This window comes from Artemia sp. Qi Xiang Cuo, chromosome 6, assembly GCF_049724085.1.
Source record: "Artemia sp. Qi Xiang Cuo chromosome 6, ASM4972408v1, whole genome shotgun sequence".
Lineage (NCBI taxonomy): Eukaryota > Metazoa > Arthropoda > Branchiopoda > Anostraca > Artemiidae > Artemia > Artemia sp. Qi Xiang Cuo.
The window spans coordinates 23886120-24030298 of NC_142799.1; the positions used below are offsets into that span (position 1 = coordinate 23886120).

Consider the following 144179-nt stretch of genomic DNA (forward strand, 5'->3'; position numbering starts at 1 on the left):
CTATTTGCATAACATGGTACAACACACAGCGACAACCTATTGGATTTATCTTTGTTAGAATAGTAAAGAACGGAACACAGGGAATCAGGCAGTGAAGTCAGACAAATATGGTACCATAACCCAGTGAAGCAACTTTTCAAAAGATGCTTATCTTATATTATCTTGTCAAAAGATAAGTATGTTGCATAGTCGTGTATTTGATAATTCAGTTTTTTTCGAAAATTGCATTTTATATTAATATTTCTGTTACTATGGGCTAGAGTTCGTTGTCTACTATAAAGTTCTAACCTAAACTAAGTTGGAGCTACCACTACAACTACGATGAAATCATCGCAAATTACCAACTTAAACTGTTAAGGCGATATGACCCGACACCCTTTTATGTACTGAAGGTATGACAAAATTACATACTGACGGTATTGACGTCGTAATGACTAACGTCATCATATATATTTCCCTTTTAACGTCAATTATGATTGTAACCTACGATTATGACATTATTCCTGGTCTTATATACGAAGACGCAGCTTTTTGTCAAAACGTTATTTTAATTATTGCGTGTTGTGAATTACAAAAGCAAGTAGATGTAGCAGTTTCCTTTAAAATTCGCCTTTAAACAGCTCTCTATGATGTTCAAGGACCCCCCCCCCCGCCCTTTATCAGCGGGGGGAAAAAAGAGCACATCAGTGCTTCCCATGCAAAAAGTTATTTTGCTTGTTGTTCAAGCCAAGGGACTGTAAGTTTCCTGAATAGGATTTTCATTTAAAGTAATTCTAATGGCGCACTTTTGTTTCAATCCGACACTATTTTTTTCCGATATATTCCGATACAATCCGATATATTTTTTTTTGGGGGGGGGGGGGGTTCCAGGTTATGCTTTAGGTTACTATTGGCCGTGGTTCATCCTCTAGGCTACTAGGTTGCAAGTACCGCTACAACCATGCGATTCCCAATGGTAGCCTATACTTTCTGTTTCGATCCGACACCATTTTTAGGTGGGTTTTAGATCATTTTGTTTGGTTACTACGGGCCGTGGTTCGTCCTTTACAAGGTTGCAGCTACCACTGCAACAAAGATAAAAACCGAAATACAGCTTTAACTCCAAACTAAATCAACTGATATTTTTAAATTGTCTCAATCTGGTATACCCTTTGATTAACCAATCTTTATCCCCAAAAACATTCTATTACTTAACGTAATAGCTCCCAGTTAGCCCGTTTTACATCCAACCCCCCTGGAGAAAAACTTGTCCATCAATCCTTCTAACATCATTCAATTATCCCAAAAGCGTATACGGAATGACGTAACACTAATATCACAAACAGTATAGGTCTGTTTGCTTATGATTTTGAACACAGGAGCTGTTAAATTTTTAACGATAAAGTTCAATTCTTTTTTGTTGAGATAAAACATCAACTACAACCATTGTTTTATTTTAGTTAAGATAGACATTTGTTTATTTATATTGGCTTATTTTATTTGATTTCAGTCATTACAGTACCTATTTTCATAGCCCCTAATCACCTGAATTCTAATGACTGTAATTGTTATTCCAAGTGGAATATTTTTATTAATCATAGGATTAAAGTTGTTGTGGGGCAGGACGAACAGAAAATCTGAAATGAAAAATAGTACAGAAATAAAATGGGTCCAAAACCCTTTAATTTTTGCTACTTCATTACCCATTCCTCCAATCCAAGGTTTGAGGGAAAATATCATGCCTGTTCTAGACACAGGTATAAACAAACTGATGCCAGAAGAAATAAAACAACCTGAACCTAGGGCTTTACAAAATGTTGAAGACCATGGCAAAAAAACAGGTAAAATGCTCCAATTTGATGAAAAAGTGAAATTGCTATACTTTAACGTCAACGAAGAACCTAGAACCGTAAAAAGGAATACAGAATACATAAGACAAATTAGATATAGAAGCAAACGTTCAAAATCTTCAATATATTCAGCTAATTTAAGAAAGAATGTCATGCGAGGAAAACCCTGAAATCGAGAATGGACATGTTTTCTCTATTTTTAAATGGTGTGACATGGTTATTGTATGAGATGCAACGATGTTGTTTCTGAAAATATTCTTTAAAAGCATTCAGGGCTTTAGGATGTTACCTGGGTCTACAGGATCAACTATCTAGGATTATGGTTGCAGTGGTAACTGTCACCTAGTCAACCGTAGTTTCATTTCAAAGAATTTTGTCGGACCTCGGACTTACCGCGAATATTTTCCATTTTGCACGCTGTCTTGTGTGCAAATGTGATCATGGTTCTAGCAATAGCTGCAACTTAGTAAAGAACGATCTCCGGCCTATAAAACCAAAAATTTAGAAGTGTTTTCTAAAAAACCGTCGAGTGACGAATGATCACCATTTAAAATTGATTCAGGAGTGGTAAAAATTATTTCGGCTAATGTTAATAGTAAAATTTTATTGCAATAAATAAAAGTTCAAATAGGGATAAAATCCCTTTAATTTACAGTGTTTCACAAACAGTGATAGAAATTCACGAAAAACACCAGATATTTCGGTCACATATGCAGTAACCGTCATCAGTTTTACTACTTTTACCAGTTTTACTACTGATCACGGTCACTTCATGTGAATTAAATATTTGATATTTTTGTAAATTTCTATCACTGTTTGTGAAACACTGTCGATGAACAAGATTGTATCCCTATTTGAACTTTTATTATCGTCATGAAAAGGCAGTGTGGTCTCCAAATTATATAAGTTTATTGCAATAACCAGTTCAAGGAAATTTCAAAGAATAGCTTAAATCCTTCAAACAAAGCGCTGAATCGGAATGAAAGCTGCATCATTGGAATCGTCACAGTCGAAAACCCTATTTTGCAGAATTACATTTCCCCATCTTGAACAATATAGAAAATCACTTTTTCGCATTGGAAGCAGAGTGGTTCATTCTTTACTAGGTTCTAGCTGAGAAAATGCCGAAGGCTGTTTCGGTTGTTTATGCACAAGGATAAACAACACCATTGTGTAAGGAGTGTTAGGTTAGCTAGCTAACTTTTGAGCCATCTGCACGCACTTTTGCCTGGTTTTTAAAATTTCCCAGCACTGGGATTACAAAGTTCTAACCAGGCTGTCAAATAATCAAAAATCTGTAGGAGCCTATTTTTTTAAAAATTGGTACATGACCTAGTTTGACTAGTGAAAAATTACCAAAATTCACAGCAACGCCTCCAAATTCATCATGATGGCTTATAGAAAAGTGTTCTCAAATACAATTTATTTTCATAACTGTTTCACATGGGTGCGACACTTATTGTCAGATTTAGACCTTTCCCTTTACATTTACAAACAACCTTTTACCTATTTTCATTAGTTCTTTCAGTTTGATTTGCTCTATACTCTCGTGAAACCTGAAGCATGGTTTGCACAAGTGACAAAACAATCCAACTAAATTTGTAAGGTCGCAACCAAATGAGTTTTAAGTCATTCAATCTAAAATTGGGCGTCCTCTTCATTGTAAAAATGCAGTATGATGTTAAACCCAGACAGCCACTCACCCCCTTAGGAAGCTTTTCGATTGTCATTTATTCGCTCTTCGTTCCTCATAGAGTTTTCTTTACCATTTTAGATAATTTCCCAATTTACTCTATTCTGGCTTCCATTTTGCTACTCAACTTCCATCAAAGCTGAAGTTCCAAACCAATTGCCATGTAAACATAACTGCAATTATTGCTTCTGCTCAAAATATATTACGCAGCTTTGCCTTGACATTGGTCAAGACATGTTAAGCAGCCCTGTTTGGCCAACAAAAAAACGAGAGCACAATGTCCCACAAATCCACGAATAAAGATCGGCCAGCTACGTCTTTTTCCAACTACATTGTCAAACAGTTCGTGGTAACGAACTGTAAGTAAGGAGCGAACGGCTCAATAGTAACCGAAACTCTAAAAAAGGGAATTTTGATACCAGTAGATACATCAAAAGAATCAAATCTTTTTGCTGATTTCAAATATATAAGTTTCATCAAGTTTAGTCTTACCCATCAAAAGTTATGAGCCTGATAAAATTTGCCTTATTTTCGAAAAAAGGGGGAAATACCCCCCCCCCCCACAAAAAAAAGTGACAGAATCTTAATGAAAATCACACTATCAGATTCAGCGTATCAGGAAACCCTACTTTAGAGGCTTAAAGCTCCTATCTGCAAAAATGTGGAATTTTGTCTTTTTTGCCAGAAGAAAGATTATGGATGCGTGTTTATTTTATTTTTTTTCCAAGGGTGATCGCAGCGATCCAGTGGTCCTAGAATATCGTGAGAAGGCTCATTCGAACGGAAATTAAAATTTCTAGTGCCCTTTTTAAGTGACCAAAACAATTGGGGGGACACTAGGCCCCCTCCTACGCTCATTTTTCCCGAAGTCACCTGATCAAAATTTTGAGATAGCGATTTTGTTCAACATAGTTGAGAATCTAATAAATATTATTTTGAAGATGACTTCATTCCCCACAATTCCCGGGGGAAGGGCTGCAAGTTATGAACTTTGCCGATGGTTTACATATAGCATTGGTTATTGGGAAGTATACAGACGTTTTCAGGAGGGACTTTTCTGGTGGGGGGGGGGGGGGGTCGGAGAAAGTTGTTACGTGGAAGGATCTTTCCATGGAGGATGTTTTCATGGGGGAAGGGACATTTCTGTGAAGGGGATGACGGATTTCCCAGCATTATTTAAAAAACGATCAGAAATTAAATGAAAAACAAACAAGCTTTTTCAACTGAAATTAAGAAGCAATATTAAAACTTAAAACGAACAGAAATTATTACGTATATGAGGGGGTTCACCCCCTAGTCAATACCTTGCTCTTTACGCTAATTTTTTTTTTATCACTTTCAAAAAAGATATCTATTCTAATTAAACTGCCTTTGTGATTCAGGAGTTTATGGTTCAAATAAAATTCGAACTTTAGCATAAAGAGCGAGGTATTGACTAGGGGGTGAACCCCCTCATACACGTAATAATTTCTGTTCGTTTTAAGTTTTAATGTTGCTCCGTACTTTCAGCTGAAAAAGTTTTTTTTTTATTTAATTAGTCAAAAACACTTTTTGCACAAATAAACTTATCAAAAAAATTAAAGAACTCCATTAAACCAAAAATGAACAAAAGTAGAATCAAATAACCTACCAAGCATACGACTTAAAATAATTCGAACTCAAAACGAGCAGAAATTAATCTGAGTAGGGCTCTAAACCCTATGCTTTTTAAAAGCCAGAATATAATTTGTACTTTACTTTTCAATTCTGTACTATACTTTTTAATTTTCAATTTCAAATCGAATGAACCCTTTTTGAAGTTTCTACAACATCGCTTTCTATAAAAACCTTTTATGCCCCCAGAGTATAACTTACAACCCTTGCCTCGAGCGCTGTTGGGGGGGGGGGGGTTGTCATCCTTAAAGACCAAATTTCCCAAATTTTCAACTATGTTGAAAAAAATGGCTATCTAAAAATTTTGATTAGGTGTGTTTGGGAAAAGGTGGGCGTGCGAGGGGGGTTAGTTGCCCTCCAATCACTTTCAACTATCAAAAAGGGTACTAGCCCTTTGAATTTCCAATCGAATGAGCCCTTTTTCAAGTTTCTACGGAAAAGCTTTCAATAAAAACCTTTTATGCCCCCCGTGCATAACTTATAACCCTTGCCCTGAGGGCTGTGGGAGGAGTATCCTTCTCAAAAACATAATTTCTATCTGGAAATCAACTACGTTGAACAAAATGGCTATCTAAAAATTTTGATTGGATGTGTTGTGGGAATTTGAGGGCGTGTAAGGGCTGTTTGTTGCCTTCCATTCACTTTCGACTATTAAAAAGGGCACTAGCCATTTCAATTTCCAATCAAATGAGCCCTTTTTGAAGTTTCTACGACAACTCCTTCGATACAAAGTGCCCTGGTCTAGAAAAATAAAAAAATAATACATTGTGCGAACATCGTTCTTTACTTAGGCAGCGCTATTGCGCTGCCTATGATTTTCGAAAACAGATCGGACCCAGTAAGTTCACTATACTCCTGTTAAAAAAAATCCCTCTGGTCGTTGAGATTGGATCACTGAACCAATTAAATCTACTTTCCCTTCAAAATAGGCCTTTATTTTACCCAGCTGATTGTTGAATCTGGCAAGTAGAAGAACGAGCCTTCTTATTTTTCCGGCCAGAGTCACTTTTGGCTTACGTTTTCCAGCAGCTCAGAATGTTGCCTTAGGCAAAGTATCTCCATTTGGTTCACTTGTGCATTTCAGTCATATACGATATGCAGCGGTTCTTGAATTACTTCATCTTTCTTCTGAATCCATCAGTAATTTTTACAAAGTATTTATTATACTTTGATAGGTCACTTTAACATACTCAGCAAGAGCGTGGATTTAAACTGCTGCATTCCAAAATGCAGCAGTTTTTATTTTCTAGCATGCTAGAAAATAAAATTGTCCGGCCATTATCGCACAATCCTCATAACTGCATTTTCAGCAAAAGCCATTGGTTAGCCAATACGATACTATTTTCTGCTGGGCCACCTCGGTCATTTCTTGAAATTCACAGGATTCTGTCAACTGTTTGGAATTGAATCTGATGTAGTTTATTACCTCTTTGACGGGTTTTCCAGGCCCTTCTGGAGAGGCACCTGGCATGAGTACAGGGAAAGTTAACATCTCAAATATCTTATAACCAACATATGAGGAACACTTCAGCAATGCTTCTACATTTGTCTCTCTTGCATTTACTGAAGCGTTGTCAACTGTAATTACAATAGAATTCACTACAGAGGTTGAAAGCTTCTTTAGATATTTAGAAGCTATATCTTTAAGCCTTCTACTAATACCATCTTTCACTTCCAACAATACAAAAAACCTCCTTTACGCTCGGTCGTCACTGACTTGGTATACAGCGCTCATGGCTAATTTCTTTCACGTCAAGCCATCCGTTGATCTGTCCACAATTAGCGAGAGAGGGAGGTTTTTCAAGTCACTAGCTATGTGTGTTACCTCACATGTTTGCCAACACATTTTATATATTATTGGTGCTTGCTAGGATATACAAGACGAATTTTTAGGGTTTTTGAGAAGATTTTTCTATAATAATTGACTGTGTAATTAAAAGATAATATTGGTCTTGTAAACCGAATTTAGAAATCTCTCAGTCGTAGCGATGTGCTTTTATTTTATATAACATAAAAAAAATAATCATCATCATAACCAAGATTGCTGAAATAAGTATGAGGACTGACAGTTTAATATATATTCTGAAGTTAATTTCTGAAAGATTTGATAACTTTGGATTTATTAAAGTTGACAAAGAGAAAACTTTTAAAATATATTTTGTAATTAATTTTTGCCCATTTTGTGTTTGACTTGGTCATTTATTGTAATTAATGTTTGTTTTGGGTTTCATTTATTTATTTATGGTAGTTTAGTATGTAGTTTTAGTTTTGTAGTTTATGGTTTTGTATGGTATGATTTATGGTAGTTTTACGCTCAAGGAATTATTTGACTAAATTTCTGCTCATCTTCGGTTTGATTTATTTTATCCAATAAATGAGGAAGCCATAAGCCTGTCGCATATTGATGTAGCTCTTAACTTTTCTTTGACAAATTTCTTTTGTGGAAACAGTTTTTTTTAATTAATACATGTTCCTTTTTAATTGACATAGTTGTTTTCATTGGTTAAGAAAAGAATATTTCAGATCTTTTTTGTTTTTTCTCAGAAGAATCCATTTTTGGGCCTACTATTTATATGTTGGACAAAATTTTGCTACAATTTTTGATAATACTTTTACTATTATGCTTTGGATGGATAGAAACAGGGAAAAATTTAAATATATTGGTTGAACATCTGCATAATATTTGCGGTTATATCATTCTGACGGAATTCTAACCCTTATCATGTCAGAACCTTGATTATCGACAAATATTATACAATTATATCCCTTTATATGCCCTAAAAGTGTCAACTTAATTCTCTTAATCTTTCCTGAGATATCGCATATATGCTTTTTGAACAAAACTGGATGCAAATAATGTCTTTTGATTTAGCTTAACATCTCTAAAACAAACCCTATTTGACAAGCTGGATGCATATAATGTGTTTGAATTTTGTTCAATATACACCCCAACATCCCCTGAAAATTTCATCTTAATACCCTTAGCCATTACAGATATGATGCAGATACGCTGATTCAACATCCATATTTAGTTAAGCATCTCCCTCAACATTTCCCGAAAACTTTAACTTAACACCTTTATACTTTCTAAAGATAAGAGAAATATGCACCTATAATAAAGAGGGATGACCGTAATATTTTTCGATTTAGTTCAACATTTCCAAAAACATACTCTCAAAGTTTCAACGTAACAATCCTTACTGTTACTGGTATATTGCAAATACGCCCTGTTAATAATCTGGATCCACACAGTCCCTTTGGATTTAGCTTCACACCCCTCAACTTTCCCTGAGAAATAAAAGTCAATACTTTATTCTGTTCCTTAAATATTGTATCCATGTCATTTTAACAACCCGTATACATTTCAACCCTTTTGATTTAGATCAGAAACATTGCTATAGCGTTGCGTATAGTAAAGGTCATACGGCTCCAATGTTTTATTATTTATCTGTTTATTTTTTTCCCAGAGGCACTTCATATGGAAGGGATCGTCGTAGAAACTTCAAAAAGGGCTCATTCGATTGGAAATCGAGAGTTCTAATGCCCATTTTAAGGGTCAGAAGTGATTGGAAGGCAACTAACACCCCTTCCACGCCCACCAGTTCCCCGAACACATCCAATCAAAGTTTTGAGATAGCCATTTTGTTGAGCATAGTTGATTTCCAGATAGAAATTATGTTTTTGAGGAGGATACTCTCCCACATCCCTCAGGGCAAGGGTTGTAAGTAATGCCCTGGGGGCATTAAGTTTTTTTTTTATAGAAATCTGTGTCATACAAACCTCAAAAAGGACTCATTCGATGGGAAATTCAAAGAGCTGGTGCCCTTTTTAATAGTCGAAAGTTGATGGATGGCAACTAACCCCCCTCTCACGCCTACCTTTTCCCCAAACCCATCCAATTCAAATGTTAAGACAGCCATTTTGTTCAACATGGTTGAAAGTTCAGGGAATTCGGTCTCTGATGATGACAACCCCCCCCCCACCGCCCTCAGGGAAAGGGTGATAAGTTATGCCCTGGGGGCATATAATTTTTGTTAATAGAAAGCGTTGTCGTAGAAACTTCAAAAAGGGTTCAGTCAATTGGAAATGTAAATGGCTAGTGCCTTTTTTAATAGTCAAAAGTGATTAGAAGGCAACTAACACCCCTTCCACGCCCACCATTCCCCCAAACACATCCAATCAAAATTTTGAGATAGCCATTTTGTTCAACATAGTTGGAAGTTCTGGAAATTATAACTTTGAGCAGGTCACTTCCCCCACAGTCTTCAATACAAGGGTTATGAGTTATACCCTGGGGCCATATATAACTTTAGATCAAAATGTGAACTTGTGATCTTAAGGAGGGAATACTCTTATAGACTTCAGAGGGCTCATTTGATTGGAAATTGAAAGTTCTAGTTCACTTTTTAACGTCAAAAGATATAGGAGGCTAACCAGCCCCCCCCCTCCCCGCGCCCTTTTTTCCCCAACGCCTCCGATAAAAATTTTTAGATAGCTATATTTTTAGAAATAGTTCAAAGATCATAAAACAAAAACTGCGGTGTCGAAACAACCCCCAGCGACCGGGGGCAGGCGTTGTAAGTTATACCCTGGGGGCTTATATGGTTCTTATGGCACGGATACTCTTATAAATGTCAAAGAGGGCTCATTTGATTGGAAATTGAAAGTTTTAGTTTACTTTTTAAGAGTCAAAAGCGATTGGAGGGCACCTAGCCCCCCCCACCACGCTTTTTTTCTCAAATCCATCAGATAAGAACTTTGAGATAGCCATTTATTTAAAAGACCATATAAAAAAAATTCCGGGGTCGACACAGCCCCCCAGGGCAGGCGTTGTAAGTTATGCCCTGGGGGAATATATTGTTCTTATGGAAAGGATGCTCGTAAAAACTTCGGAGAGGGCTCAGTTGATTGGAAATTGAAAGTTCTTGTTCACTTTTTAAGGGTCAAAAGAAATCGGAGGGCAACTAGGCCACAGCCCTCCGGGGCCCGGGGGTAGGCGTTGTAACTTATGCCCTGGGCGCATATATGGTTGTTATGGAAGGGATGCTCGTATAAACTTCATAGAGGGCTCATTTGATTGGAAATTGAATGTTGTAATTCACTTTTTAAGAGTCTAAAGTGATTGGAGGGCAGCTACCCTCCCCCCACACTCCATTTATTTTAATTCCAAAGGAACTTCATATAGAAGGGGTCGTCGTATGTACTTCAAAGGGGGCTAATTCGATTGGAAATCGAGAGTTCTAGTTCCCTTTTTAAGAGTCAAAAGTGATCGGAAGGCAACTGGCCCCCCAAGCCCTTTTTCCCCAGACACATCCGGTAAAAATTTGGAGGTAGCTATTTTGTTAAAAATAGCTCAAAGATCATATAACAAAAGCTCCTTTACGTATGGCTATTTCGTTAAAAATAGTTCAAAGGTCAGATAAGAAAAACTCCTGTGTCGACACAACCCCCCCCCCACCCGGGTCCGGGGCAGGGGTTGTAAATATTGCTCTGGGGCATATAGGGTTCTTATGGAAGGTATGCTCGTACAAACTTCGGAGAGGGCTCATTTGATTGGAAATTGAAAGTTCTCGTTCAATTTTTAAGATTCAAAAGATATGGGACGGCAACCAGCCCCCTATCCACGCCCTATTTTCCTGACACCCATCCGATATGAACTATGAGAGAGCCATTTTTTTCAAAATAGTTCAAAGGTCAGATAACAAAAACTCCGGTGTCGAGACATCCCCCCAGGGCCTGGGGGGCAGGACGCTATGTCCTGGGGCCGTATGGGGTTCTTATGAAAGGGATACTCGTATAAATTTCAGAGAGGGTTCACTTGGATGAAAATTAAAAGTTGTACTTCATTTTCTCAGAGTGAAAAAAGATCGGAGGACAACTAGCCCCTCCCGCCCTCCACGCCTTTGGGTTTATCGGATGGATAAACCCATCCGATACAAATTTGAGGTGACCATTTTGTTCAAAATAGTTCAACCATCAGATATTAAAACTCTGGATTCGACACATCCCCCCAGGGCCCAGGGACGGGCGTTGTAAGTTATACTCTGGGGATATATATGGTTCTTATAGAAGGGATACTCGAATAAACTTCAGAGATGGCTCATTTGATTGAAAATAGAAAGTTTTAGTTCACTTTTAAAGAGTCAAAAGAGACCAAAGGTTAATTAGCCCCCCCCCCCAAGCCTTTTTCCCCAAACCCATCTGATAAAAATTTTGAGATAGCCAATTTTCTAAAAATAGTTCAAACATCAGATAATAAAAACTCGGAGGTTGACACAAACCCATTTTTTCACTTTGATATTGTTAGTTTGATACCAGTTTTGATACTTTTATGAATATTTGATTTGTTTTTAAAAAGTTTGATTTTAAAATAACGAATTTTTAAAAACTTCAAACTTTTTGCAATCAAAAACGAACAAACACTAATTAAAAAAAAACGACTTTCCTAAAATAAGTTTTCAAAGAAAAGTAAAGCCCATTTTAAACTTAAGCTCAGCAGATACAAATACCTTTTAAAATTCAAACTCAAAACGACCAGAAATTACTATTAACAGAAATTAAATAAACAATCATAGCAAAAAATACAACAAGTAATAATATAAATGGATTATAGTAATATAACAAATATAAAAATTATAGTAGTTTTATTTCTTAATTTACATTAATATCTATTGTATGTTTGTTTGCATTGATTGTATATTTAATTTTTGTTCGTTTTAAGTTTCATTTATACTTCAATAGGAAAATTTTTTTTTTTCGCTTTAAGCTTGATTTTCATATTCAATCTAAGCATTACTCGCTTTAAGATCTATTTATTCATTTATATTATTACTTGTTGTATGTTTTTGCTATGATTGTTCATTTAATTTCTGTTCGTTTTGGGTTTCATTTATTCTTTTATAGTAATTTCTGGTCGTTTTTAGTTTGAATTTTAAAAGATATTTGTATCTGCTGAGCTTAAGTTTAAAATGGCCTTTACTTTTCTTTGAAAAACTTATTTTTCGGAAAGTTATTTTTAATGAATCACTAGTAATAGTAGCCATAGGAAGATTAGTAGCACTGAATATTTCAATTTAATAACCTCTTTCGATCTTGAAATGTTGTTGATACTTAAACCCAGTGGCAGATCCAGGGGAGGGGCCAGAGGGGCGTGCCTTCCCCTCTAACGTAGTCTAAAGTAGTGTAATTTACTTAATTAACGCAAGTTTGAGTTAATTAAACTTGCTCCTAACCCAAGTTCATCGGATAAACCCATTTTGCGCCCCCCCCCCTAAAAAAATCCTGGACTCGCCCCTGAAAACAAGCATATTCATAATACCTTCTGATTTAGTTTTATAGCAATGTTTCACTTTAAGTTTCCATTTTATACCATACTCCAGTCCCAAGATATCCCGTCTATAACTTTTTGGCATAGTAAAGCACTTAAACCTATATCATTTTGACATAGTGTATGCACTTAAACTATTTTAAGTTAGTTCAATAGCAGTAGCAAAAGTAGTATCAAAATGGTAGCAATATTTATTCGTGGCCGTAAAGTGGAGGTAATAATATATCCCAGCGTATCTGGTATATTGCTGTGTGTTTTGATTTAGTTCAACACCCTCCCTTACAATCCCCTGAAAGTTTTAACTGAATACCCTTAGTATTAGCAATAATAGTAGTGGAAGCAGAAGCAGCCTAGTAAGCAATATCGCAAGTCGCAGAAGTAATATCGCAAGTCGTTTCTGAGATACTGCTGATACGCCTTTTTTATAAGCAGCATGAACATAGTGTGTTTCGATTTAGTTCAACACCCTCTCAACAATTGCTGAAATTTTCACCTATATACCATTAGCCTTAGAAATAGTAGTGTTAGTAGTAATAGTGCTACTGCTAATAATAGCAATAGTACTCGGGGCGAACCTAGGGTTTTGAGATTGAAGGGAATATGAAGAATGTGCCGAATAAATCGTCCAGTATTCCGACAAATGCGTACATATAAGCTAAAATTAAACACTAAAGACGCCCTGAAACTTTGGGGAGAGAATGCCCAACCCGTAGCTGCCCCCCTGGTAGCAGTATACATACAGTGTCCATTAGTTCAATATCCGTCTCAACATGCCCCTAAAGTTTCAACTTGATATTCTAAGCCATTCCTTAAATACTGCTGATACTGCTAATAAGCTTATTTTGATTTAATTCAACATCACATTCAACGCTTCTTGACAGCTTTTTATTAATACCTTTAGACTTAGTTTGCGAAAAAAAAAATACATAAAATCCATTTCACTCTTTACTTAGACAACTCTACTGTGCCGCCTATGATCGCAACCCATATTGTTATCATATTCCTGGTTTTCATGTAGTTATATTTGAATCGTTTCAACAGCATATCATTGAATAAAAAATTGATAAAATATGGAAAAATAAAAATACATTGACATTACCGTCATTCTTCGCGTATAATTGGTAATCGTAAATTTTCACAGGTCTATTTTCATCTTTGTAATATTCTTGCATGTATCCTGAAACCTGGGATCCTTGTTGATTGTTCATCATCGGTTGTGGAGGCTCCTAGAAAATTCCTATAAAAAAAATTGTTTATGCTAACTTGAAAGATAAAGGATGATAATTTTCAACAAAATATGAAAGGAACTATGAGTATTTTATCCATATTGTGAATTTAGGCCAATATCAGCCAATAGGAGGAAGAACTTTCAAGGAGGTTATTATCTTGTTGTACCAGTATATTTGTATATCCTTGCTAACCATTTTAAGCTTAGGTGTTTTTCGTCTTTCTAAATAAGTCTGCCAAAGTATTTTTAAATGTAATGATAGCTAAACTGTTTTACCAGAAAGACAGAGAATTTAGATTAATTTTTGAGCAGCACAAATGGCGTTAATGCCCAGCAGTTGAGAGCTGAAAATTTGCTGGTTATCTTTAAATTAAGATTTTAGAGAACAAACCGTAATAAGTAACAACTTTTAACGATAATACTCTCCACATACTCTCAAAAAGCTCTCCTGAGAGCTTTGTGATCCACTAAAACTTCATAAATTACATAAAAATTATAGTATTAATTACATTTATAATATAGGCAAATTACAGTTTAATTTTATAGACAATTGATTTCAAGCTATCATTTTCATTAATGCAGGAAATCAGCACTAAAAGCAAGAGATAAACGGTAAAAACCTGAAAGGGAAAGCTGATGGGAAGAGTTCTCCAAACACAGATTTTTAGGTGAGTAGCAAATGAGTGATAGAGTAGCCAAATCAAGTTTCGCTTCCACAAAGAAAAAAAAAGAAAAAAATCTTGAAAAAGTGGCAGAGAAGTTATTTAGCAGGTTTTAATAATATTGTACGGCTGATCTAATACAAAAAAAAAATTTTGTTTGTCTCCTTATGTTTCTGAGTATAGAAATCGTGCTGATTTAGTTTCCATGGAGTTGCTTATATTGTCTATATAAAATGCTATTTAAATAATGACGAAGGCCGCATCACCGTTCCATTATATAAAAATAAAAGAGGATAACCAGGCAATTTGTGAAGACAGGGAATTACAACGTGAAAAAAACCTATTGAATATTTCAGCTGTAAAATCAACAGCCGTTATCAACGCGATTTGATATAATAAAATACTTTACTCAAAGTCACATCAATAAAAAAAATATTCAAACTAAAATTAGATTTAAAATAAATGACGCTTTCCGTGTTTTACCCCATGTTTCTCCATGCACCCGTTTGGAGCTGGGTTGACAGTGGCTGAGCTTACAAAGTTATACTGCTGACCCCTGTTCCAAACCAAATAGTCAGCCATTACCAGGTATCGAAGCCCTGCCCTTACGAATGCAAAATGGCAGATATAGTGCGCTAAACACTCAACTAGTGCGGCTAAAAAAAAAAACTGGAACCATCTTGATGGAATAAATCTTTCCAGATTTTTTTTACGTCACCGTGGTTTTAAAAAAGAATCATAAACAGTTGTGAAATTGAGCTAGGAAATACTATTCTAATTCAGCTTAATTTTTAATAAAGAAATGACAAAAAAATAATAATAAACCATTGAATAATTGTTAATTTGAAAACATAGAATAATAGAACAATAGAATAAATAGTTAATTAACTAGCGCAATTTTTGTTCTTACCTTGTAACTGACAGGACAAGACTGACGAATTAAAAACAATTTTTATTCTTCTTATACTCTGATAGAGAATCAAGTTTTCTGCTCTGATCCCGGAACGGAAATTTGATATCAAAACCAAGAATTGTGAACCGTTAAAGTGGAAACTTGTAGTCGTGAAATTCGTCTATCTGACTCAGCCTGAGAGGGAAGAAAAATCATAGACAGAGAAAGGAGCGTTTCTACCCTTCTCAGCGGAGTTAGACCGCCCTTAGACCACCGTAAACTAAAATTGACGCTGCCCATAACAATTGAAAAGAATCGCTGTCTCGTATTCTCTGTCAACTTTTTTTGGGTTCTGAGACTTCGCATAAATCACTACTATCTGCGCATAATATAATTCTTTGCTTCAAAATTCCATTTGTATCTCAGTCTCATCATTTGCCTATCAGGTATTTGGTCATGAACATTGCATTTTTAATGTGTCAGAATATCCGTGTCAACCCCCCTTCCCTCTAAAGATTGAATCAGTATAAACCCACGGAAATATACTATTGCTCAAAAAGATAAATCAGAACTACGATACATGAAAGCTGAAGTTTGTAATTGCAGACACGCAGAAATAATAATATGTCAGTATTTTTCTCTTGAAGAATTGACCTTCGATTGCTGATCAAAAGTAGAGATTTGGAAAAAAAGTCTTTCCAGGGCGGAACAGTTGCCAAAATTGATGAGCATTTTTGAATTAGCATGCTGGTGGTCATTTTGAAATAGCAACCCTACTAGCCTCTCTGAAAAGGGTATGCAGATGCACTTCCTAAACACTATGGAGCTGGAGGAAACCAAAAAGGAGAGTCTCGTGTTCTTCCGTTTCCATTGGCCTACCACTGAAAAATGAAGTATAGCTCTGAACAATAGCTCCTGTATTCTTTGAATAATGCAAGGATCACATAGTGAAACGAAATATAGATTTCCTGGAACTTAGTGTCAATATAGTACACTTTAAACCGTCACTGATGTTGCACATTTCAACTGAACATAATCAACTTCTTGTATTCTCTGTCAAATTTCTTTTGGTTCTGAAACTACATAAACCACTTTTATCCGTGCTTAAATATCTTTCATTGCTTCAAAATTCCATTCCTGTCTCAGGAGCTTAATCAATGAAAGCATTAGTAATAATGGTAGTAGCAGCAGTAGGACTAGTAGCATTAGCGTCAGTGGTAGTTGTAGTAGCGTCCAAATATTGCCTTTTTGGTCAATTGACCATCTCCTTCAACATTCCCTGAAAGTTCTAGCTTAATAGTCTCAGTCTTTCCTTAGTTACGCCCTTTTGACATCCTGCATGCACATAGCGTGTTTTGATTTAGTTCAACACTCCCCTCAACATTCTCTCAAAGTGTCACCTGAATGCCTTTGGTCTTTTTGAAAACTAAAAGTCAAACATGCCCTAATTTCAAATAACAAATACTATATTTCAACAATGGGCAAATTGCATAGCTTACAGCCCTTGCCATGAGGGCTGCCGGGATTGACAACCCCAGAGAAATAGTTACTGGACCTTTCAACTATGCGAACAAAAGGGCTATCTCAAAACTTTGATTCGATGTGTTAGGGGAATTTATGGGCATGGGAAGGGAACTGGTTACCCTCTAATCACTATTGACTCATAAAAATGGCACTTGAATTTTCAATTTCCAATTGAAGGAGCTCCTTCCGAAGTTTCTACGACAAATCCTAGTATACGAAGTTCCTTGATGAAAAATATTAACAAATAAAACATTGTAAACAGATCGCTCTTTACTTAGGCATCGCTATTGTGATGCCTAAGATAGCCTTTCGTCCCTTTTATCTCATATGTTGAAGTGGTTTATTCTAGTTTTGTCCCCCCCCCCCCCCTCTCTTACCTTATCTGTGATAGCACAGTGAACTAATGTCCTACTTGATAATACGAGTTCTGTGGTTCAATTCCCAGTGCCGCAAGAATTGGCGACAGACTTGCCACCTGTCCCTCTAAAAAACTCCCAGCATTTGAAACGCCCTTTACACCATCAATGACTCTGGAGGGTTTCTATCTTTTCTTATCTCTTACCATCAATTGAGATTACCAAATGTAAAATGGCAATATTTGGATTTGGTTATTTCATTTAATATCATGAATAAATATGTTAAAATCTGTTTGTGATTCCTATATTTTCTTTTTATTTATGTATATAGAAAAAACAACAACCATTTTTTTTTTACCCTCAGTACAGTTTTATGGAGACATGACAGTCGCCTCGTGATCTATTTCAATATTTAGCAGCAGTAATTCAAAAGGTACTATGCGAGACCAGTTTGCCAGAAAGAAACTTGCAATCTCAATTCTTACTCAACCTACCAAATGTATTGGTATTTGTTTTCCCACATCTTATTTGCTTCCCGAGATACTTAGAAGTTTCAGCTCTTGTTTTTCGAAATTGTATGTTATCCCCTGTTAACACCCGAAACGACGATTTAAAATAGACCTTTTGATATCAATATTCTCTTTGCTGTCCGTTTAAATGCCATAAGGAATGCCTTATTGTACCAAAACTGCCTCTAACCATTGGTTCACACTGATGCGATTGTTTCTCAACGCAAAACAGCGAAAAAATGTTCACAGAAACGGTTATTGTAGCCGTTGATGCAAATTAAGTTCTAAAAGCCAAGAATAAATACTTAAAAAGGTTAGCCTGTAGTAGCATAGTCTAGTTACACCTAGTTAATAATATGATTCTTATTTTTTATGTTCATTTCCCTGGAATATCCTCCCAGGGTTCGAGGATTAAACCTCTCTTTGAATGGCCACCTGTACTCTGTCATAAATTTATGGACGACTTCTGATAAATACAGTTTATTCCTCAGTTAGTTGCATTGTATGCTTCAAAGAACCGTTCAATTTAAAAAACAAACGGATGCGGTTTTCAACAGCTCAGTAGAAATATTTCAAAGTAGCCGTTGAACCGTTATAATGCATAAACGTGCAGCAAAAAAAAGGATGAACTTTGACAGATGATGCAGAGACGCCGTCTTTGCGCAAAAACGCAGCAGTGAGAACCATGGGTAGAAAAATATCTCAAGATTTGCTGGAGAAAATGCCGAGGCTCGAAAGAAACCTAGATTCGAAATAAGAATTATACAAAGACTGTTTTCCTGGCACCATGCTCAAGACTGACATTTCAATATCTTTGAGAAAATCCTAAGGAGTGGCAACTCTGCTTTGTACAATAGAAAAAGACTCAAAAGACATTTTCAATTTGTCCACTCTCCCAGGAAATGTATGACATGTACCATACATCTATTTTGAATTTTCAGAGCTGAACCGGAGGTGGTACTCTTGTTGGGAGCTGGAAAGGCTCTGAAAGAAAAAGGTGAAGAGAAAAGTATCCTTCACGTGTTAAGTGTGCTTTAGTTTCATTTATTTATTTTTGTGACGTATTCTTGTAAGCTAATTACACTTCTCCTTATTTCTAGAGGGAAAAATTCTCAGAGATTTTTATCATAAGCTTTCTTATAACTAAACTCTATGTTCCCTTTGGTACAAGATTACCGTGTACCCAATAACCCTGGATATTACCTAGATAAAACTTTGATTTTAAGAAACAATATATATCACTACCAATACTGTTATTACAAACTTGTCCCATCCTTAGGCGGTCTTATTCCTGCATAATACATCTGTCTTAGGCCCTTGCCCGGTGACAATCATGAGTTCAAACTCCAGTTTTTAGTCGTTTTTTTTTCTCGGATTTTTATAGTCCATTTTAGTGGTTGCAAAATCGCTCTAAGTAAATTTTCAAGCGAAAAAGTGTACACAAATAAAAACACACTTGATGACAGATTGACATTGGTGCCATTTTCTTTGTCATTTATGTTATTTTTCATTATTTTCAACCAAGTCTAATCTGGGGTATCTAGTCTTTCTTTTCTGCCTTGGTGAATATCCTGTGTAGAAGACACATTCTAGATTTAATTACTTTAAAAAAAACAGATATGGGATATCTAGTTTTTCTTTTCCATTTTGATAAATATCGCAGGAAGAAATACTCTAGGAAGAAATACTCGGAGCTCGTTTTCTAGATATTCTTTTGGAGGTTTACGAGTTCAGGGTGCAAGAATAGCTTTAAAAATTAATGTTAAGAAGAGTAAATCGTTAAGACTAGGAACAAAAGAAGCAATAAGAGGCGATGTTGGGTAACGACAGGATCGATCAAGTGAATAGCTTCACTTACCTATGCAGTATTATTAGTATAGACGGTTGGTGCAGTGTAGATGTTAAAAGTAGAATCGCCAAGGCCCAGGGTGTTTTTTCACAGCTGAAAAAAGTTTGGAAGAATAGGAAGATAAGTCTGCGAAGCAAGATCAGAATATTGGAAACTACGATGATGACAATGGTCAAGTTTGGTTCTGAAGCGTGGGCGCTCAGAAAATGGCGGAACGTTCGCTAGATATTTTCCAGAGAAATTGCCTATGGATCTTTCATGGACTGATTGACCATATCTCAAACAGTAAGCTGCACAAAAAATGCGGTTCAATCCCACTTTCTAGGGCTATAATGACAGAAAGGATGAGATGACTGAAACATGTTCTGCGGATGAAGGATGACAGATTGCCAAAGATTGTCCTTGTGGGCCAACCGTCTAGGGCCAAACGAAAAGCAGGTCGTCCCCGAATGGGGTGGGAGGATGTCGTAAGGAGGGATTTAAGGGAAATGGGAACTTATTGGGAGGGTGTAGAGAAAGGATTTTAATAGATTGGGATGGAGGAGGAGCGGTTGTAACTGTGCTGGCCTCAGGCGACTTGGTGATGCAGTGAGTTGTTAGTAGTAGAAGCGGTAGTAGATGCTCGTAATCTAGATTTTCTGTCTAAATTTTTGACCCAGCCTAATCTGGGTAGACCTAGCCTTTCTTTTCCGCCTTGCTGAATATCCTATTCAGAATATATATTCCAGATATTCGGTATTTGTCATTCAGATGACCAAAGCTGATTTTTACGTTTTTAGGTCCTTGAACCAATACAATCATGTGGAGTCGCCCTTGTCACCTCATAAAATTTATTTGACTATTAGAACAAAGCCGAAGGACAAAGCACTGAGACTTTGGAGATCAGGAAAACACAAAATCAAAAAGTGATATTTCTTCTGCAATGGGTCAACTTCTAATCACGCTCATTCTTCATTTGCTTCAAAAGGGGAATGACTTCTTTTATGATATCCATAGAGGATGCGCAAATAACACGACGTCCTAAAATATCCAACGGTCCACCTGCAATGAATAAAACTATTAATAAGACAAAAACATCATAACGATGACAAGGTAAAATAATTGGGAAAAGAACATAAGTGAAATTCAAGTTAAAAATAGAAATAAGAAAAATTATGCCATCACTTATACACAAATGAAATGAATGGCAATAATTCTCAAAAACTTTTATTCTAATTCGAATTAAATATATTTATTTATGTTCAACCTATAATTATTTAAAAATATTCCGTTGGCCAGAGTTGAAATTGTATTGTAACTATTTCTATTAATGAATATTTACTTACATAAAAAAGCAGAACTGAATTTATTAAAAAACAAAATAAAAACAAATACCAAAGTGTTCCTCCTAATGCCAGGTACACAAGAGGGAGCATATACAGTAAAAACAACAACGACACGGAATGTAAATTAATAAAAAAAAGAAACAACAATAACAATAATAGAGAAAAATGGATAGAGAATATTGGAAAGATAGAATGTATTTAAAACACCATTCAATAATGACGCATAAAGATACAAAGAAAAAAGTAAGAAATAATTGCTTCACGTGTATTTCGAACCTCTGTCGTACGACTGTGATTTCTGAGTAATTCAGGTTTATATTCCCTGCTAAACATGCAATTTCAAGACACGCATACAGCCATAGCTCGCACCGAAAGGACAAGATTCCTGTATAGTTGGAAACATTAATTTCGGGTATATTTATTAACAGATCTCAAATAATGATATGATTTAAACCTTTTCTCTGAGAATCATCTTAGCTTGTTTCAAAACGTAAGAACATTTACCTGCTTTCACATATTTTTAACTTTTTTCTAAATTTTTTCTAAAAAGTGCAAAGCAAATTTGAAACAGTAATTCGAAGGATGGATAAATCTGAATGTACCAAATGATATTAAACTGTTATATTATGTTGAAAAAATTATTATATTACCCGTAAACTGTAGAAAATAATATCAAACTTGCAGAGAGATAATGAACCTTAATGGTAAGCTATTCTACTTTTGGAAAATGCAGTAAATGGGCGATAATTCGAACATACTCGCAGCGTTGCCGAAGCGGGAAAAAACCACTCAATTCTAAATGTTGTCATGATCCGAATTACAAAATTTATTTTATGCGAGAGAATTAACCTAAAACTTAAAAAGAAGAAGATCAAACTTAAATTTGTGCACTGAGGGATAGAAAAATGTCAAGGGGAGAAACAAAAATGCTTCCTCTAGAAATGTACACGATGGTATTTTTAATTTAGATCATTAAAAGGTTAACTCAGCAAATATATGAAAGAGGCAATTTAACTGATATTCTACTTGTATCAGATCTTTTACATTTTTAGGACCTTCTAGAATTTTAACAAAATATTCCTCTGAAATAATCAACAGTTTATTAATTTCAATTAACCGGTCGGTAAGATTATGTTATTCTACTCCCTATTTGTTTCCCTATATTTGAGGAAACATTTTCAAGGGCATTGGTAAAATCCTAAAAGGACAGCATTTTGGAACTCTTAAAGAGACAGCAAAAAAAATTATCTTCGATACAGTATATCTTTTTTTTTTTAATCAAATTACAAAAAAGATTTTTAACTAAATCCTCATCCTAGGAATCCTCAGGCATATTTGGCTGTGATCAAACTTTTTTCTAGAGAAGTAAATAGTTTAATGAGAATGTAAGAGGCTCCCGAAATAAAATTTTACCTTTTTTTTGTATGTTATTTTCTTAAAGTTACCTTAACTGATTAATCTGACAAAAATAGGGTTATATCCATAGTCTGTTTTTTTGGACTCTGAAATTTAAAAGTTATTGCTAAACGAAGATTAAGTAATCGATCTAAATTAAAATAGAGGCTACTTTTCTTGAAGCAGAATATTTTAAAACATTACTTGAAGGTCAAGCTAATAACATTTACATAACGAGTGCCTCTCTTTTATCAAAGTTCTCCCCCGTTTGTGAAAGGAGTAATCGCTCACTACTTATAAGAAGATTGAGATTAATGGTGATTTGCAAGCTGTTTACATTAAGGAGGATATTGTATTCATATCCAAAGATTATCAGAAGATTTATCCTTGGAAAGGGGGGGGGGGGCAAAAAATTCTTATGCTAAACTCTTATTGGGGTAGGGGTTATCAGTCTTACGGTAGCTGTGGAAAAATGAGGCACCCACATTTCGGACAGTTAGAAAGAGTAAATAGTGCAATGTCTCACCTAATGCATGAACTAAATTCAGTTTATAAATGCAGAGAAAAATAGTAAATTTTAACTATCTTTAGGGAGTTGCTACTTAGAAAAAAAAAACACACTTGTTAAGCTTTTTACTATCACTATATAAACTTCCCAATAAATGATTTACCTTCTGTGTCATAAACAACACCTCCAGCTTCCCTGACAATAAGATCACCAGCTGCAATGTCCCAGGCATGAATGCCAAATTCAAAATAGAGGTCAGCTCCCCCCGATGCTACATGAGCCATATTCAATGCGCATGAACCCAAAGCTCGAAGGCTACAAAATAGAAATTAGCTGTAATCGACCTAACCTTTTTCAGTTTTAAATCGCTAACATTTTATTATTATCCATAACCAAATAATCACTTTGTTCCTAATTTTTAAGAAACGGAAGATTTAGGAATTATACCAGAGCAATGACCTTGCCAAAGAAGCAGCTTATTTGTGAACAGGAGCAACACTGAGTAGCCTTCGTCTGCTTTCATAGCGCCATAGGCACGAATGCATAGAGTACTTTTTTTGTTTTAAAATAAAGACAACAAAAATGAAACACCCCGCACCATTTTTCGTCTAATGCAGTTAGCACGCTTGTCTAAAGCAAACAAATTGGACTATATCTGACTTGTTTCGGAATTTCTGACTTGGATTCTGAGTTGGTAGAATTGCTTCTTTATTACGGAAATTCAGACAAGGTGGGAGTTCAGTAATTACCTTTTAGCACATTTTTTATGATTTACTTAAATTACGTTTTATAAAAATTCTGAAATTTTTAAATTAATGAAAAATGTATCCTTGTTTAAGGTAAAATAATGAATTACAGCCCAAAATACAGCAGCACCGAAAGAGAATCAATAGCAGAAAAAAGGGTTAAAGTATATCCAGAGTTAAGGTGAGAAAGAAATAGAAAAAAAGAGTTAGCAATTAATAAATTTACAAAACAGGTACCATAAGCTGTATTAGCCTTAAACTAAAGTAATGTCCACAAAATAAAGTCCTCGCATACAAGGTTCAAACCTTTCTCGTAAGCAGACTAATGGTCCGCATAGCACAGGCAAGGTCGTATACAGGGAGAGGGGGAGGTTACGGGGTTTTAACCCTCCCTCCAAAAAAAAAGTCCAGCTGCGTCTTTGATATCTCCAAGAAGTCGAAGTCGAAGAGGAGGGAGAATCAATATTTCATATCCTTAGGGATAATTCAAAGACCCTTCCTAAATCTGGACGTATAAAGTTATTTGTTCATCCATTCGTTCATTTTGTTCATAACTTATCATCTAAAAAAAATGGGCATGCCCAGTGAAGACGGAGTAAAAACAAAGAAAAACAAAATAGAAACAACAGACAGAAAAATATTCTTCGACAACTATGAACACATGACCAACAGAAATGACTAAAGATGGAAGACTCCTGGCATTCAGTAGAAAAATCATTACTCAATAACTGCAAAACGTTTTTTTACATAAAACAGGAATGTCGGGGCATTTTTTTCAATTAATTAAAAAAACAAATCCCAAATAGAAGTTTCTAAAAACGAAAAAGTAAAACCTATATTAATATCAAAGACTAGCAAAAATAAAGTAATTAAATTTTCGAACGAGCAGAAATTACTATCAATGAATAAGCGGAGCCCCAAACGAACAGAAATTAAAACAATAATCAAACCAAAGACAAAATAACAGGAACTTCTGTAAATGACCAAATGACTCTTAAAAGGAACAGAAATTAAAATAAATATTAATTCAAGCTTGAATCGATCAGATATTACCCAAACAGGAAGTAGGACTACCACCCTGTAAACCTTCCAAAGACCATGGTGTCATTTATGTTTAACAAAATTTGAAGTTCCCTTAACCCACACTCCCCCATCTTTTCCCAAACACTACTCGAAAGTTTCACCTTCATTTCATAAGCCATTCCCGAGATATTGCAGATAAGCTCTTTTGACGATGTGGATACAAATAGCATCTTTTGTTATACTGACGTACGCGTGTTGTATCTAGAATATGCCTAAGAGGAGCTCTGCTATAATTAGCCTACCAAACGATCCTAAAATCTCCTAGTTTATCAAACAACCAAGACCGTACACCGGACCGAGGACGCCTCTTCTTCTAAAACCATTACATGCACAACGTGTAATTTACATAGCCTATGGTCATTGCCCCTGGGGCTGTTAAGTTGATATCGACCTGAAGGGATACTTATGAAATCTTTCGTCGCCTCTGAAGAAAAAGGCCATCTCAAAATTCTGATTCGATATAGTGCGGGTTAGAGGGAGGGGGCAAGAGAGTGTATGGGAGGGATACTGGTTACACTCCAATCACTTTGAACCCTCAATTGAACGAGCTCCCTTCCCTTTGTTATGCCCAGTTTTCAGGGAAAACTATTTTCTTTCTATTTTTCCTTTTGCATTGAGGTCCCCTTAGCTCAAAGATTAAAATATATAAGCTTCAAGCTGATTGGAATATAAGTTTTTTGGCCCTTTTTGGGTTTCCGGACCCCCGCCCTTCTCTCCTTCCCGCAAATATTATTGTGATTCTGTTGATTCAGGAACAATCCTGGAAAGTTTCAAGTTACTGGTTACCAGGGATCAAACATGTTTCTCTTTTTCCACTGCAAAACCTACCTTTAAACGATTGGCTAGTTGCAAAATTTACAGTCCGAGCCCATAGACTGTGATGCTGACATCATACCGGAAGCGCATTTAAAGGATATTTTGACTATTCTGAATAAAAGTTATCTCAAAATTTGTCCAAATATCCGGGGGAGATTACAGGAAAACCGCGTAGCAAAAACGGGCGCAGGAGAGGGGCTATGTACACCACAATTATTTTCGATTCTGATAAAGGGAACTAGAACTTTCTATTCTCCAATCACACGAGTCCCTTCTCAAGTTTCTTTGATCAACCCTTCCATACGTAGTGGTCGGGGAAAAAATAATTCATGAAAGGGACATGGCTCTTTACTTAGGCAGCGCTACAATGCTCCCTCCGACTAGCCACGTGCGCAGTTTCCTTTTTTTTGGGGGGGGGGGGTGAGGGGGATGACGATAAAAAAAGCAATGTTTATTTGATAATTTGAATAAGAAGTACCAAGAAATTCCGACCTAATTTGGATTTAAGCTGGCGAGTCCCAGGCCCACCCCTAACCCCCCTGCATACGTTTCTGCCTCTGATAAATGTTTGTTAGGCCATTCAAGAAAGTACAGCACAATGTAGAAAGGATTCCGGAAAAGATCATGGAGATACGAGGGATGGCTCCAAGCTTAGGAAATTAACCCCGTCAAAATGTTGGATAATCAATTTTACATAAAAATAAAATGAAATATTGTTTGTTTTCTTTTTTTTATTACTATTTTGGAAGTATATTATAATCTATATATTAAAGTTTAGATACTATTTCTAAGATTTGCATGTCATAAGATTATTGTTATAAAAAGCATTAATCATTACAAATATAAAATTTACAATATAATAAAGCATATACTGTTTTTTAAAGTGCAGTACGTTATTGTGTTACCTTCGGGCCATCATAATAGCCTGAATGGTTTATGAGTGGCTGAAGATTTAGATAGACATAAATTTAAGTTTTTGCCAAAAATTATTGAATCATTCATGCTTAGGCTGAAAAAAATAGCTTAGACAGTGCTTACCCGTGGCATTTGGTCTGTAAAATGTTGAAGTTGTCCCGAACAAGTTGACGTTTTTCCTCATCGCGTGTAGTCCCCAGCTCCATAATGACTAGAGAATCTGATAAAGCTAAAGGGAAAAATAAATGTAATGTCGAATCTCGTATTCACATAATAATAAAATAGGAAAAGTTATTGCTACTCACGCTAAAGAAGTTCAAGTAAAAAAAAACTAGTTTTAAGAAATTTATCAGCGTTAGAATAAGAATTTTTTAAAGCAAGAGCAGTATTTTGAACTAAGCGAATTTTTTGATCCTACAAAGTCTACGTGTTTGGAGCTTAAGATGCATACTAGAACTTTCAATTTCCATTCGAAAGAGCTCTCTCTAAAAAAAAATCTAGGATTATTTACATTTCTATAGCATTTCTTTTAAAGTTCACCGCTTATAATATATAATTTATTTACAAACATATAACATAAAAACAAATATATACATATATACATAAAAACAAATTGTATAACCACAACAAAGAGCATGTATCTCGTAGAGCATTTACCACGTAGAGGTAAATGCTCTTACCTTTATGCTCTTTACCACGAGTTTATCTCGTAGAGTTTTCCAGTTTCCTAACTTACTATATTTCAGCAATAATAAATTTTACCTTGAAATAACCTTTTAGAAAACCAAAAACAGGAATCAACAAATCTTCGCTGCAGAACTAAATTTAAAAATAACGCCATCTTCACAAGCCCAAATTCAGAAGAAAATCTCAAGAAAACAATACTTTATCATGTATCATATTCTACCCGTACTGAAATCGGATTGACATTTAGAAACACCCCTTCTCCTTTTTGAGCAGTATATTGAACTTCCAATATGGACTCTTTTTTTAGTTTAAGTTTGTTTTTTTAGATTAAATAATTATAATTTATGCAAATCAAACTCAGAACATCTGAACTGTTTGAATACTTATAGAAACTAAATATGAAGAAACCCGAACGCGCTCTCATTTTTCACACGTCACTTTTTTCTTCAAATAAATTTAGGGGCAAACAAGCAATTTCATCAAAACAAAGGGACGGAAAACGCATGAAGAATGCATAATTTGGGCTGAATATTTGTCCATTAGGGGCAGGGATAAATTAAACTAAAACGCTTTGAGTAATGATATAAGTAAGTATTCTATAAATCTTAAAGTCATTTTCAGAATTTTATCGTGTTTCCTTCTGGGATCAACTATTGCATCAGCATAGCAAATCTAACAAAAAATAGTCACAAAGGAAAAATAATTTTGCCAAGTGTCACATCTTACCTGTGGTAGGGGATACTGAAATTGGATTGGCATTCAGGAACGCCCCTTCTCCTTTCCGAGCAGTATACTGAAGGTTCAATACAGGGTTATAGATTATCCCAATTTCTACAACTTTATTGACTAACAAGGCAATGGATATGCAAACATTTGGAAATGAATGGACAAAATTCATGGTACCTGAAAAAAAAAAAAAATTATTTTCTGAAACAAACTATTTCAGAAACAAAACTGACGCCCAGACAGTGGCGGTTCTGCCCTCTCTTGCGCCCGGGGCAAGATCTTGATTAGCCAATATTTTAACCTTGGTTCGCACAAACATCTTCCTATTCTTCCAAACTTTTTTTTTTCTTTTCTATTTTTTTCTATTTTTCCTATGAAAAATATATATATTTTAATCTATGACAATAGATTGGCCTTAAGGTCAAAAAACTTCTAATTGTTTTTTATCATGCAAAGAGTTGCTTAGCACAATTAAAGCAATTCATACAGTTTATACTTAATAAACTAAACGGATTAGGCCTAATTAGAAAAGTGCAAAAATCCTTTCAAAACCAAACTATTATTGGCCTTGTATACATTTTTGTTAAGAGATTTCGATTACAAAAGAATTTAGTCAAAGTTAACTTTTTTTTACTATCAAGTTCACTTGAATTAGTCGTATCTCTATATATATATATATATATATATATATATATATATATATATATATATATATATATATATATATATATATATATATATATATATATATATATATATATATATATATATATATATATATATATATATATATATATATATATATATATATATATATATATATATATATATATATATATATATATATATATATATATATATATATATATATATATATATATATATATATATATATATATATATATATATATATATATATATACATATACATATATATATATATATATATATATATATATATATATATATATATATATATATATACAATTGAATTAGTCGTTGCCTATTGACGATTTTAAAAAATTGTGAGCGCAAATGATTATTTGGACATGGCTTCTAGGAGTCATTCTTAATATATATATATATAGAAAACCCGAGGTGGGTTTTCTAAGAAAACCCACCTCGGGTTTTCTTTCTAAGAAAACCTCGGGTTTTCTTTCTAAGAAAACCCACCACGATTGGGTGAGAACCTCTTGAGCAAGAAAACTGGGGATAACGCTTCGCTGAAAAAGCCTTGTACTACACAGTTCGATCATGCCACTTTACGGGTTTTGCATCAAATCCATTGCCAAATATGGATGCCCACTGTGTGCTGGGGCTCCGAAAATGTTGGTGACAATATTTCAGAGGATCCAGAATAGAATTAGGATAGTTTCAGTCGGTATCCATGGCCTTCCTGTCTGTTAGTGAAGGGTTTAACGTATCATAGATGGCTACATTCTACAAGTACATAAATTCAATTTCTTCTCTAAGACTTTATTGTATCCCCCCCCCCTTTACCATGGTCAAACCATGGCAAACTTAAAGGCACACACCACGGTCCGCTTTTCATAAGGTTGACATTCCTAGAACAAGAGTACTTGAAGAATATCTTCGTTCGATATTACATTTCGATTTGGAACAACATTTCTGTGGGCGTTTTCCTTAAAAGTTCTTCCCCTATTCCTTTTCTTAAAGGTTCTCGTCTACTCCTTCAAAAGAAGATTAAACAGTCAATTTTAGCCTCGTAATGGAGTAAAGGAAGAAGACATGATCTCTTCTGTATAGGACTGCCGTGCAGATCAACAATACTGCTTCTTCTTTTTCCCGTAATCAGTAGTTTACAGCTTGAAAAAGTTCTGGGTTAAAATTTTTTTTTTTTTTTTTTTTTATAATATAGGGATCGCGTGTGAATGAACGAATGTTTTATTTCCAAACGACTACTCATAAGCTCAAACGGCCAAATTCTCATTATCAACAATTAAGTAGAAAGATGAAAAATAACATGGTTAATAGTTGCATAGAACTCTTTCACAATGCATCCTCTTAATTCTAATATTAATCCAAATTAATTTAACTTTAGACAATTTTGAATTGGTTAATTCAAATTAACCAAATGAAATTTGTTACCTGTTATGCTCAGGAAAAAAAAAATAAAGAGAGAAAACAAATTATTTCACAAAAACTGATTGAATCGTATAACTCAATTCCCATACCTGTCATACATTGTGGTAAATAAGTTTCTTAGGTGATTTATGAAATGGGTATACAGTGAAATATTATTTCAGGACTGGTTTCAGTACAACAATCTTAGTTTACCATTGTCATAATAAAAAGTGCTCCTCCTTATTGGGCCAGATACCTTTGTTGCATAATAGCCAACACTCTGTGGAGCCTCAGTAACAGAGAGCCAGTCATGCTTAAGGATAGTGCAATCCAGGACACTAAAACTATAATTATAATTAAATAATAAGAGTGCTTTACAATGAAGAGGATTAGACCCCGGCGCCACACCGGCGGATCGACCGAACGCCGCCGCCGAGAAGACCCGTCGACCCCCCCCGCAGTGTCGGGACACTCCCCGCGCGCCGCAGGCCCGCCGCCGCCGGCAGAGGTGGCGGCGTTCGGTCGACTTTAAATTATTTTTGCGGCAATTCTTTATTGCGTCAACCGCAAATTCGGAGCTTTTCCTTCTCGCGTGGTTTATATTTCGATTTTCCTGATTAGAAATCAAGCAAGGCTTGCACTATCCCCGAGTTTTCAGGTATTTTCCCAAAAATCTATGCGTCACCCCGAAAAAAAATTTGGTTCCCCGAATCCCCGAAAATCACGCAATCATAGTGCCACCCCTAGCGATTTATCACCAGTGACTTTCCCTGCCAAATATTACTTTGCATACCATAATTCTTAACTACTCTCTTGTTCATTAATTTTCGTCTCTTTTGTTACTTTGCATAAAAACCAGATAGATGCAATATACTATTGCAAATATTGCAATATACACAGTTCTTCATGTGTTGACAAAAAAAGTATCGTCCTTATGAAATGAGTTTAAATCATTTCGACTGCAGTTTCCCAATCGCTATTTCTTACATCATTCGTAGTCAAGAATTTTCTTTTCAAGTTGAATAGAATTATAGAACGAAATCACTACTATACAGTTTCAGCCTTTTGTTGGATTCTGAAGTTGACAGCCGACAGACTGTTTCTACAGCTGAATCGCAAGTTTGCAGATTTTTTTTTGCTGTTTTTAGATAAGATTTTCTTAATGTTTAATACCTAATTATTGAACGCCTGATAGAAAATACAATCTATTTTCTGGAACATTTTTACCCCCCCCCCCCCAAAAAAAAAAACCTTCGAATTTTAAAAAAATTGGCTATATACTAAGCAATGTACAAGGCTGGGGAACTAAAGACTGAAATAAAAGCTATCCCAAAAATAGGATTTATAAATAAGTTGTGGATTATTCCATATAGGGGGGGGGGATAGGGGGCTATCATATTTAAATGATAGTATCTAATTTTTTTTATTGAAAGCAGGGATGCAAAAAGATAATTATTTTGGAGACAGAAGAAAATGATATCAAATTCCCAGGGAAACCATTAAAAAAATTTTATAGACCCAGCCCCCCCCCCCCCATTAGGACTTGTTCACTGTCTTGGGTATTTTGCGATTTCTCATAGGCTACTGGCCTTGTTTGGCTTTTGTGTGTGCTTCCTTTTAACTAGATTCTTTGGATCTTATGGAATGCCATGGCGAATCTATCACTCAGTTTTTCAATAATTTGAGGTATATCTGAATAATTTCGACATTTTTGTTGTTGTCTTTGTACCTCTTTACTCATACCCTCAATTTTTTTTTTCAAGGAACACTAAGCTGTTCAACGTTATTTTGCTTGTTTGTTTGAACCATAGAGTGACCTAGTTATATATTAAGTAAATTATTTTTCGAATGAAAGCTGAGACGGTATCCTATCAAGATGGTATCCAGAGGGGGAGCGGGGTAGGGAGGTATTAAAATTAAATGATAATAGCTCGAAATTTTATTTATTGAAAGCAGGGATCCCAAAAAGTTGATTTTTTTTAATTTAAAGCAGAGGTGGCATCCTATCAAGGTGGTATCCAGAGGGGGGAGGGGGTATTGAGGTATCATATTTAAATGATAATACCTCGATTTTTTAAAAGCAGGGGTGCCAATAAGATAATTTTTTTTTTTATTTAAAGCAGAGATAGTATCCTATCAAGATGGTATCCAGAAGGGGGGGCATAGTGCGTTATTATATTTCAGTGATGGTAACTTGATTTTTTTTTATTGAAAGCAGAGATGCCGAAAAGTTGACAAAAATTCCAGATCTTTTTGAGTTATGCTTGATACAACACTTGCATGGTTTTATTGTCAAAGGGGAAGGGACATATGCGTCCAATCCGTTTTTTTTCTTATTGATGAAACGGGTTTACTTTGAAAACATTCATTCATAAGTACTAGGCAGATTCACACTTAAACGAATTGGTGTGACGAAAGCAATATCGACATCCCCACCTAACGTTGCGCTCGAGTAACAATGGCGCCCTTGGTCCAGTGCCCAAGTTACATTAAAAGGCCAGGTCATAATGAAAGCTTTCAATTTGGGAGGTTCAAGGAGGAGTTTTTGACAGTCTTATGACCTCAGGGTACTAGATTTTGCAACGTTCTTACGTATCTACGGTGGTTTGGAAAATTCGATCACCCCACAAATGATTACCAAAAATATGCACAAATATAACGTTAGGAATATTATAACACTTTTTTCAAAGCTTTGAAGAAAAGCAAAACAGTCTAAATACCCCTAACTACGCTTGAAAGCTATTTTAAAAAGAAATTTCCATGGAAATGACCATAGCAGAAGCTTTGAGCCTGGGTGCGGATCAAAGAGGATTCTTTGAGTATTTTGACCACAAGTGACTTATTGTTGCGACTTTCTTAACTTTGGTAATTTTTGTGAGCATTTGGAAATCAAAGCTTAAACTCAATAATTGATACTAAGTGTCCTAACATTTTGCTTGGATTAAAAGTGACGAACTAGGATGAACATTTCAACATCTTCCTGGAGCTACTTCAGTCTGCATATCATTTCATTTAATTACACTTAAAACGGATGAGCTTTTCATTTTCTACATAAGAAATTTTCTACATAAGCTGGCACTTCATTTTTCTTCATAGCGAATAAACTATTAAGTGTTTTTTGTGTCACTGAAGTTGAAGTGTTCTCATGTGAAGTGTTCATCATGTATTTTTCAATTTGATAAATTTACTCCTTTTAGATGCAGTTTATAATTTGACTGATATTAGGTATTTATCAGTTTATAATTTGGAATGAATCACCAAAAGAAAAAATTGAATAATATCCAAAAGAGCAGCCAAAACCAATTGAAAAGCAGCAGTTCAGCCTTAGCCTACATGACATATATACTATAAAGAAGCCAAAAAAAAAACTTTCAAATGCATTTTTTTTAATTGTTATTAAAAACCAGTTTTTAATACAAGAAGGCTTTTTAGGAATCCAAAAGACCAAAAAAACAATAAATATCAAATTCGCCCATTTCAACTGTATTAAAGGTGACAAAACAGATATAGGCAAAGGGCATTATGAAAAAATTAAGCTTTTAAGTTCAAAGTTATATTCAAAGTTTTACCCAGATAACTGACGAATTTTGTGATACGGTATTTGAAGTTTTATATGCAGTAATACTCAATGAAAAAACTACTAATTTTTATAATTATTTATGTTAAGAATACATAGCTAATAGATACTTCAACTACTCGTATTATGCAAGGGTTCTGAAACGCCACAGCTATTCCGTTTCTACCAGATTTCTACTTCTCTTGATGAATAACGAAGAAGACCAGTTTCCAGCCAGCAACTTGTGAATTTTTGAACTCATGAATAGGCTCGAATCTGTTATAAATTTAATCTGTGATTTGAGAAAGGCTGATGAAAACATTAATGTTTACGGTCAACATTGATCGCGCCGGCGGAGCGCCGCCGACATCTTACCGGCGGCGCGGCGTGCTGTTTTTTGCTCCCCCGCCGCCGGTCTTCCCACATCGGCGCGGCGCCGGGGTCTAAATAGGATCAATGATCCATCAATAAGACATAATTACTACATAATAAGCAATACTCTCTGTGGACTTAGTGGCAGAGGGTCGGTTTTGTTTTAGGATAGCACATTTCAGGACACTAAAATGACAGTTATAACTAAATAATAAGGGTACTTTACCATCAATAGGATCAATAATCCATGTGGGTTCATCAGTTAATTGACATTTTAAACCTGACGCAACACCTTCTTCGCCAATGAATCTACAAGTAAAAGAAAACTATATAAACAAAATATTAACAATTTACAAAATAGATTAGTCAATATAAATGACCTATGATCCCTTTGATATTCTCAAAATGTACTGCCATCTTGCAAATAATAATCTAATACTAACCTAAGCCAAACAGCAAAGTCAACCCAGACAGTGATATCTATCAATCAGATGAAGTTAAAAAGAAAAAAAATCAATACGTAATAAGATTTGAATAATAGCCTAGGTATTATATTGTTCAGAGCTATGTTCTTAAATATTTAGATTTCTTTTGCTGATTGGTCACACTAGATGGGAAGTAACTAATTATATATTGAACCACTTGCTCTTATGGGAGTTCCATAATACATAACCTAGATGCTAATAGTCACAATCTCATGAGACAAAAGAGGATTTTCCAATAAAGTTTAGGAGGGATGAGGGGTTTGATGCTACAATTTTTTTTGGTTCTGGGCAAACTGTTCCCTAAATTTTTTAAGATGTCGACAAGGAACAGAAACCATGCCAAATACTAATTATCATGCACCTAATACCTAATTACCAGTATGCACCTAATAATGTAACCACAGTCAGATGTAGCCTGCAACCATACAATTATGTTACATACTCCTTGAGCTAGATATGCTCTCTTGATTAGATTTCAAAACTTATTAATTTTAATGTATACACCAAAATACATCCTTTTTACGCTATTTTTATTACGGTATGAGACGAGCCGACAACTTTGCTATAACTTTTTAAACTTTTTTTTATCTTTCACCCCCCCCCCCTAAAAAGAACAATCAGACGAATCCCTTGTACAAAAAATGGTACAGCCCTTCCCTAACTCCTCACCTAAGAACTAAACCTTTATAATTGTCTTTATTTGTATATAAATAAAAGCAGTTTCTATACCTGTGGTTAGGGTACTTTTCCTTCAACCCATCAATTAGAAATTTCTCTACAGCTTGGTCCGTTTCTGTAACAAAGTCAATCTCTGAAGACTTAGTAGTTACGTTCTTTTGCTTAGAGGAGAAGGCTTCCTTGATGATCTGAAAACATACATAAAAATTTGTTAAATTTCTACTTAAAATAAATAGTTATAGAAGCAAGGGTATATTGAATATACAACACTTAACAAAGATTGGTAACTGTTATCTGAATGGTATTAGCAATTATAATGTTCCGTTTTGATGTTGTCAACCGTACTGGGAAACGGGGAGAAAAAGGAGTGATTTCTACTCCCTTCCAGGTTGATCCAAAGTAGTTAAAAACCTAATGTAGCCTAAAAACGTTCATTAGAAGTCTCACCACCACCTTTCCTCTCCCCTCATAGGAAAACAATCTGACCCCAACCCCTCCTATGTTTAGACGTAGGCTCACCTATATTGTCTTTGATTCATTCTTATATAGTCAATATGCCCATTGACAGGGTAAATAATTTAACATGCAAAGCTAGACTATCATATATATATCAACATTGGAGATCTGTGCGGTATCTCTCATTCACTAGAATGTGGTTGCATTTCAGCATTTCAAAGGATTCTGGCCTATAGTCACATGGTCTGGGCCATACATTCCAAAAAACCCTGTTTACAAAAAAATTTCAACTTTAACTTTTCTTCCAAATAATTAATAAAATAAACCAACAGGATTTTAAGCAAAATAGAAAATTACACCCAGTATTCCTGCCACTGTATGTTTGAGAAGCATAACAGAGCTCACAGATTTCAACTGGAGTTAGCAAATACACCAGAAAAAGAGTTTACTTGCTGTCATGAGCACAAAACAAGTTTGTAAAACATACATTTATTCTGAAAGAGAAAGGAAGCGTTTTATTAATATTCGAACTATTTACATTATGTTAGGTTCGACCAGTGCTTTTCCAAAAGGCTTTAGAGTGTAGCACATATATTCAGCTGGTTTCAGCAAGTGTTGCATCAAAAATCACCTTCCAAAAAATGTGAGCCAAAAATTTGTTGTTTGAGCAAATAGAACCAAAAAAGCACTTACATTCCTCTTCTTTTAGAAAATCCTCTTTCTCACTCTTTACTAGAATGGTTAGATTTTTATTTGGTATTTAAACTAGAATAAGAGCAGTTATTACTTCTCTTAGCACCCATGCTCCATTCATGTTCTAAATGTAATCTAACAGAATAAGAGTAATTCAAGTAATAGGCCCAAAATACTCTCTTATTGACACATTAGTACCCTGCAGAAGCCCACTTATGACCCTTTCCACAGTTGGTCTTCAAATATGCAATCCTACATATTAGTTGCTATCACTGAATAAACAGTCAATAATAGCTGTTCATTTCGTACCAACTGAATAGCATATTTGTTAATGGACAATTACACCCATGTAAATTAGTTTACAACCTGAAACTGAGAGTAAATAAATAGCTTTTCAGCAATCCTAAACCAATTGGGAATCTCAAAAGTATTGCTTGATAGCATTTTGGCCAAAATAAGGGTATTTCAATTAATCAATAGAAACAAAAGTTTCCATTGGAGAAACTTTCCAGGAACAATTGAATACTAAACTTGAGAGTTTAAAATTTGACAATGTGGAAGATGGATGGAATAATTTGAAGGAAACAATTTGTGAAGTTGCTGATGGTGTCTTCGGGAAGAAAGTTAGGACCACAGCTTGGAGTATTAGTGAAAAAGCTTTATGTTTAATAGAGAGGAGAAGGGGGTTGTACAAGAATTATCAGTGAGATAGATCATATGAAAACCAAAGGAATGTAAAGAAAAAGGAGAAAGCATTAAAATATGAACTAAGGTGGTGTGAAGTGGAGGCCATAAATAAAATAGCCGAGGATCTGGAAGATGCAGCTAGATGGCATAATAGTAAAGTATGGTACTGGCATGTTAATAAATTGAGAGGGAAGAGTCAATCCGGACCTATCCCAGTTAAAGATAGGAATGGGGCCACAATTAGTGATGAGGAAAGAGTTAAAGAGAGATGGTCAGATATTTTGAGAATGTGTTAAACCAAGACAGAGTTGCAAGAAAGAATATAGAGGAAAATGAAAAAGTTTCTGATGCCTTGGCTGTGAAGGAAGAATTAGAAACAGTACAAAAAGAATTAACAAATAATTAGGCTCAAGGTGCTGATAGTGTGGTAAATGAGTTTCTTAAATATGGTGGCTCTGAGGTTAAAAATAAATTACTGAAGATTATGAACATGATTTTTGAAAAAGGGGAAGTACCTAGCGATTTCAGGAAAACCTTAATTAAACCACCGTATAAGAAAGGTGATAAGAGTGAGTGCGGTATTTATCAAGGCATTAGTCTGGTTTCTGTAGGTAGCAAATTACTCAGTATTATGATACTTTTTAGACTGAGAGATGCTGTAGACAAAATGTTAAAAGAAGAACAGTGCGGTTTATAGAAAAGACTGATGTGTCAACGAAATTTTCACTCTTAGGTTAATAATTGAGAAGTGCCTAAGCTATCGAACACCTCTGGTCCTCAGTTTTATAGATTATGAGCAAGCGTTCGACTCCATTTATAGAAAAGCTTTAGCAAGGTCCTATCCTTGTATGGTATACCTGGCAAATACATTAAAGTGATTAGTGCTATGTTTAAGAATAACACTGCTGCAGTTCAGGTAGAAAATGAGGTTAGCAGCTGGTTTCATTTTAAAAAAGGAGTTAAGCAGGCTTGGGTCCTACCCCCTTTATATTGATCATTTTGATGGATTGTGTCTTAAGGAACAAAGGAAAGGCAATGGGACCCCACGAAATCAAATAGGGAGGAAAAACTCTCCTGAACTTAGATCAGGCTGAAGATTTAAGCATCCTAGATGAAAGTGTGAGCAAAATGAATGAACTTTTAGAGGTTTTGCTAGTTCAGGGTGCTATTATAGGTATGAAAATTAATGTTAACAAAACTAAGTTTAATAGACTTCTATTCCTAATCTTCTTAAGAAGACTAAGTATTAATGTTAAGAATGCACTGAGGCTAGGATTAAGCGAAGATGAAAAGGTGACATTGGGTAACGAAAAGATTGATCGGTGGACAGATTTACTTCCCTTACTAGCATTATTAGTATAGACCGTGGGAGCAGTGAAGATGTATAAGTAGAATAGCCAAGACTCAAGGTGTTTTTCCACAGTTAAAAAAAAGTTTGAAAGAACAGGAAGATAAGTCTGCAAACCAAGGTTAGAAAATTGGAAGCTACAGTGATGCCAGTGGTCAAATTTGGCTCTGAAGCATGGGCGCTCTGAAACGCGGATGAGAATTTACTAGATATTTTCCAGAAAAATTGCCTATGGATTGTTCTGGGTACCCGCTTTCTAGAGCTATAATGAGAGAAAGATTGAGACGGCTAGGGCACGTTCTCCGGAAGAGGGACGACAGAGTGCCAAAGATTGTCCTTCTAGGCCAACCGTCTAGGACTAAACAGGAAGCGGGCCACCCGTGGTTGGGGTGGGAGGATTTCATAAAGAAAGATTTAAATGAAATGGGAACTTCCTGGGAGGGTGTAAAGAAGGAAATTTGAAGACTGAGAAGAAGCGTGCGTAGCTGTGTTGTCCTCAGGGGTTTGGTGCTGTGGTGAGTGGCTAGTAATTGCAATCATGAACGATTTTTGGTAAATTTTAAGTTTTAGGTAACATACCACTAGATCTGTCTTTCAATGTTTTTTTTCCCAATTATAGGCGACTAATTGCTACCCTCAAAAATTTCATTTTTAGCCCTAAAAAGAGATTTTGTGCCTGATTTTTTCTTCTTTTGGCTATTAGAACTAAGGTAAGAAGCTTGGGGAATAGATGAATTTGAAACAGTAACCTAGCATTGGATTTTGGATCAAGTTGTTGGTTTTGAAGAATTTCTACTAACAAAAATAAAGAAAAAAGTGTCATTTTCAAGGTTCCAAATTGAATTTGCAAAGGTGACACTTAGTAGCATATTACGGATTTATGTTAAACAAAAAACTAGGCCAAACGCTGGTCTTGTTACAAAAATAACAAAAAATATAGAGGCAAAAAAACATAGATGTTGCAGTACGACAGGCCTGACACAATACAAATAAAAAATAGAGTAAACTCCCCTGGTTAAATAGTTCGATGTAATAAAGTGTAAGTAAGGAGCAACATGGCTCAATAGTAACCAAAACTCTAAAAAACGAAAATTCGATACCAATAGAAATATCAAAAGAATTGGCTTATATGCTGGTTCCAAATCAATAAGTTTCCTCAAGTTTGGGGTTACCCAATAAAAGCTACGAGCCTGAGAAAATTTGCCTGATTTTCGAAAAAGTGGGAAACACAGACACGTACGCAGGAATCTGTTTCGGGGGGGGGGGGGGGGTGTGTGTGCAAATTCTTCAAATCCCTTATTCTGTGAGAACGATCAGACAATTATGGGAAAATAAAAAAATCGTGAGATTTCGGGGAGGGGGGGAGAGCCCCCCACTCCTGAGTGCCTGCCATGGGAAACACCCCCTAAAAATCAAAGAATCTTAACGAAAAAAAACACTATCAGACAACCCTGCTGTAGAAGTTTCAAGCTCCTATCTGCAGAAATGTGGAGGGAAGACCATTGAAATGTGGACTAAAAACAGGCATTATTTAAAAAACTATCAGAAATTAAAAAAAAACAAGCAAGTTTTTAAGAACAACTCCTGAAACACAAGGGTTATTTAATTAAAACAATAAGGAGATTTTTTAAAAGTAATAAAAAACTTTAGTGTAAAGAGCTTGAGGAGGGGGCAACAACATTTAATATAATTAATCGAGGAGTATTATGGAATTATTAACTGGACAAATTGTTTTCAACACATAATAAGGAGATATTAATTTCCACAACTTATCATAGGCAGCGCAATAGCGCTGCCTAAGTAAAGAACGATGTTGGCACAATGAATTGTTTTTTTTCTTGGTCTTAGACCAGGGCACTTCATATCGAAGGAGTTGTCGTAGAAACTTCGAAAAGAGCTCATTCGATTGGAAATTGGAGTGGCTAGTGCTCTTTTAATAGTCAAAAGTGATTGTAGGGCAACTAGCCCCCACCCCCCCACCCATCAATCCCCCAATCACATCCAATCAAAATATTAAGATAGCCATTTTGTTCAGCGTAGTTCATTTCCAGATAGAAAATATATTTTTGAGGAGGTCACTCCCCCACAACCCTCAGAGGAAGGGTTTTTAAGTTGTACCCTTGGGGTATATAAAAATAATGTTGGCGCAATATGTTATTTATTATTTTCTTTTTCCCTTTAGACCAGGGCATTTCGTATCAAAGCAGTTGTCATAGAAACTTGGAAAAGGGCTCATTAAATTGGAAATTGGAGTGGCTTGTGCCTATTTTAATAGTCAAAAGTGTTTGGAAGGCAACTAACACCCCTTCCATGCCCACCATTTCCCGAAACACATCCAATAATCCAATAGCCATTTTAGTCAGCGTAGTTTATTTCCAGATAGAAAACATGTTTTTGAGGACGTCACTCCCAACAACCCTCAGGGCAAGGGTTTTAAGTTATACCCTGGGGGCATATAAGAACGATGTTGGCACAATGTATTATTTATTTATTTTTCCTTTAGACCAGGGCACTTCGTATCGAAGAAGTTGTCGTAGAAACTTTAAAATGGCTCATTCAGTTGGAAATTGGAGTGGCATGTGCCCTTTTCAATAGTCGAAAGTGAATGGAAGGCAACTAACACCCCTTCCACGCCCACCATTTCCCGAAACACATCCAATAATCCAATAGCCATTTTATTCAGCGTAGTTGATTTCCAGATAGAAAATATGTTTTTGAGGAGGTCACTCCCAACAACCCTCAGGGCAAGGGTTTCAAGTTATGCCCTGGGAGCATATAACAACGATGTTGGCACAATGTATTATTTATTTATTTTTCCTTTAGACCAGGGCACTTCGTATCGAAGAAGTTGTCGTAGAAACTTTAAAAAGGGCTCATTCAATAGGAAATCGGAGTGGCTTGTGCCCTTTTAATTATCGAAAGTGAATGGAAGGCAACTAACACCCCTTCCACACCCACCTTTTCCCAAAACACATCCAATCAAAATTTTGAGATAGCCATTTTTTTCAGCGTAGTTGATTTCCAGATTGAAATTATGTTTTGGAGGACACTCCCCCACAACCCTCAGGGCAAGGGTCGTAAGTTATGCCCAGGGGGCATATAAGGTTTTTATAGAAAGTGTGTTCGTAGAAACTTCAAAAAAGGCTCATTCGACTGGAAATTCAAAGGGCTAGTGCCCTTTTTAATAGTCGAAAGTGATTGGAGGGTAACTACCCCCCCCCCCTCATGCCCACCTTTTCCCCAAACACATCCAATCAAATTTTAAGATAGCCATTTTGTTCAACGTAGTTGAAAGTTCTGGAAATTAGGTCTTTGACGATGACAACCCCCACCCCACCACAGTCCTCAGGGCAAGAGTTGTAAGCTATGCCCAGGGGAAATATAAGGTTTTTATAGAACGCGTTGTCGTAGAAACTTCAAAAAGGGCTCATTCGATTAGAAATTGAAATGGCTAGTGCCCTTTTTAATAGTCGAAAGTGATTGGAAAGCAACTAACACCCCTTCACACCCGCTATTTCCCCAAACTCATCCAATCAAAATTTTGAGTTAGCTTTTTTTGTTTCGCACAGTTTAAAGTTCAGGAAATTATACCTTTGAGCAGGGCACTCCCTCACAGTCTTCAGAGCAACGGTTATAATTTATGCCCAGGGGGGCATATAAGCCCAAGCACTAGCCCTTTGAATTCCCAATCGAATCAGCATTTTTTGAAGTTTCTACGACAACGCTATCTATAAAGACCTTATATGCAACCAGGGCATAACAAAACCCTTGCCCTGAGGGCTGTGGGGGAATGTCCTCCTCTAAAACATAATTTCTGGAAATCAACTACGCTGAACAAAATTGTTATCTGAAAATTTGGATTGGATGTGTTTGGGGAAAAGGTGGGCGTGAGAGGGGGGTCAGTTGCCATCAAATCACTTTCAACTATTAAAAAGGGCACTAGACCTTTGAATTTTGATTGGATGTGTTTGTGGAAAAGGTGGGCGTGAGAGGAGGGTTAGTTGCCCTCAAATCAGTTTTGACTATTAAAAAAGAGCACTAGCCCTTTGAATTTCCAATCGAATGAGCATTTGTTGAAGTTTCTACGACAACGCTTTCTATAGAAACCTTTTATGCCCCCAGGACATAACTTACAACCCATGCCCTGAGGGCTATGTGGGAGTGTCCTCCTCAAAAACATAATTTTTATCGGGAAATCAACTACGCTGAACAAAATTGCTATCTAAAAATTTGGATTGGATGTGTTTGGGGAAAATGTGGGCCTGAGAGGGGGGTTTGTTGCCCTCAAATCACTTTCGACTATTAAAAAGGGCACCAGACCTTTGAATTTCCTTTCGAATGAGCCCTTTTTCAAGTTAATGAGCCCATGGACATTAGTACTCTAATTGAATCTTTTAAAACAAGGTTCATAGAGACGAGTAACTCCGAGAGGCTAAGAAAAGAGGAAGTTCCATTCAATAACTCAACTAGTATTAGGGAATATGCAGACAAAATTTGTCGATCTGTATGCTTAAAGTTAAAGAAAGGCGGCAATGACGAGACAGTACAGAAAGTACAATTACAAACTTTTACCCAAGGGTTACCAAAAAAGCTATTAAGACTAATATTATCATGGAAACCTAAAAATTTAGAGCAGGCTATAATCCTAGCAGAAACAGAGGTAAAAATTGACGAGGCAATGAAAAAGTTTGATCAGATGTCAATAAATAACACAGGAGCCCAAGAAAGTGTAAAATATTAAAGGGGACAAAAACAGGTGAGCTTTGGGGAGCCAAATCGTGAAACAAAAAGGAATGAGGAAGGCCAAACTCTCCCACCATGGAATGACCCTTCTCCATTTGACGACCAATCCCATGGTGTTAGATCCTTAATGACTTGGAATACCAAGTATTATGGACACCCACCTCCTCCTCCGAGGATAAGTATAGAGCAAATAGTGGCAGGTCAAGAATATACAGAAATAGGTATAGACCCCATGAGGTAGGGCAAATCACCAAGCAATACAGGACAAAGTTTAATTGCTATTATTGTAGCAACCCAAACCACTATGCAGCAGATTGCTGGCATAGAATTCGCAAAGAAGGCCAGACGTACAAGACAGGCCACCACTTCAGAACGCAGGGGGGCAGAAATTTAGGAAGGCAGGTAACAAATAATACTTTGCAAACACCTAATAATATTCCTGAATTTAGACCTAGAAGGAAACGACTAAAAACATACAGGGTTAAAATATTAACACTGAAGAAAACTGGGATAACCCCAGAAACTTTTGGTCAAAAAGTGGGCATTTAACCGAAGAATCCAGCCTGTAAGGGTCGACAGAGCTGAATCCTTACAAAGACCCCTTTATAGTTTAGAGTGTTGTGATACAAAAACAAATAATAATAATCTACCGATTTTGCATTGATTTAAAATTGAGTGTTTCCAAAATTTACCGTGTTTACTGGATATGGGTGCGTCTAAATTTTTAATTCGAGAGGAAGTTTTTAAGAGGTTTCCTCCTAGTGTGAAAAACCACTTAAGTAGATTCCAGAATACCCTGACATCAGTAACAGGTCACAAGCTGACAACTTTGGGGAAATGTCCATTAAAATTTAGCACAGGGGATAAGGAAATAACAGTAACGGTGATAATATGTAAGCAGCTACTGCCACTTCCTTGTATTCTAAGAGTATATGCTATAGGGAAATATGGGATCGTATGGGAACCCTTAACTGATACAATAACCATAAGCCAGTCAAACGAAACTGATAGGCAAATTTGCGTAACAACAGAAAAAGAATGGCGATTCAGATTATAACTTAAAAATAAACAGGAAAATCACAATAGAAGGGGAAACAACAGCTCAAGTGCTAGCAGCATTAAATACAAAAAGAAAGAAAGGTTAAAACAATGGATGCCACGATAGGGGGATACAGTCTCGAAGAATACCCAACGATTTTCGTGGACCATCAAGCTATTAAAATTGAAAATGGTATCACATATTTAAAATTATCAAATCTAAGTAATAACAAAGTAAAGCTGAACCAAATAGCGCTTGGATCAGTGGAAAAGATTTCAAATTCAGAAATAAAATCTATAAGCGGCCCAGAATTAAGCGTAAATTTCACTAGCCACCAACAAATATGGTCAAAACCGCAACCGCAAGAAAAGTATGGAATGACAAAAACTGACTTTTTGCAACAAATTGATTTAGAACATTTACTGGAAAACATAAAAACCCTGGGTGGGAAATATTCTTTGGGATTTTAGATGGACGTTCGCAAGACACGAAGCGGATTACGGAATAACTCAATCACGCACAAAATACCAACACAGGGCCCTCTAATTTAAAAGTCACCTTATAAAATACCTTATCAATTAAAACTATGGTTAGACGACCAAATAAAGGAAATGGAAGAACAGGATATAATTAAAGAGTGTTAGCGAGTGGTGTTTTCCACTAGTGATAGTCAGAAAAAAAGACAATACCTGGAGATTATGCATAGATTTTAGAGCGCTAAATGCAGTCACGGTAAAAGATGTTATGAAATTGCCATGAATTGATCCGATATTAGATTAACTGGGAGGTTCAAAATACTACAATAGTTTTGACCCGATAGCAGGATGTTGGCAGAGACCCCTAGATTAATAAACAAAACACAAGACAATAGTAATCTTAGATTATGGAAGAACATTTATATTTGAATGAATACCTATCTGCTGATTATTTAGTCCAAACTGTTTTAGTCGATTACTGAATCTGGTGTTAAAAGATAACGAACCAGAAAGGAAAAAAGATGCCTTGGCTTACTTAGATGATGTAATTTTGTTTACTGAAATACTGGACAAATTTGAAAAAACAGGCTTAAAATTGAAACCAGAAAAGTTAAAAATAGTAGTACCAAAACTAGTTTTTCTTGGAAATCTGATAAACCAAGGTACTATTTCGCCAAATCCAGGAAACTTTAAGGTGATAGAAAATTTACAACCACCAACAAACAAAAAAACTGCAGATCAGTTAGTGGTTTGTTAAGTTATTCTCGATGATATATTAGAAATTATCCAACGATATTATTTAAAATATTATTTAATAATAAAAAATTATTTTACAGAATATTTTCGTCAATTTTTGCTTGGAAAAAAAATTCATTTTACGCGTAGACCAAAAGTCACTAATTTGTCTACATACGATGCAAAATACTTCAGCGCGGCTGACACGGTGGATACTACGTCTGCAAGCATATTCGTATACCCCAATATATATAAAGGACCGTACAAACATTCTACCAGACTATTTGTCACGAAATCCAGATTCGGAACGAAATTTGACAACAACCATCCAAGACGAACTTGAAGGGGTGGAAATGGTATGTAATGGAAATATTTTGAATCATCAAGATAAAGATGATTTTTTTTCGGCCATGAAATCCTTTTTATCAAAAGAAACAGAACTGCCGGGATACTTCAAAGATTTTTTGAAGGACTTAGATAATTTTGATTTAGATGAAACTAAAAATCTTTTGATAAGATATTACAGAGCACCACAAGAATATAGAAAATACGACTTAAAAATTATTCCAGTAATTCCAAAGTTGCTGTAAGGAGAAAATCTACAGATGGCACAAGAACCTAAATGTTGTCATATGAGAAAAGCAAAAACTTTTGGAAGGATAGATCGGAATTTTTAGTTCTCGAAAGTGTACTCCAAAGTAAAAAATTTCATACAAAGTTGCAGAGAGTGTGCTTAACAGAAGTCGCCACCAAAGACCCCTAGGGCCGAATTGGGTCAATACCCCACCCCTTCAGGGGTAGGAGAATTAATGTCTAGACATTTGGGGGGCAGGAGGAAATTTACCAGTTTCCAGGAACAGAAATCGGTGTGTACTAACCGTAGTTGGCCATTTCAAAACGAGCAGAAATTAACATAAGTTTGGCGCAAAACCCCCATGCCTTCCCAAGGCCAGAACAAAATTTGTACCTTACTGAAAAGATACAAATGAATGTGCATTGTCAGTTTAATATACATATACTGATATTTAGTGATGAAAATGTTAAAATTATTTGATTTATTAAATTTATAAAAGTAAAAACATTTATATTTTTTCAGTAAAGTGCATATTTTGTTCTGTTTACTAAATATGTAACCCTGTATGCTTTATGTGTATTCTAACGTGAATATTTATTTTAGATACAGCCTTAGTTTTTTTTTTTGGAAATCAAATTTTTCGTAAAATCCTTTCGGATCCATTTTTTCAATCATTTTTTGACGCATTTTTTCACCCAAAACTTCACCCAAATACCATAAAACTACTTTACCACAATAACAAGGGTTTTGGGTTTGAAACAAACGACAGATATTAGGGGCAAGGGTTGTAAGTTATGCCCAGGGGGTATAAAAATTTCTTTTAAATGTTTTCACTTTTGGAAATCTTACTGCGTCATTGGCGCTTTACTGAAAACTATATGCGTCTTGAACAGTCTTGGAAAGTATAAACAATATCAAATTGAATATTTGATGTATAACGATATTAACCGTTGAAAGATCCATCAGTTCAAGCATTTATTTCACTGTAATTTTATTTTTATTTTCAATGCCGTAAGAACTGGAAAAGAAAATATTTGTAACATAATCCGTTTTCAGTTAAGCACCAATGACGCAGTAGGCTTATGGTTTTTATTTACAGTTAGGAAAGGAGGCAGTATCCAATCACTTGTTTGTAGGGAAACTATTTTCGTCTTTAACAACTTTAAAAACAGCTAAGAAATTAAACTGAATATTTGATGCATAATGATTTTAATTACTGAAAGCTCATTAGTTCAAAATGTTATTATAATTTAATGTTTATTTTCAATATTAAGTACAAAAGAAAATATTTGTCACAAAATTGGTTTTCAGTAAAACGCCAATGACGCAGCAGGTTTTAGACTTTTACAGTGAGAGATGGAGGTCATACCCAAACTCTTGCTTGTGGTGATTTTTGTTCGTTTCAAGCTTTATTTGCATATTCAATTTAAGTCTCTCGTTTTAAGATTTATTTATTAATGTTTCATTAATATCTATTGTATGTTTGTTTGCATTGATTGTTTATTTAATTTCTGTTTGTTTTAAGTTTCATTTACACTGCAATAGGGAAATATTTTTCTCGTTTTGAGCTTGATTTGCATATTAAATTCAAGCATTACTCGATTTAAGATTTATTTATTCATTTATATTATCAATTGTTATATGTTTTTGCTATGATCGTCTATATAATTTCTGTTCGTTTTGGGTTCTATTTATTCTTCAATAGCATTTTCTGGTCGTTTTGAGTTTGAATTTTGAAAGGTATTTGCATCTGCTCAGCTTAAGTTTAAAATGGCCATTACTTTTCTTTGAAAAACTTATTTTTCGGAAAGTTTTTTTTTAATTAATTTTTGTTCGTTTTTGATTACAAAAAGTTTCTAGTTTTTAAAACTTCCTTATTTCAAAATCAAAGTTAAAAAAAATCAAATATTCATCAAAGTATCAAAACTGATATCAAAGTAACAATATCAAAGGGAAAAAATGGGTTTGTATCAACCTCGGACTTTTTATCATCTGATATTTGAACTGTTTTTCACAAAATTGCTATCTCAAAATTTTTATCAGATGGGTTTGGGGAAAAGGGGCGTGGGGGGAGTAGATTAAGATTCGGTCTGTTTTGACTATTTAAAAGTGAACTAGAACTTTCTATTTTCAATCAAATGAGCCCTCTCTGAAGTTTTTATGAGTATCCCTTCTATAAGAACCATATATATCCCCTGAGTATAACTTACAACGCCTGTCCCTGGGCCCTGGGGGATTATGCCGACCCTGAAGTTTAATATCTGATGGTTGAACTATTTTTAACAAAATGATCACCTGAAATTTTTAATCTGATGGGTTTGTCCATCCGACACCCCCAAAGACGTGGAGGACGGGAAGGGTTAGTTGCTCTCCGATCTTTTTTCAATCTGAGAAAATGAGCTACAACGTTTAATTTCCATTCAAATGAAACCTCTCTGAAGTTTATACAAGCATACCTTCCATAAGAACCATATATGCCCCCACAGCAATACTTATAGCGCCTGTCCCGGCCCTGGGGGGGGGGGGCTGTGTCGAAACAGAAGTTTTTCTTATCTGACCTTTGAACTATTTTTAACTAAATGGCCATACGTAAAGAAGTTTTTGTTATATGATCTTTGAACTATTTTTAACAAAATGGCTACCTCAAATTTGGGGGGAGGCAGTTGCCCTCTGATCACTTTTGACTCTTAAAAAGGGCACTAAAACTCTCGATTTCCAGTCGAATGAGCCCTCTTTGAAGTTTATACGACGACCCCTTCTATATGAAGTGCAACTGGGAAATAAATGGAGTTTGGGGGGAGGCTAGCTACCCTTCTGTCAATTCTGTGTCTTAAAAAGTGAGGTACGATTTTCAATTTGGAGTCAAATGAGTCCCATTGGAAATTTATACGAGTATTCATTCCAATAAAAATACTGTTACCCCAAGGAAATAACTTAAAGCGCCTCACTCCGGGCCCTGGGGGGGCTGTTTCGACACCGGAGTTTTTTGTTATCAGAACTTTGAACTATTTTTTACAAAATTTCTATCTCAAAATTTTTATCTAATGCGTTTAGGGCGTGGAGGAGGGGGCTAGTTGCCCTTTGATCTCTTTTGACTCTTAAAAAGTGAACAAGAACTTTCAATTTCCAATCAAATGAGCCCTCTCCGAAGTTTATACGAGCATCCCTTCCATAAGAACTATATTTGTCCTTAGAGCGTTACTCATAATACCTGCCTCCGGGTCCTGGCGGGTTCCGTCGACACAGGAATTTTCCTTATCTGACCTTTGAACTATTTTTAAAGAAATGGGTATTATAAATTTTTTTATCTAATGGGCTTGGGGGAAAGGGTGTGTGTGGGGGGGGGGGGCTAGTTGCCCTCGCATATCTTTTGACTCTTAAAAATTGAACTAGAACTTTCAACTTCCCATCAAATGAGCCCCCTCTGAAGTTTATACGAACATTCCTTTCATAAGAACCATATACGCCCCCAGGACAAAACTTACAACGTCTATCCCCTGGGCTCTGGCGGGCGTTTTGTTATCTAATTTTTAAACAATTTCCAAAACACTGGCTATCTCAAAATTTGTAGTGGACAGGTTTGGGGAAAAACGAGCGTGGGGGGAGAGGATAGTTTAAATCTCTTGACTCTTAAAAACTGAACTAGAACTTTAAATTTCCAATCAAATGAGCCCTCTATAAAGTTTATATAAGCATCCCTTTCATAAGAACCATACATTCCTTTAGGGCATAATTTAGAACGCCTTTCCCTGTGCCCTGGGGGGTTCTAGTGACACCAGATTTTTTCTTATCCGACCTTTGAACTATTTTTAACAAAATGTTTATCTCAAAATTTTCATCAGATGTGTTTTGAAAAAGAAGGCGTGGGGGGGGGGGGGCTAGCTGCCCTCGGATCTCTTGTTACAATGAAAAAGTGAGCTCCAATTTTCAATATCTAATCAAATGAACCCTCTTTGAAGTTTATACGAGTATCCCCTTCATACGAACAATATATGCCCCAGGGCATAACTTACAACGCCTACCCCTGGGCCCTTGGAGGTTGTGACAACACCTGAGTTTTTGTTATCTGACTTTTGAGCCATTTTTAACTTAATGGTTATCTCAAAATTTTTATTGGATGCATTTGGGAAAAAATGCAGGTGGGGGGGGGGGGGCTAGTTGCCCACCAATCTCTTTTTACTCTAAAAAACTGAGCTATAAATTTAAATTTCCAACCAAATGAGCCTTCTCTGAATTTTTTTTACCAGCACCCCTTCAAGAAGAACCATATATTCCCCCAAAGCATAACTTAAAAAACCTGCCCTTGGGCCCTGGTGGGCTGTGTTGATCCCTGAGTTTTCTTTATATGGTCTTTGAACTATTAAAAAAAAGCTATCACAAAGGTCTTATCGGAAGGATTTGAGGTGAAAAGGGTTTGGAGGGGGGGGGCTAGCTGCCCTCCAATCTCTTTTCACTCTTAAAAAGTGAACTAGAACTTTCAATTTCCAATAATATTATCCCTCTTTGAGTTAACACGAGCATCCCTTCCATTAGACCCATATATGCCCCCAGGGCATAACTTACAACGCCTGCCCCTGGGCCCTGGTGGGTTGTGTCGACACCGTAATTTTTGTTATATGCTTTGAACTATTTTTAACAAAATAGCTACCTTAAAATTTTTATTGAACACATTAGGGAAAAAAGGGTTTGGGGTGGGGGAAGCTGCATACCCTCCAATATCTTTTGACACTTAAAAGTGAACTAGAACTTTCAATTTCCCATCAAATGAGTCATCTCTGAAGTTTATATGAGCATTCCTTCCATAAGAACCATATATACCCCCAGGGCATAACTTATAACCCTTGCCCCTGAAGACCGTGGGGGGACTGTCCTGCTCAAGCATATAATTTCCAGAACTTTCAACTACGGTGAACAAAATAGCTATATCATAATTTTCATTGGACGTGTTTGGGGAAATGGTGGGCGTGGAAGGGGTTTCAGTTGCCTTAAAACCACTTTCGACTATTGAAAACGGAACTAGCCATTTAAATTTCCAATCAAATGAGCCCTTTCTGAAGTTTCTATGACAACGTTGTCTATACAAAACCTTATATGCCCCTAGGGCATAACTTACAACCCTCGCCCTGAGGGCTGTGGGGGAGTTGTCATCCTCAAAGACCTAATTTCCAGAACTTAAAACTACGTTTAATAAAATGGTTATCTCAAAATTTCGACTCGATGTGTTTGGGGAAAAGGTGTGCATGAGAGGGGGGTTAGTTACCCTCCAATCACTTTCGACTATTAAAAAGGGCAGTAGCCTTTTGAATTTCCAATCAAATGAGCCTTTTTTGAAGTTTCTATGACAACACCTTCTATAAAAACCTTATATGCCCCAGGGCATAACTTAAAACCCTTGCCCAGAAGTGTGGGGGAGTGTCCTCCTCAAAATATTTTCTATCGGGAAATCAACTATGCTGAACAAAATGGCTATCTCAAAATTTTGATTGGGTGTGTTTGGGGGAATAATGGGCATGGAGGGGGGGGGCTAGTTGCCCTTCGATCACTTTTGACTATTAAAAAGGGCACTAGCCCTTTGAATTTCCAATTGAATGAGCCCGTTTTGAAGTTTCTACGACAACGCCTTCTATAAAAACCTTATATGCCCCCAGGGCATAACTTAAAACCCTTGCCCTGAGGGTTGTGGGGAAGTGTCCTCCTCAAAAACATATTTTCTATCTGGAAATCGACTATGCTGAACAAAATGGCTATCTCAAAATTTTGATTAGATGTGTTTTTGGGGGAGTGATGGGCGTGGGGGGGGGCTAGTTGCCCTCCAATTATTTTAGACTATTAAAAAAGGCACTAGAACTCACGATTTCCAATCGAATGAGCCCCCTTTGAAGTTTCTACGACGACCCCTGCCATATGAAGTGCCCCTGGGGAAAAAATATAATAAATAAATAATAAAACATTGGAGCTGTATGGCCTGTACTATAGGCAATGCTAAAGCGTTACCTCTGACGAATACTATATGTAAGCAATGTCCAAATTGTATAACTTACAGCCCTTACCCCAAGGGCTCTAGGGGGAGGGGGTATCATCCCTAAAGACTTTGTTATTGTACCTTTCAACTATGCTGAACAAAATGGATATCTCAAAATTTCAATTGGATGTCTTTCGGGGGGAGGACTTGGGAGGGAGAGTAGTTGGTCTCCCATCACTATTGGATCATAAAAGACACTAGATTTTTAAATTTCCAATAGAATGAACCCCTTCCAAAGTTTCTCAATTAACTCCTTCCATACACAGTATCTTAGTGAAAAAAATATAACAATAATAATAATAATGCATTGTGCCAACTTTACTTAGGTGGTGCTAATGTGCTGCATATGATTTTGAGACAAACTTGAATGTCCCAACTCTACACTAACAATCTCATGCCCTTGACTTTTAAACTCAATATTACCATCTTTATATTTTAATCCAACAGATGAAGAAACCTCAATACAGACTCTTTTTTCATGTGCTTATCATTTTACATTATATCAAAACTGCTTAACTGGTGAAAATGAATAGATGAATCACTGCAGCTCTAATGTAAAATTTCAGTCTCAACAATTACATGGGATTTACAGGGCATCAGTACCACAACCTCACTCTTTAGAAGGAAAAAATAGAAAATTATGAAAACTAGGCTACTTTAAGATGTTCTAAAATACTTACTGAAATCATTCCCTAAGTTGTACTAATATAATCTGCCCCAACCTCAACACCCTCTAGGGGCCAAATGTATAGGCCACCCCAATGTATATGTATATGCAATACATTTTTTATTTGCCATCTCTGTTCTTCAAATTGATTTAAAAGCACACAAACAATACAACAGAAATGAGTAATAGGAAGAAAAGGGCAAACATATGGAAAAGTCATAGGGTATATATTTGACCATCAAGAGATGGGGGGATAAGGTTTATCGGTAGGGTAAGATAACCAGACAAATAACCACCACTTTAACACTAAAATTACTTTAAAATCTATTATACCATCTAGTTCAACCCAAAAATAGAGTTGGGAATGTGTGGTGCATGCCAAAGCAACAAGACTGATAAAACAGCAATGGAATCAGTCAGGAGGTGGACAACAAAATGTGTTAAAGACCTCTCTGATGTCCCTTATCCACCCTATCTGCATAGGCTGAGAATACCATATCTAATGTATAGATGTAAACAAGGTGAAGTGATAACATCTTACAAGCTTCTAATTGCTGAGGATACCATTCCTGACCATTTCCAACCTGACAATTCAAAGAGAACCTCTGGTCACCCTCATAAGTTTTTCCAGAAACAAGAAAATGCCAGAATAAGGAGCAAGTTCTTTTCAAATAGTCCTCTCAGCTTGTGGAACTTCCTCAGTGAAAAAACAGCAACCTCTACTGCCATGGATGCACAGAGTAAGTTATCAGTGGACAGGAAGTGGTTCAACAAACTGTGGTGCACCATTTGGGACAGCACAGAAGACTAACTATCATCACTGAAGCTGGTGGACACAGAATTTGTCCTATTAATAGCAATGATGATTTAAGTTAGAAATTTGATTGTTTCACTTTTGAATTTGTCAAAATTTTCCTAATAGGAATTTAATTAGCATGAATACTTAAGCAATAAAAAATGCTTAATATTTTAAATGCGCTGATAGTCAATAGTGGAGCCTAATCTTAGACATGCATTTAAAGCTTGAGCCTAATATAGGCAAATACTATCCAATCTTGAATGCATGATCCAATGTTAGAACAAAATATCTAAATCATAGAAAGACTTAATCTTGGATGTATTTAATCTAAGAGAAGATTATTGTGGAATGGAATAATTCTGTTTAAATTGGCTGTGCTTAGGAATAATTTTTGTCTAAACTTAAATGCTGAAAAACAAACTTTCAGCAACAAAAGCCAATCTCAAGTATCTGCCACTCTTAACTATCTGAACTATCGCTAACTATGTATGTACATTATGTCTGAGATAGGATTCTGTTGTCCATGTTTAGGAGATACATTTTAATCAAGATATTTGTCCAAGATATACAACTATCCAAGTAAAAGAGGTTTTACCATATGCATTAAGGATTATATAAGTAAGTATTTAAGAGTGTTTAAAAGTACTTTTCAGAATTAGTAGGTCTCTTTGGTGGCTAAAATTCTAGTTCTGGGTCTTTTTGCTTTCAGAAAGTAAATGAGTTAGGTGAATAAAACTCTGAGGAACGTATCTAGAGCATTAATCATCTCCTGAAAAGATATTTTGAAGCACATACCTCCACACCTTCTCCCTCTAGAGGGCACTGATCCTTAATGACCTTTTGTGATACAAAAGTGATACCTTGCAAAATTGATCTTCTGCTTAAAATATACCTTTGCTCAATCCTCATTTAACCCTGGATATTATTTAAAATTCAATTGACACAGCAGGAACTGCATTTTCAAAAACTAAATCCAATGAAAAAGAGATTGAAAACTCAAAAATAAGATAATTGTTTTTCGTCAGAATAGGACTTGTAATAGACCTGTCATGGGTGCAATCTGCTAAAACTTAGAAATAAGAAACAGGCAGAAATAGCCTAGTATCTTGGCAATACCTTCCCAGAGTCCGTTTTTTGCCCAAAATTTATTCCAGAAAGCTTCAGTTACATACCTCGACTGCTTTTTAAGATACCAAGAATCCTATAAACTAAAATTGTACCTTTCTGGAGAGTGAAAATACTACATTGATACCATTTTCAACTATAAACAAGTGCAACAAACTCACCATAGGGTAACCTATAAGCTACTATGTTTGGAAAAACATTGCGTATATTTGTAGTAACCAGCAAAATCAGGACTTAAAATAAATTGAACACACCACTCAAAGCCTCTTTTTATGCTCTTTCCAAATATAATAATAATTGTTGGTGCAAATTGTATTTTAACCAAACCTTACCTAAACTTAGACCTAGAGCTAATGAAAAGTTTACTGTTGAATTGCATTTGGTATTACAATGGAGTGCTGCATTTGCTATTCAGAGATTGTATATACATAGTACATGGCCAAGGTATCTCCATTAGCAGACTCTTATGATATATGTCACAAGAGGCTGGCCAGTCTTGTTGCAGATGGATGAATCTGGTGCCAACAGATGTTGAGAATTCTTCTAAGACATGTGTTTTTGAAAGCAAGTATTCTTCCCTCTTGTTCCTGGTTCAGGTGCCAGGTTTTGGCTGCATAGAGAAGCTTTGGGACTGCCAAACTTACCATAATCTATTGAAGGCCCCATTGGCTTGGCTGATTCTTGTGAGCACTTCTTTTGCAGTTGATCCAGTGCTTTCTATTATGCTTCCAAAGTATTTGAAATGGACAACTTGCTATACGAGTTGGTCTCTGCAAGTGATGCTCAGAGGTGAATCTGTGGTAGCCATGCATTTTGTTTTCTCATTATTTATTTTCAGGCTCACCCGGCCCCTTCTCTCCCTCACTTTGTCAAGGAGTTCTTGGAGTCTTTGCTTGCATGATTCCAGGATGGCAATGTTGTCAGTGAAGTCTACATCACTGAGGTGTATTTCTTGATTCAGCTGAATTCTGTCTGTGCTTGTACTTTGCAGTATGTAATCAATGACAATTACAAAAAGTAGTGGTGACAAGATGCAACCATGCTTGACTCCTGGCAGAATGCAGAAGAAAAAAGTTTGGCCATCTGGTGCCTTTACACAGTACTTGCTATCTTCATAGAGTGCAACAATCAGTGAAACTATCTTTTCAGGGATTCTGTAATGCAGCAGGATCTTCCAATCTAAACTTACCCAAATATATAGCCCATATTATATATTCCCTATGCAATACACACATTAGATTGGTGTTGACCATGATTGGAGCAGCAAGTCATGGAAAAAGCAGTGGGATGAACTGGTGTCATCCAACAGGGTCTATTAGGTGTGAATGCTCAGTTATGGTACTATATGCAAACTGCCAATTGTCATCCTCCACCACCTGGCACATTCATCTGAAGTTGCTATTATGCTGTGGCCTCAACTTTAAACTGTCCAGTTACTGGCTGGCACAGGCCAGTCATACATCTGAAGGTGGCTGCTACCAACTGGGTTTAAATTGCAGAGCTTGCACTGCCTGACCCACTCACCTTTTTAGCCCTCAAACATGCCAAGTTGGCAAAACATGTTGTGACACCCAATGATGAAACCAAACTGTCTTGTATATATGTAAATAGTGGCAATCCACTCATGAAGTGTGACATGAATATTGAGTCAACATCTTCAGGTTCTTCAACCTTAGTTGCTAGAAGATGTGATTTAAGGTAATACTTGATTCTTAAATTTGTGACCATCAATTCAATTTATGGGAAAACTGGTTTTAAGAAGAGCCACACTAACAAAGGTATAAAAGCTGTACCTAAAAGAAGAGAAAAGGGTATCATCTTTGAGGGTCCATAAAGGACTTACAATTGAATTTACACAAAAGAAAATTACTATATTTAGAAAGAGCATAAAAAAGGCATTGAAGGGTATGTTCACTTTATTTGTAGGCTATTTCTATGAATTATTCAATATTTACCACCACTTGGCTGGGACAGATGGTAATTTAGAAGTAGTAATTGTTTTTTTCCTTAGTCTTAATATTAAAATGTTATCCTGAAAACAATTTAACAGGGATTAAAAAAAAGCATAAAACTCCTCAATATCACATCATAGCAAAATTTCTGTAAATTTGTTTTCATACTAACATTTTACAGTGTAATCCTAGATAGTGGACTGGAAATAAGAAAACAATTCTTTCTTCATACAATGCAGAATAATCAAAGTTAACACATTTTACATGTGGAGAAGCTTTATCTTCACTTCTTTCATTGTTGTATGATTTTTTTAACAAATTTCTGAAAAATCAATATGGATTCAACCACATTTTCTCTATTCCAAATAGTCTATCAAATCAAACACCATCCATACCATCTAATTATTTCTCATGTCACTAGTCAATAAACAAATAGTGAGAAATTAGGTTAGGTTAGATTGTGTTTGGGCATTTGTTTATAAACTTTTTTCAAAACTTAGAGAATAGACACAAAAAATTTGAAATGTGGTAGCAAAGTTGTAAATACAAGGAAAGAAGTGAAGATAAAGGTTCCAATTACCAGGCAAAATGTGTTAACTCTAATTATTCTGCATATTATGAAGTAAGTATTGTTTTCTTAACATGCTTCCTTATGTCCAGTTCACTATCTAGGATTACACCCATACTATCAAGTCTAATGAAAAAAAATTAATACTATTAACATAGCCTACTAAGCTATTGCTGAATTAGCTACAAATTACATTTTTTCTCACTAGCCAATTTTGTTTAAAAACAAATGTTTGAACTTTTGAGTTACTATTGGCTCTTTTGAGCCATTTGAGGGCCAGAAACAACTAAGTCTATTATTACTTTCATCCTAGCTAAATTATGTTTTCAACTATAAATTTACCAAGAATTGAGGTTTTGGTTCTAGCCAGCAAATTACTACATAAGACTAAGATAAAATTCTACTTTAGCTACTTTTGGCTACGTTGGAAAGGGGTTAGGCTAGGAAAAGAAACTTTCAGGAATGGGTCTACAGGCTAAAGTATGTCTCAGGAAGGTATTTTGAAGTACTTACCTTCACTTCTTCTACCTCTATAGGGTCCTGAAATTTTCTTAGATGACAGGTCTATACCTATTGAAATTTTGAGAAATCAACATTTTACCTTATCAGTTTCTTTTCCTCTGGTTTTAGTTCTGAAAATGCAATTACTGTTATTTGAGTAGAATTTCAAGCCATATCAATGTTTTTTTGGTAAACTTCTAGGCAGTACTATAATTTAGCTAGGATGAAAGTGAAAACATCCTTTGATGCCTTTTTTTATGCTCTTTCATAATTCAATAATTGCTTCCAGGGCTAATTGCATCTTAAACCCTTAAAAGTGCCCCAAAGCTATTTTATATGAATTATGAAAGAATATAAAAAAAAATCAAATGGTGTTTTTTCACTTTCATCCTAGCTAAATTATGTGGCCCACTGCAAGTTTACAGTGAACTTTACCCATCACCCCTGTAATGTACAAATATATACCCTGAAACAGAATATACATTGAATTGTCAACAGCAAAGTTTCAAGTCACAAAACACAGTGCTATTTTGGTTGACAGCATTTGAAAAACTTGAAATGCTTTATATTTGAGTTGCCTAATAAATGAGGGTTGAACTGTTATAAATAAGTATTTTAGGAATATATTACTCTTGAAAAACTGATTTATAAACTAGTGATACATTTTTAACCATCTTTCAATAACTCAAATAATGTTGATAACTTCTTTGTGTGGTTACAAAAATGAAATATCTTTGGGCCCCTTTGAGGGCTCAAGATGCAATTGGCCCCAGAAGCAATTATTGAATCATGAAAGAGCATAAATATAGGCATCAAATGATGTTTTCACTTTCATCCAAGCTACATTATAGTGCCATTTAGAAATTTACCAATGTTTTTTTTGTCAAAATTTAGCAAATGTATTTGCATATCTTTAAAACCTTATAAATTGGTATTGAGCAAAGTTGTGAAGCTGAAAACAATTTTCATGCAGTTTATTTAAGCAGAAGATCTGTTTTGCAAGGTTTCACTTTATAACACATGGATTTTTAGGTAAATTTCAAGGTGGCACTATAATTTAGCTAGGATGAAAGTGAAAATGTCATTTGATACCGTTTTTAATGCTATTTCATAATACAATAATTGCTTCTGCTGCAAATTGCATCTTGAGCTCTTTAATGGGCCACAAGGGTATTTCAGTTTCTAACCATACAAAGAAGTTATAACTTAACCTGCAAAATACTTGATTTTTAATCCAAACTGTTTTCCTATCATTTCAAGTTTTTGAAATGCTGTTGAAAAAAATAGTGCCAAATTTTGCAATTTGAAACTTTGCTATCAACAATTCAGGGCATATTTCAGTTCTAGGGTATACAATTGCACATTGGGTGGGGGGGTGGGTAAATTTCATGGTAAATTTGCAGTTGGCCATATAATTTAACTAGGATGAAAGGTTAAGAGCATAAAAAAAGGCATCAAGTGGTATATTCACTTTATTCATAAGTCAATAGGCCTAATATGATTTGGTAAAAATTTACAGGATGAAAGTGAACTCATCATTTGATGCTTTTTTATGCTCTTTCATAATCCATATAAATACCTTTGAGGTCCCTTTAAGGGCTCAAGATGCAGTTTGCAACAAAAGCAATTATTGTATTATGAAAGAGCATCAAAAAGGCATCAAATAGCCTAATGTTTTCACTTTTATCCTAGCTAAATTAGTGCCACCTAGAAATCTACCAATTTTTAAAGGTTATCAGAGGTCAGGACCATCTAGAAGGAGGAATGGAGGTAGGTACTTCAAAATAGGCCTCGGGTAAGACACCCAGTAGTCGGCCACCTGCCTATTCTTGGACATAATCTTTTATACTATTTTAATCACTATTTACAAAGAGCCGTTTGTATGTCTGAGTTTAGGCAGAATTGTCACATGTTAGTAAATTCAGAAATAGGAGGCTCTGTACAAGTGAAACTATTTGAATTAGTAACCTACTTGTTCAGAAATTCTTCAGAAATTTTGTGATACAAAAATTAAGTTTCTAGGTGGTATTCCTAATACAGTAATTATAGTAGTGTAAATGTCAAAACGTTTTCAAGGTGATTAAAGTGTCTGACTACTGGGTGTCTTACCCTACCTCCCTGGGACATATTTTGGTAAAGTTCTATGAAATCATATTATTGAGTTAGGAATAAAGTGTATACACCATTTGTTGCCTTTTTTTATGCTGATTATTAATATATTAAGCATTTCTGTCAAATAAATTCCCCCCCCCCCTATATATACCTAACTTAACCCTGAATTGGCATATATAGGGGGGGGGACTGAAATTCATTTCTGATAGAAATGTTTATTATATTTGTAATCAGCATAAAAAAAGGCATCGAATGGCATATTCACTTTAGTCCTAACTCAATAATATGATTTTGTAGAACTTTACCCATATTTTAGCCTTAACCTTACCCCTTTCCAAGATAGCCAAAAGTAGAATTTTGCCAGGACTAAAAATTTATCGGATTTCATCTGAATCCTAGGTCTAAAGATGTCATGGTACAGTTTCAAGACAGCCTAGCTGAAGGTTGGTGGTCACCTCAGCCTAGCCTCCCTTGACAAACCTGTTTATTGCATCTGACTGTAAATAAACATAATTAACAGCTGAAGATTGAATGATTTGGAATATATCTTACTTCTCCACCAACATTGACAAGTTCTAGGACAGAGTTGAATATTTCATTTAAATGTTCTGCCATTTTTATAATCTTTTCTTCGCAAATAAAATTACACTCACATCTTAAGGGAAGAAGGGAATGAAATGTTTTTTGAAATTGAGCTGGTTTTAGGTAAGTTCATGTTTTCTTATAACCTGTTGAAATTCATAATTTGTAATATTTCAGCTGATAGAAATGATTTGCATATTGAGAATATTTTTTAAATGTGGAAGCATTAGGCCTACTCTGTAGCCTAATGTTTCTCTGCCTTGTGTACTTAAGTCAGTGATAGGCCTAGTAGCCTAGACCCTAGGCAATATGTAAATTTTCTGATTTTATTTGTTCATTTAATTTCTAGAAGATGAACATGTCACTCAGTGTGACCAGGGAAATTTCAAGTTTTTCTATAGGCTAACTTAGCTTAGCAGAATAGCCTAATAATAATATAGCCTAACATAACTTAGCAGAATAGAAAAACATTGTTTAGAAGATTTTTTATAGTCCTCCCAACATGCTTAGGGCCTGTTGTAATCGATTTTTGTAATATTGGCATTCAATAAGAATTTTCAAGTATTGAATTGTATATAGCCTAAAAGCATTGCCCTACTGCAATGGGTTGACTAAAATTCTTAAAGCAAATTTTTAAGATAGCCTAGGCTGCTTAGGGCATCTATGCCCAGAAGTAGAATTCCCCCTCTTGCCTGAGGACTTGAGATGCTTTATTTTCTTCTGAAGCAGACTGTCTTATTTCACTATAGGCCCTAGTGTTTGAATTTGGTTAATTTCCTTGATGAACTTAAATAGGCCTATTAATAAATATTCAGATCTTTCACTGGGCTACTTACAAAATTGTCTGCTTCTAATGTCTATAATCACCACAGTCTCTCTTATCACCTTTCTAGTTGATGGGGTTCATAATTTATGTCTAACTTCATTACCAATATATTAAAATAACTCATTTGCCACATTAACAGTAACTATGGCCTTATTATTTTTTGATTCTTTTAATACTAACACAATTCTTCCTCTTAAAATAAACCTTGCTTCACATCCAAGTTGTTAATATTTCATTCTTTTCTGTACCTTTTCCTGTAACTATTGAAGTTTAGTGCATTCTCAAAATGTTTTGTGTATCTCTCTTTAATAATAATAACATTTATTCACCCACCATCTAAAAAAATATATTATAGTGGAGCACTACAAAAAGAAAAAAAATTACCAGCTTCAAAAAGATAAAGATACAACACTCAAGTAAATGCAGGTGAGAAATGTCATCTATCTAAATTAACTTTTAGCACTGAATTATTTTGAATGCTAGACCCCCTTAAGACCATATTTTTCAAGGCAGGAATTCCTATAATGCTTAAGTATATACAGTACAAATTTTGCAAATTTATATTAGCACTTTTTAATGTCTTCAGTGTCTCTCACTGACAGCATGTGGGATTCAGGGGCATAGCTCCAGCATTTTTATTGAGGGGACAAAAAAGTTCTACATCCAGAAAGTCAAGGGGCAAGAGCTATATAAAAGTTTTTTTCAAATTTTTTTTTCTTTGGGGGGGGGGCAACTGCCACCCCCAAACAAAGCCACTGATGGGATGGACCAGCAAGGTAGGTTATGTTTGGTGAGCAGAATGAACAATAAAATTGAGGCAAGAAATTTCCTAGAGAAGCATCCACAATTTGGCACTGCAGATGCATAAGCACATTTAATGGCTTTAGTTGTTTGCTTAATAATTGCTTGTCTAATTTTAATAATTGTTTCTGTAATCATTATACCAAGATATCTCAGCTCCAATACTGTAGGGACAACATGATTTCCAATAGTGACAGAATCACTTTGCAGTGCATTAAAGGACAAAAATTTGCCCTAATCAATATTGATAGAAAGCCCAATAGATTGAAAATCACTTAAGAGTCAATTCAGGTTCTGCTAAGTCTGCTTTGGATCTACTGAGCAGAAGTATGTCATCAGCATATGCCAAGTAAGATAGGTCAGTGCCATACAATAGGAGAGAGGGTGAGATACAACTCAGAGTCTTGGAGATGGCATGTTTGAAAATAAGAGGACTTAGAATGCTGCCTTACACCTCTTCTGATTTTTACAGGATCCAAATTTTCAGAGTAGGCCTACTCACTGTGCTCAAACTTACTCCATTGTGTAGTAGAGTATTCATTGCTTGCATGTGATTTACACTATTGAATGCTTTCAATATATCAATAGTGCATATATACAGAGGTGACTTTTTTCCTTCCAAGTCCATTAGTATGTTAGCAAGAAGGCAATGAGCCTCTGGGCACTTGAGACCTTTCTGGAATCCAAGCTGATTGTCCCCAAAGTGTCCAGTATCAAGCTCAGAGAAGATCACATTTTCAAACACTTTGCTGAAGATGCACAATACAGTTATGGGTCTATAAGATTTGCATTTGTTTGGATCTTTTCCTTTTTTGGTGACAGATGAAATGACCCCTTTTAGGAAAGAATTTGGAACAAAACTCCTGGTGACGCACATCTGGAAGATAAGCTGAAGATAGAAATAGGAGCATTCAGGTAAGTGCTTAAGGTGTTTTATTGAAAGACCGTCGCTGTCCATCCCATTCTTTGCTTTGGAAAGTACTTTTCTGACAGTTAGCTTGGTCTTCTCAAGGGATATAGGAACAATGCAATGCTGCCCTGAGGAATGTGCAAGCCAGCTGGAAAGTTCCATTCTGTATTGATTGGTTGTAATAAGATTCTCATCTCCATACATTGAATTATAGTAAGAGTGTCAATCATGTAGTATCAGAGAAGTACTAGATGGATGATTGTCTGGTCTGATTAGGCTTAGCCACAATTTTTGATCTCCAGTGAACTGTTGCCTGATAATTTGGTACCTTTTCATTCCAGCTTTATATTTGCATTTTATGCTCCATTTCAGCTTGAATACAGTCCCGCATAGCAGTCTTCCACAAGCAATCCAAAGGTTTAGCCAGGTTTTTGCATGTCACTTTGCCAACTGGAGTTCAGTGGATTCAAACCACATCAGTTTTTCTGTCCCAATTTTGGCTCATCTTGTAGGAACTGCTTTTGCTTTGGCAACTTTCAGAGCATGGATTACTTGATAGTAATAAGAGTTAAAATCAACCATGGCTGAGACTTTGGATGGGCCAGAGCAGAGTAGATGAAAAGGAACTTTGATGCAACTTGGGACCAAAGCAACATAAATGGGAATATTGCATTTCTCCCAATTTTTCTTGTAGACCCACTTTCTGGAACAAGAGTAAATAGTGCTCTGTGTTGGCTGCATCTGAAATGAAAGTCCAGAATGGTCACTAATTGGATTATCAGTGCAAACTGTAACTGGAAGACTAGAAATGGATGTGTATGAAAGTACATGGTCAATATTGGAGGTATGACAACTAGTATGGGTGTATGTAAAATCCAGAGACTTCAGCCAAATCTTAAAAGTGGTGGGGAGACAATTCATAAAAATATTGGATAGAATATGGCCCTTGTATGGGTCACAGTTGAGGTCCTCGGCAATTAGCCACTTACACCCACGAAGCTCAAGAGACTCCAAATGTTGTCTTACGGCATCTGCTGCTTTTGAGAACTTTGTCAGAGAGACAGTATTGTTGTAGTTAGTAGGCATATATATGTTGATGAACTCAATTCCCTCAACAGAGACAAACAACAGACTACTGCTTCTAGTTGTTGGCTTAGCCAAAAGTTCCTTCCTAGCATATATTGCCAAGCCTCTGGATGGACACCCTGCCATAGATCTGTCTGGCTCTAAAAAGACATTGTGTTAGTGGGATCTGTTCAGGAAGTTTATATTCGTCCCAGAAAGCATATGCTCCTAGATAAATAGCACATCATAAATTTGAAGGAGATCATCTATGTCTTTTTCTTTGTTGCAACAACCAGTGATATTCAGACTAAAAACTTTAAGAGATCTATTTATTGATTATTTTTGTCCCTCTCAGTTTTGGGCATGTGAGGCTGAAGCAGACATGAGGTCCATTGCAAAAAGTGCATTTGAGATCTCTGTTACAGGGTTTATCTTTGTTACTAGAGTATGGTCCAGAACATCTTGCACATCTTGGACTGTTTTTGCAGTTTTCAATAAGATGATCAAAGCTCTGGTATTTGGAACACCTACGAGGGGCCTCCCTGCACTTATCTACCCAGAAAAAGTTGTACCCAAGCTTGATTCCATTAGACACTACAAAGCTCATGGTCTGTCTATTTTTGAAAGTCAGTCTGATTGTTTTACTTCGTCCAAAACGGAAAGCTTCCTCGACAAGGCCTGGATTATGTTTGGCAACTTTGCTAGCATCCACTTCTATAGAAATTCTTCTTATTATGCCATAAGATTTTTCTTCCCTGAGTTTGCTTTTGATGCTGCTGCCACTTGCCAAAAGGACACTGGGAGCTTCAACACAAAAAGCTGTAGCTTTTACAACATCACTGAATATAACTTGTAGTTTATTGTTTCTTAATTGCCTGACCTCCTGAATCCCATCTTTGGACTGAAGTTGACTAAGTGTTTGTAGTCTAGTTCGGGGATCCATTGATGGAGCGTCTTCTATGATTACAGTACAAATTGGAGGTTTGTTTTTTGCTAAGGCTAGCTCCAGCATCTGGGCAAGTTGTCAATTTAACACCCATTGTATACTGCTTTATCACGGACACTGAGCTCTTCAGATCTCAAATTTCACCTAGCAGGATAGAGAAGTTGGTCTTGGGGACCTGTGGAACTTCAGATGGGTGGGTGATGACGAAAGTAGGAAGTAGGATATTATTCCTGTCACATTCAGCTAGCAAATCTAATATTTCTGATTCTTTTTTGCAGCTTCTTGTGGCTAAAGCTACTCTTTCAGGGAATGCTAGTTGAAGGAGTTTGAGTTTAGCATTGCATAATGCTGCTAAATCAAAGAAGTTGCATGTCATTATCAACAGCAACGTTAGATCCAACGTTTTGTTTGACTGGAGAAAGTTCAGGATTGGTTTGAGGTATAAAGACGTCTGTGCCATGTTGAGCACTGATAAGCAAGGGAAGCATAGGTCCTTGCTACCTATTCCCCACAATTTAAGGGAGACTCCATTCCCCACAGGTACAACGGTGCTTGCAACAAGTAACCTCCCCTCTTCTGCTGGCTTATTTGGGAAGATTGGAAAATTGGCAAAAATAGTCATTATAATTTTTGAATTTTTTTTTTTTTTTATGAAAATCTTACAGAGCAGGGGAAGCAATGATTCCTGATTTACCTAACCCCCGCAATTTAAAGGAGGTCCCTCCCAATGGATAAACTGGCTCTTGCAACCGTCCCTCTTCTGCCCGCTTAATAGGAAAATGACCCTTTTTTGTTTTTGGCTTTTTTGTGTCAAATTTAGACACACTGCAAAAGGAAAGAGCTCTTTCCTTATCACTAATGATATCCCTGTTCCAATCTTTAAGTCTGACAAGTCCAGATTGACTATTTCCTCTCATTTTTAGCATGCCAATACAATATTCTACTGTTATGCCATCTGGTTGAATCTTCCAGAGCCTCAGCAATTTATCCATAGCCTCCACTTTGCACCTCATTAATTCATATTTTAATGTTTCCTCCTCTTTTCTTACATTCCTTTCATTTTCATATTTATCACTCCAATAATTCTTCTTGTTTTCAACTGGAGCAAATTGTTGCTTATGTAAGTCCAGTTTTTAATTATTTGATAAAAAGTTTTTTCTCTCTTGGTTTTTTGTAACGTTTACTGTATCCATAAGTGTTTATTGTGATTGAAGCTCTATTGTCAGCAACCCATTTGTTGAATATTTTGGTAGAAATAGCTTATATCAGGTAATAGACCAACTGATCTGGTATAAGAATAAGCCAACACCATCCCTACTAGATTTGACAATCACTAACAACCTATGATTGTTAGTGAACATTGAGTACCTCCCTCCCATTGGTGCCAGTGACCACATCTGTATCTGCCATGACTTTCTGCTTAGTCAATAGAAAAAAATTGTACTAAACAAACTTACACCAATTACAGCAAAATCAGGGAGATAATACAGGCAGTAGAATGGGACCAAGTGATTGTCAAGGGAGACATTGAGCTAGCCTGGCCAAATTTTAAGAACATTGCTCTAAGCTGAGAGGATATGCACTTCAAGCTCATTTGCAAAGGTACCAAAACACTGCCATGCCTGAACCAGCCTATTAAAAGGGCTATGAATCATAAGAAGAGGGTTTTTTCCAAATGTAGGAAATGCAAATGCACACACCCCTGGGATTGTTCTGCAAGAGCAAGGAAGAAACCAAGGCAACTGACTAGACACTTCATAGCTGACTTTGAACTTGGCATTGCACATCAAAGGCAATCCAAAGAGGTTCTGGAAATATGCATCTCCTAAAGATAAGGGTAGACAAACTATGCCATTCCTGCTCAATCCTGAAGGAAAAAAGCTGAAAGATCCAGAGGACACTGCAAATTTGCTGAACAACACATTTGCATCCAACTTCTCATTGGACCCCACTGACAAGCCACCATGACCTGCTCCCAGGGTGGTCAAGCACCCAATGCCAAAAATTTACATCACAATGTTTGAGATTCAGAAAAGGCTGAGTAAACTAGACTCCAGCAAAGCAAAAGGACCTGGCTGCTTAAAGAACTTGCAGATATAGTAGCCAAGCTGCTCTGTTTGCTATTCAAGCAAAGACACATGGTTAGAAGACATGCAACACCAAGCATGTGAGCAAGTCAAAAATGAAATTGAAGAGCAAAGACACACATGGTTAGAAGACATGCCACACCAAACATGTGAGTGATTCAATGAAAATCAACCTGGACTGCAAGAATCAAAACATGTCAAAATTGAAAATGATAATTGGGTTTGGGATTTTGACATGGATAAAGTCATCAATGCCTGCCATAACTAAGGTTTGGTGATATGTATTTCATAATGACAAAAGATAAGCCAAGATAAAACAAACCGATATATATATATATATATATATATATATATATATATATATATATATATATATATATATATATATATATATATATATATATATATATATATATATATATATATATATATATATATATATATATATATATATATATATTTCCCCCTTCCTGTATCATAACATATTGAAGATGATCCAGCCTAGATAAATCCTATATAAATTCTCTAATTGCTATTATCTATTTTCTGTTCCATATTAATACAAAAAAAATTATGTTATTTTAGTTGGTTCATTAGAATGTCCAGAACTCCAGATGTTGAGGAAGGCGAATTAGAAGATGATGATACTGGACAACCTGAGTCACAACAAGACAAGCTTGCTGATAAAAAACTAGAAGCTCTTGTGAATAAAAATGAGCTCAAAGAAGATGTGAATGCTGATAATAGAATACACAAATTAAATATACCTTCATTTGGAAGTGAAAGCCACTTCAAGTCTACCATCTCTAATCAAAATGTCTTAACTACAGAAGGTAAGTGTGAAATTTTTATAGCTATACTTGATAAGTAGCTTGCTGATTTTACTAAGAATTCTGCATATCTAGATAAATGTATAACTTTCACAACTTCAAATATTTGTACTTTACACTATTACCAGCAGTATCAGGAATAAAAATTATAGAGTACTTTGAGAGACAGAGCATTAATTAGTGAATTATCAGTCTTAGAGATAGAACTCAGAGTATTTTATGCAGTAATAAGTTTACAACATAAACAACTTCAATGCAGTTTCCCTTGTAAGACTCTATGGTAAGGAGGGAACAGGGGAGAAAAAAAGGAGTATACCAAAAAAAGTTCAATCTACCACTTCAGAAATCCTCAAAATTACATGTTAGACTGGGTAGTAGCACATGATTAAAATGCAATAATCTACAAAATTGAATTAACCAATGCTCAAGCAAGCATTCAAATCCAATCTTGAGAAATTAACTCTTGGAGAAATAAAAGACTTGCTTTTTGAAGATATTAAACAAGTTCTACCTTTGTGGAGTCTCTGGGAGTGTGTTCCAGATCACATTTGTATATTACAAGCTATCAGGGGTTGAAGTCAAATTGTAATAATGGAGTAGGTGGCATCTGTAAGTTGTCTTGAAGTGTGGAGATAATAAGATGATTGACTAAAAATAAATGATATATTATTACACAGGATAGCAGGGAGGTTCAAAATGGGTGGAACTTGTCTACTTTGATGAAACATCATAGCCTCTTCTTTATTTTGGAACAGGGATGACCTTTAAAGGAAGTGAATTATGTGTAAGAAAATTAGAGAAATGGCAAGAAAAACATTTGAAAGATTGTAAAGCTCCTATCTTAGTAATAAATGAAGTGTCTTTTGACTTGAGTTTCATTATTGACATTTCAATATTCTTCCCTATTGTTTCTAACAAGGAATGCTGTTTAATAATAAACAAACACTGTTTGCATTCTGCATGCCAAGAATGGCACTGAAGCTTGAATGTCTAGGCAAGGCTAATAAATTACAAACACTCAATCTGTTTCATTTTGGAGTCACTCACCATATTTACTCTTCTTCTTCAGAAAAACAGCACTTGAAGTCTAAAGACTCCTTTTGGTTCATACAAAAAAATTTCTGCTGGTTTATGTTATTCAAATAATTCACATTCCTCTTTCCAATTATACTTCCGCTTAACCAAACTGAAGTTGTTTTCAGGGTCATGTCAACCATGCTAAGCTATGTCATTCCACTTAAGAAAACAAATAATCTCCTAGAATAGTATTCTTTCCTCATCTCCTGGCAGCTTGATGTTAGGCAGTTCACTTGTGTCAGGCTTTATTTTCAATCTTGAAAAAATATTTCTTGTTTTATTTGCCAACTTGCAATACTATTGCAGCTAAATATGTGGTGTTGTGAAGTCTCAGGGACTAAAGAACAAAATCTACAATTTTGGTCCTCCCTTTTTTTTGGTGGATTCTTCTTTCCTCATGATCAATGTATCACTTTGAATCCAGAAGTATAGGAAATTTCTTTCATGCAATAGAAAAATGAGTACTAGCTGTGATAGATTCTTCTTGGGAATTCTTCTGCAATTTACGTCACATATAATTTTTTGATTTTATATGATGGGTCTATGTGGATGTCTGTTGTTTTATTTGCAAGTGAATTGGCAACCTTGTTATGTTTAATACCTTGGTGACTTGGCACATCATGTAAATAAAGCTTTATATTTCTTTCTTGAATACTCTATATTAATTTCCTGAGACTTGCTATATCAGAGTCTATTACTGACCTATAGACTTGGTTCATGAGCTGCAAGGCAGACTTATAGTCTCAGAGTAAGATCACCTTCCTAGATTCAGGGGGCATTTTATTAATGGTATTGAGAGCTTCAAATATAGCCTTTAGCTCAGCCGTAAGGATGGATGTGTCATTTGGAAGCCTAGTGGATATATTTAAGTAATAATGCTCCAAGCAAGTATCAACTGGTGCAAAACTCCATTTGAGGGGTGGCTCTTGAAAATGGTTAAATTGGATGACCTCATCTTTCCATGTCAAAACTAGATCATTAAAGAGAACCCAAGACCTACTTTGGGCATCTGCTTTTTCCAAAGGACTAAAGGCAAAAGTTATTTCAAAAACTGGATGAATATAGCCAATTGCTCAGATCTTTGTGAAATATTTAAGAATTGCCATATTTCTTCTGTCTTGTATATGATTTGGAAGACCCAATGTTGCAAAGATGTCCTTTAGTTAAAGTAAGCTTGAGAGCATGGTGATTGTTCTTAATCACTTGTATCTTGCTGTAATATCTGATGATAAGTATGTTCTGTCAATCTAAAATAAAAAGTATATCAGTGTGTTCTGTCTCTCTAAAATAAAAGTAGACCCATGTGTTCTGGCTTTCTGAAATAAAATGTAGACCAGATAAAAGTATCACTTTCTGTAATAAAAAGTAGACCAATGTGTTCTGTCTTTCTGAAATAAAAAGTGGATCAGCATGTTCTATCTTTCTAAAATACAAGTAGATCTGTGCGTTCTGTCTTTCTAAAATAAAAAGTAGATCAGTGTATTCTGTCTTTCTAAAATAAAAGTAGATCCGTGTGTTCTGTCCTTCTGAAATAAAAAGTAGATCAGATAAAAGTATCACTTTCTGTAATTAAAAGTAGACATAAAAGTAAACCCGTGTGTTCTGTCTTTCTAAAATAAAAAGTAGACCAGATACAAGTATCACTTTCTGAAAAAAAGATTAGCTATGAAGGTCTAGGATAATTCCTCTTGCCATGTTTAGCATCGTTTTTAGTTTGGCAAAATTTGAATGCTAGTCAGTTGTAAAATATAAATTTGATATTACTTAATTTCAAGTATATTTACCTATCCTTTGGCTGAACTTCAGTTGTATCATATTAGGATTTCAAGCCATCATGGAAAAAGGGGGGTGGCAGTTTTCAAATTTGTTGGCAGATTTTGCGAAAATACCATTTTTATAAATAAAATACTTTTTGCTCAAAGAAAAGCTGTCAAAACACAAGTTGTGCTGCTAAAGTGTCGGCAGCTTTTGAAACTCTGTTGAATTCTGCTACTGGCAGCTTTGCAACTTTGTTCATACCTTATTTCAAGTTATTGACAGGTTCAATAGCTCCCTTAAAAGGGATGGACAATTGTTGAAATTAAATGACTTGATACCTCATCCTTCCTCACAACGATTTTCTTATGACTGTGTAGATTACGCCATGATTATTGTAAAAAAAAAATACTCGATCCTAACCCAAATTAACCTCCCCGTCTTTCATACCTTCAGTGTAATAATGTTCAAGGCATAACTTCAACATAAACTTAAAAGAAAGAAACCCACAAAAAGCCCTCCAGAAATCTTACAGAACCCTGCTTATATTCAAGATAAATCAATGCAAAAAGTAAAGCCCATTGTTTCCTTCACCCCAACAGTGAAGGATTAGACTTTGAACTCAAAAGATATTGTTAGCATCAAAATGAATCTGCAAATACCTAAAATTCAACTTTATGGCCAGCAATAATGAAAATATTAGCTAGATGTTCTGTTTAAAAAAAAAAGCAGGTCTGAATAGGATCCTACAAATAAACTCCATTGGAAGCACCCCAGTTAAATCTGAAATGGGGAAACCGCTTGTTTAATAATACAAAATTGAAGCTTACAATGTATATCTTGAAACTCCCTTTTAGGAGCATAAGAAGAGCCTGATCAAACAGTTTGTGGTAATGAACTGTAAGTAAGGAGCGACCCGGCTCAATAGTAACCAAAACCCTAAAAAACGGAATTCTGGTACCAATAGATAAATCAAAAGAACTAGATTTTATGCTGATTGCAAATAAATAAATTTCATCAAGTTTAGTCTTACTCATCAAATATTACGCGCCTGAGAAAATTTGCCTTATTTTAAAAAAGGGGGAAACATCCCCTAAAATTCATAGAACTTTAATGAAAATCACACCATCAGATTCAGCATATCAGAGAACCCTACTGTATAAGTTTCAATCTCCTATCTGCAAAAATGTGGAATTTTGTATTTTTGTCAGAAGAAAGATCACGGATGTGTGTTTATTTGTTGTTGTTTTTCCCCAGGGGTGATCATATTGATCCAGTAGTCCTAGAATATCGTGAGAGGACTCATTTGAACGGAAATTAAAAGTTCTAACGCTCTTTCTAAGTAGAAGTTCTAGCGCCCTTTCATATCGACCCAGTAGTCCTAGAATATCGTGAGAGGACTTATTCGAACGGAAATTAAAAGTTATAGCGCCCTTTCTAAGTGACCAAAAATTAGAGGGCAACTTGGCCCCTCTCACGCTCATTTTTTTCCCAAAGTGACCTGATCAAAATTTTTAGATAGCCATTTTTTTTCAGCATAGTCGAAAAATACAATAACTATGTCTTTGAGGATAACATAATCCCCCACAGCCCCCGGGGAAAGGTATGCAAGTTATGGACTTTGCACAATTTTTACATATAGTATTGGTTATTGGGAAGTATACAGAAGTTTTCAAGGGGGTATTTCTCTGGTATTGGGGGGGGGGGGTCGGGTGTTACGTGGGAGGATCTTTCCATAGATGAAGTTTTCATGGGGGAAGGGACATTGCTATGAAGGGGGCACTGGATTTCCCAGCATTATTTAAAAAATGATCAGAAATTAAATAAAAAAAACAATTTTAAACTATTCCGTATATGAAAAGGGCTGTCCCGTCCTCAACGCCTCACTCTTTACGCTAAAGTTTGAATCTGTCTCACAACTTTATTTTTTAAAACGATAAAAACTTTAGCATAAAGAGCGAGGAGTTGAGGAGGGGACAGCCCCTATCATATACGGAATAATTTCTGTTCGTTTTAAGTTTTGACGTCGCTCCTTACTTTTAGTTAAAAATAAAACTTTTTTTTATTATTTAATTAATAATAAAGGTGAATCTGCTGATCCTCGATCCTCATCGATTAGAAGTTCCCTATTTATTATTCCCAAGAACTCATTGTCTCACCAACTATTTCTGTTTGGCGAAATTAAGGCATTTAAATCCTATCAAATTAAAACATTCCGAGGTGAAATAAGCCCCAGATTTGGGTACTTATTTTCAAATTGCAAACCTGAAACTGTAAAGTGTGACATCTGCTCTGAGTCTTACTCATCAGCAACATGCAATGCACCTCCATTGCACAACCAGATTTAACTTCTACATTGAAGAGACAGAAATGTATTATGCCACGTTAATTCGGCTTAGAGTTTCAGTATAGTCAGTCTGAAGGTTTGGAACAGGAAAAATGCAGACTTCAGACTCAAACCATGCTGGTCCAACCCTATCTGATTAATTGTTGATATGGTATTATTCCTGAAATTGTAGTGTAGTCAGGAAGGAGACCATGTAGGGTTAGAACTATGAAGTTGTTGGTGCTCAAAACAAATCCTTCTATTTTCTTGCGAAGTTCGTCTGAACCTATAGAACCTTCCAATAAGGATTTGTGAGCCTTGAAGTAGCAAAAATGATAGTACTTTCACCTTTCGTTTCTTCTTCAATCACAGTTTTAATATAAATACTACATTGTTATTATAGAAGCATGAAACTTTTAGGGATATATGTTCATGCGAACCACATCAGTTTCGTTTGGGTAGTTCCTGGAGACTATCGCTGAGTTTGGTGTGCCCTTTTTCTTGATATTAAATAATGAAAAACAATTTTTTTAAAACAAAAGTAAAGATTGTCTTGAGCAGATCGAAAACGCTAACAGAAATTATAATGAACGATGAACTAAAACTTAAAAGAAACAGATATTAGACTTTATAAAAACGAAACTAATAATTTACCAAAAATAAAATTGATATTCAACTCAAACTCAGAACGAACAGAAATTACTAGATGTATGAACTGGTAAGTCCACCCCTTTGTACCCCAATTGCAGTTAAAAAAAAAGAACCAGATGCTAAAGGACAGATGTTAAACCTAAAAAAAACAGATATTAGACGTAATGAAAAATGAAACCAAACATAAACTTATAACATACCAAAAATAAAAATTTCATCTAAAACTCAAAACGAACAGATATTAAAGTTAAAAGAAACAAATATGAGACTTTATAAAAAGATAAAACTGATATTCAACATATAGTCAAACAAGTTTAGCTATATGTTTTCAACACGTCACTAAAAGTATTTTCAGAATATTTCACATTGGTTTTTTCACACTTCAAATTAACTGCCTTTGTAGGCAGGTTTCACTGTTAAAGTAGGCCAAATTGATATTTTGACTATTTTAAAGTGTATTAAAGTGTAAATAATACAGAGGAAACTGGGTTTAAACTGACATAATTTAATTCACCCGAACACAGATGAAATTTAGGTATTTTTGGTATATCAATGACGTAAATTCTAATCTGTGAGTTTCCTGAAGCGTTGTAAAGTAGAACCAGCCTATTGTAGTTGATGTTCTCAGCTTTTACCGAAAGGTTTTATACCGATCATTGCTATTAGTAGTAATGCATCTATATATTTGAGCAGTGATTGCGAAATTTGACTTTCACAAGCCTGAGGCATGGATATGCGTGCAGTTTAACCGGTACATTGGCTTACCACGGGTCAGTCACCTATTACTACGAACGATACTTGCCTTAGCAGACGGGTTTTCTAATGTGACACAAATTTTTTCGTGTGTCAGTCGGTTAGGGAGAGCTGGCGGTTAGTCCATATGATGACTTGATTAGTCGGTTTTTTAAACACATGGAATTACACAAGCCTGAGGCATGGATATGCGTGTAGTTTAACCGGTACATTGGTTTGTCAGGGTCGGTCACCTATTACTACGAACGGACTTTCAGTCCTACATTCACGGGTTTCTGGAAAGTGTTATGGGCTCCATTGAAAAATACCAGTTTAAAAAAAATAAAAAATAAACATGTATCCATGATCTTTCTTCTGGCAAAAAAATACAAATTCCAATAAAAACTGGTCAAACGTGTTAATAAGCTGTAGGTTATACCTATCTGGTAACTCGTTCAGTATCGCATGTATTATTAGTGGTATCAATGGTATTTCATTTGCGTAGAGCTATCTCGATTTGCCAAAACTTTTATCGTTCGCATAAAACTAACTCAATTTTCAAAAATGGTCTTGCATTTGTGTAATTCCGCTCTGAATATGCTTAATGAGGATATAAATAATATAGAATGGCATTGTGATTTGACCTAGCTTTACCTCTCCGATGTGGCCTTTATAATACACAAGTAACGTTTGAAAAGTGTTATCAATTTAAAATAGGATCTTACGGTCCGTTTGTCCCCCCCCCCATTTCTGAGGGGCAGGGTATGGTAGGAGAGGGGGAGTGGGGAGTCACTTTGGGATATTTATGATAACAGGTACCATTCATTCCGATCTTAGCACTATGTTGGCTCGTTTTAAATACTTCAGCTTATCTATTCATTTGGGTTAAATAAAAATCTTGAATCTGGAAAATGAAAAAATAAGTATTTAAACAAAATGTACGATGCTGCTAATTAAAGAATATTAGGCTACACTCAGAATTGTTTGCATGAGGGTTCAGTTAAAGAGGTCTCACTTGCACGAGGGTTCAGATGCATGGGGGTTCACTTGCTTAGGGTTCAGTTAAACGGGGATTCAGTTACAATGGAACCCACACAAAAACAATGGGGCACACACAAAAGCCAAATGAATGACATTGCGACTTGACCTAGCTTTACCTCTCCGATGTGGTCTGTATAATACACATCTGGGGAGGGGAGAATGGAGGTAAGAATTTAGTTTAAAAAATGCTAGGAGGACTTGAGTTTTGTGGGTAGGGTGAAAAATGGTACTTATTCAGTATCCTGGTAAACATTATACCTCATTCTTTTATTCTAACTTAACTTCTAGGAATAGCACTTCATTCCATCGGCTAAATCAGTTTATTCATCTATAACGGTGAACAAAAAGACTATTAATTCTCCATGTTCTTCTGATCATGCACCCAGTCCTCCTTCTCTCTTCTTCTTCTGATCATGCGCCCACTCCTCCTTCTCACTCGGGGTCAGTTGACGTCTCAGTATCCGGTAAAAAGCCAGGTTATTTGCTTGTGTGTATAGGAATTCCCTTGTTATTTGCTTGCGTGTATAGGAATTCCCATGTTATTTGCTTGCGTGTATAGGAATTCCCATGTTATTTGCTTGCATGTATAGGAATTCCCAGGTTATTTGCTTGCCTGTATAGGAATTCCCATGTTAATTGCTTGCGTTAATCGATTGTCCCATGCAAGGGCCGATCTTGGTTAGGAATTACCATGTTCTTTGCGTGCCTGTTTACGAATTCCCTTGTTATGTGCTTGCATGTACAGGAATTCCTACGTTATTTGATTCTATGTATAGAAATGTATTTGTTCTTAGCTTGCATGCATAGGAATTCGCATGTTATTTTCTTTCATGTATAGGAATTCCCTAGTTATTTGCTTGCTTGTATAGGAATTCCTTCGGTATTTGCTTGCGTGGATAGGAACTCAAATGTTTTTTTCATGCGTGTATAGGACTTCCCAAGTTATTTGATTTCATTTATATTAATTACCACGATATTTGATTGCGTTTATAGGAATTCAATTGTTATTTGATTGCTTGTATAGGAATTCCCATGTTATTTGCTTGCATGTATAGGAATTCCCAAGTTATTTGCTTGCGTGTATAGGAATTCCCATGTTATTTGCTTGCATGTATAGGAATTCCCATGTTATTTGCTTACGCGTATAGGAATTCCCATGCTATTTGCTTGCGTGTATAGGAATTCCCTTGTTATTTGCTTGCATGTATAGGAATTACCATGTTATTTGCTTGCGTGTATAGGAATTCCCATGTTATTTGCTTGCATGTATAGGAATTCCCATGTTATTTGCTTGCGTGTATAGGAATTCCCATGCTATTTGCTTGGTTTTTCTTTACTTGGTGCACATTAAAAACGAAATTTTTGTGTTAAATAAGTAGTTCTTGTATCTTTTAAAAGAGCTTTACAGGGTTTGAGAGACTCTGTTGCCTGATTCCTTGTGTGGTTTTTCTTTACTTGGCGCTCATTAATAAACGAAATGTTTTGTTAAATAAGTAGCTCTTGTATCTTTTAAAAGAGCTTTACGGGGTTTAAGAGACTCGGTTGCATTGTATTTTCCATAATTTTCTTACAAGAAACTAGAGTTTACGACCAAAAACCCTTATTAGTTCAGATTTTATAGAAATGGTTTTATTTTTCGATCTGAAAATACACTAAAGTTTCAGATTTGAACCAGAGAATTGTATTTTCCATAATTTTCTTACATCTTTGGAAATCATTAACGATAAAAAACATGTTTTCGACCAGATAGGTTTTTGAAAGCAACTTCAGCATGGCGTGCGCTATTTTTTTTATCATGAACCCTTTAGAGACCAATTTGATCAACTTGGAGAAAGCTCAAATACAATCATTACTGATATTGATATTAGTGCGTAAACTACAAACTGACAAAAATATCCAGAATTGTTTTTCTTATAGCCTTGACTTTGAAGACATTTCTTCATCTTAATTGGCTTTAGAAATATCATACAAAATAAAACTAACCAAACAGTCGTTGCTTTATCGAATTTTGAGCAAACGAAAGGATTATAACACCTGATTGGCTCGTTTGTATGCAATTTCAAGCCAGTGAAAAGAACGAAGTTTTTCAGTAAGGACACTCGATATCCTAAAAGTGATTGATTCAAACTTTTACCTTGAGAATCGATGTTGTTAGCAGAATTTCAAATGGATTGTTTATGAGTGCTGACGTCTCTGATGAAATAATTTAGGTCGTCTGATAATTTTTTTTTTTTTAATGCTGTAGTTTTTAAGTAAGGACATTCGATATGCTAAAAGTGTTTGATTCAAACTTTTACCTTGAGAATTGATGTTGTTAGCAGAATTTCAAAAGGATCGTTTATGAGTGCTGGCCTATCTGATGAAATAATTTAGGTCGTATGATAAATTTAATTTTTTTTAATGCAATAGTTTTTCAGTAACTTTTATTCTGCGTGTTTTTTTTTTCTTCTTTACTTAGTGATCATTCAAAAACCGAGGATTTCAGTTAAATAAATAATTCTTGTACCTTTTAAAATATCTTTACGATGTTCGAGAGACTCTGTTGTTTTATTCTGTGTGATTTTTTCTTTACGTGGTGATCATTCAAAAAGCGAGGATTTCTGTTAAATAAATAATTCTTCTACCTTTTAAAATAGTTTTACAGGGTTTGAGAGACTCTGTTGTTTTATTCAGTGTGATTTTTTCTTTACTTGGTGGTCATTCAAAAAGCGAGGATTTCTGTTAAATAAATAATTCTTGTACCTTTTAAAATAGCTTTACGGGGATTGAGAGACTCTGTTGTATTATTCCGTGTTATTTTTTCTTTACTTGTTGTTCATTAAAAAAGCTTAGATTTCTGTTAAATTAATAATTCTGGTACATTTTCAAATAGCTTTACGGGGTTTGAGAGACTCTGTTGTTTTATTCTTTGCGATTTTTTCTTTACTTGGTGATCTTTCAAAAAGCGAGGGTTTCTGTTAAATAAATAATTCTTGTACCTTTTAAAATAGCTTTACGGGGTTTGAGAGACTCTGTTGTTTTATTCTGTGTGATTTTTTCTTTACTAGTTGATCATTCAAAAAGCGAGGATTTCTGGTAAATAAATAATTCTTGTACCTTTTAAAATAGCTTTACAGGGTTTGAGAGACTCTGTTGTCCCTAGCGATCAGAAATTAAATTATAAAAAAGTTTCTTCACCTCTTGAATACACAATCCCGAGATTTCATTCAACTTTCATGTAAGAAAATTATGGAAAGTACAACTCTCTACTTCAAATGCGAAACTTAAGTCCGGTTTTGGATACTTATAATGATGACTGATGGCTCTAATTCAATATTTTTTTTTGTAAAAACATACTATTTTTTTTGTACGTATCTTAAAATAACAAAATATGCTTACGACTCTAACAATCGTACTCTATGATTTCTCAGAGACACGATGCGGCTTTCCCATTGGTACTCTTTGGCCAGTTATCGACACTACCTAGTTTATTGCATGTATTAAATCAGTATTTTTTACGCAGTGGAACGATAAACACATAAGTCATATCTTAAAAAAAAGTGAAGATGGAGCATTTTAATAAAGTGTGTTCACATGACAATGTTATTGTAGCATTGAATGCCAACAAGGAGAAGTATTTAAACTATGAAACAAGTACAAGTGGTAGCACTATTGGAAATGTATACATGTATTGTCATGACAGTAAGGAATTAAATTTCTTTGGAATACCGAAAAGATACCGTTGTACAAATGGTGGATATGCGAGATTGAGATCTCCGGAGATGATTGCACTCAAAGAGAATGCCAACATAAAGATAATCGTTGATGACAGAGGACAACTCCTTGCTACTGTTGCAGGTAACACATTACCTACTGATACATCCAATCGTCATCTTTTAGGTATTAGCATTCAACTGAAGCTCAATAAAAGAAAGGCCTACTCTTCTACTAATATCGTAAACCATATCTTGTCTACATGCCGAAACTGTTACCTGTGTAAAAATAATGTGATAATAGACAGTGAAATTGCCAGAAAAATAAAAAGGGCATTGACAGAAAATATCACTATGGAATATAAAGATGAATCGATGAAAAACAAAGCACCAGCAAACGTTACTGCCATTGATCAAACAGTCAATAAACCTAATAATACCAAAGACGAAAATCATATTGAACCTGTCGGTGACATGCCAGTGAAAGTTGTGTATGACTCAAAATGGAATTATGATTATTCTACTGATTACAAGCTAATGGAAGACAATAAATGCAATAGCAAGAGAGAACATGGTGAACTAATTTATGGAACATATTAAAAATATCCAAAGTTGATCATTGATATTAATAATGTATCATAATATATTTTTGTATTAACATTCTACATAGCATTATTTCATTAAAAATATATTATGCATTACATTGCTATGTGTTCATTCTTTTTAGAGTAAGCTAGCATATCAAACGTTTAGAATGTCTATTAAAACATCAGAGATGTAAGAAAAGGAATTTGCATGCATCTATTGTCAGACACATGGGATAACATTGACAAAATCTAGGTATCAGAATGAATAAATTCTTCATCAACATCCGTTGTTGGATATGTCATTGTGTCATTATGAGAAAATTGTAAGTGAGTAAGTAAGTAACAAACTCTTTCTTGAATTCACCTCTTGGATACACAATACAGAAATTTAATTCAGGAAATTATGAAAAAAAAATGAACAAATTCTTTATTAAAATTCATTATCGATGAAGTCGCTTCCTAGACAGACAATACAACAATTTCACTAAATCTAAGTATAAGAGTGATTAAATTCTATATCAACATCCATTTCTCGGATACATAGGAAAAAATTAACAAAATCTAAGTGTTAGAGTGAATAAATTTTATTTAGCAACATCTTTTGTCAGATACATCGGATAAAATTGACAGAATCTAAGTGTCAGAGTGAATAATTTTTTTTTTATCAACATCCTTTGTTAGATTAATCAAATAAAATTGACAAAATATAAATTTCAGAATGTATAAATGCTTTAACAATATCCATTATAGGATATTTCTGATAAAATTGACAAAAACTAAGTATCAGAGTGTGTAAATTCTATATCAGCATCCCTTTCGGTGATACATAGGAAAAAATCTCGGATAAAATTAAAAGAACATAAGTATCGGATTTGTTAACTTCTATATTAACATCCTTTTCTCAGATACATGGGAATAAAATTGACAAAATCTAAGTATTAGATTGATTAAATTCTATATCAGCATCCTTTTCTCGGCTACATGGGATAAAATTGACAAAATCTAAGTATCAGAGTGAATAAATTCATGATCAACATCCTTTGTCGGATATGTCGGATAAAATTGACAAAATCTAAGTATCAGAGTGATTAATTTCTGTATCAACAGCTCTTTCTCGGATACATGGGATAAAATTGACAAAATCTAAGTATCAGAGTGAAAAAATGCATTATCAACATCCTTCAAATGCATAATCCAAGTACCAGAGTGAATAAATGCATTATCAACACCCTTTGTCGGACTATGTCGGATAAAATTGACAAAATCTAAGTATCAGAGTGATTAAATTCTATATCAACATCCTTTTCTCGGATACAAAAGATAAAGTTGACAATATCTAAGTGTCAGAGTGAATAATTTTTTTTTTATCATATGAAAAAAAAATTGTAAGTAAAAAGTAAAAAACTCTTTTTTGAATTCGCCCCAGGGGCCTAGTAAGAGAGACATGCAAAAACCTAGGTTCATTTATTTTTTACTAAAGCAATAGCTACCATCTATTTCAATTAAGGTATAGATGGCAGCACAACTAATTTTTCATTCATTCGGGCACCTGCAGCCAACTTACAATACCACCCTTTTTTCAAATACCTACATTTACGTTAGGTTTATTTAGGTTCCCTTAGCGTGGGCCACGCTAAGGGAACCTAAATAAACCTAACGTAAATGTAGATATTTGATATAATACCTAAAAGATGACGATTGGATGTATCAGTAGGTAATGTGTTACCTGCAACAGTAGCAAGGAGCTGTCCTCTATCATCAACGATTATCTTTATGTTGGCATTCTCTTTGAGTGCAATCATCTCCGGAGATCTCAATCTCGCATATCCACCATTTGTACAACGGTATCTTTTCGGTATTCCAAAGAAATTTAATTCCTTACTGTCATGACAATACATACATACATTTCCAATAGTGCTACCACTTGTACTTGTTTCATAGTTTAAATACTTCTCGTTGTTGGCATTCAATGCTACAATAACATTCTCATGTGAACACACTTTATTAAAATGCTCCATCTTCACTTTTTTTTTTAAAGATATGACTTATGTGTTTATCGTTCCACTGCGTAAAAAATACTGATTTAATACATGCAATAAACTAGGTAGTGTCGATAACCGGCCAAAGATTACCAATGGGAAAGCCGCATCGTGTCTCTGAGAAAACATAGAGTACGATTGTTAGAGCCGTAAGCATATTTTGTTATTTTAAGATACGTACAAAAAAAATAAAAAAATAAAGTTGAATAATTTCGAAATTAAAAAAGAAAAAAATAGTATGTTTTTACGAAAAAAAATATTGAATTAGAGCCATCAGTCCTCATCATTATGAGTATCCAAAACCGGACTTAAGTTTCACATTTGAAGTAGAAAATTGTACTTTCCATAATTTTCTTGCATGAAAGTTGAATGAAATTTCGGTATTGTGTATTCAAGAGGTGAAGAGACTTTTTTATAATTTAATTTCTGATCGCTGGGGACAACAGAGTCTCTCAAACCCCGTAAAGCTATTTTAAAAGGTAAAAGAATTATTTATTTACCAGAAATCCTCGCTTTTTGAATGATCAACAAGTAAAGAAAAAATCACACAGAATAAGACAACAGAGTCTCTCAAACCCCGTAAAGCTATTTTAAAAGGTACAAGAATTATTTATTTAACAGAAACCCTCGATTTTTGAAAGATCACCAAGTAAAGAAAAAATCGCACAGAATAAAACAACAGAGTCTCTCAAACCCCGTAAAGCTATTTTAAAAGGTACAAGAATTATTTATTTAACAGAAATCCTCGCTTTTTGAAAGACCACCAAGTAAAGAAAAAATCACACGGAATAATACAACAGACTCTCTCAAACCCCGTAAAGCTATTTTAAAAGGTACAAGAATTATTTATTTAACAGAAATCCTCGCTTTTTGAATGACCACCAAGTAAAGAAAAAATCACACGGAATAAAACAACAGAGTCTCTCAAACCCGGTAAAACTATTTTAAAAGGTAGAAGAATTATTTATTCAACAGAAATCCTCGCTTTTTGAATGATCAAGATGTAAAGAAAAAATCACACAGAATAAAACAACAGATTGTCTCTAACCTCTTAAAGCTGTTTTAAAAGGTACAATAATTACTTATTTAACTGAAATCCTCGTTTTTTTAATTATCACTAAGTAAATAATAAAAAAAAACACACAGAATAAAAGTTACAGAAAAACTATGTCATTAAAAAAAATAATTAAATTTATCATACGACCTAAATTACTTCATCAGATAGGCCAGCACTCATAAACGATCCTTTTGAAATTCTGCTAACAACATCGATTCTCAAGGTAAAATTTTGAATCAAACACTTTTAGCATATCAAATGTCCTTACTGAAAAACTACTGCATTAAAAAAAAAATTATCATACGACCTAAATTATTTCATCAGATACGTCAGCACTCATAAACAATTCTTTTGAAATTCTGCTAACAACATCGATTCTCCAGGTAAAAGTTTGAATCAAACACTTTTAGGATATCGAGTGTCCTTACTGAAAAATTTCGTTCTTTTCACTGGCTTGAAATTGCATACAAACGAGCCAATCAGGTGTTACAATCCTTTTGTTTGCTCAAAATTCGATAAAGCAACGACTGTTTGGTTAGTTTTATTTTGTATGATATTTTTAAAGCCAATTAAGATGAAGAAATGTCTTCAAAGTCAAGGCTATAAGAAAAAAAGTTCTGGATATTTTTGTCAGTTTGTAGTTTACGCACTAATATCAATATCAGTAACGATTCTATTTGAGCTTTCTCCAAGTTGATCAAATTGGTCTCTAAAGGGTTCATGATAAAAAAAAATAGCGCACGCCATGCTGAATGTGCTTTCATAAACCTCTCTGGTCGAAAATATGTTTGTTATCGTTAATGATTTCCAAAGATGTAAGAAAATTATGGAAAATACAATTCTCTGGTTCAAATTTGAAACTTTAGTCTATTTTCAGATCGAAAAATAAAACAATTTCTATAAAATCTGAGCTAATAAGGGTTTTTGGTCGTAAACTCTAGTTTCTTGTAAGAAAATTATGGAAAATACAATGCAACCGAGTCTCTTCAACCCCGTAAAGCTCTTTTAAAAGATACAAGAACTACTTATTCAACACAAAAATTTTGTTTTTAATGAGCGCCAAGTAAAGAAAAACCACACGGAATCAGGCAACAGAGTCTCTCAAACCCCGTAAAGCTCTTTTAAAAGATACAAGAACTACTTATTTAACACAAAAATTTCGTTTTTAATGGGCACCAAGTAAAGAATACCAACCAAATAACATGGGAATTCCTATACACGCAAGCACATAACATGGGAAGTCCTATACATGCAAGCAAATAACATTGGAATTCCTATATACACAAGCAAATAACATGGGAGTTACTATACAGTCTAGCAAATAACCAGGAAATTCCTATACATTCAGGAAAATAGTATGGGAATTCCTCTAGTCACACGAAAATAACGCGGGACTTACTATACATGCACGCACGGACCTTGGGAATGCATTAACACGAAATCACATAACGGTTCATTTCCAATAATTGAAATCAATTTACAATGTATTTCCTATACACGCAAGCAAATTACATGGGGATTCCTATACTCGCAAGCAAATAACATGGGAATTCCTATACACGCAAGCAAATAACATGGGAATTCCTATACAAGCAAGCAAATAACATGGGAATTCTTATACATTCAAGCAAATAACAGGGGAATCCCTATACATGCACGCAAATAACCTTTGGAGTCATATAAATGGAAGCAAATAACTAGGAAATTCCTATACATGCAAGCAAATAACAAGGGAAATCCTATACATGCAAGCAAATAACAAGGGAATTACGATACATGCACGAACATAGCAAGGGACTTCCTATACACGCAAGCAAATAGCATGGGAATTCCTATACTCGCAAGCAAATAACGTGGGAATTCCTATACATTCAAGCAAATAACATGGGAATTCCTATACACGCAAGCAAATAACATGGGAATTCCTATACACGCAAGCAAATAACAAGGGAATTCCTATACACACAAGCAAATAACATGGCTTTTTACCGGATACTGAGACGTCAACTGACCCCGAGTGAGAAGGAGGAGTGGGCGCATGATCAGAAGAATATGGAGAATTAATAGTCTTTTTTTTCACCGTTATAGATGAATAAACTGATTTAGCCGATGGAATGAAGTCCTATTCCTAGAAGTTAAGTTAGAATAAAAGAATGAGGTATAATGTTTACCAGGCTATTGAATAAGTACCATTTTTCACCCTACCCACAAAACTCAAGTCCTCCCAGCAGTTTTTAAACTAAATACTTACCACCATTCTCCCCTCTCCAGATGAGTATTATCCAGATAACATCAGAGAGGTAAAGCTAGGTCAAGTCACAATGCCATTCATTTGGCTTTTATGTGTGCCCCATTGTTTTTGTGTGGGTTCCATTGTAACTGAATCCCCGTGTAACTGAACCCTAAGCAAGTGAACCCCCTTGCATCTGAACCCTCGTGCAAGTGAGACCTCTTTAACTGAACCCTCATGCAAACAATTCAGAGTGTAGCCTACTATTATTTAATTAGCAGTATCGTACATTTTGTTTAAATACTTATTTTTTCATTTTCCATATTCAAGATTTTTATATAACCCAAATGAATAGATAAGCTGAAGTATTTAAAACGAGCCAACATAGAGCTACGATCGCAATGAATGGTACTTGTTATCAGAAATCTCCAAAATTGACTCCCCCTCCCCCTTTCCTACCACCCCCTGCCCCTCAGAAATGGGGGGGGCGAAGGGAACGTAAGATCCTATTTTAAATTGACAATACTTTTCAAACGTTACTTGTGTATTATACAGACCACATCAGAGAGGTAAAGCTAGGTCAAGTCACAATGTCATTCTATATTATTTATATCCTCATTAAGGACATTCAGATTAGAGTAACGCAAATGGAATACCATTTTTGCAAATTGAGTTAGTTTTATGCTAACGATAAAAGTTTTGGCAAGTCGAGATATCTTTACGCAAATGAAATACCATTGTTACCGCTAAAAATACATGCGATACTGAACGAGTTATCATATAGCTATAACTTACAGGTTATTAACATGTTTGACCAGTTTTGATTGGAATTTGTATTTTTTTTGCCAGAAGAAAGATCATGGATACATGTTTATTTTTGATTTTATTTTTTTTAAACTGGTATTTTTTCAATGAAGCCCATAACACTTTGCAGAAACCCGTGAATGTAGGACTGAAAGTCCGTTCATAGTAATAGGTGACCGACCCTGACAAACCAATGTACCGGTTAAACTACACGCATATCCATGCCTCAGGCTTGTGTAATTCCATGTGTTTAAATTACCGACTAATCAAGTCATCATATGGACTAACCGCCAGCTCTCCCTAACCGACTGACACACAAAAAAATGTGTGTCACATTAGAAAACCCGTCTGCTAAGGCAAGTATCGTTCGTAGTAATAGGTGACTGACCCGTGGTAAGCCAATGTACCGGTTAAACTGCACGCATATCCATGCCTCAGGCTTGTGAAAGTCAAATTACGCAATCACTGCTCAAATATATAGATGCATTACTACTGCTATTTGTTCTTGCAAGATTCAACTGAAACTAAATGGTTTAAATTTTTGTCACTTTTCTTTTGGGGCCTTTATTTCGAACATATTATTTTTGTTGTAGACTTAGTTTGCTTTATTAATGGCCGGCATTTACCGGGGGGGGGGGGAGGTGGCTACGTTGGAAAATCTTTCCACGGAGGATGTTTCCTTGGGGGAAGGGACATTTTTCTGACTTCAAACTATCCAAATACTTTATCTCCCCCCCCCCCCCTAGGTGCAAATATATAACCCAAATTATATATTTCCCATATATTCTGTCACTTGTCTTTGTCTTGTCTCGCGCTAAGCTGAAAGAAAACTAACGAAGAAACCGGTTTTGTTCTTGAGTTTTACACAGCATAAACTTGAGTGAGTTTCCCATAATACACAAGTAACAAACTCCTTCCCCCTACAGAAATTAAAAAAATTAAACTCAAACAAACTTTTCAAATTTGAAAAGTCTTCTTTTTCACGGGGGGGGGGGTATTTATTTACCGGGGGTAAAGTATTTGGACCGTTTGAAGTCAGAAAACAATTTTTCCTAGGTATATAGCCACTAAAAAATTACAGAAGAATAAGGAGGTATCTGGAAATTTCGTTAACTTAAAAAAAAAATCATCCCAGTATAAAAAAAGTGTTGTTTTTTTTCAATGACCATTTTTCCAAATATTAAGTACTATTATTAGGTTAATGTAGTGTTTCATTTAAGTGTTTTATGATGATCGTCATGGGCGCTGGCAAGGGGGGAAGGGCCATGGACCCCCTGGAAATTTGGGACTATAAGGTAATTATAAGGAAACCAACGGAAAAAGAGCAGAATAGGGAAAAAACATGGAAAAAATGTGTTTTACCCCATCTCTTTTAAAAATTGAGTATAAAGGTATTAGGTATTTTGGTGATAGATAACCAAATTCAAAACTATCGATATTGCTACAAAAAATCTGCCAAATGCTTCGGCCTTGCTAAGCCGAACGGTTTGCTGGGAATTTATATCTTAGTTTTTGTCAGTAGTCAATTGTTTTGTGTATTTCTTTTTTAATTAATTGGGCTTTTTCATTTTTACATACTTTAACTCTAACTAACATATTTTTTCCATTGCCTTTAAAAAAATGTTTGTCTCTAAGCTTCATTAAAAAAAAGTTTTTCAACTAAAAGTAAGGAGCAACATGCTGGTAGATATGGGAATGTAACATTTTAGCTGAATAGAGAAACAATTTAATTAATTCCTGCTCTCTCCTACCTCTTTCAACATTTATCTGAAGCCTTATGGAGAGTAAGCAGTTTGTCCATTAAAATGTACTTTTTTAGGTACACATTTTGCATGGAGACCCGCTATGCTTTACCCCCCCCCCCTCCTAATGTTCAAATCTATAGCCCAAATTTATTTATGAAGTAACGAAGAAACTAACAAAAAAAAAACGGTGTGTTTTCGAATTTTACACAGCGTAAACTTGAGTGAGTGGCGCATAATACACAAGTACCAAAATTCCTTCCCCCAACGGAAATTAAAAAAAAACAACTAAATAAAATTCTCAAATTTGAAAAGCCTTATTGTCCACGGGGGGTATTTTCCGCGGGGGGGGGGTAAACGCCTAGAACCGCTTTATCAACTACTACTACTAACAACTCACCGCAGCACCAAGCCGCCTGAGGCCAACACAGCTACGCATGCTCCTCCTCCACCCCGATCTATTCAAAGCCTCCCTTTTTACACCCGCCCACAAAGCTCCCATTTCCTTTAAATCTTTCTTGATGACGACCTCCCACCCCAAACGGAGACGACCTGCTTTTCGTTTAGCCCTAGATGGTTGGCCGAAAAGAACAATCTTCGGCAATCTGTCATCCTTCATCCGCACAACGTGCCCTAACCACCTCAACCTTTCTTTCATTATAGCCCTAGAGAGCGGTATTGAACCACATCTTTCGTATAGCCTTTTGTTTGAAATACGGCCAGTCAGCCGGGTACCCCGAACAATCCTTAAGCAATTTCTCTGGAAAACATCTAGCAAATGTTCATCCGCTTTTTGGAGCCTCCATGCTTCAGAGCCATATTGGACCTCTGTCACCACTGTAGCTTTTAATATTTTAATCTTGTTTTGCAAACTTATCTTCCTATTCTTCCAGACCTTTTCTTTAACTCTGAAAAAACACCCTCAGCCTTGGCTATTCTATATTTAACATCTTCACTCTTCCCACCATCTTTACTAATAATACTACCAAGGTAAGTGAAGCTGCCCACCTGATCAATCTTTTCATTACCCAACGTCACCTTTTCATCTTCACTTATTCCTAGCCTTAGTGACTTAGTCTACCTAACATTAATTTTCAAACCAATTCTAGCACCCTCAACTCGCAAAACCTCTAAAACTTCATTCATTTTGCTCACACTTTCATCTAGGATGCTTAAATCATCAGCATAATCCAAGTCCAGGAGACTGTTTCCTCCCCATTTGATTCCGTGGGCTCTCATTGCCTTTCCTGTGCTCTTTAAGACAAAATATATCAAAATAATCCATACATAGGGGTATAGAACACAACCCTACTTAACTCCTGATTTAATTCAATACCAGCTACTAACCTCATTTCCTACTTTAACCGCAGCAGTATTGTTTTCGAACTAATCACTTTAATGTATTTGTCTGGTATACCCACAGTTTATATAATTAGCAGTATGATCATTCTCTATCTCACCCATTATAAAAACCCAGACCGGGGTGCGAGTGCTCCGGAGAACGTTTTGGCAGATATAAACATAGGCGTTATCAGATCTTTTCGCGGGTAGACACGTCAGATTTCTCTTGGACGCGAAACTTGGCTTCAACGTTGGAACACTAATTTTGAAGAAACTAATTTTAAATTAATTTATTCCAATATATACATGAAAATCGGTAATTAGTAGTGGAATGTTATTATTAGATGTTTTTAGGAATTAAAAATAGGTTTCGAAGTCTCAAGTTGGTTTCAAAGGCATTTTGAGAAAGTTTCTGCCAAAATACGTGTTCCAGGGTAATTGGACCGCTAATGGCAGATCAAATGAGAGGAGTTGTTTGTACGCGCCGATATAAATATATATATATATATATATATATATATATATATATATATATATATATATATATATATATATATATATATATATATATATATATATATATTTATATATATATATATATATATATATATATATATATATATATATATATATATATATATATATATATATATATATATATATATATATATATATATATATATATATATATATATATATATATATATATATATATATATATATATATATATATATATATATATATATATATATACTACGAAAACTTTACGAAAAAGAAAGTTTTTTTTAAAGAAAAGTAAAGGCCATATTAAACTTAAGATCAATAGAAATAGAAGCCTACAATAACTCAAACTCAAAACGACCAGAAATTATTATTAAAGAATGAAAAAGGAAAGGAGAATAATTGGTATGGCTGTAACACTGCATATAAATTTATATGAATGTATATATAGTGGGCTGTAATAATGCAAAAGGTAAATATATCATTGGTTTAAGAATGGAAAGAAAGACAAGGAATAAATTTACGACGATAATCAAGTAAAAAATAAGTTTTATTTGAACAATGCCATAAAGCGATGACATTTGATTTATGATGTTTGGTGCTTCGCATTGATATTTCAGTTTTAAAAGTTTTATTTTAAATAAATTTAAAAAAATTTTACCCCTTTGTTCAAAAAAAGAGATAATCAAATATTTAAACTACTAAAACTAAAATAATTACTTTCTATTTTATTTTCCTTGATAGGAACGTCTCTCGATTTCTCGATTCTTAAATTTTACTTCGTAATATGCACGTGTGCGCAAAAAAAATCTTATAAACTGTTCAAAGAGGAAGTCCTCGCAGCCAGTTTCCCAATTCAGGTCTTTGCACTCAAGCCATATTCGATTGGTTATTCCCGGTTTCCAGCAAGAATTTCTATAATGTTCGAGGAAAATGGAGTCACAGTCTTGCAGAAACGAAACAACACCTATCGAAGGAGCTGTAAGGCTGGATAAATTTAGGATTGACTGCTCGTAGGCTTTTTCTGCCATAAAAGAATAAATTTCGTCGAAAACTTCACTATCACCTTGAATAAGCTTTGAAGCACACATAGGACAATTGTGCCAAGTGAGCAGCTTCTTAACAGAAAAACCAACGATATATGTAAACGTGTAAGCTTCTAGGCTGTCAGATACTTCATTGAAGTCTTCATTCTCTTCTTCCAACAGAAGCTTATTGCTTTGGTGAGCCGTGGTAAGCCCAGTCAGCTTCACCTGCGGTATGTCACTTTTTTTCTGTGAAAGGAAGTCGACCAAAATATTTCCCTGGTCAGGAATTGGCTCACAGTTGCCTGTTCTTGGATAGAGCTATTGTGGCAACTTTTACCACAACAACCAATAATTAGAACTCAAGTCCTAAAATTGTTCTCAATCAGGAACCCTTATCGCTATCTAAATTCAGAAAGTGCAAAGATTTTCAAACAGAGGTGTTTTTTGTTTAAAGTTCAGGAAAGGTCTGCCCATTTCATATGAAAACATTGATTGAAAACAAAACTAGTTTTATCTAGGCTCTCCGCCAAAACAGGTAACTAGATTTTTCAAATATCATAGGAACTACAATCTGAGAAAATAAATATCACGACGTGAAAAAAAATGATAAACTATCCAGTTGCGGATCCAGAGGGGGGGGGGCGAGGGTTACCCCCGTAAAGTAGTCTAAAGTAGTGTAATTTACCTAATTAACGCAAGTTTGCATTAATTAAACTTGCTCCCAACGTAAGTTTGTCGCATCAACCTATTTTGCGCCCCCCCCCTAAAAAAATCCTGGATCCGCCCCTGAAACCAACACACCTACCCCACCATTTATTATAACAATAAAAAATTCCTTTTTTTAAAAATTTACATCCCCCCCCCCCCCACCCCCCCGCCCCCTTTTTTATAAAATCCTACAAAGGCCGATCAGTTGAGTCCACTGTATGTAAATAATAGAGTAAGTCATAATTTGTATATAAATTAATTAATACCTCTGAGATGGCACGCTTGCAAACCATTTGGCTAGCTCACCCAGTTTTTTTCTGCTTTCGCAATTACGAATAATGCACTTGATAACCAGTTCTCAATGATTGACGATAACAGACTAATCCGCTAAGGCAGAAATAAGTGGGAGGAGCCTTTTGTTCGCACCGAGACCGAAGACCAGAAATGATCTGCGATAAGCTTACTGTATATAAACTGTGGGTATACCATACAAGGATAAGACCTTTACTAAAGCTCTTCTACCAACAGAGTCGAATGCTTGCTCATAAGCTATAAAACTGAGGACAAAAGGTGTCTGATAACACAGACACTTCTCAATTATTAACCTAAGAGTGAAAATTTGGTCGACACATCCTCTGTCTTTTCCAGAACCGCACTGTTCTACTCTTAAAACTTTGTCTACGGCATCTCTCAGTCTAAAAAGTATCATACAAGTAAGTTATTTACTATCTACAGATACCAAACTAATTCCTCGATAATTGCCACACTCGCTCTATTCTCCTTTCTTATAAAGTTGCTGAAAGGAGGCTTACCAGAAACCAGTTGGTACGTCCCCTTTTTCAAGAACCATTTGCAATATCTATCATGCGCAATTTCTAACCTCAAAACCACCATACTTAAAAGAATCATATGCAGCACTATCAGTACACAAGGCTGCATTACTTTTTAATCCTTTCAGTACTGTCGCTAATTCTTCCTCACGAAGTAAATCTGCCCTCACATCCAAGGTATCACAAACTTTTTCATTTTCCTCTATATTTTTCCCAGCAACTATATCTTGGTTAAGAAAGTTCTCAAAATGTTCGGCTCAACTCACTTTAGTTTTTTCCTTATCGCTAACTGCAAACCCAGTTTAATCTTTAACATGGACAATACCGCTATGGCTACTTCCTCTCACTCGTTTTACACACAAGCGTCGTATTTTGTCGGTATGTCGTCTTATTATGCCTACCTAGCTCTTAGCAGCTCTATCCATGGTCTCCGCCTTATACCTTATGGGTTCATATTTGAGTGCTACTTCAACTTTCTTTACATTTCTTTTGTTTTTATACAAACTATCACTCGGATAATTCTTGTACAAATCCTTTCTTCTTTCTATTAAACATAAAGCTTTTTAAATAATATTCTTAGCTGCAGCCCTAGCTTTCTTCACTAAGGCATCTTCCGCAACCTGACAAATTATTTTTCCAAAATTATTTCAACCATCTGCCACATTATCAAATTTTAAACTCTCAAGTTTAGTATTCAACTGTTCCTGGAAATTTTCTCTCAAATTCTCATCCTGGAGTCTACCAACATCATAACTTCCCGGGAGGTAAATACCCTTCCGATATTTCAGCTTTAAATCAACCCGTGACACTACTAGGTGTTGATCTTTACTTTTAACATCAATAACAGCACTCCTATATACCCTAGTATCTTGTATTGATCCTGCCAGTTTTCGGTTTACTATAGAATGATCAATAAGGTTTGCTGTATTACCATCACGCGAATACCAAGTTAACTTATGAGCCATTTTACGACCAAACACCGTATTGGTTATAACTACACTGTTGTACCAATAAAATTGCAAAAGTTTGTATCCATTACTGTTTTCTTTTCCTACACCAAATTTACCTAGGCTGGGATACCATCTATCTTAATTTCTACCAACCTGGGCGTTAAAATCTCCCAGTAATAACATCATATTTCTACCTGGGACCTTGTCTATTTGCTCCTGTAACTGTAAGTAAAAGTCATCTGAGTCTCTAGTATCTCCGTCAGTCGGTTCTACAGGGGCGTATACTACTATAACTGATACCCTGAACTTTCTAGTCATAAAATGAGCGTTGGACCGTAAAATAAGCGAAACTAGTTAGTTTAAATTTGACAATGCTTTTCTTCAGTATTAAAAAAAACATGTGGTTGCACCGTGAGTTGATCTTTGCTTGGCGATAAAGGACCCGGAGCTTGACCCTAGCTGTCCCAAGGTTGGCGGGGATGGAGTCCTGTCTGTTAAATGTATTCCCAAGAATCATCTATGGATGCTGGGTGAGGCGTTCGTGTCCAGTCCCACTATGTGTATGTTTTTTATTTTATTTATATAGAATTTTGTTTAAGATAATCAAACAATCCTTGAGGAATATGTCAGCCTAATACTTGGGATTTTTTTGTTTTTCAGAGGAAGAATTTTTGAAAAGGACAACTTCAGATGCTCACCTGCTGGTGTCAAAACCGGACGATATTGATCCTCAATTGAAACAGTTTGGCCTTCCCAGTACATTTAGAAGCTCTAGAGGTATAGAAAGAGGAGGATATAGAGGTAGACGACCTTTCAGAAGTAGAGGGTTTTTTCCGTTCAATAATTTTAGAGGGAAATATAATTATCAAAGGTGAGTAAGACGAAAAAAAGCAACGCAAAAAACACTCTATTAAATGTAAATTAACTCGTATTCGTTAGTTAGAAGCTAAAGAACCTGACGGACAATAGATATAATATAAAGAAAGTTATATATTTTATTTTCTTATAAAAATGTGTATATATATATTATCTTATTAAAAATGTGTACCATATATGTATATAACCATAATGAGATATGTAACCATAACCATAATAAATATGTATATAACCATAATGAGATATAGTTGCTTGCCTTCAGGAAAACAAACGAATGCTCTCAAGTGAGCATCGAAAACCAACTGACTGATTCGATGTTTGCTTTATAGAGAAACTGCTGGTTTACCCTCTTTATGGCATCCATAGCCTCATCCCATAATTTATGGGTTATCTATTAGCTGCCTGCTTTAGTCAACACTCTAAATTAAACTTTTTTCCCTTTATTTATATGTTGTGTTTATTTTATTTTTTTGTTATTATATAAATATTTGATAAAGGTGCCTGGACGTGAAGTTGAAACTTTCAGGCCTTTGTTATTATTAGAAGTTTATTGTTTCTTTTTTTTCCAACTGTGTTATTGAAAATAATGTACCCGTTTTTCTATATTTTCCTTTGTTGATTTGGATAAAGTAATAAAAGTTTTTTTTCTTACGCATAAACATGAATCATGAGTAAGCTGAATCAATATTTGAAATGAGAGTCATGTAGCGCCAAAGGTTGTTGCACAGGTTGTTCTATTTGTTGGTTTTCTGTACCCTAAATAGTGAAAATTTGGAGAAATTTGTCTTTCTTATCTTCGAAATATAAACTAAAAGGTGAGAGGGGGGAACCTCTCGCCTGAATTTTTGAAATTATTATGGATTTGTTCACATTTGTCTCATAATTCGTCAGTTTAATATCACTTTTCATTGAAAAAATCTGCTGTAGACCAGACCCTTGCGCCTTTTTTTTTTAAGGATTTTATCATTAAATACATTGAATCAATGTGCCTTCCTCCATGTGAGCTAGTATGAAACAAAATAAATAGTTCCATATAGCTTGTTTACTGTTTTTATGTTTGCAACTTATTTCTAAAGTTTTTAACAAATGATATGCAAAGCAAATACATGGGAAAAATTATTTAGGGGGTTGTTGTGTAAAAAATGTAAAAAAAAACTTAAATTTAACTTTTTCGCATACTGACCGTTTCGCAGGTATATATTCTTTGAAGGGTGTTTATCGTCTTAGATTAAAACAAAATAGTTACAAATTACACTTGTAAATGTAGTTTATAGCTCAATTTGGTTCAGTGGGCTTCTTATTGAACTTCTGAGTACCAGCTTTATTTTTTTTTTATCACCCACAGTGTTTACTATTCTTTTTAAAATTTGAATGTTTCAGCTTTTCGAGCATAATTTTTTAACGGAATTTTACTATATATCCTGTATTCCAAAAGCTATTTAAAGTTTTCAGCCATAATTTTTTAATAGATTTTTTTTCTCTGTCTAAACCTCAAAGAATTCCAAAGAAAAAAATTCAAAAAATCTCTGTCTGCCAGAATAATCTAGTTTTATGAACTGACTATGAAAACCACCGTGCAAAACTATAGATGGCGAAAGAATGTGATAGTATTTTCGAATTTATTGTATAGAAACTGTCAAAATTGTATAGTTCTGTCTAAAGTTGTCTATAATTCTGTTCTGAAGCAAATTTAACCAGAAAGGTATACTTCAAAGTATACGGAAATATAAACATGAAAAATAGGATTTTTTTTTTTTTCTAAAACCGCAAAAGTTCTTTTTTCCTAAAAAGACCATAGAATGAATTTGTAAAATAACTTTTAATGTTAAATTTTGAAAAACGGTCATATAAATTAAAAGAAAAATATTTTTCTTCCACTAGTTGTTTAGTAAATTAACATTAAATCAGTAATTTATCTTACTTTGGGGTTTTGTTTATAGACCTAATTAATTCGGTTATCCTGTGGTATTGCAGTGGATCGATCTCTGCTTAGCAGTACGTAGCCCGTCCCAGTTGCCGCAAGGCTTGATACCTGTCCCTACAAAAGGTACTTTGCAAATAAAACATGGACAATATTCGACGCTCTATGCGCCACTATTGACTGGAGGATTTAAAGATGTGTCACTTGAATTATCTGGACGGATTTTTTACCAGATAAAGATTTGTTGGGCTTTTACTTTAAAGCCCAAACGACCTAAACACGCACCTGACCTCGATTGTACAGTCGCTTCCCCCTCTCCCACCAGAAAAAAATTTGTCTGTTTCTACTCCCAAATCTAGAAAAGTGTTATATGTGTCGGACACATATAACACTGCATCTGTGTTCAGTAATTATGGACTGTATTTGAAGTATGGCTACGTGACATCCATTCTAGAGAAGGGAGCAGGTGATGGTCCAATGGGGTCTGCCCTGTCACTACAAATCTGACTTTTTTTTTTTTTTTTTTTTTTTTTTTTTTTTTTTACTACATGAGGGGTTTCCAAACAGATTGTCAAAGAAGGACATTCTGTATAATCTAGATATTGAACAGTATGGCAACACTTGTGGACTATCAAATACCTTAATTAATCTTTCCGTAATAAACCTGCAAAAGCATTCGATCTAATCAGTCCCTGAATTTTAGTGGGAAAAACGCTCCATGAATTTTGGTTTTCAACGTTTCTTGTTAAAAAATTTTTTTTAAAACTTTTTTTTTTTTTTTTGACGGTGTCGGCCAGTTAGATATAATGATGTGTACCCTGAATCTCTTCCAGTTTATTGCGGTGTTCCCCGTGGGATCCTGCTGGGTCCATTCCCCCGGTTGTGATAACCGTTGGAAATTCATAGGTGGCCTTTCACAGGTAGGCTAATACTTTCTCCTGTCAAGTGGTGTATGGACGTAACCTTTTTTCTTTCTTTTCTTTTTTTTTTTTTGCTAATTCCTCTTAGAAAAACAATAAACTTTTGTTGGTGATTTATTTTGCCTGAATATTACACTGACGAGTGGACAGTATAACATCATTTTTTGGAGCTGTTGACTGTTTAATTTTTAATCTTTATATTTGTTTAATGAGAACGCAAATCCAGCCATTTGTGCTTGTGAGTTGTCGTTTTGAAGTAAATGATTTATTCATTTAACTATTTTGGCCTGAAGCGAGTCTCATTAATTACAGGAATAATGATGTAAAGCAACACTCTTTGTATACGCGAGATCGAAGTTTAACGCCAAACAAGTTTCACAAGCGACGAAGATCGCGCTCTCCTTCCCCAAGACGTACAACCAAGTATCAACGACGATCTGACTCGATCAGGTATGTTTTATGATTTTTAAGCTCTAATATTAAGTAGTAATAGAGGAATTTTTTTGGGCTCCCAAAGGGGGAAGGTTATTGGGTTTTTCAACCCCCCCCCTCCCCGTTATGACTCGTAAATTCTGCAGAGAAATAAAACTATTTATCATGATGCATTTCCTCATGTTTTTTTTTAAGTTTATGTTTTATCTACATATTTGGTTTATTGCTTAACGAGTGTTGTTCAGCTTGGATTTGGTAGTAATCTGACGATTTTTTTCTCTCTTTTATTAAATACGGTTCATGCACCATATTTTAATTCTTATATAATGGTGTGTGAATTCCTAGGTCCACATATTTTATTGGAAAAGCGCCAAAATTCTAAGACTCAAAGACTCAAACGTATCTTCTTAAAGGCGAATAATTGTGGTTAAATAAACATTCTAAATACGTTCGGAAATGAAGTGCTTGACAGAAGTGGAGTTTTAATAGTGTACACTTGCAAACACTAAGCTGGATTTATTCACAGAAACTGATTTTTTGGCAAAACTCATGATTAGTAAAATATGGATGGTTTTAAAAGAAAATTTATTTGACAATGCTGTCAAGCACCATATTCAGTGAGATTAGATGAGCTGAAACCTCATTAGTAAATATTTTACGAGTCAAATGTTGATAATATTCACCTATTTTGAGTCAAGCTCTCATACTTAAGTAAGTTACCTTAAAAACGCTCAAAATTAGCGCTAATCTAGATAGAAGTTCTAGTTCAAAATTTGGTAGAAAATGCGGCTGCATTGAATAAATGCGGCCGCATTTTGCTTAAAACGCTATTTGTATCTAGCCTTTAACTGCAGAAACCAAAAATTGCATTCAACTGAAAACGATATTATTAACTACGAAGAAAAGAAACAAAAGAAAAATAAAGTGATAAAACAAAATGGTGAGAAAAAATTGAGTGGAAAATATAGTAAGAGCCAATAGTCAGAGGTTTTTTTTTTCACAGTTGAAAAAAGGTTGGAAGAATAGGAAGATAAGTCTGCGAACCAAGATTAGAATATTAGTAGCTACAGCAGTCAAGTATAATTCTGAAACTTGGACGCTCCAAAAAGAGGATTTATTAGATGTTTTCCAGAGGAATTGCCTACAGATTCTTTTGGGTACCGGTCTGACTGACCGTATTTCAAACAGTAAGCTCTGTGAAAAATGTGTTTCTATCCCACTTTCTTAAGGCTATAATGAGAGAAAGATTTAGATGGCTAGGACCTGTTCACTAGATAAAGGATGACATATTGTTAAAGATAGTCCTTTTCCGCCAACTATCTGGGGCCACACGAAAAGTAGGTCGTCCCATATTGGGTGGGAGGAGGTCGTAAGGAAGGATTTAAGGGAAATTATAACTTTTTGGGAGGATTTTATGTCGGAAGCTTTAAATAGATATGGCTTAGTAGTATCCTGAACTGGATTTGGCCAAGATCAAAGTTCAGTTTAATTGACTTAAATTCAATTTAACTGAAAGGTGTAACCACCAATTAGAGCTTCGTTATCAGTCCTTAGCTATATTGACAATAAAAAACGGCCAAATTAAAAAGGTACGAAAAACTAGTTTAGGCACAACTGGAATAAATAAAATTAAATTGTTTTGTGGGAAGCATATAAGGGCTATAGAGCAACCTTCTATATGATAAAATATATACTTAATAGTAAACTGTGAATGAGAACTAGAAATTTTTATTGTAAAAATTTTCTATCTGAACAAATCAAAACTAACTATTTTTTTCAAAAACATGGTATTTACTACAGTCCTTCAACTTGTAATGGAAAAGTACGGCAGTAGCTTGTTTTCACTAAAAATTTTCCCTTTACAAGTGTTAGCATCGACTTGAGCTGAAATAGCATTTATGAGTCTCAATATGTATAAATTTTTATTGTGAACAGCCTTTCAGCAACAATCCTTGGCTTTCATCGCCCCAAAGACTACTTAGAAACCTCTAATAACTTAAAGGAATGACTTCCAGATTACAGATGATTCCTTCCCTATTTCTTGATATTTTTGATGGTCTCAGGGGCATTTTGCAAAAATTTACAAAGCATCCCAACTAATATCCTCCGACTGAGGTCAGATGGAGTTACTAACGATTCTACAGTCACTTTTTCAAAAGAATCCATTTAAACAGTAAACTTCACTGAAAATGATGTTTATTCACTTCTATTTTTTTGCCTGTACTCCCCTAAAATGTTATCAGTAGCTTACTATGAAGTTATGGAGGGAAGTTGTGTCAATAGCCCTATGGTAGCACATTGGATTTACGTCTGCTTGGCAATATGGCGGCCAGGGTTTTGATTCCACATGCTGCAAGCCTGGGCGACAGGTTTGTTTATTTTCCCTTTAAAAAGTTTCAGCGCCTTAGACGTTGATTTGACGCCCTATGCGCCATCAGTGGCTCTGAAAGCACCACCAATCTCTCTTGATGTGGCCAATGCCACAATATCTCTTTTTGATTTCCTTAACAAGTTTAATTTCCAAATCTCAATGCTTGAGGGTTTTATTATCCTTTGTACACCAAACGCTTGAGTACACCTGCACTGTTGGGCACGCTGTCCTTTCCAAGAAAATGTTTGAGAGAATAGTAGCAACTAAAAAAGTACCCTGAAGATCAGTGGATCAATTGTGGTGGGAGATATTTAGAGCATTTAAAAGATTCTAATATATATCAAACAGTTCGTGGTAACAAACTGTAAGTACGAAGCGACACGGCCAAATGGTAACCAAAACTCTAAAAAACGAACTTAGATAACAATAGATACATCAAAAGAATAGGCTTTTTGTGCTGAGTCCAAATATATAAAATGCATTAAGTTCAATGCTACCCATCAATAGCTACGAGCCTGAGAAAATGTTTGATTTTGGAAAAAGGGTTTAAACACCTTTAAATAGTCAAAGAATCTTATTGAAAATCATATCATCGGATTCAGAGTATCAGGGAACCCAACTGTAGAAGTTGCAAACTCTCATCTGTATAATGTGGAATTTTGTATAGGTTTTTTGCAAAAAGAAAGATCACAGATGCGTGTTCATATATATATATATATATATATATATATATATATATATATATATATATATATATTCCCCAGGATTAATACGCCCCTGTAGAACCGACTGATGGAGATACTAGGGACTCAGATAAATTTTACTTACAGTTACAGGAGCAAATAGACAGGGTCCTAAGTAGAAATTTTTTTTTATTACTGTTAAGTCTTAATGCCCAGTCTGGTAAAAATAAAAATATAGGTTATCTTAGTCAAGGTCATTTGGGCGTAAGAACATAAAGGATTGATAGATGCTGACTTTTGCAATTTTGCAGACTCAACTATCTAGTTACACCCAATATAGTGTATGGTGATAAATTTTTTCGTAAATCAATGTGGTATTCAAATGGCTGTTAAACAGCAAACCTTATTGATTATGTTATAGTAAACCGAAGACTGGAAGGATCAATACAAGATACTAGTGTATATAGGAGTGCTGTTATTGATTTTAAAAGTAAAGATTACCATCTAGTAGTGTCAAGGGTTAATTTAAAACTGAAATATCAGAAGGGTATTTACCTCCCGGGAAGTTATGATGTTGGTAGACTCCAGGATTAGAATTTGAGAGAAACTTTCCAGGAACAGTTGAAAACTAAACTTGAGAGTTTAAAATTTGATAATGTGGAAGATGGTTGGTATAATTTTAGAAAAATAATTTGTGAAGTTACTGAAGGTGCACTAGGGAAGAAAGCTAGAACTGCAGCTAAGAATATTAGTGAAAAAGCTTTATGTTTAATAGAAAGGAGAAAGGACTTGTACAAGAATTATCTGAGTGATAGATCGTATAAAAACAAAAGAAATGTAAAGAAAGTGGAGAAAGAATTAAAATATGAACTAAGGAGGTGTGAAGTGGAGGCCATGGATAAAATTGCCAAGGATGTGCAAGATGCAGCTCGACGGCATAATAGTAAAATATTGTACTGGCACGTTAACAAATTGAGAGGGATTAGTCAATCCGGACTTGTCCCAGTTAAAGATAGGAATGGGGTTGCAATTAGCGATAAGAAAAAAACTAAAGAGAGATGGGCCGAACATTTTGAGAACTTGCTTTACCGAGATAGAGTTGCAGGAAAAAATATAGAGGAAAATGAAAAAGTATATGATACTTTGGATGTGAAGGAAGATTTGTTTTGTGAGGAGCAATTAGCAACAGTACTAAAAGGATTAAAGATTAATAAGGCTCCAGGTGCTGATAGGGTGGTAAATGAGTTTCTTAAATATGGTGGCTCTGAGGTTAGAAATAAGTTATTGAAGATTATGAATATGATTTTTGAAAAAGGCGAAGTACCTAACGATTTTAGAGAAACCTTAATTAAGCCACTTTATAAGAAAGGTGATAAAAGTGAGTGTGGTAATTACCGAGGCATTAGTCTGGTCTCTGTAGGTAGTAAATTACTTAGTAATATGATACTTTTTAGACTTAGAGATGCCGTAGACAAAGTTTTAAGAGAAGAGTAGTGTGGTTTTCGAAAAGGTAGAGGAGGTTTTCTACCAAATTTTCACTCTTAGGCTAATAATTAAGAAGTGCCTGAGTTTTCAAACACCTTTGGTCCTCAGTTTTATAGATTACGAGCAAGCGTTCGATTCTGTTTGTAGAAGTGCTTTAGTAAAGGTTTTATCCTTGTATGGTATACCAGACAAATACATTAAAGTGATTAGTGTACGAGAATAACACTGCTGCGGTTAAGGTAGGAAATGAGGTTAGCAGCTGGTTTTATATTAAATCAGGAGTTAAGCAGGGTTGTGTTCTATCCCCCTTTCTATGGATTATTTTGCTGGACTTTGTTTTAAGGAGCACAGGAAAAGCAATGGGAGATCACGGAATCGGCTGGGGAGGAAAATGTCTCCTGGACTTAGATTATGCTGATGATTTAAGCATCCTAGATGAAAGTGTGAGCAAAATGAATGAAGTGTTAGAGGTTTTTTGAGTTCAAGGGGCTAGAATGGCTTGGAAAATTAATGTTAAGCAAACTAAGTCACTAAGGTTAGGAATAAGTGAAGATGGAAATTTGACGTTGTGTAATGAAAAGATTGATCAGGTGGACAGCTTCACTTACCTTGGTAGTATTATTAGTAAAGATGGTGGGAGCAGTGAAGATGTTAAAAGTAAAAAGGCCAAGGCTCAGGGTGTTTTTTCACAGTTAAAAAAAGTTTGGAAGAATAGGAAGATTAGTCTGCAAACCAAGACTAGAATATTAGAAGCTACAGGGATGATAGTGGTCAAATATGGCTCTGGAGCACGGACGCTCCGAAAAGCGGATGAAGATTTGCTTGATGTTTTCCAGAGAAATTGCTTAAGGATTGTTCTGGGTACCCGGCTGACTGACCGTATTTCAAACAATAGGCTATACGAAAAATGTGGTTCAATACCGCTCTCTAGGGCTATAATGAAAGAAAGGTTGAGGTGGTTAGGACACGTTGTGCGGATGAAGATGACAGATTGCCGAAGATCGTTCTTTTCGGCCAACCATCTAGGGCTAAACGGAAAGCAGGTCGTCCCCGTCTGGGGTGGGAGGACGTCATAAACAAAGATTTAAAGGAAATCGGAACTTCTTGTGCGGGTGTAAAAAGGGAGGCTTTGAATAGATTGGGGTGGAGGAGGATCGTGCGTAGCTGTGTTGGCCTCAGGCGGCTTGGTGCTGCGGTGAGTTGTTAGTAGTAGTAGTAGTAATTGTATCGAACCAATGGTTCTAGCAAATCGGGATAAGGCTCATTCGAATGAAAATTAAATGTTACAGGGGCCACTAGCCCCCCTCTCACACCATTATTTCTTCACATCATCCAATCAAGGTTTTGATATAGCTATTTTGTTCAGCATAGTTGAAAGGTTCTGCAACTTTGCCTTTGGGAATGACAAGGCTCGCCACAGCCCCTGGAGAAAGGGCTGTAAGTTATGAAATTTGCCCATTTACACAGAATTTGCTATTGAGAAGTATACAGACATTTTCCTGGGGAAAAAATTTTGTGGGAAGTATTTTCCAGGGGTTAACTTTCGAGGGAAAAACTTCATACGTGGGAATTCGGCAGAATTCAAATACGAAATCCCTTTTATTTGTCTTACTTTCTCTTTGAATTTTTCACGGGAGAAACTTTCCATTGGGGGAGGTGGGTTTTTTTGGGGGGAAAATTTTCACGGAGGAGGGTGGGACATTTCCGGCATGATTCGGAAAATGGTAAGAAATTGAATTAAAACAAGTCTTTTCAAATGAAATTAGGCTAGGGAGAATTTTCCTGACGGAATTGTCCACAGAAAACTTTCTGCGGGGAATTTTCAGCGAGGATGGAAATGTCCGGGGGGGGGGGGTATTTTACGTGGGAGGAACTTTCCATGGAGGAATTTTTCGGGGGGGGGGGAATTCTCCATATAGGGGAAGGTGAATTAAAAAAAAAAGTTTTTACAACTGAAAATAAGGAGTAACATTAAAACTTAAAAATGAACAGAAATTCAGCTGTCTCCTCAATACCTCGCTCTATACGCTAAAGTTTGACTTTTTGTCCTAGTTCTTTCAAAACGACTCCTGAAAACAAGGGCCAATTGAATAAAATAAGAAGCGTTTTTAAAGAACTAGGAAACTTGTGTGAATAGCGAGGAATTGAGGAGGGGGCAGGGATAGTTCCCCTCAAATACACAGTAATTTCTGTTTTTAAGTTTTAATGTTGATCCTTCCTTTCAGTTAAAGAAAACTTTTTTTTAATGTCAACACAGGAAGGGAATGTTCAGAGAAAATTGAATGAAAAGCAAGTACACAGATGTATCTTCAGCGATGCAAAAATCCCTGATATCTCATTTTGCTGAAGAGCTCGTACCGTTGAGTAAAAGAAGTGTTAGATTTGTTTTGTGTTTCGCTAATAACACTTTTCTTGTGTTTTCAAGAACTAACACACGTTTTCTGTGTTTCGGATTATTTTCTGTGTTTCTGTGTATTATACATGCCCAATAATTGAGCCAATGAAGTGTTACATTGGTTATGTGTTTTTTTTAATAACGCTTTCTTAAAAGCCAAGCAAATTTACTTTTCTCTAGTCATACTCTCCCGTTAGATCTAGCCTCCCTCACTCAATTTCGATTAATATGTATATATATATATATATATATATATATATATATATATATATATATATATATATATATATATATATATATATATATATATATATATATATATATATAGTACATTATAGAACAATATATAAAACTTATGTTATCTGTATCAGCAGAGTTTAAAATAGGTTATTCTTCTCCTAAATCATTTTCCCTTCTTTTTTACGCCTTTTTTTAATTCATTTGTTTTCATATTAGTCGTTTGATATATGCAGTTTATCTTATCCAATTCAGAGTTGTTTATTGCTGATGCATAAAACGAATTTGTTTCTCAGAGCCTATAATAGCTCCTTTGAAAAATAATATTTTGTCTTGAAAGTAATTGTCAAAAGTTGTAAATAAAAAGTTAAACATTTATTTTAATACAAAAACTTCCCTATATTGATACCCCTACAAGAGTTTACTTGAATGATGGAAAGCCCTTATACTATCGCGAAAGATCAATCAAGTATCACCCATAGAACGACCAATGGCAGGCAGGCTACTGATTGCTTATTAAATTTATAATGAATAGATTATAATAAATATCGAATTAAGCTATAAAGTAGCATCATACCCCATATAAAGAATATTCTAACCAATGAAATGTAAGTGAGCTTGTAAATGGGAAAATAAATAACAAAATAACACAAGTCAATGGACTAAGTCACAAGGTCAAATTAAGTGATGGTCTTATACTGATACGTAATACTTTCAGGAAATCTCGCCACCGTCGTAGATCAGTGACAAGTTCAAGCAGGTCAAGGTCCCGTTCCAGATCAAGAAAGAGCAGGAAAAAACAGTATGTTCTTTCAAATAAGTATAGTTTGGTTTATTGATTTCTAAATTCTTAAAGAAAAAAAAAACAAAACACAAAAACAGGTAAATAATTGCGTTTTCACTCTCTCTTTCTCTTTTTTTATCTTCTTCACTCTATTTCCTTCTTTTATCACTCTGATATTACCTAATCGAATGTTCATAAGGTTCAGCATACATGTCAACAACGTTGAAGTGTCGGGTTTGAGGTTCGAAATTTGAAAAAGATTTTTTTTTTTTTTTTGTTATTTGTATTAACTGCTGCCCATTGAGTTGCTTTCGCTTATCCTCAGTGGTACGATTTATTAAGACAAAATAGATTGTTAATGAAGTATTGATCTTACTAAGAAATAGTTTTTTTTTTCTAATTGACAATGTCTGCCTCTTACTTCCACTATAGTATATCACAAATTTGAGTCTATCAAAAAACACCATGCCCTCACAAATAAGTATAGTTCAGTTAATTGGTTTCTAAATTCTTAGAAAAACAAAACCAAAAAAAGGTAAATGATTGCGCTCTCCTTCTCTCTTTTACCCTTTTCCCCTTCCCTCTAGTTATCCTTCTACATTATCCTTGTCCTTCTATTTATCCTTCCTTCATTTATCACTCTGATATTACCCAATGGAATGTTCATAGTGCACCGTATTTATGCCAAATATTGTTTAAATGGTGGGGTTTGAAGTTTGAAAAATTGATTTATTTTACTTTGATTGACTGTACCTATTAACATTATTTCCGTTTATCCCTAGTAATGTAATGTATTAAAGCAATTAAATTATTAATGAAGCACTGATCTTACTAAGAAATTGTTAGTTTTTATTGACAGTGTTGGCCTCTTACTTACACTATAGTCTATTAAAAACTTGTATTATTTGAGTGTTTGTCCTTACTACAAAAAATATAAGCACCGGTATTAACAGGATGTCTGCGTTGTTAAGCAAGTAACAAACCAAAAACTAAGTTGCCTAGAAATAAACTACTTCTAGTTTTGGAGAGGTTTGAACCCCTCTTGACTTTCATGGCTTTGCCAGTGGATGAAAACAACTGGCCTTTTTTGCTGTGTTTGAATTTTAAGATAATTAACAACAATTTAAGTTACTTGACACTTTTTTTTGTTAATGTGCTTATCTCCTATAGAAATTTTTTCCATAGTTGTTGACTGTGAACAAAATCTACGAAACCATTAACAACAACACATGTTTATTAATAGTTTAAAACTATACATTTTAAAATTAAGCGGTAGAGAGAGTAATTGTAACTTTTCTATCGCCATTTTTGACTTGACAGAAATTTTAAAATCTTTGAAGACATTAGTCGTGTTTTTTTATTTGCATTTTTGTAGCAGGCGCAGTCGCTCTCGTACCCCAGAGCCAGATGGAATAAGCAGCTTAAGGAAGAGATGGATTACAAGTCACTCGGCTAGGAAGCATGGCCAAGACAAAATCAACAAAAATAGTGTTTCTAGCTCTTCATCATATTCATCATCGTCGTCATCTGATTCTGAAGAAGATAGGAGAAAAAAGAGCCGTTATAGGCAAGAAAAGGATTCTAAGGTATTGTTTTGTTTTTTCGTTGTTTTTTTTAATGTAAAGATGGATAGCACAAGTTTTGGTCACCACCGTTTAATATTTGAGTACTTGTTTTGTTCACAACTTGTGCGAATTTCGTTTGAGAGTTCTTACCGTGCTAACGAACTCTCGTGGAGGCTGTGACATTGACTTTCAGAATAGAACCAACAAACCCTAAGCCATCTTCTCTCAACTCCACCGCCATTTGTGGAACGAACGGGAGATCAGTACGAAGACGAAAATTTGTGTCTGTTAGATCTGTTCTCTTCTATACAGTTGAGACTTGACCACTGAAGGCACTTCATCTCCATGGTACGAAACTCTTTGATCCTCGCTATTTACGGAAAATCTTAAGGATTCGATACTCCGGCAGAATCTCAAATGCTGATGTACGTCACCGCTGCTGTAACATCAAGCCCAGAGCTACAATTGTCAAACAAAGAAGACTGCGTTGGCTTGACAATGTCCTGAGAAGACCCAACGACCGCATCATCAAGTTAGCACTTCTAGCTGCTCCTTTGCCAGATTGACGCAGACCTTTAGCTTTTAATTTTGCTGTATTTTGATTGTAGACTTTTTTTTCTTGTGATAAATAACAGAATAATGTTTGTGCCTCTTGTTGGAATATTGTAAATGTTTCGCAGTTTTTGAGCTTATTTATTAATCAGAAGGTCATCCAAGTCCTGGTAAACATTATCACGTGAAGTAGTATGTAGTATGTATGTATGTACAGTTACGTTTCCCATCACAATGCATGAAGCAATATAACAGTTTTTTAAGGCTCTTTTATTTTTAAAATCTTTTTGTTCATCCAAACGGCTTTTTCTCTTAAGAGTAAAGTCAGTATGTTTTTTCTTTCGAAAATGAATCTCAAATTTTGTAAGATAGTCGAAATTCTTTGCCTCCGGAAAAAAAATGCTTATGTACTGATCCGACGAAAGTGATTCTCTAAAACTTTTTTTTTAGAAGGAAGAGGTAATCTATCAATTTTACAGAAATGGGGGGGGGGGGCTAGTGTCAACAGCTTTACTAGCCACCGAATGTAGATCAACAGATTTATTTTTGAAATCCCAATGGTACATCTACACTACATGATATCAACAGTATTAAAATTCTTCTTTCATGATCGCTTATATTTCTGTATATTGATTGCTTTAATCATTACTGTAGTTAGACTTTCACTGTTAAACAAGCTTATAAGCAAATGAATATAGATTAACATATTTATTTTTACTCTTTTTTACAGAGGCAAAAAACTGATAATGTTCTGCAAACGTCTATTAAAGAAATGGAATCATCAAACGATGGAGTTACATTAAAAGAAACGGCTGTTTGTGGTTCAGTGCAGCAGAACGTGGTGCGGCACGATTCAGTGCAGCAGAACATTGAAACAATACCAATGCCGCCTTTAATAGAGTCGAAGGCTCCCGTGAAAAGTGATATGCCCCAGGATGAGCAGATTAACTCTATTGTTAACAGTGTACCTTTTGCACCACAAGAATTGTTGACGGCGGTGTCGAAAATGCCACGGACACCACCTAGTGAACCAGTTAAAGTTCCTGATGAAAGTTCTAATAGTTTTGTGCTTAAAGAGGCGGTTGATCATTCCAAATTGGACACTAATTTATCTCCGGTGAAGAAAAAGAAGAAAAGACGGCCTAGAACTCCGCCTTCTCCTCCTCCATCTGAATCAAATGCAGCAATGAGAAATGGAAAACTCGAGTCGCCAAAACGCGGCTTGTAAGTTCTTGTTTTCAGTATCTCTTAAGATAAATTTTTTTTATTAGTCAATTAAGTTAAATTGAAGATTTGAATGCTCTATTTTAATTAATTAAATAAAGTAAATCAATAAAAAAATAGTCTATTGAAGGAGTACAGAGAAGAGTTTCCTCCAAAGAAAATTGGGTTTTGCGACATCTTTTCTAAAATTATTAAATTTTTCCTAAATAAATCTTTCTTGACTTTTAAATCTATAAAAGTTTCTTAAATTTTTCCTAAATAAATCTTCCTTATAATTTGTATTATTAATTCCTCCTTAAACTTTTCTTAAAGTTATTTCTTGTCCACTTGAGGAAAATTCATAGTAATGCTTTTAAAGAATTAGAGTTGTGTTTCTGCTTTCATTGATTTTTCCAGGATTTTCCCAAAGAAACATGGGTTTTCTGAGATCTTTACTAAAATTATTGTTACTGAAAACTAACTATTTATATTTCGTGTTAACGTTTGTCTATTTACGAAGGTTAATTTTTAGGTTTTTTGAAGAATTTGAATTTCTTTTGGAGAAATTTGTTGGAACCCTGGAGAATTCGGGTATAGTAGAAGAAATTTCATAGAGATCTCTTCTCTTTTTTTTCTTTTTTTTTTTGTTGTGTCCGAGCCTAAGATCTAATATTGCTAGACTCCAAATGTGGGTAAAATTACAATGAAAAGCAGAGATGATTCTAGTTTCTTGCAGGCATGACATGCATTATTAGCCAAATAGCTATTCTACCAAGGGTATTGACTTGTCTCTAATGCTGAATTAATGCCAACAGTTATTTTATAGTGCTTGAGGTTTCGGGCGGCATCTCTTTAAATTTAAAAATTACTTCAGGGATGTTGAAAAAACGGTATCTCAACCTGTAAAAATGATCATTTAAAAAACAGAGTAGTGTTCACTCTTAAATATTGGAATATTTGAAATTAGAATAATATCTATAATATAGTTCCATAAAAACGATTAAAAAACTGGACAGCTAGAATTGTTTTTTGTCTGCTTGAACAAAAATTAACAGTATCCACTGTTATTCCTCTGTCGTCGAATTTTCCTTGGTTTCCTACACTTTTGGATTTTCTACACTTTTACTGTTGTTTAACTTTGTATTGTTCTAAGAAGAAATCATACTTTTTAAAGAACTAAGACCACTATTACATTATTTTAGCCAATGGATGAAATAAAATTTAGTATTTATCTGTTTTGAAAAATATTGAGTTTCAGGTTGTTTTCATAGTAAAGAAAAAAAATTGTAATTTTATTTTTCTAAGAGAGTAGATAGGTAGATAGATTTTATTTCATACATAAACAACACAAATAATTAAATAAAGCCAAGAGGGAGCTAAACTTGAAAGGAAGGCTAACAATTATTACAATGAGTTTAAGTACACCAAAAATAAAGAAGATAAACCAAAAACGTTCCAACATATAGAATAAGGGCAAAGGAGGCTACCCCAGCACGGCAAAATCTAAAAATAATACTTAGAAACAAATTATCAAAAAGAATCACCCCGTCATCAAAGGTTAATAATATATTCTACTAATTTAGTCTTTATAAGTGATCGGCTATTAAGATTTTTAAATTTACTTATTTAATTTTAGCCTATTTGCTATAGGAAGCATTTGGTATCTTATTGAAAATTTATCTCTTTCCCAATTAATCAAAGGGATTCTATACGCTCGAAAACGAGCCGACGAAGAAGCGATTGAGCGAATAGGGAGGGGTAACAAGAATTTCTGATTCATAAAAATAACTCACCGGAGACTGAATATCATAATGCCAGGACGATAATTGCAAATCCCTAAGTTGATTAAGGTTTAATATATGAAGAAATAAAAATAAAACTTTTGTTTCAGAAAGATTTTGAAGAGGATGATGAAAAACAGGACCAAGGATCCTTACGGCTTTATTTTGCAATGTCTAGAAGGGTATTGAAATATTATGTAATGTATTTAGGTAAATAATGGGACAATATCTTAGGTATGATTCTATTAAAGAATGATAAAGAATTTGAATAATTGAAAAAGGGAAAACATACTTTAATCGATGTAAACATCCTAAATTTCGGGCTAATTATATATGGAGATGGTCAGAATGACTACGGAAACATAAAAGCTCATCAAGAATAATCCCCAAATATCTATATGTCTTAACCCGTCTAATTCTACACCCAGTAACAACTAACTCATCAATCCTAACTTTGGAAACTCCTTGCTTAGATCTCCCAAAAACCATAAATTCTGTCTTAGACAAATTGAGAACTAGGTGATTACAAGAAAACCACTGGATAACTGAATTCATTTCAGACGACATATTCTTGATCAATAATGAAGGGGTTTTAGCTTCAATAGATACCACTGGATCAACTAATAGCATAGAAAATTAGGGAGATCATTTATATATATATATATATATATATATATATATATATATATATATATATATATATATATATATATATATATATATATATATATATATATATATATATATATATATATATATCAAGAATAGTAACGGTCCAAGTATAGACCCCTGGGGCACTCCAATATCACTCGGGAGTTACGCTGAGACAGATGGCCTTGTAGGTCTATTTGGAATTCGCGAATTCGTAAATATGACTTTATTAGATCCAATGCCTTTCCACGAATTCCAGAGTCATTCAATTTTTCAAACAAAATGGAATGATTTAGAGTATCAAATGCTTTTTTTATATCGTAGAAAATGCATGATACATGCATGAGTGATAGGGAAGAGAGTATATTAAAAGCAACGTCAAAACTAAATTTCGTTTTTTTGTTTTAAATTCTCCAGTTTATAGCAAAAATGTGGAAACTCATTCGAGTTTCGTTTTATTTTGACTTTGTTAGTCCAGGAACTGTTAGTCTCCAGTTTTGACGTTTATAGGAATGGATAAATATCGTGGGCATACGGTTTAAAATCTAGTGAGACTTATAACCAAACTAAAAGATGTTCTACATCAGTTTTGTATGTGTCATATTTGTCGTTGCCAAGATTTGGTGGGACTGGCGTTTTAGAACCTTAAATATGTCACTGACTTAAATAAGCTCAAATATTAAACTATGTTAAACTTAACCGCATGAAAAACTGGAGGTTTAAAAATTGCCGTATTTAGCGATTCAGATGTTTGAAGCCGATTTTGAAATACTTGGGTCCATAAAATTTGGCAACATTGTAACTTTAACATCACTCAACATTGTTCTGCTCATGTAATCTTAATGTTATTTGCTTTTACCTCATCGATTTTTTTCTTGTTATTTAGACCTCCCTTTGATGAGCACACTGTTGTCACTCCTTCTGATGGCCCGTTTGGAATGCTACTTATTGGACTTGTGAGTCTCTCTTTCTCTCTCTCTCTCTCTCTCCCTGTTCCCCCCCTCTCTCTCTCTCCGTGTCCCCCCCCCTCTCTCTCTCTCTCTCTCTATCTCTCTCTCTCTCTCTCTCTCTCTCTCTCTCTCTCTCTCTCTCTCTCTTCTTCGCTGTTTATTTTAAACCTCAATTTTCAAGATGGGGAAATGTGAACCTCCAATTAAGGGTTAGACTAGTGCAAGTCAATTAGCTCTTAGAATTTGTAATCTCCAGCATTTTTGTCCTGTATGGGTCAAAGTTAATGTTTTTAGCACAAAATGGTTTAGATCAGCCTTTTACTGTGCGTCATCTACTTTGCTGCTTACTTCCGTTCAAATGAGCCCTCTCTTGACACTATAATCATCACTGGGGGAGAGGGGTGTGGAGGAAATACACCAGTGATATCTATGCAAAATAGGATTTTCCCTGTTATTCAAGGCGGTGGACTTCAAACCTCAAATTAAGGGTCTTCAATAATGCCGATATCAGTGTTGTGCTTTTTATTTCAACTGGATGTAATTTTTAGAGGGTTTTGGGCTCCTTAAAATTCTAAAAATATATTTTTGTAATTGAAAATTAGTGTACTGTTGAGTTGCTTTTACTGTTCTCAAGAGTGTCACGTTTACGTTAGAAATATTATCACAAGCCATTTTTCTTAAAACTCACATTTTAAAGTATGGCTGCTATGGGCTGGGTTTCACTCTTTACAAGGTTTTTGCTGCTGCTGCTGCTCCTGCTGCAAACACGATAGTTTTTTTTTTTTCTTGTCGTCAGACTATTCTGTCCTCATTGTGTATATTTTAAAAGTTAAAAATTATTTTGACTTGAACTTTTCACTCAAGTTCCTCCTCTAGTATTAAAGTTTATTTTCAAAAAATAATTTAACTGATTCCTTCCTTTGCTTTTTCACTTTGCATTACCTTCAGCAACAGTTTTTTACAATTACGCTCATCACGGATTTTTCTTTTAGACAAGATGTGTTGTAAAGTCGGATGAAGATGCTCAAATTGCACTTTATGTGGCCTCAAGTCTAACAAGAGGGCTTGCAGAATATCATCGTCAGTTGAACCACGAGGAAAATGATATGGTAAGTTTGTCCCGTTGGTCGAAAATATCCTTTGGTCGAATTAAACTTATCCAAATGCTCATTTGAGGCCTCGTCATGCCCATAACCAAAGAGTGTGTGTCACACTTTCTTAGAATGTGCTTGTGCATCTTAGAGTCCTTTGATTAATCATTATTCATAGTTGTTGAAGAGTATTTAGGAGGTTTGGGGGGGGGGGGGATTCACCATGAGTTTGACGAAAATGTACCTCTTATCTTAGATTACATGTTGTATTTGTATGTACAATCTATAGGATCAAGTCCCATTCTTTAACTGTGCATTGCAGTTCTTACTAGTTTTGTCTTGTTGAAAAACTATGTTAGTGAAAACCTAATTTTTTTTTTTTTCGTTTGAAATTCGTGGTTTTTTTATTATTGCGAAATGACAGAACAAGCTTTTATAGATATCAGTTATACAAGAGTGCTTTGTTTCGGTGGTTGTAAGGGTTCAACAGAAATGAATATATAATAGGAAATAAATATTATAAATACTATATGTGGTAATAGAATATGAGAAGGAGAAATCAAGTCGAGAGAGAACTGCGTCCTTTTGATAAAAAGAAGAAAGCAAAGAGCTAACTTACTATTCATAGAATAATTGGGGACAGGCCATGCTGTGATTGCTGCTGTTACAAATTTGTTGTAGTGTCATGCCGGCTCAAATTGACGTACTGGCTGGCGAACACTCCTGCTTCACTTTACCTTGTTCAAAGCTACTGCTTGGGGCACATCCCGAAATCCCCGATTTTGTTCATATGTTCTAAAGCCATATCCCAGCTTAATTATGCCAATTTACGGTCCACATAAGAAACATTCTCCAGGGTCTTTGTACATCGGAGTGACGTGTCCAAGCCACTTTTTCATGATATGCTGAGTGGGATCGAACCTCGTTGTTTATAAAGAGATACGTTTAGCATATCATTGCCAAGTTCTATGCCGAAAATTATCCTTAAACAATTTACCTAAAAAAGGTTGGCAAATCTTAGTATCTAATATGATCTATGATCCCTGATTTATATAGCTATAATATAATATAATTAATTATTATATCATATATTGTATAACAATGATGAACTATTCTATACTTTATAATATAATTAGCATACGATGGCTGCTCCCCCCCTCCCTATTGCACTTCGGGCTGAAGGGTCTTGAAACGGATATCAGCACCGCCGGTTTGGACTTTAAGGGTCTAGTACTGTATCCCCCTCCTTTTTTTATATAATTCGCAAATACCGAAAATTATGCTTAAACAATTCATCTATACAAGCTTTTTGCATGTCCAGGTATCCAAGGTTCATATAGCTACTATAGGAAATGCACAATTGGAAAGATCTCCCGCGTTTTCATCATGCTAGTTCCATGTTGCCTTACGTACCAATCTATGTTATATGTATAACAATATATGTATTTACTTATCACCTAACCTACCAACCTATTACCTGTATTTCCTTTACCTACCACAAAAACTCCTAAAGACCGGTACCTTTTTCGTACCCGATTGTCTAGTTCACCAAAGCAAAGCGTCCTACTGCTTTTAGAAATTGGCACTGTTTCAAAAATGATATCTCAGTATCATCAGACTACTGATGATACATTATACTAGAGTGTTCACACGCATCTGGCTATAAAAATGAAATAAACAGATTGAAAGGAAGCAAGTCAATTTATTTTACTATTTGAAACGGAATTCTTACTAGAGAAAAGACTTAACTGAAAAACTAAGTTGAATGTCACACCTACCAAAATTACAAGGTTTTGTCATTTTGTTTTCTCCCATTAATACCTTTCTTTCAGAATTCACTCGCCTTTTGGAAAAACATAATCCCCCCCCCCCCTTAAAATGTTGTTCGTGTGCACCAATGCTTTAATTGTTTATGTATTTCAGGAGAATCAGGATATTACTTCAAAAACTGAAGACCCTGTATTTCAAGATCTAGTCGCCAAATCATTACCTCAGCTACAAGATTTTCAATCAATCTACCAGAAGACTCGGGGCAATGAAGAGATTCCATGTTTATTAGAAAATAAAATCAAGCCGATAATTGACATTCATAGTGAAGTGGCAACCCTGTTCAATACAGAGGAAAGCAATGAGCAAAGTTTTGAAAAATTAGATACAAATTTAAATACTGTTCCGTCATCACCGAGTTCCAGTGGTCATTTAGCCTGGATGGAAGAGTGCTTAGAATCCAAACATAAATCACTTCCTAAGCTTGAAGTGGGAAAATCACAAATTGATCCGACTACTATACGCTCACGTGTTTCAGCTGTGTGGGAACCATTATTTAAAGATGATAAATAGTCTTTTGGTATAGTGTGGTACCTGGCTACTTAATGTGGCTATATATTGCTGAAATGGCAACTATTGTCATTTTTGTTAAAAATTAATCTTCTTCGTTCGTCTGCATGGGGTTATCCTCCCCATTCTCTCGGATTTTTTTTTTATGATGCTATAATTGGCCTTATTTATGATGTGAACTTTTTTACTGAATGATTGAACAGTCCAATATTTTTGTTTTAGTTCCTTGAATATTAATTAGAAAAATTAAATATTAGAAATAACACGTGCGTGATGATAGAAGAGTTAAAGTGGAGAAGGCATGGGTCATCCTTCAAGTATTATGCTAATGCAGCGTTGTAGTTGTAATACAAGACAATGAGGGGAATTTTAGAAAAGTACTGGAATTTAGGCAATAACCTCCTCCCTAAGGAATGCCATATAAAAAGGATGTAAGTAGGAAAAAAGTTGCAAAACTAGAATTAGCAAATAAAGCGGAAATTTTTAGTATAAAAATATAAAAGAAAAAATAGCAGCTAAAGAAACTGCAGGTTGAAACGAAAATTCGAAGGCCAAAGCCAAAAGAAACAAAATCAAAGACCATCGGCTTTATCCATTTCCGGTTTTTATTCCCACATTATTCAGTTCGGCGTTTCTCTCTTCTTTTGTTTTATAGTTTTTTTTTCACCTTTATCGTAGTTCTTTTTTGTTCCTTGTTTTAATTTTTCTCCTTGTCTTAAAGATCGATTAACGGAGGTTTTTGTGACGCTATTTGTCCCTCCCTTAAATTTGTTACTGCAGCTTATTTACTTTAAGATTCAGCACTACTATGCTAAATTAAAGAGAAGTACCAATGTTACAAGTGCTAAGGTCTGACCAATAGCAATTGTACATAGTAGACAATAAAATGGAAAAAAGCTATATTTATAGAAATTAATTTTGTAAAAAATTAAATAGTAGAAGGGAAATTCGGAAAGGGAACTGCTTCCTATATTGATATCAAAACAATCACATACTAAAAGAGGGCGTAATCTCATGATTCCTGAGGAGCTTTAAAGGAAGCAGACAACACAATAACCATCGGGAATCTAAAGACCGTCACCAATTAGTGGAAAATAATTATTTAACTACTTATCTTTATAGGACACTATAATAATTAAGCCGTTTCGTGTAAGACAATGCTTCAATTAACACAGATTTTATTATTACCACTTCTAAAACAATTGCAGATTAAAGCCATCTGAGACTATAACAGTTCTACATGCTACCCTTCTAATTCAGTTTGTTTGAAGCTCCATCCTTTACCCCCTCCTAATAAATTCCTAGTTTTTGGAATTTTACTCCAGTTTTTTACTCCTGGAATTTGTAAAACCCGTTTTAGTGTAAGAGTAGAAACTAGACTTAAATGTGTTTTAATTTTGATTGATGGATGCCAAAAGATAGAAACTGAACTTATTATCTTCTGGAATAAAAAAAAAATACAAGAATTTCCAATTACCCTTTCCTTCAAACTGTCTGAACTAGAGAAACGCGCGAAAATTTTCATAACTCATTTCTTTTAAACTTTTCCCTAGTGCAGGAAATCGCTGGGGAAATCACTGCAGTGCAGGAAATCACTGCAGAGGTATTGCCACCTCTTCCCTATATTTTCATATCCTCTTTTCTCTACTTTCTTATTCAGTTTCCATGACGATAAATAAATAAAAGTTCAAATAGGGATCATATCCTTTTAATAGACAGTAATTTTCACAAACAGTGATAAAATTACACAAAAAAAAATACTATATATTTCGGTCACATATGCAGTGACCGTCATCATTTTGACTACTGGTGACGGTCACTGCATATGTGACCGAAATATCTAGTATTTTTGTGAAATTTATCACTGTTTGTGAAAATTACTATCTATTAAAAGGATCTTATCCCTATTTGAACTTTTATTTATCGTCATGGAAAGGCAGTGTGGTCTCTGAAATTAACTATAGTTTCCATGTCTTGAGTGGAAGTCATGCTTAACATTAATAAATTAAATCAAAGGTTATCTCTAATAAAGTATCTAGTATGCACATTCATGAATTTGTTTCGAGGGAGCACAGAAACAGGAAAACCCATCGATAAACAAATACAAATTTATTGAAATAGTTGTAAAAGAGTCAAAGATTTGTGGAAAGGGGGGCGGGTCTGAAGACCTATCCACACAAATGAGACGTATATTCAGTAGCTACTATAAATAATTTTCTTTAAAGGTTCATTATTGAAACTGAAGATTTCCCGAAGCGCACTTTTGGTAAAAAGAGCTGTCGAGGAGTTAATCTACCCTATTCCTTAATAATAAAATTATTTAGTTTAGGAAGTATCTAAAATAAAAATATAATATAAGTACGTTGTTGTTATAATTAATATAAGTATATATTAAATTAATATTGATTTAATATATACTTATATATGCTTATATTATACTTACATTTAATATATAATTGAATTAATATATACTTAATACATTAAAATACAATATAAGTACTCTGTTGTTATTATTAAACACAGTAGACGGCTTCATTGAATTGCTACTAGCAGAAAACCTGTTTCTTTTGGACTTGCGATGTTTTCACCAAGCATGTCATTGCCCAATATGTGCTTATTTCTAGGTTATTCATCAGGGGTTGCTGAACTGCATAGGCACTATGAAAATCATGAAATGTTTTCAGGATCGTGTTATACCAACAGTAATTGGAAAAAAAAACACTAGACTTAACACAACCCATGCCATCGTGCCAGCGAGAAAAAAATGGTGCTCGAAAAGGATTTGGCGAAAAGAGACGTTAGTGGTAAAAGAGATAAATATAGTAAAAGAAAGAAAAATCTTTTAGTACCATGTATTTTTTTAAAGAAACAAAAGGGAAGGAAATACTTCTTTCATTGACACCACTACAAAGAAGCCCCAAAATGAGGAACCTATACAATATGCATAACCGGTCGGGGAAGGAGGAGGCGAATAAGTCCGAATTTCGAATAATATATATATATATATATATATATATATATATATATATATATATATATATATATATATATATATTATGTTTAAGAGGTAATTACTTGGCAAAAAAAAAAAAAAAAAAAAAAAAACTGTCGTCCTAATCAAGCAATTGAGACAAATGTGCACTTGAACGAGGCTTTTACCTTACCCATCTATCCAACTACCTAGGACCAAACAGTATACCCGAACCGTCAACCAAATAGAAAAGTCCAAATCCAAGCAAAGTTGTCATCAATAAATGTAAGTCGTTGTAAATTTACCTGCAAAAGCACCTTAAATCTAGCAAAATATTTCCAAGTAGAACCTTCCATTTAGGGCTCATCAGAAGAAATACCACCTGCCTTAACGGGTTTCGAGGCTTTACATTCTTTACCCGGCACGGTGGAGCCTCTACCATAAGATCTATATGGTAACCCTATGTCGGGTAAAACTTGTGAAATACATGCATACCAGTCAAGCTATTAAAAATTACATACAAAAAGTGTTTCAATGTTTCCATAATAAAATCCCAGAGGTCACTGAAAGAGACCATTCTGGAACAAATAAAGACATGTCCAGATGTATCTTTAATTGGTATCTAGAACCAATTACCAATTTAAAGATCCTCAAGCTTGTTTGAAAACCCCTACAAACTCAAACTTCCAAAAAAAGAGAAACACAAGAGCAATTATATGAAAATATCATTAAGTATTTCTTTATAATTTTTTGTATATTTACTTAAAATATCATGATACATGAAACTAACTTTTTTGTATTGCCAACTAATTTTTTTGGCAGAAAAACCTCTTAAGATCAGTTTTTCGCTCAGCTTTTTACATCTATTTTTAAAATCTATGTAATTACTGCATATTTTTGCATACCTAAATAATTGGGAATAATAAGCCGAATAAGTAATATTTGAATGTATATTACTTTCAAGAAATGGAAAATTAATTACATCAAAATTAAAATCATCCGTTTTCTTATATAATTTAAAAATTAATCTATTTATTATTTGAAATATTAATATTTAAATCTAAGAAATGGTCGGAGTGTCCCATCCCATAGCTAGGCTCAAGAATTAGCTCTTGTGGATAAATATTTTTTGAAATCTCAATAAACTGTGCACAATTTATTACTCACAGATCGACTAGATATATTTTATTATTTTAAAGGTTATATTTTACATTACTTGGGCTATTTTTATTAATCATGTATTCATATTCTAATTGACTTAAAAACAGGTCTGCTATGAATGGACTCGCATTCCCACTCATAGGAATACCTACAGTTTGTTTATATAAATTCCCATTAAATCTTATAAATGTATTAAATAAAACAAATTCCAATAAATCACATACCATATCCAAGCTATAACATCTTGAATTAATACTACTTCTAAAGAAATTCGTCCATGGGGCTTTTTTATTAAAAGTATCAATTTTCAAAAATCCGATATTAGACAAAAGAAAAGATTTCTTTATCACCATTTTAAATTTTTCGAATACTAAATTTAGTGACAAATTTGTATACAAAGTAGTAAAATCAAATGAATCGACTCTTTTAGCTGAAACATTCGCCAAAGAATCTATTACTTGTAACGAGTTATTAACACTCCAATATGGGTTAAAGTTAGAAAATTGTTTAATTCCGGAGCAATATGCTTTAAATTTATTTCTAATTTCTCCTAAGATTAAAGATATATCAGTAGCCGCAATTCCGGTTGGACACCTTGCTGCCCCAGCAATAAAACGTGGTTTTGGTGGATTTTATGAAATTTTATCTTCCAATATAAGAAAGTAAACTGTTTATCATTATCATTTATTTTAGTATTGAATTTTTTCAAAATTCTTTCTTCTATATTTTCAATTAAACTATTATCCTCCATATGGGCCTTTTCGTATGTATTTGTTGTTTGTAACTCTTTTGATAAAATATCACAATAGAGTTTCTGACAAATTATGGCAAAATTATTGCTAGTTTTATCAACTGGTACAATTATAAATTCATTCTGTATATTAGCAATTGCTTGTTTCATATTGGCATTATAAAATATTGAATTTTTCACAGAATCTGTTGGATTAATTCTATGCATGCTATTTCTTACACTAGTCAAAATCAAATTTATCCAATTCTGAAATCTATCTTTAGTAATTTTCTCCTTCTTGCACCAATTATCAATAAATAAGTTTAAATCGTTCTTTAATCCCCTAAGAATATCTGCTGGCCTTATGTGGTAAGAAAGACGGAACTTAGCACCCATTTTCATTATATTTTGAAGATCACGATGCTTTATAACGGACAAATCCCCCGTTACAATATGCTCATAAGTTTGATCCACATACGGTAAAAATTGCTCACAATTACAAACTGGTTTCCAATTACTCTCCCTGTCCAGTTTTTTAAGTATTGAATTATAGTTAAAAATCATTTGACCAATTTATTTTGAAAATTTATATGTTAAAATTGGACTACCATTATACACCAAATTACATGGAAGGGCATTCTTTACTCTCCGCTGGTTTAAGATTCTTGACAAATTAATATCTTCTATTTGTTTAGAACCAAAATTAATAGACAAATATAATCTATTATCCTTATTTACAATTTTATCAGATTTATTATATTTTGAAATAAATTTTAATTTAGCTAAAATGCAAACTGCATCATAAATTAATTTATTTTTTGAGTTACATGTTGTATTATTTTTTTCAATTCAGAATGCTTTCATTAAATTCTTTCCTGATAACTTAATTAAAGATCTTATTAAGCTATGCATTCCATTAGTCTCAAATATGCGAAATAAATCGATTAAAAATGCATTTAAATCTAACTAATTATTTTAATAATTTTTTCTCTGTCCTCTTGATCGGTTTTTACGTTTAGTGGGGCAATCAAAGGAAGGGTGCTCAGTTAACCCATTGATACAATTAGCAACTACATTCGACATGTCTCTGTATTTAGCAACTCGATCATTTAGCCCAAAAGGATACGCATTACCCAGAGCATGGATCCAATACTCTTCTTGTCTGCGTAATTTACTATTTTTTTCTTCTTTAGTAAAGTTTTCTAGGTCCAGATTTTCGAAAATTGTAATAGTTAGATTAGATACTGAGCAAGTACCATTACTACAATGTTGAACTAGATAATTGTTAGTTTTTTCCTTGGTAATTGTAGTTTTATGTCCCGAAAATCTCTTATATATGTTGTTAATTGTTTCCCCCACATATTGTAATTGACAGTTTTTAAATTATATTAATTATATAATTTTTTTTTTTTTAAATTTTACCTGTCCTTTTAATAAAATTTTAAACTTTTTTTTATATAAAGTTATTTTAAAATATTTTCGAGGTTTGATGTTATCTTTAAAAATAAAACAACGACCATTATACTTACTAATATTCGGCAAACCCATTTGACAATAATCCTTACAAATATTATTCAATATAAAATCAGACATCAAATAAAACCAAAACGCCAAAATATAAAAAAATCCAAAACATCTCCAAAAGCCAAGCCAAAAGTCCACAAGTAATAAGGCTTTTCTAACTAATCATACAAAAAAAAAAAAAAAAAAAAAAAAAAAAAAAAAAAACAACTAAACAGAACATTTGCTTATGCTACCCTTTTAAAATAAGTGATACATTCGCCAAATAATCATCAATTTAAGGTAAAACCTGCACCTAGGTTAAGGTCCGTCGGGGAGGAATTTTTGATGATTCTTCCACCAGCACTAGATCCAACCTGGATACATAGATGAGTGTAATAATCAGTAGAAATCAAACGTTAAAAATCGCGTCCAAACGACTGTCCTTGGTGGCCTTTATTTCGGGTCAAGATCTTTCTCCTTTTTTACAAAACAAAAAAAAATGACATATGATTTTGTCTTTAATTTCTACGTATGTTTAGTCTAGCAAAATTGGTGAAGATAAAACTTTCTTCAGTGTATATAAAACTCACTATTAGAATTTTAGAACAATATGTACAAGTATAGCAATAAAAATAATTTCATAATAAAGTAATAAAAACAAAAATTATGCTCCTAAAAAGAAAAGAAAAAGCAAGAAAATAGTTTTCATAGGTCTTTGGTCCCAGTCCCATAATCTTGAATTTTGTTCCTGAAGCTTCCTACTTTTTTTTCTTTTTTTGAAGCGCTGTGTTTAAGAGGGTTGGGTAAAATTCTACTTTAGCTACTTCTGGCTATCTTGGAAAGAAATTTGGTTAGGAAAATGAAATTTTCAGGGATAGATCTACAGGCTAAAGTATGTCCCGGGAAGGTATTTTGAAGTATCTACCTCCACTCCTTCTCCCTCTAGAGGGTCCTCACCTTTGATGACCTTTAAAAACCTGAGTATTATAAAAGTGAAACCTTGTAAAATAGATCTTCTGCTTAAAATGAAGTCCAACAGAATTTTTTTTGGCTTCACAACTCTGCTCAATCCTGATTTATAGAGTTTTAAAGATATGCAAATACATTTCCTGAATTTTGAAAATTAACATTGATATGGCTTAAAATAATACTCAAATAACAGGAATTGCATTTTCAGAACTAAAGCCAGAGAAAAAGAATCTTATAACAGAAAATTAAGGTAAAATTTTGTTTTGTCAAAATTTCAATAGGTAGACTTTTCATGTAGGCAAATCTCAGGATCCTCGAGAGGGAAAAGGAGGAGAAGTACTTCAAAATACCTTCCCAGGACACTTTAGCCTGTAGACCCATCCCTGAAAGTTTCATTTTCCTAACCTAACCCCTTTCCAAGATAAGTAAAAGTAACTAAAGAAGAATTTTACCGAGGGTTGTTTTGGAACGACATTGTAACATTGTAGGCGATAGGAGAAAGGATTGTATCTTATGCATTGTGATAGTGTTCTCTGTTTCAGACTGATTATTATAATTGATAGAAATTTGTAGACCTTTTAAATATAGTGAGAACCCCCATATTTCCTTTCCTCACGTTCTGAAGGACATATTCGCTTACTTTTTGTATAGCTTTGTACATTACTAGTACATGGTATATATCAAACGCTGAAATTGATTGACATAATTTTGTGATTTTTTTTTTTTTTTTCAGATTACGAGCATTATGTTCATTTTTTTTTTTTAATAAAAAGGATTGTTTTTTTGCATTGAGATGGATTGGCATTTGAAAAATAAGTAAAAGTAGAAACCAAGAAGACGAAGAAAAGATTCTTTTCTATGTTTCTTACATGAGTGAGGTAATAAAAAAAAAAAATGGAAGTGATATATGGATCGATTGTTTATTGAACCGACATGGCACATCCTAGAATTCTAGAATATAACCGTGAGGTTGAAATTATAAATACGAGACTTGGGGATGCTTAAATCCAGGGTTTAATGGCTTCTCTTCTACAGGGCGTGTTCTTCTGTTGTGAGCTACTTTGCCGTATCCGCAGAAAAGAAAATTTTGAGAAAATGCGTTGCTGATCAGTCATCTGCACAGTCACATCAAATAGTATCGCCTGAAAAAGCCTAATGAAGACGGCTTTATGGACACGTGCCAATTATATAGCTATACTAAAACAAAAATGATAGTATTCATAATGAAAAGGTATTGCTTATATCTTTTAGAAAATGAGTTATAATGCTGGAAATATTTCTCTACTAGATTCGAATCCACTACAGTGGCAGAATATCGTCAAAATCCAAGGGGGGGGGGGACAAAGTTGGAGGCAATTTTCGCAAATCAAGTGAAAATGACAGTGGAAACTGAATAATAAGTCATGTATTACCATAAAGGCGAAGATATACTTAAGAAAACTGACCCGCTTCTCTGGATACTTGAATTATGCAGGCTTATCTTCATTTTTACAAGATTTTTTGCAGAAACTAAATTTCAGCTGGAGGGGGGGGGGGTCAAACTGAGGTCTGGCGGGGCAAATTTGGGTCTGGAGGGGACAATTGCCCCATAGCAAATTACGCCCCTGACCCACTACTCTTATTTGTAGAGGCATAGTTACTTCATAAAAGGTACGTGAGACAAGCCATGATTAAGATAAAGTATGTTGCATTACCTCCTGCCTAGTGACTTTTAAACATAGTTTTAAATAGCCACTTTAATTCATGAAGCTACTATTAATCAACTATGGTTTGGATTCTGATTATCTTTTTAATTAAATCGTTGAACAAGTAACTACTCATAAACAGAGGCGTCATTAGTCAAATTGTTTGGGGTGAGGGGGGGGGGCAAAAATTTTACTGACTAATTTTTACCGAGTAATTTTTGGTGATATTGCTGTTAAGTTTACTTCGTTACTTTTTCTTAGCGGCTGAGACCGCTAATTTTGCGTCATTTCTTTCCATCGGCCCATTTATCTACTGAAAAAAATTTGCCAGTAAAATAGCAGCACTCCGCGCCACTATTTTCCCGACTCATTTTTTTGTTACCGACTGGCTGAAAACATTGAAGAGGGTGCCCCCCCCCCCCTTCATGCCTGATGCCCCTGCTCACGAAAAGCTTAAAACCATTGTTTCTACTTTCCAGCAAAATTTTTAAATAAGAAGTACAACGTTTTACATTGACCACAATAACATGTTTTTTTTTGTAAAACGGGAGCGTAATCAAAAATAGACCTACCGCATGCTGCTAAATTCTACATTTTCTATGACAGACAACGCAATATTTTCCAAATAATTTCTGCCTGTTTTCTGCGTATGTCGCTTTCCCAAAACCTGTTATTTTTATTACATCACCAGAAGTGTCCTTAATTAAGAGTTGTTAGCATTAAAGGGCATACATCTCCGACTTTGTTCGGGAGATATCTAAACTTTTTCAACCTAAAGGGGGGTATCTTCAACTTTTATTAATTTTGGGGGGTAGCCCAACGTCACTATTAAAACACGATTACCTCTTGTATAGTCCTTAGATTCTTTCATTTTTCTTAACCAATGTTCTAAATTAAACACTAATTAATTTTTAATATTTTCTGAAAATTCTTCAGCGATCATTAATGAGAAAATCCGCCAATGGCTGTTTCACGCAATGTTTTGTCAGCTCCATCCAAAGAAGGAAGGGGAAGGGTAACCGTCCTCTTATACGAAACAAATTCTGTTCATTTTGGGGTTTAATGTTACTCTTTACTCTCATAATAAAGACGTAGACCAGAAATATTCTTGGAAATCAGGGATTATATATCAATTTCCAAAAGGGTGCTGTAAGGTGACAGCACCTTACACCTACCTTATCACACAAAAATGTTTTTTGGCGTTTATTTAACTGAAGTGATTTTTTTCATAATAGAGTAATGTCTTATTAAGAAAGGGCAGTACGTCTTTGCGTAAGGGGGGGGGGGGGGTAAGATACTTAATGTAGTACACTTCAATGGCCTAATTTTTCTTAATCTCATTGGGCCTTCAGATGAAAACTAAATGAGTTTTTGGTATTTGTTGCCTAATCCTTCTTGGTTCTCACGTATATTTTTGGTCTATGGCGCTGATTATTGGTGCTGAGGAGGGAGGGGGAGAGTAATGGTGGCCAAGTTAATTCAGGTTATCTTTGATGAAATTGTGCAGTGAGGTATAATTCCGCATGAGCTATTATGAAGAAGTATCGGTAGGTCGTTTCTAAGTGGGAGGGGGCATGGGTGCCTGAAACCACCTTGGGGGGACGTATTCTTTTTTTTTCAATTAATATTGAAAAACTTTTGTTTTGTTCATATCATTACTATTTCTGCAATTTTTCATGTCTCTATGATAAGAGTTGAAGCATCCGATTTTAATTTAATAGTTTTAATTATTGGCGTTTGATGTATTTCAAAACCCCCTCGACATTCCCTGAAAGTTTCAACGAAATGTCATCAGCCGTTCCAGGGGTATTTCGGATACGTCCTTCTGACAATCGAGATGTACATAGCATATTTTGATTGAATATTCTACCCTTAGCTGCTCCTAAGATATTGCAGATACACCTTGTTTGATATCTTAGATTCAGATAGTATCTTTAGATTTAGCTCAACATATTTTTCAACATTCAACCTTAGTATCCTTAGCCCTTTTGGAGACACAGGATCAAACATGTCACCTTTTCCCAATAATAAACGTATGTAAACAATGGGCAACTTATACAATGTACAATATTTGCCCCAGGGGATGCTGGGGTTTCGTCTTCCCTGGAAGCATAGTTATTTGACTTTTCCACTATTTTTAACAAGATGGCTATTCAAAAATTTTTATCAGATGTCTTTGGGGAGATTGCAGCTAAAAAGAGCATGATAGGGGACACGGTTGTCCTCCTGCCATTTTTCTACGTCCCTTTCAACATGCCCAGAAAGTTTCAACGTAATGAAACAGTCGTTGTTAGGACATTGCTGATATTCCCTTTTCAAAATCACCCAGGATAAAGTGTGTTTTGATTTTGTTTAGCATCTGTCTCAACATTTCCTTAAAGCTTCACCTTAATATTCTATGATTTTTTGGGGACCCAGGATCGAACATGCCCTCTTTTAATAATGAAAAACATTATATGTTAACAATGAGCAACTTGCGTAACTTACATCCCTTGCCCAAGGGACTGCTGGAGGAGGGGGAGGGGTCAACCCTGGAGGTGGGGTTATTTGACCTTTGGACTGCTTCGAGCAAAATGACTTATCTTAAAGTTTTGATCCAATGCGTTTGGGGAAAAAAAATGCGTGGGGGACTGGTTGCTTTCTAATCACTTTATACTCTTAATCTAGTGATCAGACTTGTTTTGTGGAATTTTTTTTTGATTAATTACTCTTAAAAAGGGCACTTGAAATTTTTCATTTAATGAGCCCTCTCCGAAATTTATACGACCACCCATTCCATATGAAGCGCCTCTGGGAAAAAAAATAAATGAATAATAACACATTGAAGCCTTTTGGCTGTTTACTATAGGCAACGCTGAAGCATTGCTTTTGACTTAAAAAGGTGAATATTACTTTCAATTTCCCTTCTAATAAACATCCGAAATTATCCAGTTAAAATATGGGAGGAATCATCCGGGGAGGGGGGATTTTCTGGGGAGGAAACGCCTAGCACCGCATAAATGAACCCCTCTATTCTGGAAGCACTGTGAAAATACTTTCTATCCCATTCTCTTATGTTACAGCATTTGTTCTTGAAGTATTCGGTAAATGAATCAAACTAGGTTAAAGAGAGGAAAGGGAGGGGGGTAGCAAATCAGTAAAATACAGAATTGTTTCTGTTTGTTTTAAGTTTCAATCTCGCTCTTTGTATTCATTGGAATATTAGTTTACATTTATTTAATTTATGTTTGTTGCAATACCGTGTCCAGGGTTGTTATAAATAAGGGGGTAGGGGAGCTACTATCATTCTCCGTATTAAGGTAACTTTTACGTAAAGATGCTTCAAGATAAAAAAAAAAACATATTTAATTTCTAAAATAAAATATAACTTTCCTAATAAGTTTCCAAATAAGAGGAAATTTTCATCCCCTCAGCAACGGTATTGCACGGTTCATTTATTTGTATATATTGCTCCAAAAGAAGGGAGGCCAGAGGTTAATATTTATTCCAAATGAAAGGAAGTCAGAAGTTAATTTCAATTCATCTAATTGATCATCCAATTCATCAAAAGTAGCTCTCATGGTAATTTGAAAAATTTGGGCTTAAAACGCTTTTAGGAGACTTCCCCCCCACCACAAGAAAATCCTCTGGCCTCCACCCAAATAACCAGTACGCAACTATGCGGTAATCTACAGCCGTTAATATTATTAGATAAACAATATATAGTAACAGTACATTTTTATGGAGCAAGTATGGTTGGGGACGAGTCATCTACCGCGCGCCACTATGGCCTCTGAGACTGGTAGGCAACATAGATGCCCTTTCAATAGGTATAAGAATGTTCGCTTGATAATATTTCGACTTTACGGAAGGCTAAATAACTACTGTCGTGTCTTTGTAGGTAGTAGGTTTAGGGTTCACACAGAAAAAAAAAATTGGGTTTATTTTGTCGAGATGGCACATCCATTTGGGGGTATTTGACTCCTTTTCTCTAATGCAAATTTTCAGACAATAATAGCAGATGGTGTCTTAGGGAGGAAAGTTAGAAACACAGCTAAGAATATTAGTGGAAATGCTTTAAGTTTAGAAGAGAAAAGGAAGCCTGACTGATAGATTATATGAAAATAAGAGGAATGTAAGGAAAGTAGAGAAAGTATTAAAATAAAAACTGAGAGGGAATCGTCAATCTGGATTTTTTTTTTTTCTCAGTTAAAGATACAAACAGGGCTACAATTAGTATAAGGAAGGGGTTATAAAGAGGTGGGCAGAATTTTGTAGAAAAGTCTTGAGAGAAAAACAGTGTGTTTTTAGGAAGGGAAGGGGAAGCATCAACCAAATTTTTACTCTTAGATTAATAATCAAAAAGTGCCTCAGTCATCAGACCTCATTAATTCATAACTTAATATATTAAGAGCAAACATTTGATTAGCCAATAGAAGAGCTTTTAGCAAAGGTCCTATCCTTGTATGGTATACCAGATACATTAAAATGATTAGTGCTATGTACTAGATCAAAGTTGCTATGGTTAAGGTAGGAAATGAGGTTAGTAGGAGTTAAGCAGAGTTGCGTTCTATCCCCATTTATATGGATAATTTTCATGGACTGTGTCCTAAGAAACACGGAAAACGCTAAGGGAGAACAAGAATCAATTGGGATAGTAAAACTCTTCTAGACTTAGATTATGCTGATGATCTGGGCATCCAAGATGAAAGTGTTAGCAAAATGAATGACTTTTGGAAGTTTCGAGAGCTCAGTGCGCAAGAATTAGCTTGAAAATTAATGTTTAAGAAGTCTAAGCTGCATGGGCTTGGAATAAGTGAAGGTGAAGAGGTGATGTTGGGTAACGAGAAGATCGGTTATTAGTAAAGATGGTGGATGCAGTGGAGATGTTAAACGTAGAATAACCGGGGCTCTGGATGTTTTATCACAGTTGAAAAAAGTTGGGAAGAATAGGAATATAAGTTTTCAAGATTAGAATATTGGATCCAAGATCAATGTTTTGGAAGCTATAGTGGTGACAGTGGTCAAGCATAGTTCTGAATCGGAGGCACTCCAAAACGCGGGAGAGGACGTGTTACATATTTTCCAGAGATTTTGTCTATGGATTGTTTTGGGTACGCGTCTGACTGACCATATTTCGAACAGTAATCTGTAAGAAAAGTGTGGTTCTATCCCACTTTCCAGGGGTATAATTGAGGGAAAATTTGAGATTACTAGGACACGTTCTGCGGATGAAAGATGACAGACTGCCAAATTTCGGCCAGCTATCTATGGCCAAACAAAAAGCAGGTCGTCCCCAGATTGTGAAAGGTCATAAGGAAGGATTTAAGGAAAATTGGAACTTCCTGAGAGGGTGTAAAGAGGAAGGCTTTAAATAGATTAAGATGGAGGAGAAGCGTGTGTAGCTGTTAGCCTCTTGCGGCCTGGGGCTGTAGCGAGTTGTTACCAATACGGTAGTAGTAGTAATTGCATTTGACGAATAATTTAGAATTAATAAATCCAACATGTTTGAAACAAGCAAAGATATTAGATTCTGTTGAAGGAAATATTGCTATCAAAGCTTTGTTGTTTTAAGTTTGGGTTCCTCTTGACAAAGGCCATTGCGTAAAGTTAGTTTTTTCTTCAGATTGTTATATTAATGGCTCTCTTAAATGTGAATGAGGGTGCAAACCTCCCCTCCCCCTGCCCTATTCCATCAACTTTTTTTTCAATTAAAGTTTAGTATTCGTACAACAATGCTTCAACCATCTCTTAGTAATAATCATCCGAGAAAACCATCCCTTAAAATATTTTTAGAAAAATGAATCTAATATATGTGATATCTAAAATAGCTCTGCAATGAGAGGGGACCTTTCACCACGCAGCTCAAACTCACCCCTGAAATTAAACTAACATGTCTCAAAACCGGTTGCTACCAAACAAATTGCTAGTGAATGCTACACTTTTCATGGAATCATCCATTTTTTACAGCTGACCAAATCACTATTATCATATATTTTCATTAATTATACTATTCCATTTATCTTATCCATATTTTTATCTAACTTAGACATTAGGTTGGTAATAGCACTCACTGCCTTTATCAAGTGAGAACAAGTTTCAGAAGGTCAAAATTTTGATGATTGCTATGTCAGTATTTTCATCTGTTTCATTCATCTGATTGTCTTATTAATTTTAATTAGCATTGACTTGTTGATTTTAACTAACTAATCTTATTATCTTGCTCTTCAAATAATTAGAAGGTGAAACCACGACGTGTTACCTGATGATTTAGTCAACTCATTTTTTTTACCAAGTCACCGGCAGGTCACGGGCAGGAGGCCCCCTCCCCTATATGAAATACCCCAATATAAGGCCCTCCCCCCAAAAGCTTTGTCAATCGCTCAACTAATGGTAATATAACTGCTCATAATGCCAGCACACTTAGATTGCAAACATAACCAACCTATGTTAGATCATTGACATTTCCAAAAAGTAAAATACAAGCTAATTTGCATTTGTGATAAAGGAAATCATGGATTACGTCTGGCAGTATCAGGGTTTCTGAGCTTTTTTTAACTAGGAGTCAGTGGCATGGGAAACTAATTTAAAACACTGACCAGATTTGCTGATAGGTACACTAAAAGTTACACAACTGCTCATCAATATGAAAAATAAGTTAGAATAGAGATGGTAGCCCCCTCAGCAATAATCAACATTTCAGAAGGTTACAATAAACATATATTCCTATTTTCAAAAATAAAAAATGATTAAAAGTCTTTTATTTGAGCTATTCTCTTATATCTGATATCATTAAGCTCACGAACATATTCCCAATATTCTAACGTTTCAGGGTCCATATCCTCCAAGTTTTTATCTTTTAATCTCAGATTCCACAGCCATTCAGGATATTCACTGTCATCTTTCAACTTAATGTCTTCTCCTTCTTTCATGAAATTGCTCCCACAACAATATGTAACTAGTTTCACTGGATCTGTTTCAACAGGGAGTTTCACTTTCTCACTAGTTTGACCAAGTTTTCCTGCTTTTCCCTTTTTTGACCCTAAGGCTCCAGCAACGCCAGGTTTCGCATAGTTTCTTGTTACTTTGACTGTAGTTTGAACCAACTTTAGAATCATAATACCAAGCTTCTAGAAAAGTGAAAAGCATTTAATCATTTTTATATTCAGTTGAACCTCTTAAAGACAAAATCCTTGAGTACAGGAGTTATCTAAAAAGCTCTTGCATCAGCTGTGGTAAAGTTTTAAAACACCGCTATGTCTTGAATATTATACAAAGAACCTTGATAAACTGAATTTACACCTTCCTAGGACAAATATAGACAAACTTTATAAACATAATTGATCAAAGGTTCAAGTCTTACAGAGGGAGAGGGCATTACAGGATTTTTCCATGGTGCAGACGGGAGGGGGTAAAAGAGGTCGTTAAAACACAAAAATTTCAGCCCAGAGTATTTTTAATTGGCAACAATCTTTTCTTTATGCACAGACATGTTTAGAATCGTAACTTTTCAGTTGAGAACCTTCAATAGCTGAAATTGACAGTTGATTAGCTGAAATTGACATATGTAAGTCAAACACCTACCAAGCTTTTAAATTTTTATGCAGAAAGGTCAAAGCAATAATGTCATAAACATGGTATCCTCATAAACTTTTATGAATCAAATTTTTTATTTAATATTTTGCCAAGCTTTAACAAGTTTTTTTTTAGTTCCAACAAGCTGTATGTCTTTAAATTTACAACATAAAAGACAAGTTATGTCTCAAATTAGTAACCAAATTCAAACCCACGGCAGCACCAAAGCAAGAAAAAGCTTTTATACAAACTATATGTAGATAATACATGGTAGTGCTTAGATAAAGCCTACATGAACAAAATAATCCATGAAAAGCTCTAAAAAAAATAAAATATAACCAAAAAAATTTAGATCATGTATCAGTCCTTCAAACTCTTGACAATCCAGTTCAGTTAATTAATGACCTGACCTTACATCTGGGCCAAACAAATCTGTGCCAGGGAGGTAGAAATAGATATATAAAGTCATCAAAACACAATCTTAATAGAGATGTGCATGACATTGTTTTAGCTGCATTCATCAAGAACTAATTGAAGTGAGTCATCATGGAAAAAACTCTTTTGCAAAGAAATGTTTAAACATATTATTTATAGCTTGAGAAGAAAAAAAAATAGTTTTTTAATTTTTTCTTGAGGGGTGAGGTGTCCTTAGTTCTTTATATGTCGACTTTTGTGTTTCAAATTTCGACTTATTTTAATTCTTTTTTTCATCCTTGTTTTGATTTCTTTCATTTTTATTATATTCTCCTTTCTCCTCAGCTTTTTTTTTGTTTTTCAAAGTTTACTTTATTTCGTTTTTTGCCGTCCTTTTTTCTGAAAACTTATTGTAGCACTGAAGGTGCATTAGCAAGTCTTTGCTAATATATCTGTTCACTGATTGAAAATTTTCATCATTTTCATTTGACTATCACATCTAACCAGTCAGGTCTTGGATATTATTTCGTATCTCCCAATGCTTGGATTGTTTTTGTGATAGTGAGATCCGAAGTCCCACAGTTAATGATGAAATAGTATTATTTTCTACAACAAACAATTTTACCATAAGTGTTGATAACCATTTTAAAGGAATTTTAAGAAAGCCTTTTCGGAATCACTTCACCTGTGATTTAGTTTTTTGTGTTACTTAATAATTTGACGGAAGTCTTCAGATGAATAATCTTGCCAACAACTATTGCTGGTGCAGTTAACTAGAGTTAATAGAAAGAAATCCTGTCCAAGGATTCCGCAATCTGACTTTTACAGTTCTCAGTCTGTCATCTTTTCTTTTGTCGAGAGTATCCCATATAATCAACACCCCTACAATACAGAGTACCCTAAGAAAACATACCCCAGCTTTTGATGGACATTTCTTAGTTTTGATCCTCAATTGAACAAAATTTGGATATTGCGAATCAATTCTCATGTTCAGGTTCCATAAACAAAACTAATTTCTTCATTTTAGAGCAGATGTTAGAGATCACCTCATTTGTGCTTTGTGTCTTTCTTTGAGCATAGCACAAAGCTGCTCACACCTTCTTTTGCAACAGCCGAGAAATAGCTCTCTAGTCTTCCCTGGGATACCATTCTAATACAATTCTATTTGATTCTAGTAGTAGCTCTTGCATCCCTGTCCTTGATGATAGAGGTGCATAAGGGGTTTATTTGATTACAAGCGAAACAATCTTTGAGGCTGATGGAAGGGATACTGAGTACCAGCTCAATAAAAGTCTCGAGATTTGTCACTATTCCCTAAAAGACTCTTTTCAGTTAATATACAAACAGATTTCGACTTAGAGAGCTTGCTTTGTCTTTCTGGAACTGGAATTTTTACCATGCACAGTCTAAACCTGCTCATAAATATTGCCTCTTCAATGTTCTATGAAATAAGGGTAACTGCAAAATAAATTAAAGAAACATCAATAAATATATGCAGTGGCGGATCCAGGATTTTTTTTAGGGGAGGGGGGGCACAAAATAGGTTGATCCCATAAACTTACGTTAGGAGCAATTTGAATTAACGCAAACTTGCGTTAATTAAGTAAATTACACTACTTTAGACTATGCTGGGGGGCGCCCTTTCGCCCCCCCCCCGCTCGGCCCGCCCCTGAACACATGTTCAGGTTCTAATCTTCTTCATCTGTCATGCTGTAGTTTGTAATGGTATCCAGCATCACTGGCCTCAATTACAGATTAACTTGAACTATAATGGTTGATTGAACACAAAGCAGACACATAAAAGCTTGAAACTCTGCCAAATAGATTTCAATCTGAATCAACTGGAGCATGGGGCTATGGTTAAATCTTTCTGTCAGGAATTCTTTTGAAATTAAAGTTCATCAGTGATGTACTTTAAGTACATCAGGAATTCTTTTAAAATTAAAGTAGATCAGTGATGGAATATTTCAAAGCAGCAACCTATCCCAGTCAATAGACTGGGGAAATAACATTTAATCTTTGTACTCGAATAATTTTGACTCGAATAACGTCGTCAAAGCCTTAGATGACTACGACAAGAAACTTTAAAAACCTAGATCTTCCTTTTCAAGTTTCAAACCAGATCTTTATCTAGCCTAGTGCAAAACTGCTTCAGCCATAAAAAGTGACATAAACAGACTTAAAATTATACATAAATTTTTGGAGACACAAATTTTTTTGGGGTCGAGGGGGGTGTAAAAATATTCTGTCTGAAATTTACCAAAATTTCTTTGCACATTAAGGCCTTATGGGACTTTTATATTATATTTATGTTGAAATCAGTCCTCAGTCAAATAGCAAAGTAAATCAATACATCCATACGCCAAGTCATTATTATGACATTTCTTCAATACGGTACCATGGTAACAGTTTGTGAGGTCATGCTTAAACTTTCAGATAATGTTGAGGGCCAGGTGGGTCTTTAAATTTAAGGTATGAGAAAAACAGAAGGGTAGAGGGGGCTAAAAATATCATGCTGGAAATTCACCTAAAAGTTTTTGTACTATAGGTTAAGTCCCTATGGGACTTGTAATCTCTTTATGATTCAATAACAAGTAAATAAACAGACACTATGTGATACCAGGGCACTATTTATAAGCTCCCATGTGACTAGATCTATTCATGGCGAGGTAGTAACTCCAAACAAAAGACATTATTATGTATATCCTGGTAATCCAAATGGCATATCTCCAGTATCTCAGTAATAGCTGGGGGAATTGAGTTGTGGCTTCCAGAGACTGTAGATGGGTCAACTGGATCTTGAATTTTAACTTGGAGAAAGGGGGCATGTAAATTGATCAAAACACTATGTACAGCTAGATTCAGGTTATCATCTTGAGAATGGCTTGGGGCATAAGCACCATCAGGAAATTTTTCAGGGGGAAAGTGCTGCCTGGGGCCTTGCTTTATGAAGATTTAAAGTGAAATATTTCTAATTCCCTTTATGTTTAAACAATTTCAAATATGTCACTGTTTCTCACAGGGGAAACATCTGCAATTTCTCCAGAACAGCCAATGGAGTCAAGTTGAAAATTTCAATGAGTGTTTCAGGCAAGCTAAACATACCTTGAATTTTAACCTGTAGGAGGAATCAGAGTGTGGTGCTTACAAATCTGTTGTCTCTGATCTGCCAAAAGTTTTTGGTTTATAAGCCCCTATAACCCATAGGAAGGGTTCATAAGTAAGCAGCAGACATTAATTATGCCTTGATTGAATCTCAAACGTCAAATTCCATAAGTGCCTTAAAGTTCAATCAACAATCCTCACCAAGATCCAACTCCAGGAACTTTGGTGGCTTGGTCTGGTTAAATGGATGAGTCTTTTCTGTCTCCTGAAAATCACCTTCGAAATCCAAATTAATGGTTCTTGCCCTTGTGGTTGTCCCCCAAAGAGGTTAAAAGAAAACTTTGCGTCTCATCCCCTTTCCAACCTTCTTCATCTAGTAGAAGGCCATGAGGCAAGAAGGTACATTAATACCATAATAAAGAAAGAGACCCCAAGACGACCATCAAAGATGGACAGGACTTAAGACAAGTCAAGCTACACCTAGATTATCAAAACAGTGTATCTGCAATGTTTTGAGAATGGATTGGGGGATAAGTTCAAATTTTCAAGGAACATTGGAGAGGTCAAGTGAACCTTAAACTTTGACTTGGAAGGAGGAGATTCTAGAGGGATTGTTTGTCTCCAATCCATCCAAATTATCTGCACTCTTGAGCCCTTATGGAACTTAAAGAGTATATCCATGGTGAAGTAACGTATCTAAAATATATTGGAGATAGTTTTAGCGATTGACTCGAAGTTTCAATGAGTGTTTGGGGGTGAGAGAAATAACACTTCAAATCCTGAGTTGACAGAGGTTTAAAAATTGGTAGTCCCTGATCTGCCCAAAAGTGTGTACACTATAAGCCCTTATAAGACTTCAAGTTTATTCATATATTGAGGGTGATTGGGAGTGAATTTTCACTCCCAATCTTTTCAAAGCCGCCCTCTCTACAACCTCCAAAGGTTGTACCCATTTCCAAACAAATGTAAGAGAATTTACAAAATATAGCCTGAAACCCCACAAAAATGGTGTAGAATCAAATGAAAACTGCACCATGCAAATCACCATAACCAAAAACCCCATTCAGAATAATTACAGTCCCCCATCTTGACCAGCATAGAAAATCACTTTTTTAAATGGGAAGCAGTGATGTCTCCGTTTCTATTCTTGCTTTCTTGTTTTTTATACACATAAGAGCAGCATACCCATGTTTCAGCTTAAGGGTTTACAGTTTTGAGGTTCTTTGTCTCTGGTTCAAAGCAGTCTAGTTTAACATTTAAAATTGGAAGTAGTGTTTCTTCACCAGAAGAAAAACATTTATATGGGATTTTAGAAACAATTTTATTTTAAATCGTGCGTTTTGTTAGTTAAAAAAGACACTAGATGTGGCAATTTCCTTTAAAATGAGCCCTTAAGAGGAATCTCTTAACTTTTTTCCGCGCAGATTCTAAAAGTCATCTGAAAAATTCTTTTATTGCCAATGCTTGCAACCACGTGGGTGTTACGTTCCAGTTTAAGCCAAAGGGACTCAGAGACCTTTTAAGTTCATAGGGTTCCAAATAGCAATCAGATTAGCGGATGGGAACAACCCAGAGAAAAAGCAGCATTATCAGCTAAAACAGAGTTTATACACATATATATATATATATATATATATATATATATATATATATATATATATATATATATATATATATATATATATATATATATATATATATATATATATATATATATATATATATATATATATATATATATATATACTTTACTTGCTAGGCACACCGGATACAGGTGTGCATCCAGGGTTTTAAGTTTAAAGGAGGGATTTAAAGGAGGTGTCGACAAAATTATCCAGATTGCCAATAACTGCGGAAACACAAGCTAAATTTCCAAGCTACGTCCATGACTAGATATCATGATTTTAATCGATTGAATCTCGGATCTTTCACCCACGCAAGTGAACAATCATTAAACAGAAATGTATAGTTTATTGCATTCTTTTTCGTTGTTGGAAGTTGTTCGTTCTTGAATTCACCATACATTTCAAACGTTACTGCACCAGGTGTGTATTGACAAGTATTTATAACATATATTGTACCTTTGAAAAAAACTTTTATCATCCTTTCGTTAGCATCATTGTTCATATTAATGTAATGAAGAGTTTTTTTTGGTCACGTATCTGAATTTTCAATGTGTGTTTGTGTCCTTCTTTTTCTTCTTTTTTTTTTCTTTTTGTTTTCTTTAGTGATTACTCCGTCTACTGTACCTTTTGTACCTTTTTTTGACGGGCAATAAATGAATAATAATAATAATATCCTTTGACTTCATTTGACTCACCTCAGCTGCTGTCTCTACCATGGTCAAATATATATATACATATACAAAAACTTCATTTTTGCAATGCAAACTTTGATTAGTTAATAATTGAATATTAATGATAAATTTATCAAGTAAACAAAATTAAATTATCATTTTTTCACAGTGCTTGCATATACAAAGGTTTAGGTCTAGGCGTTTACAACCCCCCTCCCCTTCCCCAGGAAATACTCCTCCTGGTTGACTAGTCTCCAATCACTTTCGACTTACAAAAAAAGACTAGAGCTCTCAATTTCTGATGTAATGAGCACCCTCTGAAGTTTCTACGACCATCATTTGGAGGCGGGGACAGTCCCCCTCCTATACGGAATAAGTTCTGCTAATTTTGAAGTTTAATGTTATTATTCTTTACTTTCGTAATAACAGCCTAGAGCAGAAATATTCCCATAAATCAAGAGGGATTAAAGATCAAATTTAATTTTTTTATACGTGTTTTAAAATCTTTTTTTACCCTCCACCAAAAAACAAAATCCGTTTACGGACCCGGAGATTATACGTCATTTTTTGCCTCCACCCTCCCCCGTCTCTCCCTTAGAACTCATAATGTATTTATCTGAAGGCTCAATGTGAGCTTGCTCCTTACTTTCAGTTGAAAAAACTTGTTTTATTTTTAATCTAATTTATCTGAAGGCTCAATGAAAGCAGGGACGTTTTGATATTAAAATGCAAACTTTGAGGTATCTCCTTCCCTCCATAACTACAAAATTATCAGGGAACCCCATTGTAGATATTTAAGTGCCTTTCTAATATTTGTAATTTTTCCATTATTTACAGATAAGTAATTGTTATTGGGAAACATACGGACATTTTTCACGGGAAATTTTTCTGCGGGGGGGGGGATATTATCTGGGGAATTTTCCAAGAGGAGAAACCTTTTCGGAGAAATTACCGTGAATTCTTCTACAAAATTCTATTTATTTGTCCTTTTCCCTCTTTGCATGCACAATTTTACATAAGGAGAGAATGCTACGGCGGAATTGTATAGGGGATATTTTCAGCGGGATTAAATTTTCTGGCAAGATTTTTCCTTGGAAAAATGTGGTTCGTGTCCACAAAGATGCTGCAAGGTGACAACTCCCTTCTTATTGCAAAAAATGTTTCTGGCGTTTATTTTAATTCATCACTGCTACTCCCCCCCCCCACCTCAGCACCAATAATAAAGGCGTAGACTGAATGTATATGTGGGAACTAAATAGGATTAGACAACAAGTCCCAAAAACTCATTTAGTTTTCATCTGAAGGCTCAGTGAGGCTTAGAGAATTAGGTCACTTAAATGTCCTCTTTTTGGTATCTTAAAATTTCTATAATGGGGTACTCTGATCGTTTTGTAGGTAGGGAGGGAGGGAAATACCTCAAAGTGTGCATTTTAATGCCAAAACAACCCAGCTCTCATTAAGGCTTCAAATAAATACATAATTAGTTCTAAGGGAGAGACGAGGGGAGGGTGGACCTAAAAATTGATATATAGCCCCCAAGGGCCGTAACCAAGACTTTCGTTTGAGGGGGGTTATTTTCAGGGGGGGGGTAAAAAAGACCCCTAAAACGCATAAAAAAATTAAAATTGATATTTACTCCCTTACGATTTCTGGGAATATTTCTGGTCTACGCTGCTATTATGGAAGTAAAGAGTAACATTAAACCCCAAAATGTGCATAATTTATTCTGTATTGGGGGGAGATTCCCCCTTCCTTATCCACATCTCCCCTTCATTGACGCAGAAACTTCGGAGGGTGCACATTAGACCAGAAATTGAGAATTCTAGTCCTTTTTTATAAGTTGGAAGTGATTGGAAATCAACCATCAGCGGTGGGGGGGGGGGGGAATTATCTGTGAGGGTATATTCCGGGGAGAGGGAAACGCCAGCTCCCAAAGGTTTATGGGTTCCTATTGTATCTATTCAAAGCCATTCAAAGAGGATGGGTACAACCAGAGCAACTGCCACAGGCACCGCAGCTGGGGTGGGAATGACTGCCCACTTCGATCAAAATTTTAAATTTGATTCATCTTTTTTGCTTATATTTGAGTATGGAGGGGGGCGTTTTAATTCTGTAGGCATCATCAACCCTGGGAATAGCTCTGTATCTATTGATATAATGCAACAGATTATATATATCCAACAAGAAGATCCAAAAGGGGTAACTCGGATCTTCATTTTGACCTAGAGCTGGGTTTACTCTTCGATTGGCAACACGTATAGCTATATTAAATTCTCATAAGTCTCTACTTTTTCAATCCGTTTTTATTAATATAAAAAAGAAAAAAAAAATCCAAAGTGCTCTCTCGGCATTTGGGAAGAAAATTCTAGCTATTCTAGGCATCCCTTTGTCCTTGCTAACGCCTTGTACCTTTTAAAACTAAAGAACATTATCCTTCATAAATAAACTGTCTAAAATCCAAACCTCCACTGCTCCAATTCCAAGTCTTCTGATTCAGAATCCCAGAATACTCATATGATACGGTTTCTAACTAACAAATCCATGCTAGGCACACTGGATACAGGACTGCAGCTTGGATTTTAAATTTGGAGGAGGGATTTAAAGAATGTGTCACCAAATCATCCAGTATGCCGGCAAATACGGACACATATAAGCTAAATTTCCAAGGAAATTAGGTGAATTTTCAAAGGTCAGCACACGGCGCTGACATCTTGGACCTTCGCCCCTCTCCATCTTACAGTATCCCCCCCCTAACTGCACCCCTGACTGGATGTAATGGTTTTAATATATTGACTATTGGATCTTTCACCCACGCAAGTGAACATTCATTATATTGAAATGTATGGTCTATTGTATTTTTTTTTTTTTTATTAGGGGAAATTTGTATGTTCTTGAACTCACCATATATATTGAACAGTGGTGCATCAGGTGTGTATTGACAATTATTGACAACAAATATACTTTGACTTGATTTGACTCAGATCTGCTTTTCTGTTCACCATGGTCAGACTTAGATGTTGGCTCCACTTCCAAGGACTGGACAACCAAAAATCACCTAAGGAAATCTTGCGCCATCTTTTTAAATGAGTTGTGCGTAGAAAAGGAAAAAAATCGACCGATATCCGATATGTTTTTCCAATAGCCGATACTGACACTGACTCCCATATTGGCCCAATGATATTGGCTGGCCGATATATCGGTTGGGCCCTAGTCATTATCAAGAAACTTTAATATGCATAGAACTCTTTATTTCAAATAAGTATATCATTTTCTTTAGCATTTATTTTCAGCTGGTGTGACAACTTCACTCCAGCCCCCAAGAACAGAAAAAAAAGAATCAAAAAAATAAAAAGATATAAAATCAAATACAGAATTAGGAAACAGAATTGAAAAAATAGATACTGTTGAACATTCTACACCTTATTTCCTACCTGTGTCACCTGTCTACCAAGAAATATGCCCCCCAAATATGACATGACCCATAAAGCCCTGGACCCTAAATTAGGACATACGGTCATTATCCACAAACTGGCTACATAGTAAAAATGACAAACAGGTTTGATCTTAGCTTTTTTACTTGGTTTGAAACTTTCATGGATCATTTCTTGAGCCAACGGATGATCACAATTTTATTAGAAGGGGGATTTTCATGGGTGCTCAAAGGAAGGGTGAGTTTTTTGTGCCTGATCAGTTTGAAACATGTATCCTTGAGTCGCAGAGTCAAGCAGACTGTTCTTGTTTTTAATTCAACTTCAACAATGGCAACCACTGGTAAAACAAGGGAAACTCTGAACAGAAAAAAAAATTCTTTCAGTAAAACTAAAATGAATCGATTTGCTTATATTCTAATAAAAAAGATTATGTCTATTCGTAATTGGTATAAATGTTGGCAAAATATAAATGTTGGCACGCTTCGTAAATAAGATTTATAATTATTTGCAACCAGAAAATGCATATTAGAAAAGTAACAACTTATTTACAATTATTTGCAATTTTGTTTTATAAGGCTGCTCCCGATTCTTCACTGTACAACCTCCCCTCGTCTCTCCCTTAGAACTAATGAAGTGTTTATATGAATGCTCAATGAGAGCTGGGATACTTTGGCATTAAAATTCACCCTTTGTTGTATCCCCCTCCCTCCCTAAGTACAAAACAATCAGAGATCCCCATTGCAATAGTTTAAGTGCCTTTTTAAGCTTTATGATTTGTCAATTGCTTGCAGATGGTATTTGTTATTGGAAATTATTTGGATATTTTTGCTGGGGAATTTTCAGCGGGGAGAAATTTTTTGGGAAGATTTAACCCTTAATTCATTTGTATAATTCTTTTTATTTGTCTTTCTTTCTCTTTAGATTCACAATTTTAAGTATGGAGAGAACGTTACCTGAGAATGATCCTGGGGAAATTTTCAGCAGGGATCAAATTGTCTAGCAAGATTTTACTGTGAAAAAATGTGATTAATGTTTTACTGTCAAAAAATGTGATTAATGTAAGGTGACCTCCCTTCTTATTGCACAGAAATATTTCTGCCGTTTATGTTAATGCTTTATTTAACCGAAGAAATTTTCTTCACAATAGTGATCTATTATTAAGGAGAGGAGGTCAATCTTTGGGTAGGGGATGGTAGGATAACAAAATGAGTAAGTTTCAATCGCCTAAGTATTTCTCAGGGGTAGTTATAGCGAATCAAGGGTCCTGGAAGATAGGGAGAGGGCTCATTTGAACAAAATTTTAAGTTTAAGCAACCTTTACTTGGACACTACAATCCCCCTTCGCCCCAGGACCTATAATAAAGGTGTAAACTGAAAATATACGTGGGAACTAAGAACAATTAGACAAGAAGTCCCAAAACTCGTTTAGCTTTCATCTGAGGCTTAGAAAATTAGGCCACTGAAACATAATCCTTTTGGTATTTTAATCCCCTCCCTACACAACAATCTACCAGCCCTTATTAATAATATACCACTGCATTGTTAAGTAAATCACTTCACGTCAATAAAGGATTAAAATAAATGCTAAAAAACATTCAATAAGAACGGAGGTGTCACCTTGCAACGCCCTTGTGGACATTACCCCTATTTTTCCATGTAAAAATCCTGCTGGACAATTTTCCCCACTGACAGGAAATTCTTCCTAAAAAATTTCTTGTCAGAGAAAATTCGCCTGGATAATCTCTCCCTTACCCCTGCAGAAAACTCCTTCGCAAAAAATGTCTGTAGGTTTCTCAGTAACAAATACTATCTGTAAGCAGATTACAAAACTTTAAAAGGTATTTAAACTTCTACAATGAAGCTCTCTGATTGTTTTATAGTTAAGAAGGGAGGGAGATGCCTCAAAAGGTACATCTTAATGCCGAAACAGCCCAGCTCTCATTGAGCCTTCTGATAAATTAAATTTAAAAAACAAGTTTTTTCAACTGAAAGTAAGGAGCAACATTAAAACTCAAAATGACCAGAAATTATTCTATTTCTGAAGGGATTGTCCTTCTCCTCAATACCTTGCTCTTTACACTATTGTTGAAAACCACAGTCAGAAATATTTTTTTCGTGAGGAGAAATTCCAGGAATTTGTTTTAAATCATCAGTCTTACAAAGATATATGCTAACAACCCTAACAGGTTCGTTGTCACCATAATTAAAAAACATTGTTTTCCCTTTGCTGTTCATAGGTATGCTTGTATATATATTTGTATTACTGCTACATAAACTACAATTGCTGCTTCCAAAATTAATATACACATTTTCTAAGAAGTATACCTCCATATATTCACAGGGTTGTCTAATATTTTTCATTGCATCTGTAAACTGTTCCACAGCAGCCAGTCCATAGCTTGGAAGCTTTTCATTAAACATACATCATTTTAGTATGAAGTATGAATATTCAGTATGAAGTTTTGCCAGAGCATTTCAAGCCAACCTTCCAACAACATCCGCTCTTTCAAAGAGAATTCTAATCTTTAATTTTGAATATTTTTCGAAATCCTGGTAAAACATTTGTAAAATGTTTCTCAATTTACAAAGATCAGTCTGCATTTTTGCCATCTTCTTAAACTTCTGAATGTAATTTTTAACTTTGTCCTTATGTGTTCTTTGATACAGCCTCGCAGAGGTTTTAATTTTTTTATTTTTTACTACAGCTTTTACCACCCCATTATCCACCCATTATTTTGGTAGCAACTGTTTTTTTTTTTAATATTTGTTTTGGTAGTTGTCATCATTATGATAACGCTCCTCAATAATTTGGTTGGCTCTCTCAATTTTTGCTTCTCAATACTCCTGGTCTGTTAAATATATTTGTTCTACATTTTCAGGATTTTACCTCTATTTTTTATGTAGTAATGTTGTTTTAAAGCAGAAATTTGGATTGCTTGACTCTGATACTTTTCTCAATCTTTCTTTCTTTTCTTTCTTTCACTTGAGACCATATTGTTTCAATGTTTGAAGTTCTAACCATAAAATCACGTGCTAAGTCAATTAAATTGAACAAAAATCAAAACTAATTTAAAATTTTCTGGTATTTTTTTCTGGTTTGAATTAAAAAATTAATATTATTGATCAGACATCATAAACATTTTTGCACTTTATATAATAACTTAAGCAATTCTCAACTGAAAACGAAAATAAAAAAATTGAATTTGTCTTCAATGGAAATATAAGACAGCGGTTATAGAGATACACACTTAAGGAGTTAAACTAAAAAAGTTTGGTTCCAGGAGACAATTATAACTTTGAACTGAGAGATTATTTAAATTTTTCCGGAATTGCTATTATTTCAATTCACAAATCAATTTTTCGTTAAGATCCTAAAAGAATTACCGAATTTTACGTAACTATATCTACATGTTTTTTATAATGTCAAAAACACTATTTTGATCTTCCTATGCAATATGATGTTAATAACATTTGCTACTACAGCACTTTAGAAAAATGCAGTTTTTTGGAAAAAATTGATTCCATTTCAAAAACTATTTTGTTTTTAATTACAAAAGTCACTAGATGTAGCAATTTTCTCTAAAATGAGCC

At 34.9% G+C, this 144179-nt stretch overlaps 4 protein-coding genes across 8 annotated transcripts in view; 1 reads left to right on the forward strand and 3 right to left on the reverse strand.

Moving 5' to 3' along the window:
• The window catches only part of LOC148951008 (alpha-crystallin A chain-like), a 21612-nt gene extending 7871 nt beyond the window's left edge, over nucleotides 1–13741 (reverse strand). The window contains exon 1 of the mRNA XM_089090089.1: nucleotides 13602–13741. Coding sequence (XP_088946215.1) covers nucleotides 13602–13713 — 112 coding nt within the window. The 5' untranslated portion in view covers nucleotides 13714–13741. The remainder of the gene's footprint in view (nucleotides 1–13601) is intronic.
• Nucleotides 13742–20335: 6594 nt separating this feature from the next.
• On the reverse strand, nucleotides 20336–60028 carry LOC148951009 (inositol monophosphatase 1). Its single transcript, XM_089090090.1, has 7 exons — nucleotides 59949–60028; nucleotides 34951–35087; nucleotides 33963–34045; nucleotides 27724–27900; nucleotides 26434–26539; nucleotides 22914–23065; nucleotides 20336–20563 (listed from the first exon to the last, which is right to left on the reverse strand). Exons 1-7 carry the CDS (start codon nucleotides 60009–60011, stop codon nucleotides 20457–20459), a joined length of 825 nt encoding a protein of 274 aa, XP_088946216.1. The 5' UTR covers nucleotides 60012–60028; the 3' UTR covers nucleotides 20336–20456.
• A 47-nt stretch (nucleotides 60029–60075) lies between these two features.
• Nucleotides 60076–116468, forward strand: LOC148951010 (uncharacterized). 2 transcript variants are annotated; one of them, XM_089090558.1, is made up of 10 exons: nucleotides 60076–60101; nucleotides 67199–67446; nucleotides 93196–93406; nucleotides 96565–96702; nucleotides 104574–104657; nucleotides 106018–106225; nucleotides 107487–107980; nucleotides 111278–111347; nucleotides 112334–112450; nucleotides 114356–116468. In XM_089090558.1, the coding sequence occupies exons 2-10, from the start codon at nucleotides 67212–67214 to the stop codon at nucleotides 114770–114772; spliced, it is 1974 nt and encodes a 657-aa protein (XP_088946684.1). In that variant the 5' UTR covers nucleotides 60076–60101; nucleotides 67199–67211; the 3' UTR covers nucleotides 114773–116468. The 2 variants fall into 2 exon arrangements, with proteins under 2 accessions (XP_088946684.1, XP_088946683.1); XM_089090557.1 differs by having other exon boundaries at nucleotides 106015–106225; nucleotides 114356–116467.
• A 14005-nt stretch (nucleotides 116469–130473) lies between these two features.
• The window catches only part of mRpL54 (mitochondrial ribosomal protein L54), a 27560-nt gene continuing 13854 nt past the window's right edge, over nucleotides 130474–144179 (reverse strand). For all 4 annotated transcript variants that reach the window (XM_089090091.1, XM_089090094.1, XM_089090092.1 and 1 more), the window contains exon 2: nucleotides 130474–130897. In XM_089090091.1, the coding sequence (XP_088946217.1) occupies nucleotides 130517–130897 (381 nt within the window). In that variant the 3' untranslated portion in view covers nucleotides 130474–130516. The remainder of the gene's footprint in view (nucleotides 130898–144179) is intronic.

Coding starts and splice junctions, on each gene's coding strand:
- LOC148951009 (XM_089090090.1), bottom strand. CDS start 60,011: ATGGCAGAACATTTAAATGAAATATTCAACTCTGTCCTAGAACTTGTC. Junction 34,046..34,950: donor GAAAAGTACCCTAACCACAG/GTATAGAAACTG, acceptor TTTTACTTGTAG/ATTCATTGGCGAAGAAGGTG. Junction 23,066..26,433: donor TTACAGACCAAATGCCACGG/GTAAGCACTGTC, acceptor TCTATTTTGTAG/CCTTCGAGCTTTGGGTTCAT.
- LOC148951010 (XM_089090557.1), top strand. CDS start 67,212: ATGTCCAGAACTCCAGATGTTGAGGAAGGCGAATTAGAAGATGATGAT. Junction 67,447..93,195: donor AAATGTCTTAACTACAGAAG/GTAAGTGTGAAA, acceptor TTTGTTTTTCAG/AGGAAGAATTTTTGAAAAGG. Junction 96,703..104,573: donor CGACGATCTGACTCGATCAG/GTATGTTTTATG, acceptor TAATACTTTCAG/GAAATCTCGCCACCGTCGTA.